Genomic DNA, 144179 nt, shown 5'->3' on the forward strand with positions numbered 1-144179 from the left:
TCCTCGATGATATAGTGACAATTAAGCTTGGTTTCACACACTTTCTCGTGAAATCAGTGTTTACTGCAACTACTTTCATTTATCTTTAAAGGGATATAGTAATTCCTACTGTCTCGTAAACAGATCTGTGAACATAATATAGAGCAGTGAAAAATAGAGTGCAATTCACATATTGTAATTGTATGCATAGAATAAACTATTTCAGCTTAAGCATACATAGCTTTGTAATACATATTCCTATATTTAGTAGCCTTTTATAGGCAAAATAAACCTTCACAATTGTAAGGGATCCCCCAGAAACTTTCAAGGAAACCAAAACCCCAAGCAGAGAAGCAATCTTATTTGAAAGAGTAAAATGAGAGGGACAATTTAAAAAAAGTTTCATCAAAATCAGTTATAAAATAAGCAAGTTATGGACGTTTAAAAAGTCTTGTACTTTCCATAGAGATCCTCAAATTGGCAAACGAGCTTCAAAATGGCTGATTTTGTTGACAACTCTCCATTTGTTTTGTACACAAATTTTCAGATTTTCCCCTTTATTTTACATATTTCACATTATCTTCTCCTGACCTTGACATATGTGGTGTGAATTATATTTTCCCATGACATATGTTGTGCTTAGAAGGAGGCAAGATGCGTTTGCCAATTTAAGGATCTCCATGGAAAGTACAACAAGATTTTTCAAACTCCCATAACTTGCTTATTTCATAACCGATTTTGATGAAACTTTTACTAAATTGTTCCTTTCATTTTACTCTTTCCAACAAGATTGCTTCTCTTCTTGGGTTTTGGTTTCCTTAAAGACTGAATATCACACAGCTTTTCTTGTTTATTTTTGCTCAAGCAGGATACTAAAATATGGTATTCAAATAGGAAACAATGTGATTGTTTTCTTTACAAAATTGCATTTTTCAAATGTGTTTTGTGCAGAGGAAATATTCAGGTCTAATGAATATTGAGCAGGCAGTGTGTACATTAGTTGGGCAGCATACATAAATTGCTAAGTAAACTAGTCTTACTTATTTATGAGGACCAATAATGAATCTTAATTTCATAGGTGGCTTCTTTCAACAAGATCAACAGTACAAGTAAAATTGCCTCTGAGACTATTATTTCCGCAATATCTATTTTGAGATGAGCCAACACGATTTAGGTCACATTTCACAAAACAAACAAGAGCTAGCTTTTACACATCGGTGGACTGCTAAGAGCTACTCTAGTAGTAATGTTTGCTATTCTCAATCTTTGAGGGGATTTGCAAAAAAGTTGCAGTCAATTCTTAGTCAAGTCTGGGTCCTAAGATCCATCATATATCCTGCCATCGATTGAAGGGGGTGTTTCACAAAATTATTTTAAGTCTGATTAACAATAACTCTTAAATTCGAAATTGCATGTGGTCTAAAATAATAATATAATATACTGCGCCATCTATCTAGAGATAATCTATTCCAAGGCGCATTGTTAAGATTATTATTATCATTACCCTAGATTTAGCTCAAGCAGCCTTCAAGCACTCGGTGCATTTCAAGGAATTAATCCTGCTGGGTACCCATTCACCTCACCTGGGTTGAATGCAGCATAATGTGGGTAAATTTCTTGCTGAAGGAAAACACGCCATGGCTGGAATTCGAACCCAGCAATCATCATGGATTCACAAAATAATGCACCATTGCAATACAAAGACCACGCTCATGGTATATGAGATTATGTGTTAACTCTCGTGTTAGAACTTAAGCATGACTATAATTCAGACTTAACTACATGTGAAACGCCCCCTTTGCCTGTTTTTGCAACAGACAGAGTACATTCATTTTCAACAACTAAAATTAATCAAGACTTGCAATTGAGAATTTTACAACGAATTCTTGCAAACCCCCATCAAATCCTAATAACAGTGACACTTTCACAGGCTGTTTAATTACAGATGCAAATTCAGTCAATCTCATTCCTTGTCAAACATGAAATACTACTAGCAGAACATCTCATGCAAAGGACTGAAACAAATAGGGCAGGGATTTAGCATGGCTAAACACATAGTTAAATATTCTCCACCTAACGTAGAAAATAAATCAATTCCTACATGACAAAATCCTGCTTGATTTTTCCCTGGCAAGAGTAAATTTCTTGAGGAATACATTGTCTTTTTCATCAACGAGATAAATGAACACTGACTTTGGTATGGTTGCTTGGTTAAAATAAAACATTTCTCCTATCAACATTGCTACGATATAATGACATTTCAAAATATTATTTACCAAAAAATATGTTTTCTTCTTCTGATCTCTCCTTCAGCCATCCCTGGCTACTGGAAATTGCACCGATTCTGGCAATTGTTTCCACTTTCTACGACACAATCTTTTCTTCAATAAGTACAATCTGTGGATACATGGGCATATACACGGAATATCCACATACCTCAAATTATTGAGGGTCTACACCAAAAAAAAATAAAGATCATCATCGATTCACAAAATTCCAAACAAAAATCGCTGTACCAGCCAGCACTTCTAAAATGATATCTAAAAAATGAGCTATGGATCCACAAAATAGTGGCATAGTCACTGCTAGCAGGGAGTGAATGAAAAATTGTTGCCTGCTTGCGACACTGGCACAGTGACGTCCGAGGTGTCCATGCTATCATCGTACGAGGGCGCTTCAAAGTTTTGCGGCACCTGATTTAACGTTGTATCATAATGAAGAGGGGCATTGCTGCCCAGCGATGTTGCCTGGTTGAACTCATTGTGACATTGAATAAGCGACTTGTTCAACGAGGAATCGTCGTTGATTGCGTACTGTGGAAGAACGGGGTGCTGTTGCGCTTGCTTGTAGGAGTCGGTTCGGTTGGGAGCGGGAGGGCGCCCTTCAAAGCTGGGCTGCCGTTCCAGCTGCATCCTGCCAAACTGTTGGCTGAGTTGCGACTGCTTCTGGAGTTGTTGGCGCTTCTGCATCAGCCTTTGTTGCATGAGCGTGCGTTGTAAGGTGCGTTGATTCGGTGCAACCTGGTTCGGAAACTCCCTGGGCATATCCTCAAGACTTGATTTGCCAGCAAGTGATGCACTGTGTGTGAGGTGTCCAGGGGGCTCGGTATGACCCCCTTGCTTCATGGCGTGCATGCGGTTTTGCCGCCGTTCCATAGACTGGACCTGAGCCGGAAAGCGGCGCCACGATACGGATTCTTGTTCCACCTGGCAGGACGGAAGATTTGTCAAGTCAGAATTGTCCTTGCTGACTTCTGTTAGCTGCTGTCCACTGAATCCAACTATTTGTAATTGATTAGAATGATCAGCTGCAAGACTACATGAATTCATATTCACATTTGTTTTCAGTTGCCTGTCTAAACTAGCATCTGTGTGTCCTTGTGCTAATGGAGTTGTACTGACCTGTCTATATGACAGTCCTGTTTGCGCAATGAGCCCATCAGAGGCTCGTCGACCCTCTCGGAAGCTGACAGGCGAGTGGCTTCCAGAGCGGTCGAGCGATGCTGAATGATGGAACATTGCCTGTGGTGGCGCAGGTGGGATAATTGGTTCTGCCTGCTGCTGCGTCAGATCTGGTGAATTGCAATTTGACGGGAACAGTCTATCTGAGAGCGCTTGAACATGGGCGAAGCTCTGCGCAACTTCCATCTCCTCTTGCGAATCAAACGAAGCGGACAGTTCCTGAGGTTCAATGCCAAAATCACTCAAACTCGGCGCCATGCTTGTTGGTATATCATACGACTCTGCGAGCGAGGGCGTTCTCTGCGATTTAAAATGTTCTATTGACTCGACCTTCTCCATTTCATTCTCGCTTTCCGGCAAGTCTGCTTCTACACCCTCGTCGATGGACGTCACCACCATATGATTTGGGGACATTGAGCGCACCTTTCTGACGTTCATTCTTGGCAGAGGCTCAAGTAACGCCCCACTTACAGCTGGAGGAACTGGAACCATCTCCCCTTCGCTAAATATACATGCGGTCGGTTGAAGAGGAGGTTCTTTCCTCTTCCGTTGCAAAGCACACTGCGCCGACTCTGACACGATCTGTTGCGTAGGCTGCTGTATTGGCTGAATCGGTCGGAATCCGAGCATCTGCTGCGAGGTGTTGACGCAAGGTTGTTGTTGGACCTGAATGGCATTCCGTGCATTACTGTTTCGTTGGTGGGGAGTAATGTTCGTGAGGTTGCCACCATGAGTTCTCATTATTGCATGATCCGCGATTGAACTTGGTCTACGGCTGCGGCTGTCCACTCTACCTTCGACCGGAAAACTGCATCGATGTAATCTTAACCTCTCAACTAGGAGGTAGTAGATGGCTGTGTAGTGATCATAGGCATCTCTCCGTAATGACTGTCAAGAGAAGAAAAGAATAAAACATTTATTTCAAATAGACATATCCATCAGTAACATATGAATAGGATCAAATTTATTATCTCAAATCTTTTGTTGTTGTTGAATAACTAGATATTTCTTTACTGAAATGAATCTATCCAACAAATTAAAATTCACAATCAAAAATAATTTTCAATCACAAAGATGTGAAAAATAATGAGTTAGCACCCCTAAAAAGCAACAAAATTTATTGGTAATGTACGTGGTGTCCTATCTATATCCCAAGTTTTTGTCCCCAAGAGAAACTTGAATTTACATTTCAAAAACAAAGATGTTCCACATACATTTAATTTTTTCAGATAAAAGAGTTTGTTGCAAACTAACAGGATAGGTAAAACAGTAAGAAATTCCTGGCAGTTTGAACTTGGGATTACTAAATAAACTGGTTGCAGATAAAAATGAAATTTGCCTAAAGAGGTCCAGGGGATAGGACTAAACACGTATAAATTACAAATCAACCAGTTTAAGGGGCGGTTCACCAAGGACAAGAAAGATTCTTACATCTACGGTCTTTTGCTGATCGATTCCAAGGCTCTGCATCAGTCTCAGAGCCTGCTCGTTGAACTCTCCTATGGGCTTGGGGATCTCTGTCACGGGGCTGACTGGTTGGGTAGCAGGCACTCCGCAGTCCGCAAACCACTTGTGGGACTTGATCTGGTCGATGGACAACCTCTTGGCCGGATTGAGGACCAGCATGTGCCGTATCAGGTGCTCGCATTCTGGATGGGGAGGAACAGGAAGAGGTCAGGTTCACTGAATGCCAAAGGCACAAGAGATTGCTTTGCATGGTTTTGTCTCTTTGCCATCAATTGATTGCCATCAATTGATTGCCATCATTGAATTGCCATCAGTAGCAGGTTTCAAACTACTGATACAAGCTAAACAAGAATGCAATTTCAATGGCTGCGAGCACGGTTGTCATTGATTGTTAGCAACCTTTATTGATGTTCAGTTAGCTGAAACAGATCCAAGCTCAAGCAACAGAATCTTCTTCCATGTATGTAGGACATTCAAATTTCAAAACACTTTAAGATCTACCTCAATATATTTGGCTATCCACTGAAGATTGAATTTCACGATACACAGATGAATATTCCTGGTTGTACGACTTTTAGTCGATCCAGTGACAAATCTCTTACTATAATTCAGTATTCATTTCCAATTTATAAAATGAAATAAAAAAATAAAACAAACATGCCAACACAGCCATTCATCTCCATTTACAAAATCAACATTACTTTGATTTGATTTACCTTGTGACATGAAGAATGGTATCCTGAACTTGCCAGCTAGGACCCTCTCCTTGAGTTGTGGTAGAGTGTTGGCATCGAAGGGTAGAGCACCACAGACCAAGACATATAGCACAACACCAAGGCTCTGCAAAAACACATCAAGAACAAAAATAAAATATCAATTGTAAGACACCATAAAAGGTGTCCGGGGAGTGTTTCACCAAAATTTTTGTCTAACAAGTTGTCAGATATGACAACTTTCCTTGATTTTGATTGGCTGAGAAGTGCTCGTACTGTGGTAACTAACTGTCTGATCAAATGAGACTTGTCGGATGAAACGTCCAGCAAGTCCTTTCAGAAAATGCTCCCCTGAGCTGCTTGGGGCTATTTCTTTCACCGAGGCTCTATAAAACACATCAAAGAAAAAATGTATACTTCTTATGAAAAACTGTAACATAGATCACAGTAACATTGGGATGTCTCTATCAGCGAAAGTTCAGACCAGCATCTTTTCCTGTCATGTCCTTTTGTTTATAAACAAACAAAGACAATTAAATAGCTCTTCTTCAGAGCAAAATGGATTTTCAGTTGGAACAAAAATATTTTTCATTGAAAAGGCGGGACTTTGGGAACTTTAAAAACCAAAGAGAACAAAATGCTCTAATTCTCTTTGATTCATGTTGTCTATATTTCACCCAGAAAAGATTATGACTGAGGAGAAGCTAGGTTTAAATTAAATGCCAAACAAATAAAACTTAATACCGTCAGGCACGTAAAAGGGTCTTCTTTGAAGGTCACACAGACTCTGATGATCTTAAATTGAGTATTATGACATTTTGCAAATGTCACGCAATCATTGCTTATTTCACACACGGAACAGTGATTAAAGCTGTCTTCTAAGCCCTGGGATTTATCTATAAGTTTGCACTATATTTTGTCTTGATACACATATTGTACATTGTAGTTTCTTCCCATTTCTACATATCATAACTATAGTGGATATTCTTCCAAATTCATATTCATTGTAGTTGTAGTGGTAGGAGTGGTAGCAGAATCAACAGCAGCAGCTGCTGTAGTAGTTGTAAGAGTAGTTGTAAAAGTAGCAGCAGCAACAGCCGTAGTAGTATATAGCAGCAGTAGTTAGCAGAAGATTCAGTTAGTACATGTAGAAGAAATCAGTAATACCCCTTTCATAAACCCAATTATGCGGCTAATAGCAGCATAATTTGGTCGTAAAATTGGAGGAGGACCAGAGTTATCCGCATTATTTTGATGCTGCTATTATCCGCATAATAGCAGCATCGGGACAAGATTTTGAGTTTATGAACGCATTTCCAAATAATGCGGATAATTGCCATGGTGCGGTCACAAGGTCACCCTTTTCCAACACAACCGCATCGGAGGGGGCGTGTCCAGTTGTCATGATGATTATCCGCCTTTTTCAGGACGGGCGCTCGTAAAAATAATGCCGCTTATTTTCGGAGTTTATGAACGCAATTTTTATTGAATTATTCGCATTACTCTTAGGCGGCTAATTGGAGGATAGGTTTATGAAAAGGGTATAAGAGTGATCTTCCTTCTTATTTAGACAAATTTCACCCACTTGGACTAGAACTGGAAAAAACATTTAACTTAATAAGAAGACCACTTTTAACACAATGGAGTCTGCTGAACAAAAGGAAACCACCGTTCTAATCACTAAAATTTAGCTACCTCATACAGTTTTACAAACTCTATATTGAATAACAAGGGCATCAATCTGTGCGGAGCCAACACACCAAAGTGCAGACACATTAATTTAATGCTGCCTGCTAACTGCACAGTGCTTGGGGCCTAAAGCAAAAGGAGACCATAGTTCTGCACTTGAATGACGTAATGTCAACATATCAGCGTTTGCTCCGTCGAGTCATTAGCATATTGAAGGGCACCAAAAGAGAAGAAGTTTTTCCCCCCAGCATCCCGAGAAGTTTTTTTCTTTCTTTTGATGCAAAGCAGCCAGGCTAGCTGCCTGCACGCCTGTGACCTCAGAGCGCCTCCTTAAATGTCAATTTTCTCCACATCTTCAACGGGGAGAGAGAAAAAAAAAACTAGGACAGTGCACATGTGCGGCTGCTAGATGACATTTCAGTGAAATTGAAATTACGAAACGCCAAATACTTTTTTCCCTTGCGCTCTGCCATCCTTTTTCTTCATCTTAGAGCATCCCTCTTTCATTCTCATTCCCCCATCTGATGTACTTGTAGTCATTTCAGGAACACTGATTTATAAGTTCTTTGTAACTTTTCAGTGATCCTTCCACTATTCTTAAATATACTCACTTGTGTTATAATGTATTTTATTGAAATATTTATACTTCTTGATTAGTATGTTTTTATGAAGATCGTGGTAAATAAAGTTTCAATTTCAATTTCATTTGGGGTTTTCTCTTCATACCCCTTCTCACTGTCATTTCTCTCTTAATCTGTGTTTCCAGCTACTTATTCTGACAATCAAACTATCTGTCCGTCCGTCCATCCATCCATCTTGTGGGATCCTCCATTTTCACAAATTATAAATCACAATTTCTTTACACATGATTATTTTTTATGTAACTGTTTTATAACATGTCTTTCTCAAGTTTATTTTATGACATTGTTATAATTTTTTATGATGTTGACTTGTTATGATTGTATTTATTTGATTTATATTTTGTTGAAAATGAAATAAATGAAATGAAATGAAAATCTATCTATCATCATCTATCTATCTATCTATAACTCTGTTTATATATCTAATATAAAGTAATGAACAACTTATGCACTTAATCAGTTGTCAATCCAATTGTTTTAGTTCTTGGTAGAAATTTTTTTAATAAACCAAATTTCATATAATAAAATACAAATATATGACATCATCAGTTTATTGAATATTCATGAAGACGTGCCTAGAACCATTTCACCCGAATAATGCAAATCTTTGAAATTCAATAACTTCGTTATTTCTTATCATATTTTGATCAAATTTTCGGCTTTTTGTTTTGTGAATTTCACTCTATTTATTGAGATATGAATATTTTCAGCCTGGAGTATCCCTTTAGCATTGTCCAATAAGTAATGAACATCTTGGTATAAACCAGAATTCAATATAAAAAAATATAACATAATGTGCTTCTCTACATATTACCCCCAAACTATGCAAAGTTACACAAATTTATCCTGCACCGAGGGAAGCAAGGAATCTCTAAATGAGAAATGTGTTGTAATCGGTAGGATCCCGTCACGTGCAGTGCAGAGATTCCTTCTATGTGCTTTATCATGTCCATCCACGGAGCTCAGTTACACGCAATATTCCTTCCTCCTCGCAGCGAAATCTATCTTCCACTCAGTTACCATGGTGACGCAAGAGAACGGAAGACTTCCATTGTGATGTACGGGGTAAATCTACTCCCACAACTTCTCTTCTTATTTCTCTCATTTGCATATTCCATATCCCCCACCTACACTCCCTTAATTTCTTTCTCTCTATTTCACCTTAATTATTCATTATATCCTCTTTTTTACCACCAATTCTTAATGCATGTTTGCGTGTTTTGCTTTCAACGTTTCATCCCCCCCTTTCTCCCACGCAAAATTGCTTTCTCATTTATCATCCACAACTTCTTTTTTTTTACACAAGCATTCCATTTATTTAATAGCAATGCTATTACCATTGGTACTATTCTGACAATTGGGTTATCTTTGATGCTGTATAATTTATAAAAAAAGATAAAAATATAACACATGATAAAATAGAACCAATATTATAGGACAATCTCACTGTACTTTTCTTTACCCCCTATCCACTGACCATTCTCCCGACCATTCCCTCTCCCCCCATCCCTTTCCCACTCTCTTTCTCTATCTATGTCTCTCTGTCTTTCCACCTTTCTCCACCCACTTCTCTTTCTCCCTCTCTCCGTAACCCCCTCTCTTCCCCCTCTAGCTCCCCCTCTTCATCTCTCTCTCCCACTCTCTTCTCCTTGCTCTCTCTTCTCTTCCCACTCTCTCTTTCCATCCCTCCATAACCCCTAGCCCTCCTCCCCCTCTTTCCCCTTCTCTCCTCATCCTGTCTTTCTTCCTCCCCCATTCTTCAAATACCAAAGTTCATCCCGAAGAGCATCATCCCTCATCTTCCGTTCCGTCTTTTTTTCCCTTCCACCACACCATCAATCCTTCCCCCGTCGTTCAGTAAGACACCGTCCATCCGAGGCTGCCTTCATCCCCTCGAATGATCTCATACCAACACAACGGCGAGCTCCTACGTAAGACATGACGGTTACAGGATGTTTTTCATGTCAGTTCCTCAATGGAAGCCATTCAAGACAAGCCGTTAGCTCTAAAGGGAATACGAAAACAACACAACAGACACATCGGCATAATGCCACAGCCCTCATTCCAATTCGTGTGAAACAAGTAATAGCAATACCACGTTTTCCGTAGAAGACTTGTTTACTTCTTAATAGGCATATACTCTCCCAAAGCTTATTCCTCAGATGAAAAGATTATATGGTCGCTTGGGAAGCCTTCAAAAGATATACTCAGAATATCATTTCAATATATACCCATTATCTAAACTTAGCTTCCTTATTTTTTATTCTGTAGATTTTATTTCCGTTCATAAATCTACTACTAGACTAATAGAGTGAATGTGTAGTCATCTGAATGTAGTGTTCCATGAATTGCCCTTGGACATCTTTTACGCACAGTCTTGTAAATAAGAAGAAAAATAAATATACCACTTTCATATTGTATGGTTCTATATTAAATCTGTTCAAATCAAGATATGCTTATGTGATCGTGGGAGTTACTTTATATACTCCGCTCTAAAGTTCATATTTTACTTGCCTCATGTTTGACAAAATTATATTGTTCAATTTTTCATCCAATTGAAAAGAATTGGAATATCTGATATTCAATATCGTGAATTGAATGTGTGGCATCATACTACTGAAAATGCTAGCAAATGTTTGAAATACCATAACTTTCTTTTGACTCTACATCTGATTTTGAAAAGTAGACCTATGGCTATAATTATGTCAACAATAAAGTTTAAACTTTCTTTTTGTTCAGATTTCTTTCCATTATTTTGTCCTCTCATTCACAATGGCAGAACAATAGACCAGTTCGTAGTTCCTTTCTGCGCATGATCAAAAGATTCTACGCATGATCAGAAGAAGGTCATTTGCACTAAAGTGACATGGTGCTTTAAAATCTAATGAGATAAGCACCAACTTTGATGTCTTGATTATTCATATATTCTTTTGAATTGTCGTTTTCATTTACATCCACAAAAAACAATGCTTCCACGAACGACTAGTATTTCACAGTTTGTCAAGTACATTGTGCAACATGCTAAGATATGCATTCAAAGTAGGAATGCAACAAATACCTTCATTAAGCGTTCACTGGTGTGCTATTCTGGTCACCTGGTCTATTCAATTCCTTCATCCTGCTAGGTAAGGCAAGCTTACGTAATATCTTGCTTTGAAATCTGCCTATCATGATGAAAGAAATGAAAGGTCATTTGACCAAAATTGCCCATGAAGTAATTACGAACTGGTCTATTACCGGTGGTGGATAGATGCATTCAAGCTTGGTTTTCTTTTTAATTCTCTCTCTCTCTCTCTCTCTCTGCACTCATTCCTCTTCGGAACCTTGAGCTAATCGAGGGGGTGTTTCATGGAAAGCTTAGTCAGTGATTTTCCCTCTCTAATTTCCTCTAATCCAATCCGAGGTAAGGACCTATGCAGCTCGCATGGAGGAAATCACTAACAACTGTTCATGAAAGCTCCCCCTGAATAGATCAAACCTTGAAAAACTTGTCATCCCTGCGAAGGCCAACTGAACGAGTATGAATGGGCGCAAGGACCTTGCTACAGTTGGCAGTAGATCAAGGCAAGATACGTCACAAGTAGTATATATGGTAAGGATAGACCACTTTGGTGATTGACAGGTGTCAATCACAATGGTCAATCAATACTTGATGAATAGATTACTCCTCAACTTGGCAATGAATGGGACAGTCCTCCAAGTAGTGAATAGGATAATCTCCTACTTGATTAATCCCCTACTTGGTAATGAATGAGAAAAATCCTCTATTGTAATGAATGGGGTAATCTCCTACTTGACCGAATGGGTTATCTGGAGCTAATCTCCTACTTGTAACTGAATAGGACAAGTAATGAATAGGGTAATTTCCTCATCCCAAATGAATAGGACAAGTAATGAATAGGGTAATTTCCTCATCCCAGATGAATAGGGCCATCTCCTCCTCAATGAATGGGATAATCTCCTACTTGACCAAAAATATCCTACTTGTTACTGAATAGAGTACAGATTAGGTGGTGGATGAAGACAACAGAGGTGATGCGCAATCCCTCCGTTTATAATCAAAATATTTAACCTCGAAAAAAACAATTATTCAGATCGAGTGTCCATTCGAAGAGCAGGAATGTATCAATGTTGTCGATAGACTCGGGGCACTTAATCATTTGGAATACTGTCTTATTCAAGTTTGTATTTCTCGAGATCGAAGTTCAGAATATCTATATATTTACAGAGGGTAGTAAATCGGATCAAATCGTCAAAGTTTATGTTTGCAAGGATTTGATTGAATAAAACAACAAAATACTTTCACTCTTTTGTTTAAGCAAGGTAATTAATATTATCATCATTATTATTATCATTATTATTATCATAAACACAAATCCTCTTGGCAACACGATTTTCAAGTGTCATGTATGCGGCGCCCCTTTATGCCCCTTTTCCGTTTATTTTCAAAATCCTTGAGGAAACATTTCATGCAGTGCCAATAACAGCAAGATTATCACAATGTTGACAGAGGTTCGTAATTGATGAACATTTATTGTTTGGATAGTGTGACCGATAGAGGACGTTGCTATATCATTTTAGAATAAATTTGTTTGGAAACTACTTTCAGAAAAGTTTAGACTATCTCCTTTACAGTAAAGTAACATTGCAAATAGAATCTGTCAATTTCATTTCGGCCTATACGATGTGACATACATTGGTCTGTTTGGACGGCGTTACGGCAATGTTACGGCGGCGTTAGGTGGCGCTAGTGGCGCTAAGGCGCATCTTATGATAAAGTTAAAGCAATATAAAGTGGTAATGCAATTGTTGCACTATCATTTACAAGCTTTACATCTACGAGTCAACATGAATACTCTCTCAAACCGATTTGCGTGTTCCCTATGCGATAAGACGTACAGTCGCAGGTTTGACGTGAAGAGGCACGAACAAACTGCGCATCGAGAAATGGAAATGGATGAGGAACCGAATGAGACTGAATCTGAGAATGAAGACTCCAGTGATAATGAAAATACCATAGAGGAAGATTCTAAAATGATAGAATCAGACAGCGAAGAAGAAGACAATGGAGATCCTGAAGACAACATGGTTTATCAAGAATGGTTTAAACTGGCTCTAGCAGCAACCGATGAGATGAGAAATGAAAAATACGAAAAATATATCTCAAAAGGTATGGGTGAGGAAGAAGCTCGAGAGAATGCCCACGCAAAAGTTTTATGGGCAGTCAAACGAATATTCTTCGACCACTACTCTTACTTCTTGCGACATAGCTTGTATCTTGAAGAAGATGACACCAATCTTGACATTCTATCTGACATCAAAGAAAGAGTAGATAATGGAATGGATATTCGGAAAGCAGTTCAACGCGTGTTGGCCAGACATGGAACAAAATTTGATGTCCTATTTCAATACCAGGAAGAAGAGGAGGATGAAGAAGAGATGGAAGGGATTGAAGAAAGCGACAACTAGTGCACATAATTATACACAGCAAACCTTGTAGACTGTAGAAAGCTGTACCTGTATTATGATCATGATAAAATGATATTTTTCCATCATATGCTGATACGTTCCAAGAGAGTGACCAAATATATTAATACGAATGTACTTTCTGATACCTACAGATTTGAAATCTGCATTGCTTGTTAATATCTTGTTTCATACTTGAATTAAAATAACAAAATTTGCTGATGTGAAATTTATTTTTGCAAGTGTTTTTTCTCCCTTTCTTGTGCTTTGTTGTTGGACAAATTGATGTGATTAAACGCCTTCTATCAACAAAAATAAAAATTTATTTCATGACTTTGCCGTAACATTGCTGTAACGCCGTCAAAACAGAACAATGTACGCTGCAATGAAGTGCTTTCAATCATGTCACCTCTACCAATATTTTTAAGAGTGTACGAATGTATATACAACGCTTCCATAAACGTACCCAGACATATAGCCGAGCTGAAATTATTCCAAAATGTTGTAGTACTCTCAATCAAATACGGGAGTAGAAAGCTTACATCATAATCAAACTTTTATGAAAATTTAATTGGTCTTGTTTCAGCGGTTTTGAATACACACCGTGTTACACAGCAGTGGTGCATTTCAGACCATTCCAAGTTTGCAATATATATATATATATATATATATATATATATATATATATATATATATTTTTTTAATTATTATTTTTTTTAATTTTTTTTAATTTAATTTTTTTTTTTTTTATTATTATTTTTTTTTTGGGGGGGGGAATTAATTCAGCCGTATATCAGAGGGACTTTTTTGGGACTTGCTTTATGAAATTGACAGATTTGACGATGCGATTGAGCGCCTTAGTTCTAGTTGCAATGTTATTTTTCTGTAAAGGAGATAGTTTAAACTTTTCTGAAAGTAGTTTCAAAACAAATTTATTCTAAAATGATATAGCAACGTCCTCTATCGGCCACATTATCCAAATAATAAATGTAATAGTTCATCAATTACGAACCATCTGTTGGCAATACAATTCTTTCAATGGAATAGATTTTCTGAACATCTACATGTACTTCATCAAGTATCATAGTTCAGTCAAACCCTCTGTCAACATTGTGCTAATCTTGTTGTTATTGGCACTGCAGGATTTTGAAAATAAACGTAAAAGGGGCATAAATGCACGCAGGGACGCCGCATACATGACACTTGAAAATCGCGTCGCCCTGAAATCTTGTGTTTATAGTAATAATAATAATGAGAATGATAATAATAATGATGATAATAATAATGATAATAATAATGATGATAATATTAATTACTTTGCTTAAACAAAAGAGTGAAAGTAATTTGTTGTTTTATTCAATCAAATTCTTGCAAACATAAATTTTGACGATTTATCCGATGTACTACCCTCTGTAAATATAATTCCCATAAAAATTAGATATTCTGAACTTCAATCTCGGGAAATACAAAATTGAATAAAAAAGAGTATTCCAAATGATAAAGTGCCCCGTGTCTATCGTCAACATCGATACATTCCTGCTCTTCGAATTGACACTCGATCTGAATAATTATTTGTTTTCTCGAGGTTAAAGATTTTGATAATAAACGGAGGGGCATACAGGGTCATGCGACAAACAATTGGAAGAAGTGTTAACCCCCACTATCCGATAAATAGAGAGTGTTTGTTTCTGCTAGAGTGTGTGTGTGTGTGATAAATTTTCACAGACATGTATCTATGAGAAATTATGATATATATTTGGGACCGACATTTAACATCATATCTTCAATCACCAAACTTCATCGAACTCATTGCCAAATGGTAAATTGTGATCCTCCTATATACCGCAACCCCATGACGCCGTTAGACGCCGCAACGCCACACTGCTGGAATAATATGAGGGAATGAAGTATATTCCAGCTAAACTCTCTTATTACCCCCCCCCCCCCCCACAACTCCACGATAATGACGATGCTGATGTTTCGCCGTAGATGCTGCAACGCCAAAATAGTGGCAAAATGGCGGAATGAGACGTACCGATTGGGTGACGGCTATCCTGCATAAAACCATGGAAACAGGAATGTTAAAATGTAAGCGACCCCCTGAAATTATGTTTACTGTGTAACCAATAATACTATTCTACTCTAACTTCATGACCATCGAGGGCCACTAATCAATGATGCATCCCTATGATCACCTTAACCAAGTGTTTCACAAGGTCACCATTAATTCATAATTGTCCAATTACAACGTGGCTGCTTGCAGGTGTCTTGAAAACTATTTAATAGCTTTATCCAAAACCTAACAAAGATGAGGCTGCTTGGCAAAGACCTGTCGGCATCCAAGACCCCACTCAAAAGAGTGAACTTGACCAACTCCCTACCCTAATTATATTGTCCCATCATCAATCCCTACTCTCCACACATTACAAAAAATCCCCATCTCCAACTTGACCGCTTTGTCTCAGACAGTGTTGAAAAAATATTCCATTCCCTTCATTACAGTACGAATGATGCTTTCTTGTAATACATTTCATTTTCTTCTTCCATTATTACAAATAAACGATGACTCTTCGTCTTTGACTTCATTAAAATCAACAAAAACCTAATTAAAAAAATTAATATTACCCTATTCATAACTTGTCCTATTCAGTAACAAGTAGGAGATTATCCCATTCATTGAGGAGGAGATGGCCCTATTCATCTGGGATGAGGAAATTACCCTATTCATTACTTGTCCTATTCATTTGGGATGAGGAAATTACCCTATTCATTACTTGTCCTATTCAGTTACAAGTAGGAGATTAGCTCCAGATAACCCATTCGGTCAAGTAGGAGATTACCCCATTCATTACAATAGAGGATTTTTCTCATTCATTACCAAGTAGGGGATTAATCAAGTAGGAGATTATCCTATTCACTACTTGGAGGACTGTCCCATTCATTGCCAAGTTGAGGAGTAATCTATTCATCAAGTATTGATTGACCATTGTGATTGACACCTGTCAATCACCAAAGTGGTCTATCCTTACCATATATACTACTGACACAAGTACTTGAGAACTATAGTAACTAGTATAACCATAGAGCTATTCTGTAATAACTTTATGGTATAACCATGGACCATGCTTGTTTTTTTTCCCCTCATTGTTTTTTTAGCATTTTTTTCCCCCTTGCATAATTATACTTGAAGATTTTTAACTGCAGATATATGTCCTCAAGTCATAGTGATGGTCAAATGACAGTCTCTGCGTGGTCAACCTCGTGGACGTGAACCTCAAAGGGGCCTACCAACCTTCAGAATCTGCAAGAATTCATTTTATACAAGAGAAAAAATGCTGGAAACAATCCTACAGCCATACACACAGGGTTTTTTGCTTAACTGAAGCCATACACACACATTAATTTTCAGATGGCCTAATGCCAATTTGTCCAATTACCAACTTGTCTACTATCATTTGGTCTACCATCAGGTCATCCACTATCCACATGATCATATTGCCATTCCGTTCACTCGCCATTTCACCTAATTACCAGTTGATCCAATAGCGATTTAGTCCATACAACATTTGGTCTAATTGGACTATGTGTTCATTGGGAAAAAGAATAAGACCAACCAATGTATTAGACCAACTGGTTATGGGACGGAATGGTCATAGACAAGCTGGTGTTTAGACTAAGTGATTACTGGACCAAATGAGTATTTGACCGAATGGTTGTTAGTCAAAATGTTGGACGGAATGGCCTTAGACTACGAAGGTAGATCATGTGATGAGTGGACGAGTTGGCAATAGACGAATTGGCAATTACCCACACACATACAGGGTATCAAGGAAATGCTTCCTTTGGTAACCCACACAAAAGGATTTTACACTGGTGATTTTTAATATCAAATGTAATAAACAGGACTTTTCGTCTTTAATAATGCCATGTGGAATGCAACGTGCAAGAGTCAACATGACGTTGCTCATGATACGCAGGAATGTCATGACTATGGGGAGGTCAACGAACATCCACTTGACTTTCACGTGCAAAGAGGCCTACTGACTCTTCAGAATCTTCAAGAATTTTTCCATACAAGAAAACAAAAGGCTGAAAACAGACAGTACACAGAAGAAATACTTGCTTTATCGTGACGCAACATGCACACGTCCATGAGTTTGACCATTTCCAAGAATTGAGGACATACCTACACTTAAGAATCTTCAAGTATTAGTATGCAAGAGAAAAAAATTATTAAAAACAACCGGCAGAAAACAGCAAATCTGAGTAAATGTAAGCCGTGCACACGCAAGATCTATGCAAGAGAGTCATGACGATACACGTGACAACTACACTTCAGAATCTTCAAGCATTTTTACATACGAGAATGAAATGTTGAAAACAATGAGCAATAAACAAGCAAAACCTACATCGTTTTAGATCTATAATTAATGAAATGGATTTTTTATAGAATCAGCAAGGTTCTCAAATATCTCATTGATTTTTACATAACAGAAATGTTTGACAAATTTGATTCTTGCACTCTTATCAGTCTCCTTGTAGGTTTACTCCCAATATCACTCAACATAGAAAAAAATATATTTCATTTAATCTTATAATCCTCTAGTTGTTTCCCTGTGGGTTTCTTTTTGTTATTTTATTCAAATTCCAATTTTTTTCTATCCATGCATGCAGAGTCCCTAAAATTTATAAATATTTAAAGTAAACTTAAGCTCATGACTCTTTTTTAGCGTTTGAAGCCATGGAAAATATCAGCAATTATTTCAAAAGTCTCCAATTTTGGCAATAAGATTTTAAAGACTTTCAAATCCTTGTCTTCAAATCTTATGTGGCGCAGCATGTTAATTTGTGTGTTTTTAACTTTTCAATAATAAAATTTCCTGAACATTTGTATTGATATTGAAATACTTTCCCAAGTATATTCTAAAACATCCATATAAAATTTCAAATGTATTGGATTACGTGCTTCCACCAGAGAAGGAGGTATGATCAATAAAACAGGTAAAACATGCCTGCGCATGATTTAAGAATGCAATGCCTTAAAGTAAACAGCATTTTATGAAAATATAGCAGTACAAACTACACGCATTGCCAATTTGAAGAGAGAGATATGATCAAATGGTCCGTAGTATATTAGGGCCTTAAAAATCTTACACAACTTATAAATAATAATTTCTACTTAGAAAGCCAATGAAATCACCTCCATGACCAGACGGCCTAATTTTGCCTGAGAAAAATAAGGCATCCCAAGACATATCAATTAAATGTCTGCAGCAATGGGATGAGATATGGAAGGATTCTATTTATCAACTTGTATGTAGGGCAATTGACCCAATGACATTTCCTTTAGACGTTTATGGTCACTCATAGGAGAAGGGCAGGGGGAGAAAATTGGAGTAAATCGAGTGGGATAAAGGGCATGCGAGGTGGGCGAGAAGATGGCAGAAATGTCAGATTGACAAAAGTAGAGGGGGTGGGGGCCGGGGCATTGGAGTGAGATTATCCGGCGGAGAAACACGTACTTATCCATGATACTCCGCCCCCTTCCTCCCGTGAAAAAAGTGTGCCTACATTTTCTGATGGAAAATAATGGAGAGGTCTAGCTTGGGGAACCCAGTGATCGGGTTTTCAGTTCTTGTGCTAAAGTTTACATGGATGAATAGGATGTTGAAATAGTTTTTGAATTCATATACATATGAGAATGAATATTTAATTAGCATATAATTAATTGGGAGTGGATAGCAAAGGCAAGCTTCTTAAATTTGCATCTGGGATATCACCGAAGCTATGAGCTCCCACTTTACAGGAAGTGGGAATGTTGATTCTATTTTTTTATATTTTTAAATGGGAAATAATACTGTACTCGTGTAAATTCAAGCAGCAAATCTATTGTTCGGGGGGAGGGGGGGGATTGTGTCATGTATTTTACACCCATGGAGCAATATCAATGTTTCCTCAAAAGCTAATACACTTTTCATAAACCCATCCTCCAATTAGCCGCCTAAGAGTAATGCGGATAATTCAATAAAAATTGCGTTCATAAACTCCGAAATAATCCACACTATTTTTACGAGCGCCCATCCTAAAAAAAGGCGGATAATCGGCATGACAAACTGGACATGCTCCCTCCGATGCGGTGGTGTTGGAAAAGGGTGACCTTCTGACCGCACCATGGCAATAATCCGCATTATTTGGAAATGCGTTCATAAAGTCAAAATCTCGTCCCGATGCTGCTATATGCGGATAATAGCAGCATCAAAATAATGCGGATAACTCTGGTCCTCCAGACCAAATTATGCTGCTATTAGCCGCATAATTGGGTTTATAAAAGGGGTATTAGGGCCTATAAATCTATTCCTGTATCTAAAGAAGTAAACAAATGGCATGGAGTTGGCTTCACTCAACAGAAATGTGAGAGGAGCATGCATGGTTTTTTCTTATTAATGGTTTGGCAAAAACCTATCAAAAATTATATAGAGTTACAGATTTTTTTATTCATAACTTTGTGACGTCACATGCGGATAGCACCCACATGTGTCAAGTGATATCAATATCATTGGATTCCGTTTACTCGGTCTACATCCAATTTTTTTACATTAAAAGTCTAAATTACCATGTTACAAATAAGTTTGAAAGACAATGGAATAAACTACACGCTTTTATGCTGGATCCATTATTGTCTTCGAGTTCATTTCTCATGTAGGGAGAGAAGTCTTCTTGTAAAGAGGTAGGGAAAAGGAAATAGGGGACATAACGCACTAATCATTAACATTATTCTTTGATAATTGTTACATGTATATCAGAAGAGCCACATTTAAATTCATGAAATTGAGTGCAGGATTTGTCCTGCACTCAATTGGAGAGATGCGATGACCTACCAGGAGGTGAACGGCTAGTTTGATGGATGCGGGTATACGTAATGCCTTGCCTTGGCTCGGAGGAGAATGCGAGAGATTTTCAATCAATAAGCTCCTGCGTTCGATGACGCATTGTCCGTGGTTTTAAAACAGCCAGCAGTGTCTAGTCACCCCGCTCCAGTTTCGGCTTTCCCTCCTTCTTCTCTTTCTGTGCGGCTTGTGTCTTTTGTTTTTTCTCTTCTTTCATTCTATCTATCTCTCCCCCTCTCTCTCTCTTCCATCTTTTCTCTCTTCCATCCTTGCTCTCTTCATCCTTTCGGTCTTACATCCATTCTTAATCTTGCTCTCTGAGTTTATCCCTCTCTTTATTTTTCTTTCTCCCTCTCGACTATCTCTTCTTCTCTCCCTTTCTGCCTCATTATCTTTCTCTCTTCATCTTAAAGGGGAAGTTCACCCTGACAAAAAGTTTATTTGGAAAAAATAGCAGAAAAAATAATAAAAAATATTGCCGAAGGTTTGAGAAAAATTCATCAAATAATTAAAAAGTTATTAGAATTTCAATTATTTGATTTGTGACGTCATATGCGAGCAGCATTCCTACAGAGCGAATGATAAAAAATAAATGAAATGTCATTTTCTCAGAAAATTGAAAATGGTTTTCACTGTAACTTTTGTATATCAATAGACAAATCATTCCACACCCGATCATGAAAAGAAAACAAAATTAAGTCATCAGGAACCATACAAAATTTGAAATTCATACATTTTATATTATATAACACATGGGGCAGCTGCTCGTTTATGACGTCACAAATCCAAAATTTTGAACTCTAATAACTTTCTTACTCTTTAACAGATTTTCCTCAAACCTTCACAAATTTTTTTACTTTTTTTTTCTGCTATTTTTACAACAAAATTTTCTTCAGGGTGAACTTCCCCTTTAAACGTTTCTTCTTTCCCCTGTCTGTTCCTCAACCCCTCTTTCTTCTTAGCTCTTCATATTCTTTGGTCCTCTGCTCGGACTCACATTCTGCTTCCACTTTTCTCTCAACTTCATTCTCCCTACTTGCCTCTCTCTCACTCTCTTCCTCTATCCTCTCACTCTAATCATTCTCGTTCTTGTCCCCATCTTCCCCTCTTTCCATCGCTCTCTCTCTCCCTTCCCAGTGAATGACATAGGAGACAGAGAGACAGACAGTAGCGACAGATGGACAGACAGAAAGAGATGTGGATATTTGTCAATCTTTCTTCAGTGCAACAAATGCCATTTGCTCTGTCTGCCGTAAACAAGAAATGAATGGCAGAGCAGGTCATGTAAAGGAGAACGAACAACAAATCTTTGATTTTGTGCTCCCTTTATGGAAACTGCTATGAATAATGGAAAAGCAATAACTGAAAATGTTATAGTCATTTATTACCCAAAGTTGTTTTCATTTTAATGTCCTCGTTTTGAATGTAAGGTTATCCTGGGTAGCAAAAACATTGATCTATACAGAAACTCTAAACCTATTCTACTCTAATTTGATTAGATACTTTCAAGCAATCGATGACAGAATTTGTTATTTTGATTCGAAATTCTTTTAAGCGCCCCTGTAACTAGATGTCTTTCAAAATCTGAGTAAATCACGGTGGGCCTACTTAATATCAAACCAAAACCATACTGCAAACACAACTTGTGTTGATTAACTAATTATAATACAATAACTGCCCCAATATTGCAAACAAAATTTGGACTACATGGGACTATGCAAACTTCTAAATTGCAGATCCTGATTTGACCTGAGTCATTCCACGCCAAAGAAGGATCTTATCCTGAATCAGATACTCTGCGTCACGATCAAATCAACCTACCAACGACACCCCCCCCCTTTCCCCCTCCCTCCCTCAGGAAACAGGCCATGATAACGAACAATGATGTCATCAAAACTACGCAGCTTACGTCACAGGATCCAGGCACTGGCTGGCTGGCTGGACAATCCTGATGAAATGCTTCCCGTAACGCAGTTTAGGATCCCTCCAAAATGAAAGTAGCATATCTTACCGCATGAAATCCCCTCAGATAGGAAGAAAGATAGCGTCCTGTGGAGTCAGCGCGGCGCAGCTGACATCCAATATTTGACGATCTGAGTGGCAGTTTTCATGGATAATTGATCAGGGGGGGGTATTAATATACCGGGTACTGTGCAATATTGATGCATGTGATATTTTCAATGCCATGTGTTCAATACTTCCCATAAAAAGCAGATGATTTTAAAGAATAAAAATAAAAAATCAATATAACAAATTCAATCAATATTAAACAATCAATGTTATGAACATATTGTTTTATTTAACAATTCATGTGATCTTGTAGAGGGGAACTGAAAAAATTGAGTGTGGCATGCATGTAGATCTATAAATTATATTGATAATGCTGCTAATCAAAGCTGATTACCCTCTATTCAAAATTAAATATAGAGAGGGGAAGAGGGAGTGGGAAGTGCATGGGAAATATTTTGTCACTCTCTCTCTCTCACTCCCATTTTAAGCGCTTACACAATCATGATTGATTTTATTCAACTGTGGACATTACTTTGGTCATGTCATAATCATTAGGTGGTTTCAGACCGCCTCGAAGTTCGCCAGTTCCAGGTATTCTCTGATCGGGAAATTTACCCCGATCAGAAAATACCAGGTATTTTGGTAATGTGAAAGCAAATTACGCGTAATTTCCCCGAAAGAAAATACCCGCTAAATAGTAGGTACTTGGCGAAATTACGAGAACTTTCGTGGGGATTTTTCCAAGGTCGCAGGTATTTTGGCAATGTGAAAGCAAATTACGGGAACTTTTAGCCCAGAGTGTCGTTGGGCGCGGCAGCGTGGGTGGCTGCTGGGCTAGTGATTTTGAATCTCGCGCCTTGCCTGCTTATCAGACCACACTTGCGCATGCTCGTAACTTCGGGAACTTATCCCGAAGGATGTGTTTCGGGGCGGTGTGAATGCAGGAATAATTAACGGGTATTTTTTAGCCTTAAAAAGTTCTCGTAATTTAACGGGGATTCTTGTGATCGAGGCGGTTTGAAACCACCTATTGTATTCCATTCCAAACCACCTAACTCTCCTGATATTGCAACTACCCCCCCCCCCCCCCACTCTCTTACATATAAAGAAATGTCTCATGTTCCGAAAAACATTGTTTCTTGTTTTTCTTGAACTACTATGACAACATGTAATTATCTATTGCATTCCTGTTAATTCACACAGAGTGCAATTAACACTGTGATGTAACACTCGAAAGTCAAACCGAGCATTATGTAATCCTAAACTACTGGAGAAGGCTAGTCTACTAGCTAGGAGAAATGCTGTAATTCCACAGATGTTTAAGCCTAGATGAGTCAACTTTCTCAATCACTGGATATGGGAGAAGACTATCAAACGACAGCAGAATCTCCATGCTTTGTCAATGGGAGAGGAAGTCATTGTGGACTTGAAGTTCAGACTCACTGCCAGGTGTAAAAACCAACAAGGTGTCTGAATCCACAGACTACAGCCAGTAATCATATTGTGCATTTGGTATGGACTGATATTCACAGAAGGCGCCTGAGTTATTGATTTCCCCCTATCCAGCACTTTCCAACCTGAACAAACCCTCGCAAATGTCAGAGGGCGACATCATCGACGAGGCTCGCACCCTTCTCTCTTCCAGCATTTTTTCTGGTTGTTCTTTTTTTTTTACTTTGGATTTTTTGTTGGCTTCATGTTGCTCACAAAATTTCTTCTGGTGATTAACCTCTGTAATGGTTTTCTTTTAAGGCCAAGGGAGAAATACAGAGTAGCTTGTTTCTTGAAGTACTGTACATAACAAGTTCCTGAAGCCTCTCTCTGTCTTTTTTTTTCTATAATTTTCCTTCTTTCCCAGCTTTTTCTGATGCTTCTTCAGATGTTTTCACATCTACAATATTGTAAAACCCCTGCTTGATAGGGCAGTGTCCATTAGTGTCCAAAGTGTGTGTCAATAGTGTGTCACAATGTGAAATTATTATCACTAGTAAATATGAACATTTTAACCACATGTGTGAATCACATTTTCCTTTTGATATACATGTAGTCTGATATTGGCAACAACACAATGTGAATGTGGAATAATGAAGACATGTCTGCAGTGTGTTTTATCTCCACACTACATGTATTTACTTAAAGCTTTAACACTGTGAAACACATTAGGAACACACTGTGGGCACACTATAAACACACAGTGAACACACACTTAAACACTTTGAACACACTGTGACCACAATGTGGACACATTGTGAACACACTGAGAACATACTGTGAACACACACACTGAGAACACACTGAGTACACGATGTGAACACACAGAGAGCACTCTGTGAACACACTGTGAACGAACTGTGAACACACAGAAAACACACTGAGAACACACTGTGAACGAACTGTGAACACACTGTGAACACACAGAAAACACACTGAGAACACACTGTGAACGAACTGTGAACACACTGTGAACACACTATGAACACACTGTGAACACACAGAAAACACACTGAGAACACACTGTGAACAAACTGTGAACACACTGAGAAAAACTGAGAACACACTTTGAACACACTGTGAAAAACTGTGAACACTGTTTGACACTACATACTTTGGAGCAGGAATCCCCCCTCACAGAAGATTTCTAACTATAGGCCTTCATTTACATAGACGCCAACCTGAACAAATAAACATTTATAAATGTGAAATTTACATGAACACCAATTATACAAAATGAGGTTAACATCCTTCAACCTTTACACAACATTTTGAGCATGCCCTAATTTCATCAAATTTGTGATCAATATAAAATTATCCTTGAACCAATTGATCAACTGAGTTTCAGGAACTGATAACATTAGTCTCCAATTGCCATTGATAATATACTTGACCGACATGCCCAATCCAATTGTGCAAAAGGGTAATGTGTAGGTAATATAAGTGATTTTTTTTCTTCTTTTTTTTGCTTGTAAGCATTGTGTTTGAACTCTGCAATTCCCTTTTACAGTTTGTGCATGGATCACCCTTTTCCCTGTAGGCCATGGGTTGATTACCATCCAATAAAATAGTACTTTCTCATTTTCACTCCTTTTGGTGTCTTATATGATATTTTAAAAATTCACAATTTATCTGACCATGAAAAGTAATTGTGATATTTTTTTTTGTCTACAGATGCGCTTTGCCATGTTACAGCTCTAAGGGAGCAAATATATCAATGCCCTATTTTTACTAAATCAATAGACAACATAAGAGCTGGGGAAAATTACGGAGCATCGTCAAACTCAGAATTTAATCAACCTGAAGAGCCTCTTCAAGTGAGAACATTTTTTTTCATCTCTCTCCAGGTTTCCTTGCCCTCGATCATAATCAATCTTTGCTTTCCCGGAAAACGGACAATCCTCGACGACACATCGCACAAATTGTCAAGCAGTGAGAGAAGTTGGCCACGTGACGGGGTGACGGTGTGACGATTTCATGTACAATAAGAAAAAAATATTCATCGGTTGACCTTATAGAACATAAAGAATCAAGTAAATTTAACATGGATAAATAACTATGTCTCTGAATCTTGTTGTCTACATGTACATTGTTTGCCTTTTGCACTCCTTTCATTCCCTTTTCTTGCTCAGTCTATATGCTTTAAAATGCTAGCCCCACCCCCTCTCTTTCTCTCTCTATCATGTCTTTGCACATGCCTCATATATTTGGTAATGCAGCATAGAAATTAAGATGTTCATCATAAATATAAAATTGCCCTATGAATCACATATATTAGCAAACTACTGGAATCAGCTCGATGAAAATGATACTAAATTTCTGATTCATGTTGATCAAATGCACATAGAATCCTGTAGATTTCCCATATTGGGCCATAGTATAAGAAAGCTTGGTAGGAAAGTACTTGTTGAATAATATTTCCCAAACTGACGATAATATAGAAAACATCCGACTTATTGCTAACACCATTCTTAAGGCCTGGTCCGACGGACACAAAACGTATAACGGATACAGAGGACAAGCAAAATTTTGGGGTGGCGCCATCTGTTTTCATCCGCTCCAGACAATGGACAAAATGGGCGAACAATGAAATCACAGCGGACAGATGCTCGATGGATATAGACCCTATGAAAGACGTATGCAAAAAGTATACAAAGGATACATAACGTTTCCAATGGATGGCAAGATTCTTTTCCGTTTTAAATCCTCTCTGCATCCACAAGTTCAGTGGGACCAGGGCCCGTATTCCATTAACCAGATGAGCATGCTTAAGTAAGAAATCTAAGCATTTTTCTTATTTTCTGTCTAAAAAATATTCTTAGCCATAACGCGTATTCCATAAAGAATTGGCCAAGAATTTTGTCTAAGAATTTGGCTAAGAGTTTTTGCGCGACTAAGACAGATATAGGATGAATGGCTAAGTAACTTTTCTTAAAACTACAGAGTATTAAATGCAACATGGCTAAGAATTTAGCCCTAACTTTAAGGGAGTTGTGAGATGTCTTAATTGTTTTAGTTTTAAGGCAATTTCGGCCCACGCTTTTTCCTTATCCTGTAACGTGATACGTAAATTAAGCTTGGGTCTCAATATCTCTTCCCTTTTTATTATTTCTGCTATCAGCATAATTTTCTCTCCTTCAGTGAAATTGGCCATCCTTTTTTTCTCAGCCTCCATCTTGATATTGTTATGCGAGTTTTGCTTTAACACATAAAATGCATAGACTTTTACCGCAGAGCAGCTGTTACGTTCGCGACAAAAGTTGTGTGACGTAGCAATTTTCTCGTGATGTCAAAGAATTTGAGACTTTGCCTTAGCCATATCGTCTGACTCGAATGTCTCGAAATTTATTGAATATTGTTAGGGAAGATTTCTTAGACAAGCAAAATGCTACAACAAATTCCTCAAACTTAAGCAAAACACTTTAATATCTTGTTTATGGAATACAGGCCCAGGCCTTTAGTCAAATTCCACTCCACAAAAATAAAGTGGATACAAATATTTGTCACTTAATGCTGAAGAAATTCATCTGCTGCAGTCATACCATTGAAAAAAAAGCCATACCAACAAGAGCTATTACATTATTACCAATGGCATACCATCGGTCGGTTTGGAGTCAATTCTGTGGGTGTGACTAGGGCATTACTCGCCTATATGTCACAGAATCTGTCACAATCATTACAAACCATGCATCACCATTAATGATTCACCCTACATTGATACCCAGCATCAGTTAGACTTGCACTCCAGGTGTTTTGACAATGATGCTGATGAATCACTGTGCATTGTGTGTTTGTTTATATGGTTCGCTGTTAGCAGTGACTCACCTGGTACACAAGACTAATTGAGGGAAGACTCATGGTTCTGTCAATGTTTTTAAGAACAAAGGGTTGGATGTTTTTGTTGTAACCATCACAAAATTCTACCCAGTTTTGCAAAAACCATGGAAATGTAAAATTTGTTTCCCTCTTTTCCAAGGGCTTTGTTCAAGTTTCTGTACCTGATATTTTCTCCAACAGAAAATGCTTACTAAAAAATTGCTTATTTCTCTGCAATTCGATTACAAGCTTAATAAGCTATTCACTGGCAAGCCATAAGATAGATAGTTCATAGTTCATTCATTCATTCATTCGTTCGTTATTTAGTTACTAGCTGTCGTTAGCTATGTATTTCTGTGAGAGCAGAGACCACAGAGAGAAGAGTTTGTTAGAGATGCAGTTGCTGCCTTTGGTAAATAAGTATTTTTATGATGATGATGATGTTGATCATGATGATTATCATTATTATTATAATTATCATTTTTATTAGTGGAGCGTTGTGGCCCAGTGGATTAGTCTCTGGACTTTGAAGCGGAGGGTCTTGGGTTCGAATCCCAGCCATGGCGTGATTTCCTTCAGCAAGAAACTGATCCACAATGTGCTGCACTCAACCCAGGTGAGGTAAATGGGTACCGGTAGGAAGTAATTCCTTTAGAAGCTGTGTGCGCTCCGAACACCTAGCTTAGCCGGGTAATATAGGAGTGCCTTGAGCACCTAACAAGGTGGATATGTGGGCAATATAAATACCCTATCTTATTATTATCATTATTATTAGTATTATCATTATTCCTCATACCATTATTATTACCATTATCATTCTTATTATTATTACTACTATCATTACTATTACTCTCATTATCATTAGCATTATCGCTAAAGGAGTTGATCTGTTGTCTCCCGATAAAGCAAACTGTTATTGCGACATCTCATTATCATCATCCTCATCATCATCATAAATAATTTATATCATTACTATTATTATTATCACATTACCATAATCAATATCATCATCATTACCAATAATAGGCATTTATATAGCGCCATCTATCTAGAAATATTCTATTTCAAAGCGCGTTGCTATTACCATTATTACCCCGGCTTTAGCTCGAGCTGCCTTTCAGTGCTCACGTATTCAAGGAATTAATCCTGCCAGGTACTCATTCACCTCACCTGGGTAGAGTGCAGCACAATGTGGATAAATTTCTTGCTGAAGGAAAAATTATGCCATGGCTGGGATTCGAACCAACGACCCTGTTATTATCATACTAACTCACCCAAATGTCCAGTTGAGGTCCGTCATACTTCTGTCCCTCAAAGACTTCTGGGGCAGCATACGGCGGACTGCCGCACCACGTTGCCAGGTGCTCGCCAGGAGTGAAGAAATTACTGAAACCAAAGTCCGCTATCTTGATGTTCATGTTTCCATCGAGGAGGAGGTTTTCAGCCTAGAAATGCAGACACAGATCAGGATGAAAAATTGTTTTTAAGATATTATGATATTTCATTTGTATACAAATTTCTTGATACATTAACAAAATGTTATTCATACAGTGCACTTTCTGTAATCAGTGAGTTTGCACTTGTTCACTGAGAAAATACATTTTTTAATTACTAATTAGACAGTCCTTTCCAATGAGCAACATCAAAATTTTCGCTTTTCAATTCACATTTCAATTTTCAGATTTCTTTTTTTTTCTCCAAATTTCATTCTTCAGATATAACAATAAAATGTAACCACAATCTTCATATTCTGTCTGTCTGCCTGCCAGGAGGAGCAAACACCTTCGTACATGTACAATATTCTGAGCTACATTCATTCACATTTCATCATATCCTTCCCATTTCAAACGAGGGGTACTAATGTGTATCCCAATGATATAGAAAGAGGTTTGGGTTGGGACACAATTTCGCCTCCACCTTACCTGTAAATGCATCTAAAAAAAATTACCTTCAATGCATTTTGATGCACTTGCCATTAAAGTACACACTAACCCTTGACAGAAAGAAAGCCAGAAAGACCATAGTTATGAGCAGATCAGTTCACAGCTAACTAGATTACCACCTACTGCCTCCGGAAATGTGGAATTGATTTCTACAAGGTGGAGTACATCCCCCTCATTGTACAGGCACCTCGCCCAATAATGTCATGGTATGGTATATGGAAGCCATTCATGATTGTTAAGGTATGGTAGGGTTGGTGTTTAGTTGATGGTGCCGTTATTGATGGTGTTTTCGATATCATTAGCAGTATCAGTATCATCAGCTTCAATCACCATCATCAGCACCATCATCATCATCATCATAATCATCATCATCATCATCATCACCATCATCACCATCATCAATATTAACAATATTAACATCATTATATAATTACCATTCATTATCATTACCATTGTTATTGCGGATGTCTTTTGTCTTTTTTCATTACCATCATCATCATCATCATCATCATCATCATCGATCATCATCACTAACAACATGATAATGACAATGATGATGCTGGTGGTGGTGGAGATGGTGATGATTATTCTAATGGTGATGATAATGATGATTTTAATCATTCATAAAGGTGCCTGATATGGTCCACTCGTCAGTAATAATGGTTGATTTTTTTTTACCTGAGAAATGATTTCCCGTAACATACTGAGTTCATTTTCATTGACATCTCCTGGTATTTGCACTAGCGCATACAGGCCAGAAACTAAAATTATCCAGAGATCTAATGCAATGGTTTATGTATGAGTTTAAGTGTGAGACACATGTACACATGTTTTGGGATCACATGAGAAGTATTGTTTTTCATTGAGTCTTGTTAAAAGCTTCTGGAAAGCTTGGCCTCGGAATGGCTGGGAGCTAATTGGTCAGTGGAAATTACTGATAAATCTGTTCATGAAACCCTCCAGGATGTGTGTCTGGTGTGAAAACGTATGTACATGTACAGCGCACTTATTCAACAACTTGGAGTCGTTTGTAGAGTTGGAGAGCATTATTTAAGAATGGCTCAAGGATTGGGGAGGGGTATGAGAGGATGAGGGGGAGGGGTTGGTGAGGGAAGGGCTGGGGTGGGTAGGATGAGTGAGGAGAAAGGGAGGGGAAATGGTGCCAGATTGGGTGGGGAAACTGTGTCGGACGGGGTGGAGATGGTGTGAGAAATGGTTGCCATAGACCACAGCAGGAGTGGGGAATTCAATTATCAGTAACATAGGATTGGAAGGGGGCATAGCAGTTTTCTAACATCCAGCTCGCAGGACCATGGGTAGGGAAGTGGAAGATAGAGGGGAGGGTCGGGCACTGGTGTGCTAAGTTTGGAAGCATGTGTGAACAATATGGATGTTGCGGATGCATAATGGTGTCCATGTTGATTTGCTTGGCCTACATACCTGACAAATATTAATTTCCAGACTATGAAAAGGGAAAAGGAAAAGAGAGAGAGAGAGGGGGGGGGGTGAGAGGAGGAAAGGGGAGAGGGAAGGGGTGCAATAGGATCGTTCACAGCTGGGGAAACATGCCCTAAAATGGAATGTGAGAATATAGGCCTACATGTAATTAAGTTTCAAGTCTATATTTACTGAAGGAGCTGGTAGAAGGAAACAGACCCTTGCGATTGTCTTAAAATCATCAAGGGTAAGACATTGGAAAATAAAAACAAACTCCAAATGAAGGGTTATAGAAAGAAAACAGGGAACCCGTGTTCAGAGGAGCTTTGAAAACTAAACGTTCAAAAGCAAGATAAAGAACGATTCTGAACAGCCTACACAGCATATATACCCAGCAGAAAGACAGAGAGTAAAGAGACAGATAGAAGTAGTGAGAGAGGGAGAGAGAGGGAGGGACGGAGAATAAAATGCCTGCCTGGTAATTAGGCCAGCGCTTTCACGCCACGACAAAAGGCAAGGCCTGGTTGCTAACGTACCTGCCATTCTGACGTCAATGGCAGCCATCGTGAGGCTATTGGCACGTGTGATATGATTTCTGCACGTTGCTATTGACAATCTCTATCTTCCTTGCTGCTGCATCTTCTCTCTCTCTCTTTCTCTCTGTCTCACCTCTCTTCTCTTCTTTTCTTCTATTTCTCTCCCTCTTCTCCTCTATTCTCTTCTTCCATTTAGTATTTCTCTTCCTCTCGTGTTGCTACAACCCTCTGTCTCATTCTCCATCCCTTTCCCCCTCTATCTTTTCTTATCTCTCTTCCTTCCCCTCTCTACCTCTACTTGTCCATCCCTATCTCTCTTCCTTTTCTTTCTCTTTTTCTCTCCAATTTTCCTTCTCAACCGCCCCCCCCCCCCCTACCTCATATAATATGAATTTGGCCCGGATATTTCATGTCTTACGTGCCAAAATGTGAATGTCAGGGCACCTGAAAATCAACTTTAGTGGGCATCCTTAAATACCTTTTTTTTTAAATAACATGGAGAAAACTTGAATTTGTTCACATTCTTCACAAATGGGAGCTACTGTACCCTTGTGAAACACATTGATATGTTACATCCACATTGTGATAACTGTTTTTAGGGTGTGAATTGAATTTGGGGAGATTCCTTCTAATTTCACCACATTCGTAATGAGGTGTGTATCAATGAACTGTCTTGGAAGTCAGGAGATTGAATATTTACATATGCATGTACATGCATGCACAATAATTAATACTTCAAACTCGTAATCAATGGTTATTATAGTTAGAGAAATCTGAGGAAATTTTTAAGCAAATTGTGCTTAATTTCTTATTTACAATTCCAGGGTTATCATGCAGGTGCACTATGCAGGGTTTAAACTGATTTGCAAGGAAGCAAAAGTTTAGTCAATGGCAGTGAATATCACAATGGAGAATAAACTGGTTATCGGTTTATTTAATCGCGAAGAGAGATTACATGATCAAGGCATCGCCCCTCCCCCCTCTGTATTTTTGTTGTTTTTTTCTGTCTGTCTGACTCTCTCTCCCTCTCTCAGTCTGTCTCTCCCTCCGTTTATTTGCCCGCGGTTCCCACCTCAGTTGCTATGAAGCCTAACTTGCCATCAGTTATTTTATCGCAAAGAGCGATTACATGATCAAGTAATCCCCTCATTTCTCATCTCTCTCTCTCTCTTTCCATTTATTTGCCTTCTGTTCCTACCTTGGTTGCTATGTGGCCAGGCATTTGGTTGCCATGGTAACTTACCTTGAGGTCACGGTGCACAACATGCCGTTTGTGGCAGTATTCGACGGCGGAGATGATTTGCATGAATTTCTTCTTCGCTTCCTTCTCTGACATCCGGCCATGTGTGTCTAAGTAATCTGTATGATAAAGTATAAAAATGAAAATATTAGTCAAAGATAGATAGATAGATAGATAATAGACAGGAGACAGGCAGACAGACAGACAGACAGACAGGCAGGCAGACAGACAGACAAGACATTTCAAAATTTTCAATTCAAGGGACTAAAGAAGAAGTATATGAAAGGAAAAGTTCATGTAATTAATGTTAAATCAACAATTGTAAGTTCTTGATTACCTAACACTTACAAAGCTAGTGAATAGCTGTTAACAAACATAACATTGAAGGACCTAACATTTACAAAGCTAGTGAATAGCTGTTAACAAACATAATATTGAAGGAGAATAAAATGTGATTAAATGGACAATATGAATAATACAGACCTATTGTAAAACAAGGTTTAATATAGAATTGAAGTAAATTAAAAATTTTAAAAAGGAACGACATTGTTTAATTGAGGAAAGAACCATGAAAAAACATGTTATTGGGTGGGGAACGGGGGTCAATAAAATGATGCTTACAGACTTATTCTGTAGAGGTGTGGCATATAATTGCCTATAATTATTTATTTGAGTTTAATTACATGTACCTGTACATTCGTTACATTTTTTTTTTAATGCTACACAAATATTCCTTTCTGTAGCAGTTTTCTTTTACATTGGTCTGTACAGAACATAGTTGAAAGATTTTTTTCCAACAACCAGAAATGCTACTAAAACTTGAGATGTCAAATTATCCCCTGCTGAAGATTTAACCTTTAAAATATAGGCCTATTTTTTTATTTTGAAATTCATCTCCTCACCCTAATTGAATTTTTCCTTGATTTTTATTAGTTACCACACTTGTAACATATACATGTATACAAATTATGATGGATCTTCAACAAAAATGATCAAAGTAATAATCCTAAATGTAGCTAATCTGGATACAGCTTCTATTTGTAAATTGAGTTATACACCCTTATTGGTTGTGCACTGGGCATCCACAGTTCATGAATATTCATCCCTCTCATGAATATGCATCATTTGTCTAATGCATAATAAATTGTGTTTACAAGCAAAAGCAACCAGCTGTGTCTGGCTGTATGCCAGAGTGAATTATGCAACTGGCCTTGTAGGCTGCCCACTAAACTAGGCAATGGAATGTCCCAAAGTTGACCTCAAATGAGGACAAAAGGTCGTTAAAGGTCAGATTTGTGGAAGGTGTCAGTGCTAAGTGATTGTTAGGAATGACAGGGAAGGGTAATGGATGAAGACAGAGAAAGAAAGAGAGAGGGGGAGGGGGAGGAGACAGAGATGACAGGCAAAAGGATTTATTATGTACAGTGATTGGATAGATAAGGAGAGATGAGGGCGGGATGGGGAGATAAAGAGCAAGACTGGAGAGAGAGAGAGTTAGAGAGTTAGATAGAGACAGAAAGACTGGGAATAGAGGGAGAGAAGGAAAGATAAAGAGAGAGAGACACACACACACATTCACACAGACGGAGACATAGATATTAGAAACATTGAGAGACGGAGAAAGACAATCAGAGACAGATGGAATAGACAGAGACAGAGGTTTTAAATATGTAGACAAGTTAAACAAACTTTTGTTTACAAAATATAAATATTCAAGCTCTGACCTACAGAGAGATTTATGTGGTGAGATTTATTGAAATATAGAATCATATGATGGAAAGCTAGAAATTAGCCAAAATTTTCTGTATACACAGAAAGATAAGTTGTACACTAAATACAGATTGTTTGAAAGATAGATAGACAGACAGACAGACAGACAGACAGACATAGAGAGAGATAGATAGATAGATAGATAGATAGATAGAAATGACTTGTCCCGAGAGAGTATGGGAGCGTTGACTTGGAAGGAATTCCAACCACCTTCTAGCGTGCGTCAATTAACATTAACGTTGTAACCAAAGAAGAGCCTGCACGCAATGTGGGGCAAACGTTATACCCCTCATCCATACATGCCACAGCCAGCCCAGTAACTCGAGCCACCAGTATACCTGGTTAGCCTCTTTGCAGGGGGTCTTCCAGAAGGTCCTAAAAGACATCCCTGTGGGATTTCAACAATTTAAAATTCAGTTGATTTTCCTAGGAAGTTGCACGTTTCTGCATCTTTAATTTCCCTTTTAGAATACAATATACATGTAACCAGATGTTTAGAGGCATGGGTTCCTGGTTATCTTGATTTTCAATGTAATTATTAACATGAAGAAAAATGTCGTACAACAGGTCATGCAGGAATCAGGATATTCACCCATAATAAGGCAGGATTGCAGAATAATGCCACTGGCACCATTTGAGCTGGACCGAGGCATTTCATGTCTGATAAATCTAATATCTACTGCTAGAATTGTTAGATTTTAGGCTTTTGAAGGTATACATGTAGGCCTATGTCATTTAAACTAGGTACATGTATGAGCATGGAGCTCTGCATAGTAGCTGAGCCATGGTATGCAGGGAAACCTTCATTCAGTGTGTACAAACGTCACAGTCGAGCATGAGTTCAAATACACAACCCTGGAAGGCAACTTTGCAAGGGGTCTTCAAAACATATTTGCAGACTTGTATCACTGCTAGGAGACCTTTAGCTCTACGGTGTCCAGTGTAGGAAGAATAAAGGCAGTACCATGATAGGAAAAACAAACTGTCTTCTCTGGTTTATTTCACTACAGGGTACCTTAGTGTGGAATCATCAAGTTTCCCTTTTTGCATTGAACAGCGTTTTTTTTATACCATAGTTTGGTAAAGCACAATGAAACACCCCCACAACCCAAAGTTGGTGGAAATCTTGTCCAAGGTAGCCTTAGATATGACCTCAGGCTCGTGAATACATAATTAGCCCCAATTAAATCAATTTATCGGCCTGCATGGTTCTAAGTTTTAGACATTTTAGAAAGCAGTTCATGAATTATGTGACTGTTGGTACACTTCTACGACCAGTGTCTTGCTCCGTGTGTACATACAAGCCTACATATTATTGGTAAAAACTGAATATTATTAATTCATGTTCAGCATTATTGCATTAAACCTACAATGGAGTTTAATATCAAAGACTACCCCACACCCCTTTGATGCAATGCTATTGGAGTTAAGGTGTTGAGACTAATAAATGACCTCAAACGCTGCTTGTATTCAGTGCACTACACAGGTTAATCAGGCACAGTGATATTATGTGATATTTCATTTTCATAAGGCCAATTTAGTGAGATAATATACCAGAGTTCAAACTACATACGATGCAATGCTTCAGGTTTGAGTTGAACTTGATGGTCATTAATGGTAACACCTGTACGATAGCAATCACAATGTCCACAGCCTATATTGTACATGTATGTATGCCCTAAATGTAGGCCTATACATGAAAAGGGCTTATTTATACAGTTCATTATTTGCTTCTGTGTCCCAGCAATATGGGATTAAAACAATAAAACCTGCCCCAATCCCAGGGGGGGGGGGGCAGTCAGATATATTGCTGTACACACACATGACAAAAAAATCGAGTTTTTTTCAGTTTTGGATGCGGTCCAGGCGTGGACTCGTTAAGGGTATTAAAAACACCCATTTTCAAAAAAAGGGTGGTTTTGAAAGAATGGTCAATGTTCAATCGCGGGGTCAAACGTATTAAAGGTTTCCCCAAAGCTTTTTTTAAGACTAGCCAAACATGGTTAGGGTATGTTCCCCCCCCCCGAGGTCATATTTTGGCCACATCTTGTTTAGGGGCCAAAATGTGTAAATAAAGCCCACGAAAAACTTGCTTAGGGGGTTATTTTGCACACAGAGAAAAACTTGTTTCTGGGGTGTTTCTTGGAAATTTCTTGGACATGTGTGTGTACAGCAATATATTTGACTGGCCCCCCAGGCCCCCATCAGAGGTTCTTCTTGTGAAATTAGGTCAAGCAACCATTTCATCTGGGGCCCATATTGCTATCCTGTTGCATAGTGTCCCACAGTTTGCCCACACTGTGGTATAGAGTGTGAAATCACCTCCATACCATGAAGGTGCTCAAATTGAACAGTGTGCATCACATTTTCACAAAGTCCACACTATGTGAATATTCACGCCAAAGGTGTCAACAGTGTAAAACTATCTTCACACTGTTGAGGTTAATCCTTGTAGGTGGATTAAGGCTCAGTGTGGATAAGTCTCCGGACTTTGGATCACAAGGACCGGGGTTCAAATCCCATCGCAGCACTCGCGTCGTTTGGCAAGGTGTTTATCTACATATTTGCCACTCTCCACCCAGGTGTAGTAAAAGGGTACCCGGTAGGAAGGAATTCCTTGAATGACCAATGCAGTGATGCAGGGATGCAGTGCTAAAGCTAGGGTAAGAGTATGCAGCACTTAGACACATTCCTATTATTGCGCGATATGAATGTTGCATATTACCATTATCATCTATTAACAGAGTGAATCCCATCTTCACATAGTATGCTAAATTGCTGATACACAAATCTACAGTGTAGACACACAATGAATACACCGCGAACACACAAAATTCAACACTATGTGAACACACTGCGAATACTCACGCCAAAGAGGTGCCCAGTGTGGAATTATTTTCACAGTGTTAAATGTAAGCATTTAAATGTGTGAACACACTATGAACATGATGTGAATACACTGTAAACACAATGTGTGTACAAGCTGAAGCCTGAAGACACAGAAAACACAATGGGAACAAAATGTGAACACACTGTGAATAAATTGTAGCACGATGTGAATAGGGCCTACATTGTGTACACACTGTAGATCTATATACTGTGAACACACTGTAATTACACTGTGTTACACTGTGCTTTCCAGCTTGAAGAAAAAGTAAATAGAGACTGAGCTTCTGATCATCAGTCAGTGCAGAAGGCATCAGTTGAACCCGACCAAGTGAATTAGGTCAGCGGGATCAACCAACCGTGTCACCGCAACACGTCATGTAATGAGCTAGCCATGCCTCTGGTCCAAAGACCTCTAACCTCATTCACACTTGAAATAAATTCCAGATTAAGGGTAGATCATGGATGACCACCATCAATGGAGGCTACCATACAGTTTCAACTGAATTTACTGTAGGCCTATGACTGTATATCTATAGGCTTTGTAAATCTCAGAGCAAGTACTTAGGCTATTGCCCCTGTTAATATCGAAAGTCGGGCCTATAACTGAAGCATGTCTTACAAATAATGGGTATGCCTAATTGCCTATATATCCAATGCATTATAGTCTGAACCTATTTTTTAAATTGTTAGTTCACTTCTATATCAAGCCTTTCTCATACATGTCGCAAGTGCATATTCATAAATCAAATGTAGGCCTATACACTGCCAGTGATATTACATATAGGCCTAACACTTTTTCTTAAAGTTCTCTATATAGGCTAAACCCTCTGGAGTTCCAGTAGCATAGACTGTGGACCCTATCATGCATACTGGAGACAATGTACCGGTATGAACAGGGTATCATGTATTGTCGGGGCCGGATGTCTCCCGCCAAATTCCCCATGATTGTTATAAGCTACTGAAATCCTTGCATCTGATTGGCTGAAAGCAAATAAATCATTGAAAATCATTGACAAAACTTTTCGTGAAACACTCCCCAAGGACCTGGATGCACAGACCAATCTATCGGTAAGAACAGGGCATTATGTGTGCCGGGGGCCGGATGTCTCCCCCAAAGTTCCCTACTATTGTTATAAGCTACTGCAAATCCTTGCATCTAATTGGCTAGGAGCAAAAGAGTTGGAGAAAAATCACTGACAAAACCTTTCATGAAATGCTCCCTCAGTAGTATCATAGTCACAGAGCAACGGACCTTGTGCCTGGCTACATGCAGACCAATCTACCGGGTAAGAACAGGGCATTATGTGTGTCAGGGCCGGATGTCTCCCGCCAAATTCCCTGCATTCCAGGCATGTCTCATCCTATGACATCCCTCCGCATCTCGGATGTAGAGTACATGTTACACGGACACCAAGTCAGGTCAAACCGCCCTCACTCTGTTTGTTGTGAATGCGTTGACCGCCTTCCGCGTTAACCTCCGACGTCCAACCCCGGAGCTCCCCACACTGCCAGAGCAGCAGTTCCTGCCTGGCATGCTCTTGTTTGCGGAGGGAAAGGGGTTAAGATGCTTAAGTATGCAATGACGTCAGGGAGAGTTAAACATGTTACTTCTATAACCGTTAGATGGGGATGATATGTCTTGCCGACAAAACATTTATTGTACTAAATATACCCATGGTGGATTGACGATGAGGGCCGGGAAGGGTAGGCAAAATTGGTTCTGACCCTCTTCTTCAGAATTCTTGGGATGATGAATCAGGATGTTATGTCAATGGCTTGGGACAAGGAGTTGCCACATGGTCTACGAAGAGGATGGTTGGGGGACCACATACCCAAGGTGCTGCCTTCCAGGTGGGGGGGGTAAAAAAAAGACACCATTATTCTTTTCATATAAAAAGGAAGAAAGAAAAAAAGAGACTCATTGAGCTGAACTTCATGAACAGAAGCATCAAAACTGGAAGGAGCACAATTTCAGGGTCTACTCTCGTCATCCTAACTTTTCCTCAGGGTGCGAACTAGGGTACGTTATGCTTCCAGTGCAAGAAAATAAGCGTTTTCAAACGTTGTTTGAGAACGCCGATCTTAAACATGGTACTGGAGTGCTGTTTATACTTTTCAGAGGAGAAATTATGACCTCCAGCTGGCTTCGCATCTATTTTTGTTTAGCAGGAAAGCAAGATTAAATTGGGCGCGCCCTTCTTCGAAAGTTATTTTTTTCTAAGTTTTGTTATGGTCTACTATTATTTGAACATGGAACTATTTTTGATATTTTAGTAATTGCATTGAGGTACTTGACATTGCTATACATTGCAATAGAATTTCCACCATGAACCACAATGATCAACGTGGTGGCTCAGTGGTAGAGCATCCGCCTCATGAATGGCAGGTCGTGGGTTCAATCCTCGGCCAAGTCATACCAAAGACTTATAAAAATGGGACCTTAATTCTTGCTAGGCACTCAGCATTTAAATCGGAGAAGGGTAATAATAACATATAATGTTATGCAGGGCCCGCTGGTAGAGCAGTTTCCTAATTCAAGTGGCTACCCTGGGCAAATAAAACGTTATTATTATTATTATTATTATGAACACATTTATTCAGTAATATCAAGAATAATTCCCAATACAAAGAAATAGTAAATAGAATAGTAGAAAAATAAAACGTACAAACTACATGTAACATCATGGTACCACCTCCAGACATTGACAGAAAAGCAACTTCTACTGCAGACATACCACTGAATGGAATCTTATGAATTGACTTCAACATCAAGAGAGATTCAAAGGAGGATCGAGGGACAAAAAACCAGCAGAGAATCAAACTTCTCCCAACGGTTTTGGCACCATCTTTACAATGCTATGCTTATTCACAATAAAAGCATCTTCCTTTCTTTTGAAAAAGAAAGGGGTCAAATATGTTTTTGTCAAATCAAGGAGGATCGAGGGACAAAAACCAGAAGAGAAACAAACTTCTTCCAACGGTTTGGCTCCATCTTTACAATGCTGTGTATATTCATAATACAACCAACTTCCTTTCTTATGAAAAAGAAATGGGTCAATTATGTTTTTTATCAAATCAAGGTACCATACAATTCTTTCTATTCAACTACGGCTGACTTACCCTGGATCGGTGTCTCACAGCACCCCACCCCCCTTTCACGACTGTTTGCTAACACAATAGCTTACATCATATGAGGATGTATTCGAAGCAATCGAAGCATCATTTGCTTTCAGACACCACATGTGAACAAACAGACTTGTTCACGTTTGTACTGTGTAAACAATATTGTAAAATCATAAAACGTCATAGCCTTAGTCTTGAAACTAATTGAGTCAGCGCATAGGTCTGTAACAAATATGTCAGCATGTACATTTTTCTTTCATAATCTTTTTGCGTTTTACAATTTCAATAGAGAGGAAGTTTTAGGTCTATTTTAGTAATCTCACATGGCAAAAAAATAATTACCTTATGGGGGTGAAAAGGGAAATGTGTTGTTTTTCATAAAAGAAATTGTTGTTTTAACTTGCTAGTGCTGTTGCGAAGATCATAATCATTTCAAACCGCCAAGGAACATATGGCCTGAAGGCCTCTCAGAGTAAAATGTTTATCAGGATTAGTGCTTCACCAACTTGCAAATGGACAAGGCCTTCTTCAAGTTCTTGGTCACAATATATAGTTTGCATGTTGATTCATACTCCCTTTTCAAGAGAAACATCTCCAAGAAAAGGGCTCCAAGGGCCCATCTTACAAAGAGTCACGATTGATCCGATCAATCATAATGCTATGGAAATCCATCAGTGTCATAATTTTTTTTCAACGAGAAACTTGCAATGTCCTTTGTAAACAAAGAGAAGCGCAATGAAATTCTAAGAAAACGATGGATGCATGAATGTAAATCATAGCTAGAAAATATTTGAACAAACAAACATGCATAATAGATGCTGACGTGGCTGGCCATCCATAGTTACGAATGTTCGGATCAATCGTTAACTCTTCCTAAGACGGGGCCCTGATCAACCTCAGACCTTGATACGACTGATAAACTTACCGAACATTTCCCCATTGCTTGCGTATTCCGTTACGAGGTATAGCATACTCTTTGTTTCCATAACCTAGAACAAAATAATAGTGGATACAATGAATATATTTCATTTTGAAAATCATTGGCCCGAATTCACAAAGCTGGTTTTGGAAACCCACGGTTGAATCCATGGTTTATGCAGATTTCCTGTATACATTACGCGTAATTTACCGCGTATCGGGCGCGTGTACAAAAAAATCCAATGCTGACGTGCGCTTTTGACACAGTCTGCCAAATTGACGCTTGTTACCATGTTAGATATGCTATTTTCTTCATGAGTCCACTGTTTGAAGAGTGGACTCCTGAATAAAAACAGTGGACTCATTAATAAAATAGCGTGGATAACCACGGCAACAGGCATCAATTTGGTGCACTGTGACAAAAGCGCGCATCAGCATTGGACATTTTTAATATACGCGGTAAAATAAGCGTAATTTATACAGGAAATCTGCATGAACCATGGACTCAACTGTGGGTTTTCAAAACCACCTTTGTGAATTCGGGCCAATGAGTTTGGTTCGTCCTCAAAAAAGTCCCTCCATTTTGGAAGGGGGCATATCCCAACATTAGAGGGAAACAATGCCATGTACTAGCATGGCTTTTTGGAATGGACAACAATTTAACAATGGCAATCATGCAGTAACAATTTAGGCTTTTTTGTGTATATATTGTAGATCTAAATCATTCTTCATTCTTCTTATACCATATTCTGCTGGCATTGTGTAAACATGTACAGTTCAGTCTTTGACTGCCAGATTCAGATTCAGATTTATTTCCAACAGAAATAACAAATATTGATACAAATCATTTTCATACAATATAACAAATATTTACAATACATTAATGATAATCATGATAAATAACATATACAAAATAATACAAAATATTTTGCAGAAAAAATTATAATAGTTTGGATAGAAGAAAAGTATCTGTGGAAATGAGGGATTCACTCAATGGAAATGGGGGATTCATTCAATCATGTAAAGCAATAAACCTGAATTGAATTGAATTGAAAAACATCGGCAATCGATCACTACCTCAGCATTATTTTTCAGATTAAATTTTCTCAATGATCTTCTTCACTATCTATAACCATGGGATCTGCTAACCTACTTTTATACCGTATGTGATTTCGACATTTCATGACTGTTAAATAACATTCTGAACTGAACCGAGCAGTACATACAGGTCCCATCACACAACCTCCGGGTCTGGACCGCAGACTACTTTAGTTTACCGACACACAGTCAGCCATACAGCAATGACGTCAATGGCCGCTGCATGAAGATAAAGGACCAGGGTCCAAAGAATGCAATTTATCCCAAATACAAACACCGAACTTCCGAGGTCCCTGCCAGAATTTCTTTCCATGTTGTGGCGCAGTGTCAGGAAAAAAGAAAAAAAATATATAATACCCAAAGGAATCCCAAAAAGCTACATAATAAAATAAGAAAAGAGGAAGGGATGTGTAGTGAAGAGGAATGAGGAAATATAGACTGGATTGTGATAAAAGTTGAAGATACGTAGGATGACATGCAGACATGTTTTTTCATACATACCTGTACGTCATAAAATTTGCTTTTGCGCAGGACACAACAATGTATAAAATAGGATGCATTGGGTTGGAAAATGCCCACTCTTGACATTTAGGCATGTGCGTGCTGTACGGTATACGACATATTTTTGAGGATCAGAATGTGATAATGAATACAAAACAGAATTGCCAATTTAGAGTTTCCAGACACTTAGCATTTTTAGGGGTTATATACTTGTTTAGGGGGCAAAACTAGCCTGCAAATAAACTTGAATAGTGTATAAATGTGACTAATGGATAACAGTTGTTTAGGCTGGGTTTGTATAACCAGAGGTCGCACGTGTGTACCGCAATACAGTTGAGCACCCCACCCCTGGAAATAGACAATTGCTTACATATTTCTTGATTATTTCTCTCCCTGCATATTTCTAGCCTATCATAATAACCAGCTTTCTGCTGAGATTCAATGGCTAACTGCTAGCTACAGTCACCAGCAGTGTTTTTGCTAGACCCTATTTTAGTGGTGGTCGCTATTTCACGGCATTACAAAGTTGTTTTTTTCAGGCCTAGTTAGCAGTCTTAAAGCCCAAAGTGGAGGATTAGCAAATCTTTGAAAATAAACAAATATTCATCAAATATAAGAATATCATGATATAACTCATGCAAACAAAACAAGATATAAAGATGGAAATGAATGCAAATCCTCTTTGCAAGGAGTTAGTTTTGCAACACTTTTCATTTGAAATTTGTGGTGGAGGGAAGCAGTGTTTTTCATGACGAGTGGTGGTCAGAAATCCTCTGTGTTGGTTGGGCCTAGACCACTGCCATCCTCTGTAGCTATAACACTGGTGGCCACCAGCTAGCTGCTAGCTAAACTTTTCTTTACAGGGATTGTCCAGGCTGGAAATATTTATATCTACATAAATAAAGTAAAATTCACAGAGCAAAATGCTGAAAATTTGATCCAAATCGGACAACAAAAAATAACAAAGTTATTGAGTTTTGAAAATGTGCATTTTTCTGGTAAAACAGATCTAGGTATGTCTTAAATGAATATTCGTTAGGTGGGTCAATGATGTCATATCCCCACTTGTTCTTTTGTATTTTATTATATGAAATTAGGTTTATGCAAAATTGTTCTACCAAAAACAATTGGATTGACAACTAATTAAGTGCATTAGTCATTTATTGCCGAAACTTTCATCATAATGGAGACATATTATTTACACATGTATGAAAAAATTAAACATTTATGATTTCATGTAATAGCATAAGAAAAAGGAAAGTGGAGATGTGACATCATCAACCCACCTAATGAATATTCATGATGATGTGCCTATAACTGTTTTCACAAAATATTGATAAACTTTAAAATTCAATAACTTTGTTATTTGTTATCCGATTCTGATGAAATTTTCAGCATTTTGCTCGGTGAATTTTACTCTACTTATGTAGATATGGATATTTCCAGCCCGGACCATCCCTTTAAGGTTGTTCATGCTCAGTGTGTTGTTAGAGTAGGTCACATAATGCTACTTGTAAATCCAACTGCAATCGCATTGTACACCTTGTGGTCACTCTACAGAGTGGAACTATAATACAAATATCATTTATTCCCATCCACCACAGCGCATATTTACATTGGCACCGAAGCCGTTCTAATTGAATACTCACTCACCTGGTATAATTTAATGACGTTCGGATGCGAGAGCATCTTCATGATTTGCACTTCCCTGTATACCTTCTTGAGATTGGAATCGTCTAACCTGGATTTGTCTATGATCTTGATTGCAACCTGAAATGACAAGAAAAAGGACAAAAATAATACCCTTTTCATAAACCTATCCTCCAATTAGCCGCCGAAGAGTAATGCGGATAATTCAATAAAAATTGCGTTCACAAACTCCGAAAATAAGCCACATTATTTTTACGAGCGCCCGTCCTGAAAAAGGCGGATAATCGTCATGACAACTGGACACGCCCCCTCCGATGCGGTTGTGTTGGAAAACCTTGCGACCGCACCATGGCAATTATCGGCATTATTTGGAAATGCGTTCATAAACTCAAAATCTTGTCCCGATGCTGCTATTATGCGGATAATAGCAGCATCAAAATAATGCGGATAACTCTAATCCTCCTCCAATTTTACGACCAAATTATGCTGCTATTAGCCGCATAATTGGGTTTATGAAAGGGGTATAAACTTACAGTAAAAATGAAAAATAAAAGGCATACAAGGTCAGTGATTTTCTATGTACTGGTAAATCAAAGTGGAAATCATTGTTCTTTACCTTTTTTGTCTAAATTCGTTGAATTTACCGAGTGCAAAACAGAATTCATTTTCTTACTGTGTACATTTTCTGTGACAAAACAGGGGCCTGTAACGCAAAAGTTACAGGCAAAAGTTACATTCATCGTAAGCTCGGTTTTCACGATTGATTGTACATGGTAGACAATGGAATCAATCATAAGAAAATGTTCTACGATTATTGCTAAGCTTTGTGTTACGGGCCCTGAGTGTCCATTTTAGATCCAGTCTGGAATAGAATTGCACATTTACATCAATGGAAATAAAATTTTCTTGTATATTCTGGAAAAAAGCTCTCCCTACATTTAACATTCATTTTGATATTCAGTGGGGGATTTATTCCTTGAACATGTCGAGGTTCATACACTGTATTTTGTTCACCATAGTAGATGCTTAATTGGAACTAGCACTGCACATTACGTGAACGCTCTGAAAACCTTGCAGAAAAAAAAATAGATGAGCAAAGACGTATAGACCTAATATGGATTTAAAGAATAGAGTATTACAGCAGGACTCATCTTTTCTTCCTGGGCTGATATCATATTCATAACACAATATGCTAAGTATATAGACTAGAGCTAAAATAGATTTTTAAAATTCAAATTTTACAGCAGGACTCCTCCTTATACTGGGCTGATATGAAAACACAATATGTACAGAGCAAGAAAAGATAACAAATCTTTGGCAACTTTATTTTCACTTCATGTTCAACAATCTCTTCTCTGCTTGCACAATATCATGGACCTATTAGGTCCATGATTAACCCCCAAATGAGGGGGGTCCATCCTTCATTTGCTCATACTTTCCATTGTTCTTCTTTTCATCCATGTATATCATCATTCTCATACATCTTCTCTAATCGTTTCTCCTCCTTCATTCTCACCTCCCACCCCCCCCCCCCCTCCTCCACTTTAAAAAAATCTTTCCCTTTTCCCTTATCAGAAAATGTGTGCACTATAAACATAACACGCATGCATGCTGCGGTACAAACTCGTATCATGAACCGCATGTATAAAAAGACGCCCCCTGACATTTACTTCACACACCTCGAGGATGGCCTACGCAGGAAAAGCAAACAATCGGAACATTGTAAAAAGGTGACCACAAAATATAATTCATACCTGGTATGTGTTCTGTTCACTATTATTTACACAAATGGTTCTACGACTCTCTTTATATAGATGTATGGGTATTTCAGCTTTGTGGGGATGAATGTGGTTTGAGTGGTTGCCATATTATATAAATGACTTAAAATTTAAAATCAATTGTTAGTATAGAAGGGGCATTGTGATAAAAAGAAGAAGTTTATGGAGGAAAATGTAATAATAATAATTATAATAATAAAATAATGCAGCTTTGAATATAGAGTGCATTTAATCTCTTGAGGTTATAAATGGCAGCGGTATAATAGAAAAATATGACCCATTTGTTTGAGCGACTGGGAAAAAAAAATTAAGACAAGATAGATTTGAGAGATTGCAAGATGTATATTTTTTTTTTTTCTAACTGATCCTGGGAAACGGGATAGGCTTTTCATATCTAAGGGAAAGGTCGTAGATATAAGGACACCTCTGAGAGAGAGAGAGAGGGGGGGGGGGCAATAGGAGAGAGAGGAAATAAAGAGGGCCATCAGAGTCGGACAAAAGAGACAATAAAAAAGAGAAACAGATAAACATATATATAGACAGAATGGGACAAAGAGAGAGACAGAGAGAGGGATAGAAAGATAGAAAGAGGAACGTCATCATCGTACGAGATAGATTGATTTTTCTAGTCTGTGGACATCACCTGGCCCTATGTTTGATTAAGACCAGGCAGCCTACGTCATACCTCTGTCTCCTAAACACGCAAAAAATACTGCATACATCACAAGATGTCGTCCTTGTTTTTGCAAACCAATCCTTGTTTTTCGTATTGGCCCTCCATCCGAGACGTCTGTTGCCATCGTAATGGAATATTTTTTAACACGATTCCTATTATTCCCATTAGGAGTGACGAGTTTTGGCAAAGATGGAGCCAACAGAAGTACTATATGACGTAAGTTTGTAAATAACAAGAGGGTCACAATATACGGGTGCTTTATCATTTGCAAAAGTTGTTCAAATAACGTTTGATTAATTTTTGCTTTCTTTTTCATGCATGATAAAAAAGCAATAAATAGAAAAAAAATAATTAAATGAAGAACCGACTGTTAATAAATTAATTTTAAAAGAATAAAAGCCTTTCATTCCATTTACAGTACATATCTTATGCAATGTGGGGCAGAAAATTGCATATTGGGAAATATTTCGGAAAAGTCAATAGTAAGCAAAAATCTTGCCCATTCTGAAATAAGAAATAACAATTTAGTGATAGATTCTGACATAACCTTCAGAGAAGTATTTCTCAAATTATTACCCACACCCCCCTCCCCTACCACCAACCCCCCCCCCTCCATTCTTCCATAAAATCTCCAAAAGGATATATTAATACAGTCATTCGTTATCGCTTTGCACTGGACTGTATTCTTTGAGCAATACATGAATATGTATATATGGTACTTGTACATCCCATTCATCTCTATACATAGGCCTACACATGCTATGTTATGTATGTATGTTCCCCTCTCTCCGCCACTTGAGCAGATTGCGTAAATGAGTTCTATAAATAGTTTCCTGACATGCTTGCGTGTATTCCAGGCCACGCTATTTGTGGAAGGAGGCATCCCTAAAAATATCCCAGGAAATCATTCCATATCAGATCTATTTTTTCCTTCTCACTCCAAACACTAATGCCCAGCGGGCATATACAGTATGCTAATGACCGTGGGGAGATCGTTAGGAAAAGTTTGGGCAGTGAAAAGTGTTAAAAAGTAATTGCAAATCCTTGCATGTCTATGGCTAAATGAAAATCACTGACTAAAATCCTGTATTTCATTCATAATCAATTAGCGGACAAGTATAATACAAGCATGCAAGCATGAACACAACAATGGTGATCAATGGTGAATGAAATACTAAACCATATATCTATCAGAAAAGCCCTAATCAGAATAATAAAAAGATATGATAATAACTAAAATAATCATGATGATAATAATGAATTAGTATCAATAATAATAATAAACTGTAATAATAACAATGACAATGTCAGACATCAATAAAAACGATATAATGATAAAAATAATAATGATATACTAATAATAATGATGATGATGGTGATAAAGGTATATTCTTTGAAAAAATCAATGGCATATTTCTAGCCTACAAAATGATGAAAAACATATGATCAGAAAATAATAAATTCTGATCATAAAATCAATTAAATTTCCTGATCTATCCTCAGAAGTCTATTTTTGTTTACATGAATGACTGACACTTTGTCAGAAACAGTAGAATGAAGGATTCATATAAAATTGATATTAGTATACAATGAAATTTATTAGCCGTTATGAAGATAATTTGTTTTTAAAAATGGTTCACTCTTGTCTAAGAAATGTTTGTTGGAAGTGTGAACTAACTAATATTGTTGTACAGTATGAATGATTAGGAAATGACGATATTGAAATTACATATCATTAAATAAAACTCAATTATCCTTGATTGAGCAACTATTTTAGCCCTATAAAGAACATAAATTGTGAAACAGAGATGCCTGTAAGTGTTAATGTTTTAAATGATAATAATGTATTTTTACCAATTTCATTGTAATCCTAACTTAGTCTTGTTGCTGCTATCGCAATGATATTTCAAAGGTGAATTATATGAAAGGTGATATAATCAACAGCGATTTAGTTCTTTCACCCCCCCCCCCCCCCTCCATCGGCCATCTATCTCCCCCCTCTCTCTCTCTATTTAAAGACATCTATTCTCATCATATTTCAAATAACACCCCACCCCCCTTCTCTGTAATAATCCCATCTACACCTCTGAATAGGAAACTAGATAAAGAAGGCGCACTCTAAATGCTATAGGGCTATAATACTACTATAATTAGATTTCAGGACAAAGGGCTGCTTCTACAATAACTGCATATGAGAAATTCATGTACAGTACATGCATACTTTGCCTTTCAATCCATTAGCCATTTGCTAGTATTGGTCAAATGAATTACAGAAACTTCACAATATTACTCATTATGCATAGCATATGCAGCTGGTCCAAGGTACATGTATTATGCATTCACAACCATAGAACGTCATAGTTTACTCAATCCACCTCACTACTGCTGGAAAGGCACTTATATGAGGGAACCCAGCCAGTGCTCTACATTGACGTCATAGGAAACATGTACTGTTCTGGCTATGGAACCGTCGGATCCATGTCCCTTGCTATGCAGAGCTTGCTGGCGAATACGAGCAATTAGTATGCCGCTCGATGACGTGAGGGGCTTGCAATTTGCGTGAGCACTCCCCGATCCCCTTCTCCGAATCGGGCTCCGTCATGCCAGGATTTGCGGCGTAATCTCCCGACCCTGCGTGTTGTTTTCGTCCAAAGTTCCTCAAGTACACACGCACGGTTGATAGGAAAGAAGGAGAGAGGAGGAAAGAGAGGGGAAGATCTCAAAGCACTCATCAGACTTGCTATATTTAAGATAGGGCTTATTTGGGAAAAAATCTATTTTGGAGTATTTTTTCCTTTACGAACCGAAGGGAGTACAAATGCGTCAATTGAGAGTAAAGCAATACTGCGCTTCATTGATTATTGCCATCTTACTTTTTTCGCTCTCAACTCTCAAAATTCCCATTTTTGTCCAGCTCCTTAGTATGTTTGCCAGGCTGCATGTTTCTCATTGTTTACTTATTTTTTTCCTCCCTTTTTGTTTAGTTATTTCTACCATCATCGAATTAATGAATTATGGTTACCATTGTTTCAACTCACAATCTCTAAGGACTTCCATAAAATTCTTGAAATACATTAAAAACAATAATAATAGCACTTACCAAATAGATCTTCAAAATCATGTAACTATAGCCTAATAAATAATAATATAGGATTTACATAGCGCAAGTATCCACCTTGTTACGTGCTCAAGGCATTTCTATATTATCCCAGCTTAGCTAGACTACCTATTCCGGTGTTCACAGCTTTTTGAGGAATAACTTCCTGCCCGTACCCAATTTCCTCACCTGGCTTGAGTGCAGCATGCCTTACTGGGGTAACACCTATAAATTTTTGGGTATAAATTTCGAATTATTCAAGGCACATGAAAAAAATAATTAAAGATGATAGGGCCTATAGATTTGATTTGGACCAATAACTCAAGCACTTGGGTTTTTTTAACGTTATGTTTACATGAATGTAAAAAAAATGTGGTGGATAAGTACTCCTGCCCCTGTGTATACTGTTCTATTTTCCTTATTGTCCATTGTACCCCTTCTCACTGGCTATCAATCATGACAAAAAAAAATCAATTGCACAAGTATTCCTGCCAAAATAGCCCTCTTTCAATTTTCTCTACGACTCTATTTATAAAACCAAATAATGTACCTCTTACAGCTATTGAGACTTTTATGATCACATGGTCTTGTTTTTTTTCTACCCTTATCGGCGAGTCATCAGAATAACCCTCCTTTGACGTCACACACAGATGCAATCAGCGATGCAAATGATTGGGTAGCTTTTTGGGGTCAGATAACTTGATAATGGAAAATAATCAGGATTTCGGCTCCATATCCAACACATTTTCCTCTCTCTTACTCTCTCTTACTCTCTCCTATTCAGCATGCAAAAACCCTAAAATCTAGATTGTTTATTACTTTCAGTATTCATATTCCCATGACTAGCAATTTTGCCTCAAAAACCAAAATATTTGTTACTTTTATTTCATTCTAGTATGCATTCATCTCTGAAAAGAAAAATCTATACGAATTTTCACAACATATTTTGTTCCAAGATTGCAAGTATCCATGTAAGTGGATGGAATGTCTTTTTGTGTTGAGTCTGAGAGGGTTTTCCCCCTACTTTGCCAAATTTACACTATTCAAAGAGTTCAAAAGCAATAAAAAGCTAAGGAAAATAATACAGGCCTAATGCACTACCATGATTACTTTGAATACACAAAATGCACATATCCATGTCCATACTTAATTAAACAGGGAATTTATCCATATGATTCAATATCATTGAACTACATGTATGTGCGGCCGTTTGGGACCCCGGCGTGGGACTATGTACAATAGGTAAACAAAACTCAAAAGGAATTTACTAAATTTATGAATTGCCTGAAGATTGACAATGAAGGAAGTGACATGTAGTCTCTGCCACAAATCAATATCTCAATGACTCTAGTTTGTATCCTACACACCTACATGTACAATGATACGCCTATGTACCAACAGTAATGTCTTTTACACCCCCCCCCCTCCCTGCCTTTAAGTCAGTTAGCATTCCATAACTATTGGCTATCATAATTTGCATTTATAATGAGTTAAAATATTTTGTGTGTGTGCGTGTGTGGTTGTTTAGCCGACCTCGCATTAACATGTAACACGATGGCGTGTCCTCAGTTTGTTCAAAATTGAAGGGTGGCAGCGGTGGGATCAAAATCATTTTGATTTAACCATTTCTTTTTGCAATCATTTTTCAAGACATTTCCTGATCAAATGTATATTGCATGTATGTCTTGAGACCCTTCACACAGCCTATACATTTACCATGCAGGCCTTTTTCTTTTTGCACCGAGGAGAATTCAGCATTGAACCACGATTGTACTGTGTTTGACACTCCTTCATAAAGCTCAAAGTTTACCTGGCAGATAAACAAAATACAATCACTGCCAGGTCAGTTCTTATCAGTTACAGACATCTCTCACACGTTAATCCTCTTGATTACCCTCTATCAATACTCTGTTAATCCCATAACCAAACTGAGACCCCTTACTTAATCCCTTTTAGCTCTAATCAAAACACCTCAATGAAGTGTGCAGTTGACAATGGGGTTATTAATGTGTTAATTGCATTCCATAAATTTTGAAAGAAAAAAAAAATCAAAATACAATTATATGAAGAACCAGTAGACTCAAATTCCTGCCAGTGCCACTTTAGGATTCAGATTTAATAAAATAATCCAATGCAGAGTGTATGTTACACTGTCTGAAAGTTAGAAAATCAGAAAATCATCCCTATGAACCTTTATGAAGGAACTACCCAAATCAGCATTTTTCATTGAAGTTGTAGATATGATCTATAAGATCACATTTAGCCTAAATATCCCTTACCCTTCAGTTCCTACATAGGCCTCAAACTGACTACATGTATTGGATAAACATTGCATCTTGAGGACATGATCTGGTTCCTGTACTTGGCAAGGGATTTCAGTTCACACCAAAGAATGCAAAGATTAAATAGAACCAAATCAAATGGTCAACTAATTTGATTGTTAACTTAAGCCAATTTCATATTGCATATTTTGTGTACCTACAAAACATTGAACAATTCAAAAATGCATTTCGTTGAAAATGGTAATTACCAGTGGAATGATATTGGAGGACGGACAGGGGACGAAATGTAATAAGGGTAGGAAATATTTTGATATATTCTTTGGGGACGATTACTGACCTTTTTTTTGGGGGGGGGCTAGTTCCATTTTATAAAGGACTACTTTTTTTGCAACAATCAATTAATGTATTGCGTGTATCATTATTCTGCCTCTCTGCCATCCGTAGAACCATTGTTCCTGGAAGATCTGGGAGCCACACTGGAAAAAAACTATAGCATTTGATCTGAAAAAAAAATCAGGGTGATTTGAGATGTGATGAGGGCCGAAGCGCCCATTGCCCTCGTGCAGTTCCTAAGCTGAATTGTTTTTAGTAACAGGAAGGGAAATAAGACAACCAATCATCCCATATATACTAATAATAAAAATCGATTGAAATTAGAGAAGAGAGAGAGAGGAAGAACACACAGGATGCAGACATTCGAAAGGAAGAAAGGCTACTGTCATTATAGGCCCTACCAAGTACCAAGTGTATGAAAACACAATCTGAGGACCAATGGATATGGGTGTGGCCGCAGCATGTACGTTTGCTGACTGCTTGCCTAGCATATCAACATAAGGTGGTTTCAAACCGCCTCGATCACAAGAATCCCCGTTAAATTACGAGAACTTTTTAAGGCTAAAAATACCCGTTAATTATTCCTGCATTCACACCGCCCCGAAACACATCCTTCGGATAAGTTCCCGAAGTTACGAGCATGCGCAGTATGGTCTGATAAGCAGGCAAGGCGCGAGTTTCAAAATCACTAGCCCAGCAGCCACCCACGCCACCGCGCCCAACGACACGCCAAGCTAAAAGTTCCCGTAATTTGCTTTCACATTACCAAAATACCTGCGACCTTGGAAAAATCCCCACGAAAGTTCTCGTAATTTCGCCAAGTACATGTACCTACTATTTAGCGGGTATTTTCTTTCGGGGAAATTACGCGTAGTTTGCTTTCACATTATCAAAATACCTGGTATTTTCTGATCTGGGTAAATTTCCCGATCAGAGAATACCTGGAACTGGCGAACTTCGAGGCGGTCTGAAACCACCTATATACTACAAGTAGGTTTGCTATGCATAAATCAAGCGCATGATCCCCAAAATAAAATGTCTACTTCTTGAAGTACAGTGAATAAAATTCATCATGTGAAAAGACAATAGCCTACCTATATGCTTACTTTAAAAGTACAATTATCCTAGTTGTTACCATTTGCACCCTAGCAGGGGCATGCTACTGTACTTTACGAGCATTAGCATGCCCCTTCAGTATGTTTCTCTTATGGTGAAATGCTCAATACTCCAATAGAAACAATGCATTGGTTTTAGCTGCATGGATCAAGATGTCAACAGGGTTAACAAGGTAAAACCTGACAGGTTGCTGGTAAAGGGAAGGGTGGAAAAGGGAAGGTTGGAAGAGGGTGGGTGGGGGGCATCATATCAGCTGGACCCAATCATCTACCAACCTTCCATTGTCTTGTAAGGGGTTATGACCAAATAAAATCCTAAGAGAGAACACATTCTCCATTTTGACGTCATTCTGAGCATGACCTCCCAGGAGCCTTCACACTGAAAGGTCACCAACCCAGGACCCTTGCCATACTGCAGGTAGCAGTCTCACAATTCAGACTTTAATTGGACTAACTGAATATTTACTCGCTACATTGTGATGGAATTTGCAGCAGTGCAGACAACCAAAATCCCCCTAAAATTCCTGCATGGAAATGCTAAGGGCAACCTTCTCTTCCATAGCCACTCTAAGATTTGCCACTCTACAAATTCAAGAATATTTAGGAAATAAAAATGACAAAATATGACATTTACATTTAATACATAATTTGTAAAAATTGAAAAAGAATTAAATTGCTGATTGTGCAACAAGTGTAGCCCTTGAAATGAAAGAAAGAGCCCCCCAATTCACCAATCACTCCCATTATGACAAAAACTGCCTCTGAAAAAAAGAAAAAAAAATTGTCTCCCATGTCCACCCTGTTCTGTTAAAAGCCTCCATATGACGCAAGAGCATAATGTACATGTATAGGTGTATGGCCGACTGTATCAAGCAATGTATGCAAAATCATGCCCAAAATACTAGAAAGGGGGGGGGGACCTTCAAACTTTTACTAAGGAGAGCTACATTTACATGGTCAGTACAACGCAGGATCATACCCTTTGGAGTATGAAAGAAAAATACTTCGCAATTCTTCATCATGACATCAGTCTTTTTCAGTCTGAAAGCATTTATTTTCCAAACAAAAAACTCTTTATCTTTAACAAATGTCAGATGCTACCAAATGATTTAACCTTTATGCTTGCATACATCTGTGTGCAGACCCATTTCCCATAATTAGGCCTACTCGATCATACGCAACTCTCTCCTACGGCCATTGAACTACATTCCATCATGGTCAAGTTTAGAACGCACACCGAGGCATTTTGCCTATACCAATAATTCACATTGCATGTGAGATGCAACAGCCTAAATGTTGGCCATTCTTAGACGTCACTAAATGTAGTTTGGGGCTGGGCAAGCATGCCAGTCTACTAATGTTTATTGCAATGTGGCTTGAAGATTGGTCTTCCTTGCAGACGGTATCCTATCCTTAGGTACATCATGGTCCATGGGCATATTCGTCCATGTTCGCAAATCGAGGCAGGGGTATAAGAGACAGTGTCTTTCTGATTTACTTGACTTTAAAGAGAAATTCCAGTAGTTGCAGTAAACACTGATTTCATGAGAAAGTCTGTAAAACAAGGCTTAATTGTCAGTATATCATCGAGGATCTAGATCTGGTACAGTTACATAAACTGAACTTTGTGAAATCTTGAAATCTACGCTGAAAAATGTTCAGACTGAAGATCCCCAACACAGATGAGCACACGTGGGACAGTGTATAATTATTGCTTTGAATGTCGGGCCCGACGCTCTACCCGAATCCTGTGCTTATTTGCTGATTTCTCAGCAATTACACAATTTCTTCCAGAATCCTTTGGCATATACGTTTTATTTATACAAACAGACACTTTGGTGGTCATTTCATTGGATTCTGTACGAACTCTTTTTGATATCGTTACCAAAACTAGCATCTATCTTTAAAACTCAGGGAGCTTCAGCCTTTGACAGCAGAACCATCCATCGTGTTACTCTTTTGTGTTTCTTGTTCCAACCGATGTAATTTTGCTAAGATTCCACTGGACCACAGTATAAACATAGAAGTTCAGGGCTGAATGAAAAACACAATTCCCAGTCGTATGTGGTGGAATTAATATGTCACCACATTCTTCAGGAAAGAAAATCAACTGAAGATACTGGACAGAGGGAATAAGTCATAACAACAGTCCAGGGTTACTTTTTGATCCCAGTGAGCCAAAAATTAATTTACAGAAACTTTGTCAACATTAGAAACTGCTGAAATTTCCAAGGCTGTTTTCTATGTTTCAGGGTTTTTACATGCCTTTTTTTTTGGGGGGGGGGGTATATTCTCCCCCAAGTCCCATGTATTTTTCCCCTGACTTTAGGCAAACACCACACAGAGGATGGTCATTGGCCTACATATTTGGAGGGGTACTTCCTACTAAACAGATATTAGAAATTGAACTATGTTACTCCCATTTATATAGCTACACTACTTCACCTTCTTTACCGACGATGTTGTACGCCTACATATTATTGGACCTTGCTCTCACTCCCCTTTTCCAAGTATCATAATATTTACCTTCAGAGTATCCCCTGAATTCACAATGCTTAATCAATAGTGGACAATGCAGATTTGGTATTCAGGGCTTAACAAGTTCCTTGTAGGTTTCACAACAGCGAACAATAGATCAATAGCCTGGGTGAATCATTGTACTGCAATCTAGGGGGTCAGTTGCTTGGGTCAGTCAATAGTCAGCTATTGTCCAGCATGGTATGGATTGCTGGTCTAAATGAGGCTTGAAAAGCTCAGCTGGGGAGATGGGCAGTGGAGTAGGATGCTTTGCCTACTCAACCAGAAAGGAAAGGACACCAAATCCTCAGAAGATACAGAAGACACAGAATAGAAAGGACACCAAATCATAAGAAGATCCAGAAACAAGTTTGAAGTGACAGAACAGACACAAACTTCTTAAAAGTCCACCTTACTTACCATCAATAATACCTAACAATATGTTTTGCATTTGCCCATTTCTAAAAAGTTAAAAGAACAATTTTGATTTCAACAATTGATAATTTATTGAAGAACTAAGTAAGCTAATTCATTTGTTCATTCATATTACTCATTTACTTTACTACGTTATTCCCTTCTCAACTTCTTTCTAGCACAATTTTATAAAAAATTGATTATACAATGCCTGGGAGGCTAATCCATACACTAACTTTGAGGCATGTAGAATTAAAAAACAACAGAGAGGAATTATACAAATTTTCATGAATTTACTACATTACTAACATTTTCATCACACACTGGAAATAACGTAGCAATGTTACGATATCAGGTCTGTAAGTGTGTTCTTCCATGCTCAACCATTTTCCCACAGAAAAATAAGTTTGAAAGAATTATTCTTCCAGACTCCACTTTTAACAAGTACAAGTAACCTTTGCTTGCAGGTGCACAATATTACAGAAATTATGTGGTAAGCATTTCAAATGTTGCTTTCTCTTTACATGAAATCAATTAATTTCATGTACTAGTGCATTCTTGTGAATGTACTTTTATGTGGTTTCTTTATCAAGAGCTCCTTGCTTCCACTAAGAATATATTATGAGTTTTGCATCTATGAGAATGTAAAGGAGATGTGGTTTTGGGCCAGATGGAGAGAAGGAGATGGGAATAATAGTGGTAGAGAGAGAGGGGGGGTGGGGGGGGGGGGAGGGGGGAGAAAGAACAGAAACATGGGACAGGGGGTAACAAAACAGATCTTGAATGGACTCTGGAGGTAGAGAGGGTGGCAATAGAGAGAATTGAGTTTAGAGTGGGAGAAGGGGGAATGGATCTATTAAAGGTAAATGCCAGTTTTGGTAACGATATCAAAATGAGTTCGTACAGAATCCAATGAAATGACCACCAAAGTGTCTGTTTGTATACTGGTAAATAAAATGTATGTGCCAAACGATTCTGGAAGAAATTGTGGAATTGCTGAGAAATCAGCGAATAAGCACAGGATGGTCAAGCGTCGGGCCCGACATTCAACGCAATGATTATACACTGTCCCACGTGCGCTTATCTGTGCTGGTGATCTTCAGTATGAACATTTTTCAGCGTAGATTTCAAGATTTCACAAAGTTCAGTTTATGTAACTGTACCAGATCTAGATTCTCGATGACATACTGACAATTAAGCCTTGTTTTACAGACTTTGTCATGAAATCAGTGTTTACTGCAACTACTGGAATTTCTCTTTAAAGAGGGTGGGAAGTGAAGGTAGGTGATGGAGAAGGGGAAATGGAGTTTAAAGTGGGAGAAGGGGAATGGGAGCTATTATTAGGGTGGGAAGGGGGGAGAATGAAGGTAAGGGATGGAGAGGAGGGAGTATGGGAGGGAGACGGGAGAGAGAGGCAATAAGAAAGGGAGAAGGGGAGAGTGGTGGTGGAGAGGGGGAATTGAGGAGAATGTGGGTAAGAGAGGGAGAAGGGAAGAATGAAGTTTATATAAGGTAGAATGAGAAGTGAGGGAGAAGTGAAAGAATGGAGGTATGAGAGGGGGCAAGAGGAGAATGAGGTAAACAGAGGGCGGAGAACGAATAAGTGAGGATCCACATGAGAAAGAGGAGCTAGACACAGAAACACCCAAAAGATAGAGGCAGGTCTAGAAAAAGAAGCTGTACACAAGTACAACTCCTGCATCGCTTCAAGTAAAGATTATAATCTGGGCCTTGTCTTACAAAGAGTTACGATTTATCCAATCAAACGTAACTCTATGGAAATCCATCAGTGTCATACAGAAAATGTGCACAATGTCCTTTGTAAACACAGAGAAGCATAGTGAATTTTCCAGAAAATAATGAATGAATGCATGAATATACATCATAGTTAGAAAATATTTTGAACAAAAGTACATATTAGATGTTGACGTTGCTGGCCGTCCATAGTTGTGATTGATTGGATCAATCGCAGGGCCCAGGTTGCAACATTTATGAGAGACGCATGGAGGGACCATGATGGAGGAAACGTCTCTAAGTGAATGAAAAGCGTAGGCCTATGTTATAAGATTTCTTTATCACAACCAATATGATCACAAAAACCTCCGTTTTACTGAACCGAATGTACTGCACAAAAGAAAATGGGGACTATGTAATCTGTTTTTTATATTACTACAGAGCATCTGATTCTGAAGAGCAGTGATCGTGAAATCACAACAATGGCCTTTTTTTGTTCAATTATTCCAAATAATATACAACCTGAATGCTCAAAACGAACGCCTTAATCAAATACCAGCTTTTTTCCACACCTCTAGTTCCCCCTTCAAAAATGTTGGGTAAGGGGGTTTCCCTTAAAGTGCCACCTGTAATTTAATGAGTTTTCCTTTCAAATCAATCTTGCTGCAGACAAAAGTAGCAGGCAAGTAACACATTCACAAAATCCATGTCTACATGGAGTGTGTTGTGTATAGATCAGAAAAAGTTGAGTGATACAAATTAAAGCACAGTGATTGCTCGAATACTGAAGTTATGATTGATTGACAATAAGATCACTGTAATTTTGATCACATATTTAGTACATGATACTTATAGTATACTATTAGAACAATTGCAATTTGTGAGATTAGTTTACTTTACTTTTGCAAGAGAAAAAAAGTTCCAGTGAACAGTGTATGACATAGGCTACTATGTAACCATCTCAAATTAGAACCTTACACTCTACTCCAGCATTTGCTGTAGTCCTAAATATCAAACAATAGATTTAGCGGAGAAAATATAATATTGTTTTTTTAAGTATTATTATGCATCAGATTCAGAGAATGCTTGCACTATTACTACACTATGGTATTAAATTTTAGGCCTATGGTTTATTTGGGTAAAGAATGTGTGCTCAACACATCTGCCAAAAGAAAGTTAAACTTACACAAGTCTTATATTGTAGAAGCAAGTGTTTGTTTTGGGTTTTTCTGTTTTCTTGGTTAATATTCCGATCATTTGTAGTCATCCATTGACTGCTCATTTAATTTTATTATATATATTCCATATTGGTTTCCGTTTGTTATCTTTTCAAGCAATCTCGCTTTACAATGACAATCCATCTTCTGCAAGGGAATTTCACGTTTGGATATATATTTCTGATGGTCAAAATGTCTGTTATTTGTGTTACTACTGTTATGTAGAAGGAAATCAATAAATGAAAATCAAATCAAATTTTATTTCAATGAACTTCTGGGGAGCACAATCAGTTAGTACTTAACAGTTTTCTGCCCAAAGGCAGACTCAATAAGGTATGATGGGGATGATGGGTCAACATTAACATTATCACCATTAGTATTATTTAAATTCATTAATATCAAGACTTGAATGAATGCCAGGCATGGAGTTTCGACATGATTACTGCAGCGGCCTATTAGTATCGATTTAAAAATACATCCTTTACAAATACGGGACATTTATATTTTGCATCATACAACAAGTTTACAAATCAGTGTATGATCCCGTCTCTTGTTCATTGATTGTTTAATGGTGTACACATTTATTTAGATTTATTTATGCAAACAACATTGATGTGTTCATGAACATTGACTTGATGCACTGCTGACCTTTGAAAACTTTTTCATGGAATTTACCATGAGGGTTGAAAAGGCCCAAGGTGTTGGATTTAGACAAACCCATTCAATGAAGAAATACAATCCTGGCTTTAGCTTACCTGAGATTTTGTAATGCGATGTTTAGCCAACTTCACCACTGCAAAGTTACCCTTCCCAATGGTGCGGTCTATGTCATAGAACCCAACGCGTATGTGGCCGCGGCGAGGTTTTGCCTGAGTTGGGGGGTCGGCCGAATCCTCCATCATGACGACCATCTTTCAACCACGTCTCTCTCGAAACGGCAGGCAAAATCCAGGCTCGAAGGGGCTCCAAAACGCTTCAACTGTCGTATATTCCTATGTAGACATGAGGTGGAAACGGTCATCATGCATCGTGTTAAATCCAGACAAGAATAAGATACCCTTGTTGGTGAAAAGGGGGGTAAAGGAATTAGTGTGATTTCACAAACCCCTGTGCATGCCTAGTTGGTGCGATTGGATCCACCGCACTGGTGCACAATTTTCATTGATCAATGTAAAATAGTGCAGAGGTTCGCGTGTAATGTGAAGCTGAATGTATCTGCAGATGAAAAAAAGTCTTGTTTCTTACGTTTGAAGCTGCTCTATGAACAAAAGCTTGGATTGTCCTCCAAAATTGTACTGTTAGGCTTTACAATGATGCGTTGCAAAGAATGAATGAACTATTAAACTTCATGATCAATATCAAAACATTGAAACGGTGAATATAGAAGTACACAAACATTCACGAAGGGATGCATGCATCCAGCGCAATACCGGTAGATAGATAGTACAGAATATAACACGTTTTTCAAATCAAAATTAAATTCCTTCTTGATTGACGATTAAGCAGTCCTGAGATTCTATTCATAGAATCGTTGTACTTGAGACAAACAGCTTTAAAGAGAAAAAGTTACAGATACAAAGCAAAATTCACAGTTTTCGCCAGGGCCAGCCCAGCGAAATGAAGTATATCAATATATCCGTCGATATGCCATTTCGCATGATATATTATCAGTACGTGTGTGTCGTCAGTAATGTGTGTGTGCACATGCCTATTCGCTAAACGTGTGTTGTGTATGAATGCTCCGTACGTCAAAATTTATGACGTCATTCTGGGGATCTCTCTCTCTCTCCCTCTCTCTCTTATTTCTTTCCCCTTTGCCCCCCCCCTCTCATTTGCTCACTCGCATATAATTCACATAAGACATGTCATTAGCAAAAAAGGGGGCAAATTATGTTTCATTTTTTTTTTTTGTCTTTTCAATTTCATATTACATGCCAGTACGTGAGGCCAAGGTCCAAATAGATGTATGGTAGATCTCGCCACCCCCCCCACTCTCCCCCCCCCCCTCTCTCGAGGAGCACACATACTTCCTGATATAATACTGAACAATCGTATTATCAATTTAAAATGCCAGTTGACTTGGGACGTTTCACTGTTTCCCTTTCCATAAATTATCGCTCTGTGAGCGTTTCGCAGTTCTCCACGCAATCTCGCCACCATAGGCGGAGCTTCGCGTGGCGCGCCCTATTAGTCACCATGGAAACGTGCCGACGTATGACGCAAGTCGCTGCCTAGGAAACGGAGTAATGATGTGTAAGAGATCAGTGGTGGAATAAATCGCTGGCGTGTTCGCCGATGTTGGTCGTGGAATACATCGAAACCACACGACAAATCATCCCCAATCAAGATAATGGAATTACGCAACTTTGAATAACATTATGAACATTTTGTCGTTATTTTTCAGTGTATAAATCATTGGATAGGGAATGGAGGAATGCGTGAATGCATATAGATCTACATGTAGGTTTTGAATTATGTAGGCCCTAGCCGCAACGCAATTTGCAACTTGTTAAATCCCTGCATGTGTCAATGAATATAGTAGACGTTATTTTTAAAACCAACTAATATAGGCCTATATTGAATGAGGTAAAAACAAACGCTTTACAATTATGGTGTCGCTGAATGAATAAGTATCAGAAACGAGTACAGACACATCTGAATGAAACCTTAGACGGCACAGATACCATTTCTGCGCTATATACCCCGTTCACGGCTGTATTCAGATCCCCCCCCCCCCCAGAGGGGGGGGGACAAGACTCGTAAAAAAATCAAATAACCTAAAACTTTGAAGGAGCGAAGCAACCAAGCTTTTAGTGTGGTGCTTTTACATTTTCTGACGGTGAAATTGAAGTATTTCCTCGCCAGTTTCAAAAGATTTGGTTTGCAAGAGGTAGTGTTGATATAGCAGTGAGTAAATGCCAGTTCAGCAGATGCAGCCAGCAGAGGAGGAATGAAAACAGGAACCAAAAGACATGAAATTCAATGAAAACAAATAATAAAGAAGAATATAAGAACGACAACAATAATAAAGAAGTAGATAGGGATCAATAATTAAACCAAAATTAAGAATATGAAAGAAGAAGAGGAGGAAGAAGAAGAAGAGGGGAAAGAAGAAGAAGAGAAAGGAGAAGAAGAAGAAGAGGAAGAAGAAGAGGAGGAGGAGGAGGAAGAAGAAAAAATATGAAGAAGCGGGTTAAGAAAATGCAAAAAAGAAAAGAGACAGGAAGAATAGATTAGTTGTTCAGACTATTTGATTATGAAATGATCGACTTAGGTGCATCTTCTCCTCCTCCTAATTTAATTATTCTTCTTTTCTTTTCTTCTTCTTTTTCTTCTTCATCATTGTTCATTTGAAATTTCACGATAGGCCTATAATGAAGGATTTATTGGTTGGTAAACAAAAGCGGAAGACTTTAGACGAAAACCTTAATTTCATGGAACTCTGTTTGCTTTTGCGCGTACGTCATTACGGTTCTTTTTATCGTTTTCATTCGTTCTTAGAAAGAAAATTTCGAACCACTCCGTTTTCACGTAAGGTACTGGGAAGTGGGAACTCCCATGATCTAACTAAATCATCCAAATATTTGTTCAAGTCGATCATTGTTTAACCACTTTATAGTGAAGAAAAACATGAATAATAGAATTTTGGAATGACGACGAATTATCGCCGACTCTCGCGATGATGTTAGTCAAAATGAGTTTGCATAAGTATGAGCATTGAACGCATGATGATGATGATACCACCCCCCCCCCACCACCACATACCCTACAGTAACTCTGATACGCAAATGCTACCAAACAATATCAGATATTACTAGCATAATGAGTACTGCACATCAGTGGCCGTAATACACATAGCCATATTTGCACCCCAAAATGGCAGAGAATCCCTTTGCCAGAGGGTGTTTGCCATCCGGAAAAAAAATACCATAGCCCGGAGGGGCTCAAATCACCCAATATATACACTCTAAAAACAAATCAGTCAAAAATGACTAGATAATAGGGTCAGCTGGGAGCAACTGTTATTCTAGTCATATTTGACTATTTTCTAGTCATATTTTACTAGAACAGAGTTATTTCTGACGAGAATATATGTCAGAAATGTGAATATCAGTGATTGCCATATCGGTTGCTCCCAGCTGACTACTGGTCTAGTCAATTTGACTGATTTGTTTTAAGAGTGTAGAAGAGACGCCATAAAGTGATGTTGTATTTGACACAGAATCAGCAAATCCAAATTAACTAAGAGATGCCTTTGAGGCTTATATTGTTGTTGTAAATGACAACGAATCATTAATTTGCACCCATATGTCATAAGGTAAATCACCTCATTTTTTTAACCCTGACAGGTTAAATGGCATGATCTGCAATGACAATTAATAGCCACTGAAATTATTTAACCTGAGTGGTAGTAAATCTGTGATAGAACGAGTCCACTTGTTAGGAGCAACGGTGAACATAAAGAGGGCTTCTTGAAGATGCATTACGACCATGACAACGCCCTCTGCTGTGATAGCCTACATGGTTTCAAAAGATTACTTGGTTGTCTCCCATTTCTCACCGTCCCCCCATATAATGACAATAATAGATAAAAAAAAATGATTAAAAAAATACATAAATAAATAAATAAACAAATATAATGAGAAAAAACTTGGAAATCATTCAAATTCTAATACATTTTAAGCAATTTGACAACCTTAATCAATATTTTAGATGGCCGCGTCAAACATAGTGTATTTAAAAAAATAAACATAAATATATACAGTGCGTATCAAAAAAGTTTACACTTTGAAAAAGCCTTGGGAATTGAAAAATATACATGTGGCTAATGTTTTCACATATAATCTTGGGTTTGGGTCTCATCTATCCAATGAAAATAAAAGTTTTGACAGAATGTTACACTTGAGTGAGCAATGTCCATTTTTCGTAAAGCTCGCAGAAATCTGTTTGCGCAGAAATGCTTGTTTGCACGCTGTGTCAAGGGGAAAGGGCGAAATCAAACTTACCCTGCGAAACATTTCTCATACATTTCCCTTGCACTTTTAGTCAATTGAAATACAGCAGATACACTCAAGCATTTTGTAACAATTTTGCCACCCAAATTGAAATTTCAACACTTGGTAAGCACAACCTTTACCCTTTTTGTGTCAGCTGGATCTGAGGACTGAATCTGAACGAAAGTTTATACCAGATATCTCCAGCACTTTTTCACTAAGTTTTTATCATTTAAAGTGGGTTTACATTTCATTTAATACTTGTTTATCTACACTTTCCCCAAGCTTGAGAATGATTAACAAAATGAAAATCAAGCCTAAGCCATTTCATGTAAGTGTAAAGCAAATATCGTCACGATGGCCTCGGTGTGTGAGAGAGTTGGGTGGGGCGCAATGCACTCTTCGAAGTGTTTTGGGCAAGGAAACAAGTTAAAAAGGATATATATCTTCAAATCAATTACTTGCTAAATTCTACGTGTTCTTCATGATTAAGGTCTACTTTTATTCGCATAACTATTTCAAAGTTCTGCGCAAATCATTTTTCACTAACTTTTCGAAAGTAAATGGTGATCACTCAAGCGGAAATATTTTTTGACAGTTTTTCGTCATTTGCTTGAATGGATCTGTACCAATGTTAAAATGTGGCAAAATTCTCAGGATTTTACAAATAGATAATTTTACAGGATTTTTTTCTAAGTGTAAACTTTTTTTTTTGATACGCACTGTTTTTATCATTTCTTAGCTAAGCGTAGTAAACCTGTTAAAGAAATTTTGCATTTGTTATCAAAAGAAATCTTTATGAAACGGGGCCCAGATGGGCAAGCGAAGCACAAGTTTGTCCTCGTCCAACGATGGATTACTTAGCTCGGAAAGTAATAGACTAATTTATAGCCAACAGTGTCCTGATTAGGCATTGCTTTCTTCAATTTGGAAATAATTACGCCTCTCGGTATGACGAAACGCAATCAGTCCCTCGCAGTGGTAGCGTATGCCTCGTTATGACGTCATCAACGTCTGGCGAAATACAATTGTAAGCCAGGATCAAAATTTAGATTTAGGAGAGGTTGCGAGTTACTGCTCATGGTTATTAGTACCACCACCACAATATCATTCTCGTCGTCGTCGTCATCATCATCATCGTCATGATCATCGTCATTATCATCATCACCATCACCAACATCATCGTCATCATCGTTATCATCATTACCATCATCATCGTCATCATCATCATATTATTATCATCATCGTCGTCGTCGTCATCTTTATCGTCATCCTCCTCCTCCTCATCATCATCCTCTCTATCATCAACAATAACAACAACATCGCCATTGTTATCATCATCACTAATTCTACTTTTTAAATATCTCTCAATCAACCTTGCAAGGCTTTTGAGTCATATTTTATTGCCTTTCGTTCTTACTTTGAATTTGTGAAATTTGTAATCTTCATGTAATGTCTTCTCCTAACTAGTTATCTGTTATTTTTGTGACATTTTCTGCAGTGGTTTTTAGTTTTTGTTTAACCCAAACTATACCGCTCCTTTGGCATCGTAACAACTACTTTATTTGCTTACAACAACAACAACAACAAATTTCATTGATCGCCCCCCCCCACACACCCACTCACACAACAACAACCATCCATTCCAATCTTATTTCAATTATTATTGTCTCTTCTTCTTCTACTTGGAAAAAAAAGGTCTTGGGATTGACCACTTGGTGCCCCCTGTAATGCAACATCATATCTTTCCCAATTTCGGTTTGTTTTAGTTTCCTGTTAGCCATGTCCTTTCAGTAAACTCTCCAAAAGTTATCGTTCGTCAGAGCTTGTTCGATATTCTTTTTAAGTATGGACTTGTGTCATAACTAGGCCTATATATAGAAACTATTGATTACAACACCCGGGTAACAACGAAGGGTCGACGGACTTCGGCGAACGTCTGAAGGATATCCTGTATTTATACATGGACCAAGTAGGTCCATGATTTATGCAAGCCGACTTACGTAAATTAGTTTGATTGATAAGATTGACTCATTGTCTTACACACAATTGATACTCAACCCAACATATGGTAAATTGCCTTCCCCCCAATTTTGGACGCGGGCCGCGCGTGCACTCATTAATAGTATCAAAAACACTGATTTTAAAAAAAGGGTGGTTTTGAAAAAATGGTCAATATGGTCAATCGAGGGGTCGAACGTATTTAGGGCATTTTTTTTCAAAAGCTTTTTTTTCTTTAAGACTAGCCAACGTGTTTAGGGTATGTCCCCCCCAGCTTTTCCCGGGGCTTATTATTATTACCTGATTAATTTCGGATGACAATTATTTAGAGTGTTAACATTACATATTCCTTTGTAATATTTCAACCCTTACCGCACTGGGGGGGGGGGGCATGCAATACCCATGAATACAGTTTTGTCTATTCCAGCTTATTGTTAGCAAGTACACATAACTTGTCGGGTCATATTCTGGCGACAAATTGTTCAGGGGCAAAAATGTGTAAATGAAGCCCGCGAAAAACTTGTTTATGAGGGGGTTATTTTGCACACAGAGAAAAACTCGTTAGGGGGTGTTTGGAAATAATTTGGTCACGCATGGGTAAAGCAATAAGACTGCCCCCCCCCCCCGGTAAATTGCCAATTCGTCTATTGCCAACTCGTCCAATCCCACATGGTCTACCTTCATTCAGTCAAATGCCATTCCGTCCATCAACATTTCGTCTATAGTCCAGTAAATCTTGGTGCAAATGCACTTCGTCTTATCACCAGTTTTTCTCATAACCAGTTGTTCTAATATACCCGTTTTATTTTCATTCATTTCGCCCAATTAACACTAAGTCCAATTAGACCAAATGGTATATGAACTAAATGACAATTAGAACGTGTACACCGTTAAAAAAACGTAATTTTACAGAAAAAAGAGAAGATTTTGCATAAACATGATAAAGCAATAACAGAATCATTCTGTAAAGTCATAAAATAGGAATTTCTCTGCAATTTAACAGAACAGGTCTGTTTAAAAAGGGGAAAGTGATGTTTGATTTAAGGAAATTTGTAAAATTCCATACACCAAATACGAATTTCCTGTAAGATTACAGGTGTTCTCGAGACTCTGCTAAAGGAACTTCTTTTATTTTAAGGATAAATTAACAGTGTGGATAGTGGACAAACTGATGGTAGTAGACGAGTTGGCAATTAAACGAATTGGCAGTAGACCAAATGAAAATAAATCAGATTGATTGTAGGTGTCAAGTTTCACAAAACTCAACAAGACAACACCAAATTAAATACATCCAGGTTCCGTCATTTCCTATGATTTTCAGATATTCATTACAGCGCCTTTTTTAATCATCAATGTTACCGGGTCTAGTTTTGCTTACGTATGAATAAAATAAATAAAATGTGACCCGACTAAAAATGTGACCCGATTATTTATCATGTACGTCAGCAAAGCTAGACCGGGTCAAATCGTTGATAAATCCCGCAGAGGGTAGCCGAAAATTTCCCGGTAAAAAAAAAGTCAAGTGTGTTTAACAAAAGTTGATTTTTTCCCTCAAATGTCTTCTACCGACATAAGCGAACTTAAAGGGTTGCATCATGAAATGATAACTGTAGAGCAATACCGTCTGATAAGTGTGCCAAAATATAATAGTTTCACCAGCTACAATAATTCCTCTCAATTTCAGACCCGTTTCATTGCAATACTCTCTGCGTATAATCTACATGTAGCTGGTACCAGTATACCAACTGCGAAGTTTCAACTTCGAAAATATAAAGTTTTCTCGCTCGGTCGCTACACCCTATTGCGTATAACAGAAACCGTATTATATCAATGTTGTGTCACAGCTAGACACTACACTTATACATGTACAAATTAAAGACGTATAAAATGTGTAAGGTATTCGACATAGTATGGAGAAGGGTGGCCATGGTGGTAGTAACATTACCAACAAGGGTCGTGTGGTCCATTGATTAGAGCACTCATAATCGCAAGGTTGTGAGTTCGAATCCCTAAACTCTTCTACTGTCTCTACTTTGATAAAAAGACCCGAGGGTATCCTGTCGTCTATAAGGTCAGCCACTATGACTGATTAACCTAGACGTGAAATTATTGGTTATGTTTACCAGCTTGACGTTAACCAGGTGCTCGACGTTGACCAGCAAAACGCTGTCCTGCCGAGTTCCTACGGGAGTCAGGTTATGCAGGACCCGCTGGGAGAGCAGTTCACAAGAGCTGAAGTGACTACCCTAGGTACATAAGACATAGGCCCTAAATCATTTACATAACACCTACCACACACAAACATCCTATTTTAAAGACAAAGTTTGCGAAATAAGATTCGGCCGAGAAAGGATTGAATTGAATTGAATTTATTGAATTGAATTGAACTGGTTTATTAAAAAAACAAAACATGCAGCCCAAAGGCTGATACTGTTTGCTTTACAAGTAACAAAATCAGCATGTCGTATAGAAACTGAATCATAATATAACACAGCACAATTAGATGACACATTACTTAAAAAGTTACAAAATTAAGAATTTAGTTGTTGTGTTAAGGAGAAGGAAGGAGAATAAGGGACAGAAAAGAAAAGAATATAGAAAAGTGATGTATGGAAAAGATAAGCAGCATTCATTGATAATAAATGTATAAATGGTATTGATAATAAATGAATAATTGGTATTGGTTGGATATTGAGAGTATTGGTACATAAAGGCCTAAATAGGCCCCATTTCCTGCTGCTTTGATTCTATTAAAAATGATGAATTATTGTATTTCATATATTGTTAATTATATTTTGTAGATTGTCCATTGTAACATGCCTATGTTCGTGTTACTATCGTACAATAATGACCAACGCCTTGAATACATGTAGTATTCAGAAAAGCGTTTCTTTTACGTCACAATGATGTATAGTGACGGAGATAACCCGAAGGGTTTGTGTGTTTGATTGATTGAAGCCTTTGGTTCTGTACACGTGGCGTATATATGTATACCTCAATGCACAGGCGGTCACCAATACACTGAACGCTGATTGGCTGAAAGTTGGAAACTATCCGGGTTCGCGTGCTCGTACTCTACCATGACTACGCAGCGATTATTCTGTGTAATGCTCGGACAGGATTGGGAAACAGCATTACCACTTGCGTCATATTTTGACGTTGTATTTGACGTGTATTGTATTGTTTAAAGTGTTGAATATCACCCGTGCACGACAGAGCCCCTCGGTCTATCGTCCAGACATGACTTATTTTTATGATCCGGGACTTCGGAATTATATTACCTCGGCGTATTTCGTTTTGGATCGCACGGAAAGGAGGGGGGGGGGGGGGGGGCGAAGTGGGGACGGGGTGGGGTATGTAATAAATAAGCGGTAGTCCGACAATTTGAAACACAAACACATCCCGAGCACAGAGGCACACGACTCAAATTCATGACTGCATAAGTAAAATATGCCCTCAAGCCTGACCCCCCCCCATCCAAACTTTATATTGCACGACGCCACTCATGACGTACATATATTGTATAACTATTGTTATTCGGTTTGAATTACATATCCAATTAAAAGGATGGAGGCAAAAACAAATAAACAAAATATGCAAACAAAATACATCAGAAGAATTTAACCAACCCCCGGTTAGCTTCGACGACCCGGTATCCCATGAATGGCTGATTGCACAATGTACTTTTGAAATAAACATGATAAATATGTGGATACTTTACAAAATAAATAGAAATGTCGATTGTTAGAGCAGTATGCTGGTGGGTCGATCCTATGGTATGCGTAAATATCTAAGTTTGTGACGTCACTATAACAGCCAAAAAATGCAGCTGCAGGCATTACTGTTACGTGCGTGTAAGTGGTATTTAATTTCATTATTTCCTATTTTGATTCCAAAATTTATAACGATGTACTATAGATATATTTGGAGATGAAAATGTGGGTATGGATGTGGAATTCTTCCCCCTTTCCCCCTATCCTTCGATTTTTAGAATTATGATGATTTAAAAATATAGGTTTAAGATTTCATTAAATGCACATTCTGTCGCAGAGTGATTTGAATTGAGAGGGGGAGAGAGGGAGAGAGAGAGAGGGGGGGGGGGGGGGAGCGATCAGACAAGTATCAAAACTATGAAAATTTTAATCTATAATCTGATGAAAAACAAGAAGAAAGTGAAGAATAGTTAATTTCTCTGTTATTTAGGCCTATGTATTATTTTTTCATGTTGTTATTTTGCTCATTTGTAAAGCGCTGTGATACAATCTATACATACTTATATTAAAAAGAGAAGGACAATATAGAAAAAAGAGAAGGAGGAGAAGGAGAAGAAATGAAGAAGAAGAAGACGACGACGATAAAAAAGAAGAAGAACACTTTTTTTTTACTTTTCAAAGTAAAACTTTATTTACAATCAAAATTTTACAAATAAAAACATCTAATCAATGGTGCACTTTACACTTACAGTGGCCGCATTCCAACCATTGTTATATGGAAATAACATGGACGTCTAAAACAGCAATCATCATTAAAACAAAAATATCATAACAATAACAGTGATAATTATTTATGAGAACAAATAACTTTGATGCCACCTGCATTGCATGAGTGTAAGGTAAAGGGACTCGATTAAGAGCCTCGAAAAAGAGGGAGAATAAAATGATCAATGCATAAAAATACAAAATACATAAAAAATACATATTCAAATTTGCCATGTTTTGATACTTTTTTATAACAACAAATACACAAATTGTATTATTATGACAGATGTAGGTCCCCTTCTATTATCCAATCAGATTAAACGATTTGTTTAAACTGTTACCGCAAATGTGATAATATAACAAGTTTTATGAAACGTGGCACAGATAGTAATCGATATTGAATCCTCGTATCATTCTCTGCTATAATTACAATAGTGTGTTTCGAATAATCCTCTTTCTAAAGATAATTTGTATAGAAATAAAAACCATGCGCCGTGACAAATAATGTCAGCATTGCGTTGGCAAAAAAAAATAGATACACGAAGAGAATGCGTGGAAAGGGAGTGATTATGTGTTAGCATTTAGCCTGTGTGACGTCATTACCTTTCGAGAACATTACCAATGCAACCGGTCTGTGGCCTTCAAAGGGGAAGTTTCCCCTGACGAAAACTCTGTAATGTAAAAATAGCAAAAAATAATAAAAATGAAGAGAAAAATATTGGTAAAGGTTTGAGTAAACTCCATTAAAGATTAAGAAAGTTATTAGAATTTCAAGTTTTTGATTGGTGACGTCGAGCAGCTGGCCCCTACGTTATGCAATATAACATGCATAAATTTCATTTGTTTGAATGGTTCATGATGACTTATTTTCTTTTTAGGAACGGGTGTGAAATAATTTGTGTATTGATATATAAGATACAATAAAAACCATTTTCAATTTTCTGAAAATTTTCATATCATTCGATATTATAAGCTGTTCGCATATGAAGTCACGGATCAAATAATTATAATCCTATTAACGTTCTTTTTAAAAATACTTTTATGGATCTGCCTCAAACCTTCGCAATTTTTTAAAATCATTTTTATTGTATAATCAAGCATGACTGGAAGTACAAACAGGGACGATGTCACAGGTGGGGGGGGGGGGGCAAGGGCTGAAATCTGTCCCCCAAGGTAGGAAGAAAGAAGGAAGTAGAGTATCGATAGAAAGTTGTGATAAAATCAAATTTTATCGTAACTACCCAACGAGACACTGACGAATTTCATATATAGAACTTTACTGGCCAAAAATACATTCAATTCAACGGTCCTAAATTCTGGAACCCCTTCCTAATGTTAAGACAGTGTCACTTTAAATGCATTCAATCGTAAACTAAAACTTATCCTGCTTCATTCCTATAATTCTTCGCAACGGAACATTTCAATATCTTGAATATAATCCTATAATTTTCCAGTTTTATTTTTATTGTTTTAAATTTTCTTTAATCTTATATTGTCCACTTAAATCATCTTTAAAATTTCATCAGGTCAAGCTGGTCTATGGTCAGCCCTTCCCCATTCTGACTTTTCCTGCTTTTTTCTTATTTACTTATTGTGTTCTTATGTTGTCTTGTCTTTACCTGTTTTGTCTCTTGTTTTGTCTTGTCGTCTATGTCTTGTCATTCCCTCTCTATTTCTTCGTTTTCTTCTGTCTAATGCGCAATATATAAATCATCCTTCACAGCGGAGACATCTTTGTATGAATAGCTTTGCATTTGGTCAGTAATTCAACATTATCATGTTTACATCAATCTGGTTTCCACCTTTTTGCCCCTTTTCTTTTTTCTTTCCTGTATATATACGTATAAGTCGACAATACATATAAATGGAAATGGAATAAAGAATTGAATTTAATTGAATTTAATAAAGGTCTGCCCGTATATGATGTCAAATTTATGTCATCTTGCCAAAACTCCCCCACCCTCTATAAAATATCCTGGCGTCTATACTGTTTCTAAGAATAGTGCAGATAAATTTGTATTAAAATATTTGTTATTATGTCCTTTCAGTATTATAGTGACCTCAAAATTATTCTGGTTGCAAACAAGAACACTGCAAAAACACAGGTGTTTATTTAAAGGTATTGTTTAACTTTGTGAGCAGCCGATTTAAAAAATTCTCAAACCAAGATGAAACATGTGTTCAAGTGCATGTATTAGAACTAATAAACCCTGAAAACAACCATTATTGAGAATGAAAAGCTAAAACTACAAGGCAAACCCCGATATTGTAAATAGGCGTCTTATAGACACCTAAGTGGTACACATAAGTGTATGGGATGAAATTAAGATGGTGTTTCCGGTCACTTTATATGTCACTTTTTGAAGCACTAAATAATCATTTTCGGATGCAATGTTTTTGGGGCTTCATTTCTGGAACATATCACAGATACAGGTGACAAGTGTGACCATCTAGCTCAGATTTTTTAAAAGTCAGACCAATGTTAACCAATCACTTTAACACCAGCCCGGTATCTATATTGTCCACACCAGAGAAGTGTTAAATAGCACCAGTTTCGTTTTGGTCAAACACCAGATAGGTGTTTATACAACACCAATTAGTATTAAAACAGCATCGATATGATTCCAAACTTGTGTTGTTTCAATACTTTTCTGGTGTGGACAGAATAGATTCCGGGCTGGTGTTAAATCAACACCAGAGTTTTTGCAGTGCACGAAAAAATAACAAAATTGTTTCTCTTCTCACAAGTAACCTTTGTGATGGAAAATGAAGGAAAAAGGCTCATTGCATGCAGCGGTGTGAATATTTAGTATAAGGTCCCGAGTTTCCGCTACACACTGTAAAAACTGTGGTGTTAAAACTGACACCAGTTGGTGTTAATAGAGGACCACGACCTGAGGTGTTAAAATTACACCCTAGAGATTAAACATAACATCAAATAGTGTAAATGTAACTATAAAAGGTGCTGTAATAACAATAAAAAGTGTTGTAATAACACCTATAGGTGTTAAACTAACACTGTCAATTTATCATCGGTAAAAAATAACCGATGTGGTCCTGTTAACACGACAGTTTTTGCCGTGTATGCGCCCAATCAGAATTAAATTATTTGCATTTTGATGGAAATATTCATTACCACACACCCCCTCTCTCCCTTTCTATCTTCTTCTATCTCTGACTCACCCTATCTCTCTCCTTGCCCCCCCCCTCCCTCTCCCTCTGTGTGTGTGTCTCTCTCTCTCACTCTCCTTCTGTCTTTCACCGTCTTTCTCTTTCCACCCTGGGAGAGAGACTTTGCGATAGGAAACCATCCCGACCTTACAGATCCCACCCCGAGATTTACTCAAGGAACAATTGACAAATTTCAAGGCTGATTGTCAAGAACACCTGCATTTTTAAAAACCAAGTCGCAAATGTTTCTATTTTTCGTTTCCTCATGCACAGGGTTTCCGCATGATCTTTATAAAAAGATATCTATCACCTTTATAAGGGTAGAAAATAGCTTAAATTTCAATATGTGCAGCAGCTGTTTACGAGGGCATATGGATTTTAACCTTCGTAGCCCATACGCACTCGCTTTATTGTTTTTATTGCCAAAACACACGGCACGATGTATCGCTACGTCGCCCTGCAGAAAATATGACGTCAAAATTCGTAAGCGGGGATTCGGGATGACATCATGATCACGTCATTCGAACTCGCCGGGGAATCGGGCCCTTTGATTGGTCAATGGAGCTATGAGTTTGCTGCGTACTTTGTGTACCAATAGAAACGATAGAGTATGTAAACACGGCTATGAACTTGTGAACTGAAATGTTGGGTGAAGCATAAAACTTATTGAACGACTGTTGTTAACGGCAACGTTTCAGACTAAAACTGACGGCCAAACAAAAAAATGTGGCAATGAGGATGGTCTCTTGAGTTGCGTGACTAAATGCTATTTCCATGCTGGGAATTGTGGGTAATGCTGAGTCACGCAATTTTATCGTACATCCCGATATATCTCCGGTGAAATTTCGACCCAAGAACGGCATGATCAGGATTGGTTTCCCCCCGGGGGGGGGGGGGGCACTTCCATTCACGAGAGGATACCATGCGCCACCATGGGGTCTCGAAAAGCACCTCAAACACGTATTTTCCATATTCTGAAAATGCACCCCTTAACAAGTATTGGCGCGTGAAACCCTACCCTTAACAAGTATTGGAAACAAAACGATACTCTTGGTAAGTATTCCCTGAAATGAACCCCTAGACAAGTACAGCGATATTTCATTGTTATGTCACGGGTCCGTCGGTCGTCGGTTTTACCTTTACACATCATTTGGTTTAGTACGGCCCCACCTTCCACACCTCGCGAAAATCGGACTCTAAACACGTAGTGTTGGGGGGGGGGGAGGACATCCTTTATAAAACATTTTAATTTTCTTTTATCATCCCCGCAAATTTGACCCCAAACACGTAGCTTTCCTAGGGAAATAGATACCCTTTTTTCTTTATTTTTGTGTTTTTTGACACCCTTATCACGTTACGTACGTAACGTGCCCTATCTTGAAAAGGTCATCCTGTTACGTGTTTTTTTGGTCGCGCATGGTATCCACTCGTCAATGAAAGTGGCCCCCGGGTTATTTTCAGTAAACGATTGATGTGAACGCGAAGAGCAAAGAGGTCTCTTTTTACACAGCCAAAACTGTGGTGTTAACCGGTGTACATATAGGAACACACCAGTTATTTTACACCGGTGTTAAATTTGTGGTGTTAGTTTTACACCTATTGGTGTTATTACAACACCTTTTGTTGTTACATTTACACTCTTTGGTGTTATGTTTAATCTCTAGGGTGTAATTTTAACACCTCAGGGTGTGGTCCTCTATTAACACCAATTGGTGTCAGTTTTAACACCGCAGTTTTTACAGTGTATATATTTGATTCTGATACAAGACATTTTAAGCACGTTTTTTTTAGTTAAAGAATACGCACGTTGTGTATAATATAATTAATAATGCAAGCGCGATCTGGGCTTTTTTATTGGCCTACTGACCAGAAAAGGGAACATTTTAAGCTGTTAAACATTAAGGAGATTTGTGGTGAGGATATTATGTAGAATCCCGACGTAGGAGCTGATGTTTGGGGCTATTAACGGGACAGTCTCAACACTCTTTGAAATCGTGAATGTAATAGGTTACATATCTAACTTAACAATTCAAGCGAATGCGAAGCGTTATTGGGAGAAAATGATTTACTTACATAATAACGAAAACAAAACGGACATTTTGTGTGAATTTATAGAAAGGATACGTAGCGCACAAATCAAATATTATTCAACATTCTGCACTTTTTGTGAATGGATGCGTGTCCTGCTAAATATGATAATGATGAAAACAAAAAACAAATCACGTACATAATTGATCGTATAATGCATGTCTATAATCAACTATGGAAACGGGATATTTTAAGTCCCAATCCTCTCGAGCAGGATATGTATCTCATTTAGCAAGAAATGTGAGAGAAAGTTTTGGATTTTATATAGTGACCTTAAAGTTTTCTATTTTCTATCATCCCCTCTTATTTCATTCACTTTTCTTCCTCCGTTTTGTCACCCCCTCCGTATTTTCTTCCTCTATCCCTTTTTTCTTTCCTTCATTATTTGTGGGAGGGGCACCTGAGGGGCACAGAAATTACTGGGGGTGTGCACGTGCCCACAGCCCCCCCCCTCCGCCCAGCTACGCCCCTGCCAATATCCCCTGTTTTCTTAACGTATGATGATGCTTCTGCTGTTTAGACGTGCAGAACTTTTTAAATTGAAGTGAGACTTTTTGTGGGGGGGGGCTTCGAAATTGATATTTCACAATACATACGACCGGTCACAAACGTTAGCGATTAATTGCTAAATGAAACGATGAAACGGACTATCAAGACCATCGTTGCATGAGCATTTTTCTCAGTATAGAGTATTTCTCAGTATTCATAATTGTTCTTTCAAATTAGCGATCAATCGCTAACCTTTGTGCTATACGGGGCCCTGTGGTTGTAATGCATGAACGCATTATACGGAATGAATCAATAATGCAACACTATGACCGGGATGACTGTCAAGCGAGTGAAACGAGCAAGGATAATGATTTAGGCATAAATAAATGGACATAATTGGACATGGAGAAAATATCGAGGGCAGGTGTGTGTGTGTGGGGGGGGGGGGAATCCCCCTTCTGTTTTTGTTTGTATGCTATGTCATTCTACCTAATTACATATGCCTATCCCTGGCATTCCTCTTCTTATAGCTCATCATCGGAATCTTTGAATACTTAGAAGACGAGCTGCTCTGTTTGTCTACACCACACATTTGATATAAAATAACATTCAATGACGTATATGAACGTGGGATAATACGAACTATTTTTAGCAATCGGCGGGCAATAGTACAATGCTCTTAACACTTCAACGACAATCTTATGTAAGGCTTTCTATTTAAAAAAAAAAATCCGAGATCGTATTCTTTGAAGCGTATGCTAGCTTTAAGGGCTAAATATAGTAATTGTTTGGGCTAACACATATTGTATCGCTTCTTAAATCAATATTTTAGTCTAGAATTAGCCCGTTGTTTCATCAATCTTCAGACAAGAGTCACAAGACGTCAGTTGACAAGGAAGTCACGCCTTGCGATCTGTATAACAGTTATACAACTCGTGGAAGTTCGATTGGTCGCTGTCACTGCGCAGACGTTCGAGCGTTCATTTTGTTTTAAGATATTATTTCATTCAACTGTTCCAGTGAAATCAACATTTAAAAGTAGGACCTAGCTATTAAATTATTAAAAAAATATATAAACTGACAATTAACCCTACACGCATCAAGGCACCAGTAAGGTCAAAGAACAAATAATTCCCTAAACATAGATTATAGAAATAATACTTTATATAAGGAATATAACTGGTCCTTTCCTTCTTTCCTACCACAGAAAGTGTTTTGATCCAGCCCCCCCCCCCCCCTTCTTCGGCAGATCATTTATATTCATTCTGATATTTGTTCATCTCATTATTTTCTTTGGGACATGATGAATCAACTTTCCCTAAGGAATGTTTTTTTCGTTACTGTGTACTAATTCTGCTCTAAACAGGGGTTTCATTCATTTTCTCCCCCCCCCCTAAATTTAGTCACACAGGCGCTAGGCGTATAGATCAGAAAAGAATAATACATTACTTTGTGCCGGCCTCTGGGTGCAGAGGCGCGCTGGTAGAGTGGTTTCATTACTCGAGCGTCTATTCTTGGTAAATAAAACGTTATCATTATTATTTTGATTATTTTACTTGTTATTATTTTTATTTTCATCTTCATCATCATCATCATCATCATCATCATCATCATCATCATCACTACCACCACCACCACCACCACCGTCATCATCATCATCATCACTTCCACCATCACCACCACCACCAACACCACCACCACCACCATCATCATCATCATTATCGTCATAAATAGGTCTTGATTATTTTTTATCATTAACACCCTTAGAATTGACTATAAGACTTGAGACGAAAGTTTGCCAATCACGGCTTCACACTAGATGACGTGAACAATAGCAGAGCATGACAATACAAAATTTGTATCGATTATAACTATCGTCTTGCCAATCAGAGAAATTCTGACACCGTTTCCATGGCAACGTCTCTCTTTGACGTCCCAAAGTGATTAGATCGCGGATTTGATTGAATAATGACTATATAAAGTGGAGTAAAAAGCAGGAGGCTGATAACATGATTACGTCAGAAGGTGTCAAGGTAATAGTTTTTACTATTGCACCGCTGCTGAAGGGAAACCGCATGCATATTTTGAATGACTGCACGGAACATTATTATATATATATTAATACCAATTCCATTGTATCATATGGCATTGAAGGGGGGGGGGCAGGGGGGTCACGATCGTTAATCATATTAATTATTTTTTTCATTTATCAGTTTGTGACAGACGTTTTGCTCAATATGAATTTAAGACACGCAAAGGCTACTATAAAGAAAATCTCAACCAAATAACACAAGCAAAAAGGATTGAATCTTGTAATAATTATTCTGCATAAAATGTCGTCGTAGGCTTGTTTAATTTTGGGGGTTAGCGGAGTATAATGGAACCCACAGAGCTAAAGTCATGAAGATTATTATTCATTTATTTATTATTTATCATTATTATTTATTTATTGGCATATGCACATAATATTGACCAGCATCAGGGCTGAATGGGTCAATTTGCAATGCCAATACAAAGTATAAAAAAGACATAAACATGATAAAAAGTGCAGTAAATACATTTTTTTTGCTTAATGATTGAATAGCATCAATAATTAACTCATGGTTAAGGTTTACCCTAGTTATTCTTCATCTGTTACACTCTAAAAAAGGTTACCCAATATTGGGTAAAATGGGAACATGCATGTTGGTTGGGTAGAAAGATACCCAATATGTTGTAAATTTTACGCAATTTTGCGTTGAAATAGACCAATTTGGGGTAAAAAAAAAATACCCAGCAAACAAGCATGTTCCCTTTCTACCCAATTTGGGTAAAATTTTACTCAGTGTTTTTAGAGTGTAGGGGCTAATATATGCTTTCTTGAACATTGTTCTGTTTCATTAAATTTGTATCTACTTTACCGTTTATGTACTCTCGGTGTTTTGTTGTTAACAAATTATGACGTTACATTATTATGCATTCTCATGTTGAATGATGTTTGTTTAACCACGGGTCGCCATTGTCAAGCAGTTTCTCAAACCAAACAGGTCAAGTCTGCATTACAGAATAAGAAAAATAAAATTGATAAATAATTAATATAATGATTGAGGTTATCAATCTAATTTTATTTATATTTTTTCTGCAATATGAGGCCTAGCTATTTTTTTTCGATTTATGGCCGTATTAATAGCCCAGCTTTAATAAGATCTATCTTCTACAACTTTTTGCTGACAATGTGCGAAAGTTTAAAATATATGTCTTCCTACAAATTCGTGATGATATCTATCCAATCATTTATCATACTGTTTGCTCTTTGATCTCACAGCAGCGTTTTATCACCCCTAATCGGTTTTGTTTTCTTCAACCCTTTTACATGTTTTTTTTTGTTACTGACGTCTTTTGGCACGAATTCATTTCTCAATGACGCAAATTAATTAGAAAACAAGCCATGAAAGCAGGCAAGGTCATACATTACCTAACAAACTGCATGCGCGTGTGTTGTATAATTTGTCATTTGAAATCCTGTGTTTTTCACCCCTTTCTTGATACGTCTTCGATTTGAAATTTGGCAGTAAAGGTTCATCTGGGAGTTTATAGGGGTTGGAATCTAGGATTTGTTGCGTGCACCTAAACTCAAGTTGAAAACAAAAATCCCCCCAAAGAAAGTAAAAGCCTACAACCGTGGGTTGGAATGTTTGGTGGAGTAAACAAGCCTATTTTTTTCAACAGCTGGTGACAAGTAGCCCCGTCCCCCCAAACAATAAAAAACTGTTTGTTACAATTAAAAAAAATAAAGTCGTACTCAAACTACCGTATATATATATTCAATATATATTCATTTTGATTTTAAAAAGTATACCATCAAAATCGGAAAAAGCTTGCTGCTCCCTTCGCTTTCTCGCTTATAAAATCTTTATCATTTTATTATAGACCTACTAAATTCCCGAACAAAATGTCTGCACACGGCCATCATCACATTATAACACGTTTCCTACATTTTGTAAGCTTAATGGATGTAATGATTTAAATCAACATGAAAAAGACCTCGCCATGAGAGATCTTTTGGATTTTGCAGCTCCCTTTTACATTTAATTTTATTGATATTTTTAGGGAGGAGGGTGGGGGTGGTTCCACAGTGTGAGTTGTACATCCGCTCTATATCGACTTTGAAGAGCAATTATCCGAATATCAGATTTATATTTGAACCGTGTGGATAAAATATAAATCTCAAATTTTTCAATTCAAATCTTTTGAAATTGCAAGAGTTAATCCTTAAGATTAGAAATTAATCCAATATTCGGCTGGTACCTAATCGCAGGCGGTATGGATCTATTCTAAATCTTTGATATTTAGATTGTTATTGGAGTCATTGCATGTTTGGAAGGGTCATGCATGGTTTTGAATTTCAAACGTGGAGCAAACGATTTTTGAATTGTTTGAAGATTCAATTTAGTTATTATGGCCATCGTGCATCAGATAATATTATTCAAGGGATGTTATTGTTTTGTTTACAGCCTGTTTCAACACTGATCAAGACAGTGATTATCTTAAAGACGAGAAGAAGGAAAGGGGGGGGGGGGGATATCGCGCCGAGTATTAGGGATGTACGCGTCCATGCGCTAATCCGGCTTACGTTGACGTGAGGATACAGGAGATGTGTGATTATATGGTATCCATGGCAACATATTTTTTGATCGGGAAGCCCGGTGTTAAGGCGCACTTTCTTTTCGCCTCAGATACTCCCGAGATGTGCTGTAGGTAATAGGTACGATGATTTTGATGAGAGGGGAGGCGAGGAGGTAATGACAAAAAAATTAGGTCAAGATTGACTTCTAAAGCATTTCTTTTTTTTTATTCATTTGTTGTTTAGTCTCGATTGATGGCCGATTAAATGCGTTGATGATTTTTCTGATAGTTTGCAGTTATTACATTACTGAAGAAAGGAGAGAGAGGGAGGCAAAAAAAAGAAAGAAAGAAAGGGAAAGTTCGTGAGTTAGGTCCATATACTTTCAAGGTTAGGCCTATGATGTCATGTCAAAAACTTATAATTAACCTTCGGTTAAGATTTCAATGTTGACGCCGCCGCCGCCGTCGTCGGAAAAGCGTCGCCTACATCGTCTCGCTCTGCTATGCAGGCGAGACAAAAAGTGAAATCACCTCGGTGATGTAAATACACTTGCATCGCCAGAGGGCAGCATACACTTTATAAGTTTAAACAACAAAGGTGTCCTGTCAATGCTAAAATTGATTGGCATTCAAGAAGTATAATCTATTATGCAAGTATGATTATAACCTCCTCATTTTAATTTGTCTTTCCCTATCTACTTTTTTGGGTAATATTCCTATTATTTTATGCAATGAAAGATAAGCCTCTTTTATTGCACTGTTTGTCCGATTTTCCTTCCCAACCTCTGAAAATAATTCCCGCTATACTTACTCAAAGCCTGGTATATTTGTATATTATTCATTGAATATGTATGTAAATGAACCGCTAGGAGACTTGTTTTACATAGATTGAACAGAGCTAAAAATCTGTCACTATTCTAGTAAGTTTGGGGCACATCAAAAATGATTTGTAAGAACATTTGAGCATTCCTCCAGATTGACCACACATGAAGGCCTATAATAGGTCTCCTTGCATGAATGATACTTTAAACATGGTAACATCTCTATCAAAATGCAACTAACATTAAAAGCATTAAATTCAAATCATTGTCTGAAATGGCATTATGTGATTTAACAAGGATTTACATATAATTTTTACAAGAAAGATATGATGACTTGTATATTATATATATTTTGAACTTCAACAAGAACGATATGATTTTTATATTATATATAGATATATATTGTTTGTTTTTGCATTAATATGTCCTATTTATTGAAGAAAACCTTCGATAACAAGCTTTGCTTTCCAGAAGGTTCCTATTTCATTTCAAAATATTATATTATATTTTGCTTTACTTTGTAACTTTGTAAAAATTTTGGAATGAATAAATTCGTTATCAATCAATCAATTTAGATGGAAACTTAAAGGACAAGTCCACCCCAACAAACCTTGATTTGAATAAAAGAGAAACAAGTGGAATGCCTCTGGCCGTCTCACCTGCATCACGCGGTTCAATATAGCAGCAATGCTGACTTTGAATACTACTCTAACTCGCACAAGATGTTCAGTGATACATGGTTACTCTTATGTCCACTTTTTATGAACTAGACCAATAAACTTACAGAGATATGATGGTTATTCACCAAAAAACCCCAACATGGCCAAAGTTCATTGACCTTACATGACCTTTGACCATGATCATGTGACCTGAAACTCAAACAGGATATTCAGTGATACTTGATTACTCTTATGTACAAGTTTCATGAATCAGATCCATAAACTTTCAAAGTTATGATGGTAATTCAACAGATACACCCAATTCGGCCAAAGTTCATTGACCTTTGACCTTGGTCATGTAACCTGAAACGTGCACAGGATGTTCAGTGATACTTGATTACTCTAATGTCCAAGTTTAATGAACTAGCCCAATAAACTTCCAAAGTTATGATGGTAATTCAACAGATACCCCCGATTCGGCCAAAGTTCATTGACCCTAATGACCTTTGACCTTAATCATGAGACCTGAAACTTGCACAAAATTTTCAGTGATGCTTGATTACTATTATGTCCAAGTTTCATGAATCAGATCCATAAACTTTCAAAGTTATGATGGGAATTCAACAGATATCCCCAATTCGGCCAAAGTTCATTGACCCTAAATGACCTTTGACCTTGGTCATGTGACGTGAAACTCATGCAGGATGTTCAGTGATACTTGATTAACCTTATGTCCAAGTTTCATGTACTAGGTCCATATATTTTCTAAGTTATGATGACATTTCAAAAACTTAACCACAGGTTAAGATTTCGATGTTGATTCCTCCAACATGGTCTAAGTTCATTGACCCTAAATGACCTTTGACCTTGGTCATGTGACATGAAACTCTAATAGGATGTTCAGTAATACTTGATTAACCTTATGGCCAAGTTTCATGAACTAGGTCCATATACTTTCTAAGTTATGATGTCATTTCAAAAACTTAACCTCAGGTTAAGATTTGATGTTGACGCCGCCGCCGCCGTCGCCGTCGGAAAAGCGGCGCCTATAGTCTCACTTTGCTTCGCAGGTGAGACAAAAACAACAAGCATAACACTGAAAATTTCATCAAATGGGATGTAAAATAAGAAAATTATGACATTTTAAAGTTTCGCTTCATTTCACAAAACAGTTATATGAACGAGCCAGTTACATCCAAATGAGAGAGTCGATGATGTCACTCACTCACTGTTTCTTTTGTTTTTTATTGTTTGAAATATGAAATATTTTCTCGTCATTGTCATGTGAAATGAAGTTTCATTCCTCCCTGAACACATGGAATTCCATTATTTTAACATTTTGTGCTTCAGGCAAGGAGGTCCTAATCATCAAATTCGTAAAAATTGAAATATTGTATAATTCAAACAATAAAAAACAAAAGAAATAGTGAGTGAGTGACATCATCGACTCTCTCATTTGGATGTAACTGGCTCGTTCATATAACTATTTTGTTAAAAATAAGCGAAACTTTGAAATGTCATAACTTTCTTATTTTACATCTGATTTTGATGAAATCTTTAGCATTGTGCTTGTCTGATTTTTTTCTATTGATTCATACCAACATTTTTCTGAAGTGGACTTGACCTTTAATTAAGGAAAACAATAAAAAGTGAATCGTAAGAATGATAGGTTCATACTAGCTGAGCCATGAACGACTCAAAATTTTATTCCATATAAAAGAAAGACAACGACCATTCAATGGCAAGAACGCTGAATTCTCAACAAGCAACAGAATCTTGAATACATAATAAAAAGAGTACGAAGTAATTCATTTCACTAGAACTCATATTCTTATACATCTAAGGTCTATTACCATTGACAAAATTGTGACTAAACTACATTTGCCATAGTAACAGAGTTATGTTTAATATTAACAAATTCACCATTCTAGTTTAGTTTTCAGTTTATTTCCGATTGGTCCGATGCCAATTCCCCCAATTACCAACTTGTCCACTATTATTTCATATAATAACCAGTTGGTCCAATAGCCGTTTGGTCCATATTGGTCTCATTGGACGAGGTATTATTTGGACAAAATGGATGAAAATAAAATTGATATTAAACCAACTGGTATGAGACAAAGTGGTCATAGTAGAACTGGTGATTAGAGGAAGTGATGATTGGAAAAAATGACTGTTAGAAAAACTGACCGGAAAATATATGTCCATAGTTTACTAAATGAAACACATTTTTTTTTATTCTGGTATATCCTTAATGGTATTTTCTAAAACCAGATATTTATATGTTCATTATTTTTCACTTGTACGTATTGACTTGTATATTTTTTTTTCTAATCACTGGAAATATACTTATAGTTAAATGAAACACATTTCTTTTATTCCGGTATATCTTTAATGCCATTTTCTACAACCATGTATTCATATATTCATCATTTTTACTTGTATGTATTGACCTGTTGATGTATGTTTCTTTTATGAAGAATGAAATAAAATCAATTCAACCAAAAAAAAAAGAAAAAAAAAATACTGGACCCAACCCAATGGACTGATGAATTAATTTGGAATGATTGAAACCCCACCCCTCTCTCCAGAGCCCCTATAGTTATTCACATTAACACGTACAGTATATAAAGAAGTAACAATATGAAAGTATATATACATACAATCGACTCAGCATTCATTATACATTATAAATAAACCATACTATTTGAATTCTAAAACAAATGTGAGACATAAATTATTCAGAAAGGAAGTAATAATTGCAGCAAGTTCTTGGCAAGCACAAAACATATATTTTTTTAACAGTATATCTCAATAATTTTGCAAGTTATAATGCACCTGGAAGACTGAGTTTTGAAAGATCGAATGCATATCTAAAGTAAAAAAAAAAAAAAAAAAAAAACCCTCCTCCGAAAGAATCCATTATTGCATACATCTAATGGAAGTATTTTAGGTCCAAGTTTCTGAGTTCTGTACCCTGTTTCATAAATCAAGCACCAGTTTTGGAAAACGATACAAACAAGTGAGTACAAAAGAGGTAGAAGACCAACTCTTTTTTAGCTGCAAAGCAGAAAAGAATGTTCCCACCAAATAAAGAAAGAAAACAAAATAAAAATGAAAATCAGTAATCAGTTTAGAAATGGATAAATGAAATAAATAAATAAAACAATTAAAACAATATGAAATGAAAAAATAAATCATAGAATAATAAAAAAGATATAAAGAATAAACAAATATCAGTGTAGAAAAAAACCAAGACAAAATGAAAAACCAAGATGGGAACAAATACATAACAAGTGGAATGCCTCTGGCCGTCTCACCTGCATCACGCGGTTCAATATAGCAGCAGTGCTGACTATGAATACTACTCTAACTCGCACAAGATGTTCAGTGATACATGGTTACTCTTATGTCCAAGTTTAATGAACTAGACCACTTTTTATGAACTAGACCAATAAACTTACAGAGATATGATGGTGGTTATTCAACGAAAAACCCCAACATGGCCAAAGTTCATTGACCTTACATGACCTTTGACCTTGATCATGTGACCTGAAACTCGCACAGGATGTTCAGTGATACTTGATTACTCTTATGTACAAGTTTCATGAATCAGATCCATAAACATTCAAAGTTATGATGGTAATTCAACAGATACACCCAATTCGGCCAAAGTTCATTGACCTTTGACCTTGGTCATGTGACCTGAAATGAGCACAGGATGTTCAGTGATACTTGATTACTCTAATGTCCAAGTTCAATGAACTAGACCAATAAACTTTCAAAGTTATGATGGTAATTCAACAGATACCCCCGATTCGGCCAAAGTTCATTGACCCTAAATGACCTTTGACCTTAATCATGAGACCTGAAACTTGCACAAAATGTTCAGTGATGCTTGATTACTATTATGTCCAAGTTTCATGAATCAGATCCATAAACTTTCAAAGTTATGATGGGAATTCAACAGATATCCCCAATTCGGCCAAAGTTCATTGACCCTAAATGACCTTTGACCTTGGTCATGTGACGTGAAACTCATGCAGGATGTTCAGTGATACTTGATTAACCTTATGTCCAAGTTTCATGTACTAGGTCCATATATTTTCTAAGTTATGATGACATTTCAAAAACTTAACCTCAGGTTAAGATTTCGATGTTGATTCCTCCAACATGGTCTAAGTTCATTGACCCTAAATGACCTTTGACCTTGGTCATGTGACATGAAAATCTAATAGGATGTTCAGTAATACTTGATTAACCTTATGGCCAAGTTTTATGAACTAGGTCCATATACTTTCTAAGTTATGACATCATTTCAAAAACTTAACCTCAGGTTAAGATTTGATGTTGACGCCGCCGCCGTCGGAAAAGCGGCGCCTATAGTCTCACTTTGCTTCGCAGGTGAGACAAAAATCACAAACAGATATCTGAATAATGATGGATATCGAATATGTTAACACCCTCATAACATTTAAACAACACTAAGATCACATTTGTTATAGAATAACATCTCCTTGTTGAAAATTTTATATTTAGCTATATATTGTACTGGAAATGACTATAATAATACTTTCTTTGTTTATTTTATAGTTTGTATAACTACTATAATGTTCATTGCATAGGAAAATGTGTAATAAAAGTAGATGAGATGAAAAAAAATGCACAGAACTGAGAAAAGTCAACAGTAATTCCATAAAGTAACTAGTTTGAATGAAGAAAGGCACGAATGCAATGCTTTTGTGATTGAAGGAATGAATGAACAAGTAACATGAAATACATTTTTTTAAAAGTTCTTTTTCGTCAGAGAAGTGAATATTTACAAATAGAAAATAACTAGTAATTTGATATACAATATGTGCAATCTTATTAGAGATGCTGTTTAGGTATTAAGAACAGACTAACAGTTGGAAACATTTCACAACAAAAGTTTTGGCAAGATCATTTGATTGCATATGTTTATGAATGAAAGAATACACAAATAAGACATACAAAATTTCATTTGATTTCTATTCTTTTTTAGAAAAACAGTTTGTGACTATCTACATATTGGAAACTAAGACTATATTAAATACTATATATACAAAATAATTCATAATGCAATCAGTAAAAAAGAAGAACACTGGGACTTGGAAGATGCTGTACAGTAAACACAGAATAACAGTTGAAAACATTCAATGTCAACAAGATTTGGCAAGACAATTTCAAATTGAATCGTTTTAATGAAAAGTTCACTTTTAGGATCAATGGCAAAACAGGGCAAAATTATGTTTGAGGTAATATTGCAACAATGACAATCATTAAATTGTAAAAAAAAAAATACTGGCAAGAAAACAATTATGACAACATAAAGATTAAACATGCACTGGTACAGTTGTGCTGGTATTATACATTGAATAATATCAAAATCTGAATAAGAAAATTGATCATTCAGTATAAATTATTATAGAAAGAGCAAACATTAGAGAAAAAATGTCAGAATTGCATTTCTGACTTGTTTTGTTTGTCAGAAAGATATTATTTCAACCAAGGTCCAAATAAACAATAATGATGATTTAACACACACTGGTAACCTGCACAAGTGATGTTTAACAAACTCTTTTTCATGCAATCTAACTTAGAATGATAAAATAGACCTTGTGTTCTTGTTCCATATTCTTTGTCATGGTTTGTCGTGTTTTCTTTTCTCTTCTTTAAAATCATTAGCTGGGGCAATTATTACCCCCATCCTCATACAGTCTCCTATCAGTGTGCATGTATATCATTGATAGGTGTTACATAATTCACCAAGAATGTCCTTTTCTCACTATAGGTCAGTACTTTTCTTTTTTAAAGCTAGTCAGAAGTGTTTTGAATTGCTTCTACAGTGGGCGATCTCATCACATCGATCTTGATCAGTTTCTTACCGACCACGCTTGGGGGACTGAATTTGGGTGTGAGTTCTGCCTCCGCTCTAGGTGAGGTGGCCGGGGATGGAAAGGGCGGCGTCAGGGCTTTGTGGAGCTCCACCCCTGATGCTTCTTCTGTGGTTTGTAGAACAATTTAGAAAAAAAAAGAAGACATATTGTCGACTGAACAAGGTAAAATTGTATGCCTCTTCCATTGCCAGACCATGGTTCAGGGTTGTGAGTAAACCGTCTTACAAAGAGTTTCGAATGATCCAATCAATAGCAACTATGGAAAGCCAGCAAAGTCAACATATAAAATGTATGTTTATTCAAATTTTTTTTCTAGATAGGAATGTATAGGAGGCTGCATTCTACAAGCTCCGCTTTTTAGCAGCCTCCTCCATTTCCAACCTGATTTGTAATAATCTTGAATATAATTTTCTGTACAGGAATATTTGAAATATGTTTTGTTATTTATAAATGTCAACATGTACAGAAGAAACTGTAATTGTTGAAAATGGAAATAAACGAATGAAATGAAAAAATATCCATAAATTAATGATTTCTTGAAAATTTTGTGTTCTCCTTTGTTTACAAAAAACACTTGCAAATTTCCTGTAGAAAAATTATGACACTGATGGATTTCCATAGAGTTACGATTGATTGGATCAATTATAACACTTTGTAAGTCGAGGTCCAGAAAAAAGCTGAAGAGTGTTGAAAAAGTCTGAAATAGAAAGAGCTCCCATACTTTTTGCACAGAGGAAAGCCAAAAATAAGCTGAAAATTAGGCTGAAAAAAATCTGAACTCTCACACCCCTGATGAGCGTATTACAGTACATGCCCAACTTCTAACATACTAAAAATGATGAAATTGTGACCTATGTTTTATGATTCTTGTGACCTACACACATCTTTTCAGATTATATCCTCATGAAAATGAAAAATAAATCTGTAAAGAAGCTGAAGAAGGCCTATAATAAGACTGGGGTAAAAAATATAGTGTGAAAATGGGATAGATATAATAAGGCTAATTTCTGATCATAAAGATGTATAATGATTGTGTATTTACTTTTTTTTTCTTACCTGTTATTTCACAGTCACCCGAGTTGTTGACATGACTTGCGGCACTGTTATCTGTTTGGGTGTCTGGGATGGGGCGTGGCGAGTGCTCCTCTGGGGTGCAGGTAGGAGGGGGCGGGGATACAAGCCTCTTCTGATCTACTGGAGGGAATGACAGGAGGGAGGGGGTCAAAATATGATAGAGTAGGTGAAGCACTATTATAATTGTATTACTGTATTAAATTTTTGTTTGTGGTTGAATCTTTTAATTCTCTTGAAAACTCTATTTTCAACATCATTATCCTCAGCATCATCTTCATAATCATCACCATCATCCTCACAGTTATGATATCATCATCATTAATACTATCAAAATCATCATTTATTATCATCATCATCATCATTACCATCATCATCATTAACATCATCATCATCACCACCATTTTGAGAAAAAAAATTATCTTTCTGTTATCATTTTGCTTCTTATGCTGTTGCCACTGTGATCAATACAATCAGAGAGCAAAGAGAACACTCATGTAATCATCATCATCATCATAACAATCATCATTTGTGGAAGTGTCATGGTGTAGCAGTTCTGATTCTTGCCTTGTAATCAGAGGATCATGTGTTCAATCCCAACATGGCCTAGCATCCTTTTACAAGGTGCCAATCCACACTTTGCCTCCCTCATCCAGGTGGTTGGTTTTGCAAGTGTGCACCTATCAGGCTACTAAAAAAGCTTTGAACCCAGTGACTGGGTAATGATAATTGTGAAGCGCTCTGAGCAGTCGTAAGTTGACATCGCACTTTATAAAAGCCAATCATTATATCACACCAACTGTTATCTCCTTTATCATCATCATCACCATCATCATCATCATCATCATCATCATCATCATCATCATCATCATCATCATCATCATCATCATCATCATCATCATCATCATCATCATATCATCATCATCATCATCATCATCATCATCATCATCATCATCATCATCATCATCATCATCATCATCATCATCATCATCATCATCATCATCATCATCATCATCATCATCCTCATATCATCATCATCATCATATCATCATCATCATCACCATCATCATCATCATATCATCATCATCATCATCATCATATCATCATCATCATCATCATCATCATCATCATCATCATCACCATCACCATCATCATCATCATCATCATCATCATCATCATCATCATCATCATCATCATCATCATCATCATCATCATCATCATCATCATCATCATCATCATCATCACTATCAGCTGTAGCACCATTTACACCACTAACATTACAACCCAAGTCAACTCTACCCACCTGCAAGTTGCTCATCTGCATCCCCTCTGCCACTCTCTGCACCCGTCTCTCCATCATCGTCTTCGAGGCCGATGACCTCCATGCTCCAACGTAGCTGCTCCTCAAAGGTTGCATCCTCCTCCCCGCTGGCAGGCCAGAGCCAGGAGTCATCCGGGTCCATCTCCATGCCAACACCAAAGGGCGGGGCATTCCTGGTGTCCAGGGATGGCATCACTCTAGGGCATTCTGTTCGAGAACAGGTGGGTGTTTAATAAAGCTGTTTGTAAGTTAAGAGCGACTGGTGATCCTTTTCTTGTGGTATATGGTAGAAACATTGGCAATGTTTAAGCGTGTAAGAAAGGTTCACCAGTCGTTCTTAAAGTCGCTTTTAACTTAACAGCTTTGTGAAACAGTCCTGGCCAGAAGTAATTTATTTGTGGACTACTGAATTCTGTATTTATCATGGGTTTCACAAAAAAGCTTTTGAGCCAAATGAATAAAGTCCTCTTTATTCTTGAGTCTGAAACCATTTTACAAATATGAAGAAAGCATTAATGAAAGCCCACCTGTATCCAGAAGATGCAATTTTCTGTTTAATAGCATTAATTTGTCGATTGAAGGCATATTCATTTCAATGCTATTGTATAATTTTCTCTGTAAAGCATCTCTAATTATACTGTATTATCAATGACTAATACAGTGGTAATTGCGAATGTGATCTGGAGTTTTGGAATCTTGAATAAAGAGTTGAATCATCTCATTATTAGTAGCCAACTGACACTAAAAAATCTCAGGCCTCAAAAAATGTTTGAAAATAATCCTTTTCCCCTGGTCAGAGTAATTTTAAATTTCCCTGATTCATACAGTAAATAATTTGTTTTTAATTGCTTGCGATTGCAGTTCAAGCTTGCCCTTGAAACTCGACTAGAATCAGCATTCATTAAAAAAAATCCATTGCCTCCCCAAAAAACAAAATATATATATGAAAGACGAATAAAAATTTTATTGGAGGTATAATACCATATTTTCATCATCTACCCATTTATTCAACAAAATTTACATTGCTTATTCTCAGCTGAGGATACATGAAACTAACCAATACTCTAGTATTCTTGTACAGCAGATGGCCTTCCTTCATAGCAGACCACAGATTAAATATTTGGCCTGTATTGGGTATACCTGAAGTTGTAGCATGTGGCTCGGTCTGCTGATGCCGATGCAGTGCTGCTGTATCGCTCACACACCGCCTTGCATCGTGGGCATTTCCTTGATCCAACATGCCATACTCTCGCCTCAAGAGGGCGCCAAGGTTAGTCACGTTCGATCGGAGTGTCTCGCACTGTATCTCCTGTATCTTGGATTCATAGTTGTGTATGAGGTTGCGCACGCTGCCGTGACCTCCAAACCACTCTTGGACCTCTTCCTTTTCTGCCTGAGTCAGATCAAGCCTAGCAATTAAGACAGACAGACCCATTTTCACAAAATAAACCTTTACAAGTTTTTTTTTAGAGGAGGGGGATGGGGTGCTTCAATATGTCAACTATGGAGGCAAAATTGAAGAGATTTTGAACCATTAAACCTTTGAGAAGTAAAATGAAATATAGATCATGGCCTCCGAAATTGTTAAAATTTGCAAAAGAAATACATGTTTTAAAGTCTTAAAGATATCTAAATGCATCTCCAACCACTCTCTTTCAAAGATGCTTCATAACTGCGACTTAAGTTAAATGCAATTAGTTCAATTTTAACTTTGCTTACACACAATTAAAATATATGATTGTAGTGGCTTATTCTAGTGCAAGTTGTAAGTGATGATATGTTTTGTGAAACCAGACCCCATGCAACAAGTTCATATCTTCTGTAGATATGACTGATCGGTTTGGAAAATGAGCTAGCATTTCTGGGTGGTTTCCCACAAAGATTTAACCCTAAATAGACTGGGCTATTTCGACGCCTAAAAAGACTGGGGGGGGGGGCTGATTCAGCCCCCCCTTATGATCTTGGCTGTTGATCGCGCGATCGCGACGAAAATTGGCACACGCGTTACCCATGGCATTATCTACAACACTATAACATCAAATTCGGCAAAAAATCTCATGTCTAATTAATTATGCTAATTTATGCGTAAAATCATAAGTTTGCTCTAATTAATAAAATAATGCCCCTGAAATGCTAATTTTTGTTTCACATACTCTAGATAGGCATCTGATCAAATTGATTTTAAAAAAATTTCAAAATCAAATTTATTTTCTTATGTATTCTATTGTTTTCTAAATTTCTTATGTATTTCTATGTTTTTTGACTTTTTGTTTTTTAATGTTTTTTCAATGGAAATTGTCAGGGACTTTATTTTGACCATAAACAAGATAAATTCAATTGATTTTGAGCAGTAAAAGGAAAAAATAATGACACATTTATGAATTTTGGCTAAGAACACTATTTGCATTGGATTTGTACACAAATTCACGTTTTTGAGTAATTTTGGGTCTGCATGCACTTACAAAATGTTGCGTAATTTTGGAACCGTGTACCCGGGGGTCACAATTTTGGTCTCAAAAGTTGCGCGAGACTTGAAAGTAAAAAGTCAGCAAGCGACGCGGTCAAAAAATTTTGCGCAGCGGATTTATCGCGAAAAATGTTGAGGGGGCTGAATCAGCCCCCCCAGTCTTTTTAGGGTTAAGTCTGATTTTAAACTTGCGAATACCATATTCCAGTGGCATATAACCAATCTTTGTACTGGTTAGATGATGTTCAATCATCAACAATATTGCACTTGTCAAAAAAACTATGTTACGTCCTTTAATTATCAGGAATATCACAAGGCAATGTGGATTGCGACTGTGCTGCATTCCCCATTATATCTATGATGAAATGTGATGCAGGATGCTACATAACTTTTTAGAAGCACTTGCCCCATTGAGCAAGTAAATTTTGAAATAGAATATACTTGCCAAAAATCTATTTCACTTGCCCCCAAAATCATTGAAAAAAAAGGTTTTACTTCTTTAAAAGAAATCTCTGCAGCTTTATAACCCATTGACCCTTTTCTCTCTTTGATTATTGCATTTCACTTTCCAAAGCGATTTTATTTTGCCTGTCATGACCAAAGTAAGGATCAATATATCATATTTACCCTAATTTTGGTCATTCTGTGTAAATATTGCTTGCCCAATTCAGGCAAGTAGTTTTGGTCTTTACTTCAAAACCATTGCCTGACTCTCAACTTTTACTTGCCCAGGCAATCGGGCAAGTGCTTATGTAGCACTCTGTGAGGATTGAGTATGAAAAGTTATTTGCCCAGATTCCTGCGGAAAAGAAGTGACTGGGACTTCTAACAACCGGTGCTGTTCAGTATGACTTTTAGACAGACTAAACTCTTCGTGGAACACCCGCTATCATTTCCTTGCTCCACTCACTTGGCTAGTGCTGAATGAAGTGACTTATCTCCCAACAGATCATCCTCTTCCCCTTCTAAATCCCCTTCTTCGGTCTTGCCCTCGTTTCCCTCTTGCGGCTGGGGAACGCTTTCTAGGGAAGACTTGACGCTTTTGTTGACGTTGACCTCTAGGGAGAGATCACTGATGAATGCAGCGTCGTTGAGGGCTGAAACTGAGAGAAAGAAATGAGATTATTATTTCTAGGATTCAATTTATATAAAATGCCACTTGGTCAACACTCCTTTCATCTACTTTCCATTTGGTCTCTTCAACTGTCTATGTACTAATATTTTGTCTTATTGCTGTATAATACATTTAATCTATTAAATATCCACTTGTTAAAATGCTACTTGGTATATAAGATTAAATGAACTGCCAGTTTGTGAATCAAATTTTCATTTGGCAAAGTGGGAACTTGATGATGATGCACAGCATTTGTATATATATCTGTCAAAGACATTCACAGGCGCATTTTTGGAGGAGCCAGCCAATCTGGGACGCCTAAAGGTTCTGTGACCCGAAGTTCTCTCCTCCCGTTGTAAGTGGTTGGGGGAATGCAGGTGGACCAATACACAGGGGTTAGACATAGACCATCTGGCCATTTAACAAAATAACAATTAGTTAAAATGAGTATAAGACCGAGTGATGATTGGGCAAAAAGTAGTTAGACTAAAGCTGTCGTAGACTAAACTCTCAAATTTTTACCAATTGCCTCATGGAGCCACATGGTTCATGTATAAAGTCAATGACAAAATATAGAATTGAGTAGTCCATGGGTTAACATTTTGCCTACTGGAATTCTGTTCTCCCTAGAAAGTCTATGAGAAATAAAGAATTCAGTGGTCAATAGGTTAACACCATGAGTTTGAATGAACTATATGCCCATTGTATACTTGAACTTGGTGGTGGTCCCTGTACAGAGTCTATGTGAAATACAGGTTTCATTAGGAAATGCTACAAATCAGAAGGCAATCTACACCCATTGCCTACTCCAAACATGTGGTCCCTGAAGTCTATGGGATTACCGAATTCATTAGTCAACAGATTAACAGCTTGAATTCACCTTGATAGAGCGAGCTTCCTGCAGTGACGTCACCTTCTTTCCCGTCTTCTCTGGGTTTCCTTGTCTCTGTGTTGTTGTTCAGGTCACCAGGAGAGGTTGGGGAATGGCCCACTGTCTCCGGGAACACCATCTCAAGATTGGCTGTAAGCATCTTCTGGACATCCACATACCTTCCTTCCTTGATGAAATTGCGATCGTCCTCGTCGTCGTCAGATGAACTGCTGATCCCATCCTTGAGCATGAGACCATCGATTTCGATTTCACCTGCTTCGAAGTCATCCCGATAGTTGCTGCCCTCCTGCGGAACTCCTGCAGGGCAAGGGCCATCCTGCTGATTTAAGTTTCCACCTACCTCGCCATTGCCAACCCACTTGACGGCATCGACGTCCACCTCATCTGGGTCGTCATCCTGGTAGGACTGGAAGTCGATGTCAAAAGACTCCTGAGCGGCGTTGCTTCCTTGGGTGCTGTCACAGTAGTCCGCCATGAGAGCTGAGACCTTGGGTGCTAGCTCTAGCTTGAATGCATCCTCTAAGATCTCCATCATCCTGTTCTTGCAACTGTCATCTGAGGATGTCGAAGACCTATCAACCTTGTCATCATCTATTGTACCCTCTTCACTCTCATGGCAAGGATCTAAATGATAAACAATCAACCATATATTTGATAACTTAATAGAATAATTGAGTAGAACTTATATTTTTTTAAAGTGACTGATACAGAAAGAACAGTAGATGATTTGATATTAATGAACAAACATTAATTACTTTCTTATAGTACATTCTTAAAACCTCTCCAATTCTTCCTACCATGCTTTTCCGCTGACAGCTCCTTACACGCAGAAATGGCGGGAGACTTCTTTATATCAACACGTGGTGGATCGTCAGTCACCCCTCTCCCAACATGGTCATTCTGGAGACCTTGGAGACTATCCTCAAAATCAATTCCAGATGGCATCTTGCCCTTCTCTGCAAGATTGCCATCACTCTTGTCGTCCTTCAGGTGATCATCGCCCTGTCCTGGTGAACTAAACTCCTCAGTGATCTCCATCAGGTCGTGGTGTCGTTGGTCTTCCTTCTTCTTGGTAGACGTTAGCTTCCCATGTTTCTGGTCCACATAGAGGGTCAAGACGGGGTAGGTGGAGTCGGAAAGTTGGACCTTGCAGCCTTTGGCTTCAGCCTCTGTTTTACCTCGAGAAAAAAAAGGAGGTGAACGCTATTAGAGGCTCATTATTACATGAATTGTACATATAGGTTTGTACGCATGCTCTTCTTGTAATTATATCAATATCTATGCAAAACATCAACATTAGGATGGTACTTCAGGGGCCTGTCTTACAAAGAGTTACGATTGATCTGATCAATCACAACTACGGAAAGCCTGCAAAGTAAACATATGAAATGAATGTTTGTTCAACAAAAATTATACAGATATATATGTAAATCCATAGTCATTGATTTTTTGACAATTTGATGTGTTTTCTTTTGTTTACAAAGGATATTTTGCAAATTTCCTATTTAGAAAATTATGACACTGATGGATTTCCATAGAGTTACGATGATTGGATCAATCGTAACTCTTTGTAAGATGGGGCCCAGGTGTGCATGGATACCTTACTTTTATTTGTTTATCGACATTGAAGAATCTCTCATTATTTCTCTAAAAGCCAATTAATATAATACATTCTTTTGGCATATTATTATTTTTTGTTGTTGATTTATATGCCGTAACCATTTTGGCATATCCAAAAGTTTTCTTGCACAGATACGATACAATGGATTCCAATTAATGCCAACACTAATGTGCATAGTACTGCATAGTGCATACCACATTTTCAAGAATCATTGCTTGAAAATCTTTAAATAATCTGAACATCTTGAAATTGCTTCCATGATCCCAACTTTACCTTTTAATGTCATGCTATAAGAGTTCATGGCACTATTGAGAAAATTCTATGTCTCAATTGATATTAGCTCCAGATGCTTCCGCTTTACAGCAATTACAAGTAAAGTTATTGCATTCTCTAAATTGTTTAATTACCATGTTCATATCTCCATAAGATAGCAATGGCAAAATTTTATGCGTTTGTATAAAAACTGTGATGTTTCTACTAAGAGGAATCAAGGAGGCTCTAATACACGTCTGACTTGGTTGACGTACAGATGAGGAGTGATTTTTATTTACAAGTTACAAAGGTTTCTGACAATCATGACAATGGTTGGTTGAGTCATAGTGGTGTCATATAGTTAGGCATAAATATCTTACAGTTGTAGTTCGGCAATGATACATGTATAGGCATACATCACAAAAACCACATCTCGGTCCCGTCTTACAAAGAGTTATGATTCATCCGATCAACCTCAATTCTATGGAAATCCATCATTGTCATAATATTTTCTACAGGTCTGGAGATTTTAAGTACGTCATTTGTAAACACTGAATTACGGTACAAAAAATAAAAGAACTGTATGAATATAACATGGTTAGCATTTTAGAGGTTGACGTTGCTGGCCATCCATAGTTGTGGTCGATCGGATCAATCACAAATATTTGAGAAACGGGGCCCCTTGGGCTTGTTTGAATGTAGCAAATTTGCGATAACAGTTAAAAGCTACTGAAATCATTCATTCTGATTGGTTGATAGTAGTTATAGAAATCATGCATTTGTTTTTATAACGTGTCTTTTCCAGACAGGAACATGAATTGCAACTTGGATTGTTTTTTTGTGCATTAACATGCCTCGACTAAATTGCTTCTTGGTCAAAGATTTTGGAAGGTATATAAAGTATGTGTACTTCATAACTTCTGAAGGTTTCCATGGCGAAGAACAATAGTGTAGTAGATTTCACGGTACACCATGTATCTTTCTTGGGCAAATGTCATTCTCCTGAGGACGACAAGAACACACTTGTCGAAACGTCGAGATTGGGTGGTCCTTTTCAGGACCAACATTTGCCCAAGAAAGATACATGGTGTACCGTGAAATCTACTACACTATGTGTACTTCACATGAAAATATGTAAATTGTCACTTAATTGGTGTAAACTTTCTTGGTGTGTGTTTCACATGGAAACACTCCTTGGTAAATTGCTACTATAAAAGTAATGCTTACTTTTCGCTTGTTCCATCTGAACTTTCATGACATCTTTGCTTCTCAATGTATCCCTCTGTGTGATGTCCACCTCCTGTAGGAAATAAAGTGCCAGGGGCCTGTTTCAAAAAGACTTACAACTATGGTAATGTTGCCATTGTGGCAACTACCATGGTAACAGGGCACAGCAGCAAATCAAAATCAAGGAATTCATGGAAGTTGCAATAATGACAGATTTCCAATCGTTGTAACTCTTTTATGAAATGTGGACCCAAGGTTTGCAAAAAAATATCAAAGGTGGGAAGGAGCCTGGGGGGGGGGGTGGGCTCGCAGCATGCAGATTAAAAAAAAAGCAATTTTCAGACGGTCTTCACGAACCGAATTACAAGTAAACTGAAAAATTTAACTGTATATATTAGATAACAATGGTAAACAATTGCCAATTAATAAATCTAATCAAACTAAAATCCTATCACAGCACTCTGTCCTTTGGTGAGGCCTTTATCTACATTTGCCACTTTTGACCCTGCTGGGGGCCGTTTCATAAAGCTGTTCGTAAGTTAAGAGCGACTTAAAGAACGACTGGTGAACCTTTCTTACGCGATTAACCATCGCCAACGAATGTATCATTTTCCACAAGAAAGGATCACCAGTCGTTCTTAAAGTCGCTCTTAACTCTTAACTTACGAACAGCTTTATGAAAGTAAATGGGCACCTGGTAGGAAGGTATTCCTTAAAAAGTACCTGATCCGTGTAGCCATGCTCAAGCTGGAGTATATGTACAGTATGCTAGAATTATATCAATTTCTATATAAAGTGACATGAATTACACATTGATAACAAACATTAACAGTTGAATATTTTATATCATGAGTGAATGCTCTAGTAGTTTATTAATATGTTTTACTTTTTGGTAGCTTTATGCGACTCTATATAAAGTTTATCTGTTTGTCTGTCATCAGTAATGTGGCTATGGCTTGGGGTCTCGTTTGTTCTGCTTTATTCAATGTATAAAATGTATCTGTCTTGGTATTCTTACACTGTTGATGCAAAACAAACACAGCTTTATGACTGCCATTTATTACTTTATTTTGTTTTTATTTATTAATTTTATTTAATTTTTTTTTGTTCGTTGGGCCTGATGTTGCCATTATATAATGATGAAAAGTGGCCTATACCTACCAAATACTAAACCACAATTACATTGTTAGTAGAAAGTTTTACATCCAGCTTGTTCAATATGAATGAACACTTTCCTTAAATCTGTCTATGTTGGGAGCTAAAGGGAATGTGTTGGTGGGAAGTGAATTCCACAGCCGAGCTGCCCTTGGAATATATGAAGATTGATGAAGGAACAGTGACCGTGTAGGGGGTGGACAGCTGCAATACAGCTTGTCAAACGGACATTTTGGGCCAAGAGGGAAGAATTCCAGAAAACTCAAGGGATGGTTTCAGGAAGAATTGACAATAGAAGGTACAGAGAGGTGCATCATTTCTCCGGTGCCCAAGTGGATGAAGCTCAACTTTGGAAGGGTCATTCTTCAATTCTCAGGAGGCAGAGTGCTTTCCTCAGGAAGAAAAAAGTGGAAGTTATCATCATTATTGAAATTACCTCATTCTGAACAAATCGGAAGCACGTAGCTACCACGGTCCAGTCAATATTCCGCAGCCTTTGGAAGAAGGTTGTTACGCTTTCAGGAACCCTTGGTCGGAAGCGATGCTGAGGAGAGTCGGTGAACCATCTTCTCCTCCACTGCCTTCCTCTGCGCTCTGGAAACCTGGGGGAGGGAAAGATTGAGGATATGGTGATTGCAGTGATGAGGAGATGGGCAGGTACAGATGGAAAGAGAAAGACAGAGAGGGAGAGAGAGATAGAGAGAACAAGGAGAAGCATATGCAGCTAAGGCCAGAAGTTCACATACACCCAGGAAATTCAAACAAAAGTTGACACTTGCCAAACATCGTACAATTTACTTTATCTTATTAAACATTTGTGCTATCATGACAAATTTGATATCAAGCAAATGAGTTTGTCATGGAGCTGAAAAATATTTAGGTTTCATCCCCCCCAAGAATCTTCATATTTTAGACAAATTGAAAATAAAAACTTGATAAAAACTTTTCCTATTTGTGCTATATAGTTACTTCTCAACACAAACATTTCAGATTACAATTTTTGTTCAGTGGTGACGTATCATGATAGAAAATGTAAGATGAATCATATATATTTGAATTTATATATATTTCTATGAAACAATGTTTGCAAAGACAACAACAAACAATAGAATACATTTGGCATGAATATCAATTTTTTTTACTTCAGAGAAAATTTCAACAAAATTTTTCTTTAATCCCAACAGCATCCCAATCATGTGAAAGAACTTAATATGATCTTTCATTTGATACCAAATTTTTCATGGTAGTATGAAGATATAGTAAATTGTACAATGTTTGGCAAGAGAACATATTTCTGAATTTCATGGGTGTATGAAAACTTTTGCCCTCAACTGTACATGTATGTGATCTATTGGTTTCCCCGCTTTCAAGCTTTTGAGGCTTCTTGGGACACCTTTTTTCTTTCATTAATTTTATTCAATCTCATTATCCTAATGTTTCATGATTATATTTGTATATTTATGTAATAAATGTATGATTCTTTTATGTTTTTACTTGTATATATTGTTAAAAGAAATAAAAATGAGAGTATTTTCACTCTCCCTGAACTAAAAAATAATAATGTATAAATGACTTACTAGTAAATGATTAATCGATATGGGAAAGGGATAGAGAGTGAGACAGAGAGAGAGGAGAGAGATAGAGAAAGAGAGGATTTACAAAGGTATAAACTTCTTAGAATTACAATTTAAAAGAAAGAGTTCCTTTTGTCCATCAATTTTATTGTCAAATGGGAAAGAACTTACTGTCGAATATTGTTCGTAAGAGCATCCCACCTAGAACGAGCCGTTCTCCTCAGCTTCTCATCCCCGGCAGTACCAACAGCATACAGCTTCATTGCCTCAAGGAACTTCCTCATCTTGAATCTAAATGAGAAATATTCCAGAATTCAAATTGTAATTGTTTTGTTTTCAAATTCATACGATTTTATAAGATTTTTCAACAGAGCAAAGTAAAGCGGTCGTATATAATTACAATGACATTTGCATATTATGAAATTTTTACAAGCAATATACATGTAAATTGAAGAAGGTACAATATATGATATTTTTTCATACAAAGTATTATTATACGTGTACAGATCTGAAAAATAAAAGAAAACAAATAAATATAAAATTAGTATGTACAAATATATGAAATATTTATCTATATATATAAAAATCAACTACAATGTTCCAAACAGACAATTCTAATCAATTACAATGATGGCAAAGTAAATCAAATCAAATCACTTCAGATTAAATCAAATAAATTCAGTGTAACAATGCAAATGAAAGGAAATCAACAATACTGTGCTTCAAAATAATATAACATTCAAAATCTCAAATACAAAAGATATTTTGAAGAAATATTTAATTTACCTAGTCAAATCAAATTGATTAACATCGAATCAAATCATATCACCTCATTTCAAACCAAATCTTATCATATCAACTTAAATTAAATATTTCAAACCAAAGCAAACCTTTTGTCAATCTCTTCTTGATAGGATATCCAATCTCGAGGGTGGAGACCTCGGTTGTCATGGTGATTGATGTTTCCACCGGCATCCGCCAAGATGCAGAGAATACTCGGAGAGCAGGAGAGACAGGCCGCATGCATTGGGGTACTACCATCATAGCAAGCACTATATAGGGGGAGAAAATTTTGTTATTCTTTTCATTTTCCTCTCCATTTAACAACAAAGGAATTTAGGAATATACATGACGGCGAAGGGCAATTTTGCCCTGACAGCCAATGTTGCCCCCAAAATCTTCCTAAAAGGCAAGATTTGGGGGCGACCCTAAGATCTGTCACAAACAATATTAAAAATCTAGAAAATCAATATTCTAACTATGGCACAATATTCTAACTATGGCAGAAGGCATTGACTGTATAGTTGCTTGTTTTACCTGTAAAGCTCTTAAAATAATAATTGAAAAAATAGGTCTTAAATTCTGCCATTGCTCCATGTGGAAAAAAAATAGCCCTTGAAAATAACTGTCCATTAATATAAAAGTAAAAAAATACAAAATATAATATTTTGTGATATAATCAATGACAATGGGCAACATTAAAAAGAAATATCTACAGGTACATTTCCTCATTTCCATATATATCAGATTATGCTAAAACTATTTTACAAATGTGTTGAAACTTGTAATTGATTTGTTATCAAATATTTCATTTGTATTTGTTTATATTCAAAATGTATGTTTGATTCGTATTTGCTTATAATGTTGATATTAAATGGAAATGGAAATAAAACTTGAACTTCAATAAAATCATAAATAATTGTACAAGAATCATGATTCACCAAAGTGTACCGTTTTGTGGAGTAAAGACATTTTCTCTTAAGGTCTGGTGAAATATACAGATTCAAAACAAAAGCTCACCAAAGAGATTTAAAAAAAGATGACATAGAGCAAACAGAACAAAGGGGTAAAAAAAACAAAAAAAAAAGAAAAAACAAAACAACTGCACCATGAAGACAGACTTACTGATTAGGATCAGCACCAGTGGAAATCAGGAATTGAACAGCCTTTTCTCTGTTGTGTAAGGCAGCTACAAACAAAGGACTCTGGCATTGTTCATTGACAGCATCTGGGTTTACACCTGTTAAACACAATTTGGATTACATGGTTATGCAGCTTATCAACCTAAATCATTTTGAATGAAACCAATATACAGTCAAGTAAATTTTATAATTGTGTAGCACTTTGAGCAGTCGTAGATTAATAAAGCGCTATATAATTGTCAATTATTATCATTATTATAAAGAAAACTGTTGAAAAGTTTCTATCATTGATTATTAGCAGAAAAAATAGAAACAGGAAGGTTTTCTTTTATCCACCTTTAAAAAATCTTTTCGCTCCTAAGAAAATACAATTGATATTGAATATTATAATTATTTCCCCATCAGATGCAACACGACTACATTCGTTCAGGTCTGATTTTCAAAATGCAAACCTACATAATGTTCTACATGATCATGCATTGTTAAAAGGAAAATAAATTGATTTATTTGAAATAGATTATGCTGAAGACCGGAGGAAGAAAATTTACGAGGAATGAATGTGTTGTTAAATGTTTTTAATATTGGAATTGAATAAAGTTTAACTGAACTATTGAATCAATTATTATTTATTTAACCAATTGTTATTCATTGACTGATCACAATTACAAGAGTGTCTTGGAACTGACCTGACTTGCAGAGTTTTCTCAACTTTCGAACGTTTCCTTTTCTGGCTGCCCGATGAAGTTTCTGGTTAGTGGTGAAATCCTTTGGGTATTCTGTCTCACAGTCTTCGTCCTCCATTACAACAAAGATCTGGACAAGAGAGTTTTCTTTCAATTGGACTGTGCCAAGAATAATCATATGGATAATCTAGAATCTAGTCTAGACCTAGAAATGTAGTCTATATCTAGATTCAACATATGCCTATAAGATCAATGTCTACAATTTGGTAAATTCAATAATCTTAATTTTACTTAGACTAGGGGCCTCGTTTCATAAAAGACTGCAACTGCTGTAACTTTGCTATTATGGCAACAACCATGGCCAAGACTCAGCAGCCAATCAGAATCAAGGTTACCATGGTAGTTGCCATTATGGCAAAGATGTAATTCTCTAATGAAACGTGCCCCTGATCTAAGATTATTCACGGCCGATTTCAAAACATCACATGATGATGTGATCTGTTTGACCTGCGACCGATCGCATGCGATGTTTTGAAATTGGCCATGAATAATATCATGTGTCAGGAAAAAGATACTGGCCCAAAATCACCAATTTTGAGGATAAGAGGATGGACATGGAGTTAAATACGGGTAAAGAGTAAGAAATTCAGCTATTTTACGTTCTTGTTATATAATTTTTTTTACAATTAAAGAGAAATTCCAGTAGGCCTAGTTGTAGTAAACACTGATTTCACGAGAGTCTGTAAAACAAGGCTTAATTTTCAGTATATCATCGAGGATCTAGATCTGGTACAGTTACATAAACTGAACTTTGTGAAATCTTGAAATCTACTAAACTAGTACTAGTAGTCTAAAGATCCCCAACACAGATAAGCGCAAGTGGGACAGACAGTGTATAATTATTGCTTTGAATGTCGGGCCCGACGCTCTTCCCGAATCGTGTGCTTATTTGCTGATTTCTCAGCAATTACACAATTTCTTCCAGAATTCTTGGCACATACATTTTATTTATAAAAACAGACACTTTGGTAGTCATTTCATTGGATTCTGTACGAACTCATTTTGATATCGTTACCAGAACTAGCATTTAACATTTCCATCCCCCCTTTGTCACTCGGAATATCTGATCGAGTTCACCGTCCCGAATTAAGTTCGGCTAAGTGGAGTGTAGTGTAGCGGTACCGGTAGTGAAGTGGAGCCTAGATCTAAGACTAGTCTAGAGTCTAACTTTAGACCTAACTTACATTACAGTGAGGCCTAACTTACACATGTATCAAAACTTTCCGGTGATAATACTTGTTGTAGGCCCTACCGTATTCTTAGTTATCTTACTCATAATCTTAGCCTAATTAATTGTGCAAAAGTTTGGAAAGAAATAGATGATTTTCTTTAAAAAACCCTCGGCCAGTCTTTTTCAGATTGAACAAAAAATGCGCCCTGTGCTGTGGGCGTGGCTGTTTCCTGCGCATCCATTCACTTTACACACGATTCAGGGATTTTGATGAGAAACGCTGCAAATCAAATGCAATTCAAACAAACGAGCTCCCTAGCCTAGGCTAGGCTGGGTTAACCGTTAACGAGGTCCTTGCCCTTGTCAAAGTCAAACTCAAATAAGGAGATTCAAATAAAATTAAAAAGGAGCATCTGCTAATGGTTAAGTAAGTATAGACATGACAAACCCTTTTCTTTACAGCTCTAGATGGTGCCTGAACCCGAGTCTCGAAGTGAAAGTGCACAATTTTGAATATTATCAAGTTTTCTATTTCGACATCGGCCTCGTAAGAAGAAGATCGACGTATACAGTACGCGTGAAACTTTCAGCCAATCAGAAGCTTGTGTAGATCCTGACGATAGATGGCGTCTTAAAAATTTCCTTAAAATTACACAACCGGTCCAAGTAAAAAGAAAGTCGCGACGTCCGAGGTGAGTAGCCTTCCCATTTTCCTTTATTTTCGTAAACATTCCTGTGTCTGTTGTTAAGGTAAGCGGGTAAGCGTACCACTTTTTACGAAAAACATGCGTTTTATGTCTATTAGAAACGATATATTGATGTTTAAAGCTGAAAAAATGTAATTCGAACATCAGTCACTTTCATTCTCTGACTGTCCTCTGATCACGCTCCCCTCTCACGTCTCAGGCTCGGCCCAACCAGCGAGAGACAGCGGCGTGTCCGCCCGGCTCTAGCCCGAAGCTAGATGGTGGCGTCCTGTTCATCATCATCTGCTAATTCAGGGCTCTGCACTGCAGCCTATCTCGGAGATGAATCAAGAGACTAGGATGCACGTTATGATGAGGAGTGAGGGATATTTTCATGGTGATTTTTCAGGAAATTTTTTTTGGAAGCTGTCAAGCGACACGTACTGCAACTCAATTGTGCAACTGCAAGCGCAAACAATTTTTCCTCAATACACACAACAGCAACAGAAATTACTCCAAGTCCAAAATCTCAACAAAATACGAACATTAGATCTAAATGGCTACAAAACACCGGTAAATTGCAGGATGATTTGACCGAGCTTGAGGCCTGGGCTGAGAAGTGGCAGCTACGTTTTCACCCAGATAAATGTACTGTGTTGAAGATTGGAAGAAGTAGTTCTGACTCTGAGTATCATATGACCAAAGGTTCACAATCGGTTGTTCTACGTGAATGTGAGAGTGAGAGAGATTTAGGAGTTCAGGTAGACTCACGTCTTTCTTTCAAGGAGCACATTTCTAAAGTGGTGTCAAAGTCTAATAGACTGCTTGGTATTATTAGAAGAACTTTTGTACATTTGGATAAGACCTCTATTAAGCTTTTGTTTAAGGGTATTATTCGCCCTATCTTAGAGTATGGCCAGGCTGCGTGGTCACCGTATAAGCTGGGTGAGCAGAGGCGGTTAGAGAGTGTCCAACGTAGAGCTACTAAATTGATCCCAGGTATTAAGCACTTATCATACTCTGAACGTCTTCGCCTCCTGAAATTGCCATCACTCAGTCATCGACGTAAAAGAGGTGACATGATTGATGTGTACAAATATCTGCATGGTTACTATGATTCAAGTTCTGAACTTTTCTATCTGAGACAAGGTGGTAAAACGCGAGGTCATTCCTTAAAGCTAGAGAAAAGATATTCGCGTCTTGATGTGCGTAAGTTTTTCTTTGCTAACCGAGTGATAGATGTGTGGAACAGTCTCCCAGAAGATGTAGTTACTGCTTGTTCAGTGATTGCTTTTAAGAATAGACTGGATAAGCATTGGGAGAAGATTGCCTATGACTTTGAGTAATTTTCGTTTCTTGTGTGTTTCCATGGGATTTTTCACTGTCTACGATACCCCTGCCACCCCTCCATGCCAACATAAGTAGCGCATCTAATTTTGTCTGAAGGAGAGCAACAATAGACATTTCTACTTTGATCGATGAACAGGCTTCGTCCTACAACATCGTTGGAGTAAACTAAACTAACTAAACTAAAACATCACAAAATACGATCTCACTTCAGTACAAAGTAGGAGTCTAGGACAATCCACACATCATGCACATCGTGACTGCTCTTGACTAGATCCCCGGGGAGGGGGGGGGCACTCAGTATATAATGCATAGCATAGTCGGATCCAGGGGGGGCCCGAGGGGCGGAGTAAAAAAAAATAAAAAAGGGGAAAAGAAAGGAAAAAAAGAAAAAGAAGGGAAAAGAGAGGAGAAAAGAAGGATGAAAAGCATAAGAGGAGGAAGATGAGTGAATAAAATACGATGAGGGGAAGACATTGAAAATGATTTCTAACAAAATCTTTCATGTTGGGATATAAATTTTTCGCTCGCGCTTCGCGCTCGCATTGCCTTTTAGGTGATATCTTGCTCAATATGGACCTTAAAGTTAAAATATCAAATTTTGAAGTCAATATACAAAACATATTTCAGCTGGGAAATTGAACTTTCATTATTCTGTTTTATTTACAAATTGATTTTTTAAAAGTGTAAAAATTTCTGTTTTATGGTCTGAATATTAACAATTTCTGCTTGCGCTGCGCGCTCGCAAAATTTGATTTGTCAAGTACCTATTATTTTCCTGTATTTCATAAAGTTCTCAAAATATCCCTATTTAGGTCAGATTTTCAAAACGTATCAGCTAGCGCCGCACGCTTGCATTTTGATTAGTGAGTTACATGTATGTATATCTCAATATTAATTCTAAAACAAACTACTTAAAATCACCATTTGATGACAATTAATCATAAATTTCTGTTCGCGATTTGCGCTCGCATTGATAGATATTAAACTCATGCATCTTATGCATATTACAAAAGTGCTTTAAATGTCCAGTTTTCAGGCCATAATATTAATAGATTTCGCGCTCTCATGCTTAGGAAGATATTCATCATTTTCTTATGATGACATAATGTCCTTATAGAATATCCCGGTCCTATGTCATAAACTCAAAGTAACAATAATGAAAAATATCAGCTCTGTTTTAACTGTGATCCTTTTTCACCTCACAATTTTTCCACAAAGTGCTTGCAATACAGAGCTTAAAGTGACCCCTTTTCAGATCGGAATATCATATATTTTTAGCTCGCGCTTTGCGCTTGCTTTATTGATTTTCATGATAAAAAAAGGTATTTAGAATACCCAATTTCTAGCTCGAAATCTGAAACGCACGTTAATTCAGATACGCAGCTTGTTCTCCATTTAAATAATTATCCATTTTTAGATCACAATATAAAAAATTGTCTGCTCGCGCTTTTTGCTCGCATTATTAATGTTTGAAAAGTGTCCAGAATTTTTCCGCGCGCGCTTCGCTCTTACATCAGTACTGTTAAGTTTTTGTCTTATCCTTTCCACGATTACAAAAAGTGCTTAAAATTTCCATTATTCAGGTAGAAATGTCAAAAATTTTCAGCTCGCGCTTCGCGCTCGCAATATTTGAATGTTGAAATATGTAACGTCTTTCATGGCTAAGTTCAAGCAGTCCATAACAGGTACGTTTTCGATCAGCTCAAAACGTATATAAAAATTTTTCGCTCGCGCTCTGCGCTCGCATTAATAATGTAAAGAAGATCCCCATTTCCTCATCCTTTTCATGATTTATAAAACTTGAATAGAGTGTCCCGTTCAGTAGGTCTAAATCTCGATTTTTTTTGCTCACGCTTCGCGCTCGCACCAATCGTTTAATTATATACCTATTCTGTTAAGTTACAAAAAAGTGCTTAGAATTTCCATTCCTCACGGGTAAAAATGTCAAAAATTTTCAGCTCGCGCTTCGCACCCGCATTGTTTGATTTTTTATAATACGTAGCGCCTTCATGGCTAACTGCAAGCAAGTCCTTAACAGTACCTTTTCCATCATTGTCCATCAGTTCATTTCTCCTCGCGCTTCACGTTCGTAATAATTATTCACTTGCATACACATCTTTTTTTAGGATAAAAACATTGCCCAGAATGTTCAAAACTTTAGGAAAAAGTACATAAGATCCCCCCCCCAAAAAAATAGCTCGCGCTCGCATTATATAAATAAGGATTATGGTATATGTTTATTCATAAGAATAAAGCTAAAAAGAGTAGGACTACCCATTTAAAGAAACCAAAAATCCCGGCAAATATCATATTTGAGTGGCCGATCTGGGAAAATATGGCTGAAAAAAAATCTGGGCCCCCCCTATTGGCGAAGGCTGGATCCGCCCCTGCATAGATCTAGTCGGTATGTGCTGCGGAGGGGACCCCCCTTTTTACACCAAAATTTCTGTTCCAAGGCATAGCATTTTTGTCTTATTGAGAAAAAAGAAGAAAGAAATCCGCTCCAAGGCTTCGCATATTTTTCGGTGTGCCGTTCCGGTAGCATTAATCTGCTGCAATTTTGGTGAAAAGCAGCCGCCAAGCGCTGTCCGACCATCGTCTCTGAGCCACCCTGCGGAGGCCGCGCTAGCTGCATCATGCACGCATGCCCGTTCCATAGGGGTGCAAACGCACGTACTCACACGCTGGCGATCCGTTCCAAGGACCCCCGTTTTCACAAAATTATATTTCCGAAGCCCGTTCCGAGGACCCTCCTTAATAAGCCCGCTCCAAGGCCCCCGTTTTTTGTCCCGCCCGCGGCACACCCCTCCCAATTTTTTGGTCGAGTGCCCCCCCCTCGGGACTCGATCCATCACACTCGACTCGATAGTACCCCTCGCCCTTGGCCGGATGCGTAGGTCGGCTGTATAAAAAAATTTACACGCTCACATCGTGATTTAACAACATGGTGATTGGTCGTGTTTTGCTGCCCTCTATGTTTGAAGATGTAACAACACTATATTCCGGTCTTGAAATCCAAAAATGGCGGATAGGCTAAAGTTGTTGACTGCTAAAAACGATGTCTGAAAATCCCCAAAATTATTGATAAAATTTCATTCAACCGTAAAATAATGCTAATAATGTGAAAGGTGAGGATGTATTCATGTTAAATGTGTTTGTCAAAATATTTTGTGTACCCGCAGTAGCAGATACAAATTTTGACCAGCGCGAGTGATGTCATTTTGCTATGGAACGAGAAAACAGAATTGTCAATTTTCTGTGTAAAACAAAGTCTGTGGAAGCGGAATTTCCGTTTTTCTGACATGCTGAAACAGAATTTAAGGTTTTCTGAAACGGAAAAGGCAATTTTTTGAAACAGAAAATCACTGTCCCTAATTATGGACTACAAAAGATCGATGACCCCCCAAAATCTGGTAAGGCTGAGATCGCGCATGTTTGATGTATCGAAAACTAATCTGCAATGACCTCCGCGGGGCGGGGGGTGGGTTCCTTACGGCAGGAAATTCGAAACATCTGACATATCGGCTGATTGAATTGGAAATGCGTGGCGCACGCATGCTTGTTATCAGAACAAAGTCATGCACAACTGAGCGAAGATTCTGATGTTCGGGGCCGAAACAAGCAATTGTTTTTTGGTCTAGAGCGCAATTTAAATAGCAGAAATTGATGGCGGCGCACAACTCTAATGCATCCGATTTTTGGCAAAAAACATGCTTCTGGTAGCAAGGTTTATTTCTGTTTACCATGTTTTTTTTTATTTTTTTTTTATGACATTGAAAATGATTTTCAACATTTGTACTACGGAAACAAACTCTCTTGTATCCTTTCTCCGTTAAAGGTCAAGTCCACCTTAGAAAAATGTTGATTTGAATCAAAAGAGAAAAATCAGACAAGCACAATGCTGAAGATTTCATCAAAATCAGATGTAAAATGAGAAAGTTATGACATTTCAAGGTTTCGCTCATTTTTAACAAAATAGTTATATGAACGAGCCAGTTACATCCAAATGAGAGAGTTGATGATGTCACTCAATCACTATTTTTTTTGTTTTTTATTGTTTGAATTATACAATATTTCAATTTTTACGAATTTGATGATTAGGACCTCCTTGCCTGAAGCACAAAATGTTGAAATAATGGAATTCCACATGTTCAGGGAGGAATGAAACTTCATTTCACATGACAATGACGAGAAAATCAAAATGTTTCATATTTCAAACAAAAAACAAAAGAAATAGTGAGTGAATGACATCATTGACTCTCTCATTTGGATATAAGCTGGCTTGTTCATATAATTGTTTTTGTGAAATGAAGCGAAATTTTGAAATGTCATAGCTTTCTTATTTTATATCTGATTTTGATGAAATTTCCAGCATTGTGCTTGTCTGATTTTTCTCTATTGATTCAAATCAACATTTTTCTGAGGTGGACTTGTCCTTTAAGGTCGGAGATCACTAGTATTGTAGAGATGAATGCAGACACTTAGAGCTAGAAAAGTTGCTGAGAAATATGGTTTTTATTTGATTCAATGATTTATTACCCTTTTTACACAGGATTTTCTTAGCCCCGGACTATCGCTAACCCCATACTATCCTTAACCCGTACTATTTTTTTTCCTTTTCACACATGCCAAATTGTTATAGCTAACCCCGGATAAGGAATGCTTGCTTTTCACACACGAAACTCGCTAACCCCGGACTAATGGTAGCTCGTGCTTTAAATATATTTGTCGATCATTCGTAGTACAAGTACTCCACTCGTACACTTTTTACACATGCTACAATTTCCTTAACCCCGTACTATAGGTGGGGCCAAATTGCCATTTAGCCCTACCTATGTTTTTACGGGGTTAAGGTTAGCCCACTTTCGTTTTACACTAGCGATCTTAACCCCGTACTATCGCTCTTAGCACCGCAATTGCTGGGATAACACTGCTTTTTTGCAGGGCCAAATAATCCCGTACTAAAGGTGGGGTTAGCCCACTTTGCAAAAATGCTGTGTAAAAAGAAAGTGGGCTAAGCTTAACCCCGTACTATAGGTGGGGCTAAATGGCAATTTAGCCCCACCTATAGTACGGGGTTAAGGAAATTTTAGTGTGTGTAAAAGGGTATTACTCTATGTAAATTATTTATTTAATTAGGGTTCCATCTTACAAAGAGTTGTGATTGACCCGATCAAACAAAATTATGAAAAGCCAGCAACATCTCTGCATGGTTCAAGATATATTTTCTAGATATGATGTATGTGGGCGATTCCACGGTTACACTTTTACATACGTGTCTTTTGTATTAAAGTAGGCACTCTTTTCTTATACTTGGTGCTGTCAGATTAAAGGGGGGGGGGTCTTTCTGTCAGGTTTATATTTCCAATTTATCTTAACATATGAGACTTAAATACACATACAGAATGGTTGTATGCTGTACATTATGGACGCCATGACGTCCCGCACAAAAGGACATAGAAATAAAGTGACTGATTACTTTTTAATTGTTCTTTATACAGCCATTTGAAGTGCGGACAGGCACCAATCAAGAAATGATGGCTTCCTTCACCTTCCACCTCGTGACCTTGATCACGGTGATCGTCGCTGTTGTAGATGCGGCCCCCGATCTGAGCGTCTGCGATCCTTCGGACCAGACCTACCCTTACGACGGCCCTCCGCTGCCCACCCTCCCCTCTCAGTATCGGCTCAAGGTGGAAGCAACCATCACGAACCGTCAATACTCCTTCATCCTCGAGGAGTTCTACGATGAAATCAACAATCGTGGCGCGTCCATCTCCAAATCCAGGGGACAGACACGTTACACCACCTACGACTATGCTCGCAACCAGACTCTTCTAGTCACAACAGATGACGCCACAGGTTAGTGTAGGGCGATGTAGAGTGAAAAGGGGATGAGTTTCAGGAATTTAAAGGCTATACCTCCAAGAGCCCAGATGTTCAAATTACTTGTGTCTAGGAGATGATGTCCTCCTTTTTAGATTCCCCTTGAATACATCTCCCTTGACCATTGAACCAGGCAATGTAAATTGATTTTTCTGTTTCCACACAAGCCCACTTGTTCCAACTTCCAAAGGTTTCATTTCTTTAACCTCTTCCCAAGCAAGGAATTGGCTTAAAATTTCAGGATAATATCTTTGTAAGCTTTCAGATATGCAATCATTAAATTTGTGAGATAATGCCAATATGAGATGACTTATACAGTGTATATCTGGTAATTTATGGATGATATTTTAGGTTCCATGACATTTAATCTGGTGACAATTGACCCGCTCTTGATTCCACACACTAATGGAATGAGCAACTTCAGCCCTGGGTTCAATACTAAACCCAACCCTAAACCTAATATAAAATCCTATTAAATCTTTCATAGACGAAGTTAAGCCTGGAGCAATTGTTGCAGTAGCAAATGTTGTGTCACTGATATTTAGTCAGGCTAAAATTTTTGTGAAACATTTTCAATAATAAGGTTCTGTTCAGTAGTATGAAAGGTGTAGGATGTAGATTGTGGTACTGAAAATAGCTGAAGATATCAGCTTTATGTATTGATAACAATGATAATAATATGCAACATTTATACAACACTTTAATAATACGAAATGTTTTGGGGGCCATTCTCTACAAGCAGTTTGATTTTTTATGGTCCTAGCCATATTTTGTACGTATTTATTGCATAATTATGTACACTGTATGATTTGTATATTTTCATGGTTGAATAAAATTGAATTGAATGTTTCTCAGCACTGCATATTATGTGGAGCGTTGTGGCCCAGTGGATTAGTCTTCGGAATCCCAGCCATGGCGTAATTTCCTTCAGCAAGAAACTGATCCACTGTGTGCTGCACTCAACCCAGGTGAGGTAAATGGGTACCGGTAGGAAGTAATTCCTTAAAAAGCTGTGTTCGCTATGAACGTCTAGCTTAGCCGGGTAATATAGGAGCGCCTTCAGCACCTAACAAGGTGGATTTGTGCGCAATATAAATATCCTATATTATTATTAAAGTTGCATCTCTCTCCCTGTCTTTGGCAGGTGCTTCCAGCTGCAGGGTCAGTGGCTTTTCTCGCTTCAGCTTGTTCGGCTTCCATGTTGAGAATGGGAGTGGCCACATCAACGGCACCAACGCTGTCTTCAGGTTTGGCGAGGAATACAACGAAACCTACATGGGCATGACGACGGTGCGGGGCATTCAGGCTAACCACTGGCAGCGTTGCGTTTATGCCTCCGGGGCCAACGTTACGTTCCGACTTGACTTCTACTTCTCCAATGCCAGCTTCCATCTGCAATCTGGGGCTAATGCCATTCCTCTGAGAGCAACAATTAATGGAACAGGTATTGGATGTCTGTACATCAAAGATATATCTAAAGCACTAGGCCTACACATGGGTGGAAAGAGGCAGTCGTTTATTCATGTTGTATATGTACGCCCTAGCAAACAATATTGTAAAGCAATCATCCATTTCAATATTTGGCTTGAGTTCGTGTGAAACATGAACATTGAAATTTGAGTATAAAACTTTTGGGAAGGCTGTTTGCTCCCCCCCCTCCCCGTTAACTCATTAACTCAAGTCACCCGAAAAGGCTTTCAATTTTTAAAAACAAAAAATTGAAATGACTTCGACTAAATAAAGTTGTTATTTGTCGCTGTGTTGTTGGACATCATATCTAAAAAAATGTTGGCAGCTAAAAACAAAATGTATTTTAGAAATGGCAATGTTTGCAACTTCATATTGTCTGAAAACAGTCTCCTTATTGTTTTGAGAGACAATATTTTAACTTCCCAGTGAAATATCATGTGATTTCATAAATTGTATGTTGATAGATTTTTTTGGCTTAAAGATAAATTCCAGTTTTGGTAACGATCTCAAAATGACTTTTTATAGAATCTAATATGACCACCCAAGTGTCTGTTTGTATGAATGAAAAATACTTGCCAAAGGATTCTGGAAGAAATTGTGTACTTGCTGAGAAATAAGCAAAATAAGCGCGGATTCAGTCACTTCCGTCGGGTCTTTATTCCAACAATAATAATACACTGTACCACGTGTGCCTATCTGTGTTGGTGATCTTCAGTGTGAACATTTTTCAGCGTAGATTTCAAGATTTCACAAAGTTCAGTTTATGTAACTGTACCAGATCTAGATCCTCGATGATATTCTGACAATTAAGCCTGGTTTTACAGACTTTCTCATGAAATCAGTGTTTACTGCAACTACTTGGCATTTCTCTTTAAGCATTTATTGTTGTATTGATTAATGATATGCAACCTTTGCGTTCCTGATCTTTTATATTTATTATATTTTATTTATGACAGCTGTAAACAGAACAACAAAGGAAATGTACAATTTCTATCACAATTATGAATATCTAGAAGTTGAACCAGGCCCTATAACCTTGGAGAGAGCCTTTGAGGTGAGACACTAAATTTTTTGCATTTACTCGTGAGGACTTTTGATTGTGGCCCAGTGGATTAGTCTTCTGACATTGAAAACAGAGGGTTGTGGGTTTGAATCCCAGCCATGGCGTAATTTCTTTCAGCAAGAAAGTTATCCACATTCTGCTGCACTCAACCCAGGTGGGGTGAATGGGTACCCAGCAGGATTAATTCCTTGAATACATGAGTGCCGAAATGCAGCTTGAGCTAAAGCTGGGGTAATGATAATAATAACAGCATGCCTCGGAATAGAATATTTCTAGATACATGTAGATGGCGCTATATAAATGCCTATTATTATTGAGTTAGGTGTTGCAGAAAGTGACTTTAGAAATGATTGTTGATCCTTTCTTAGGAACTAAATCAATGCCAATCAATGGGAATCTCGTGCGTATTATTTACCAAAAGAAAAGATAACCAGTCTTTCGTAAAGTCACTGGTAAATTCCAAACAGCTTTATGAAATGCCCATCTATAGTCCAGTAGACGGTCTCATAGGCCATGTACAAGACCCGGAAAAGTTGTTAAGTACAAGGTTTTTTTGTTGATTCGTGTTCTAGATGGGTATTGAAGTAAATTCAGCTTGGTTGCCACCTTGGCAACCTTGAGCAATTTTTTTTAATTAGCCTAATTAGCATAATTATCTAATTAGCATATGTACGATATGTAATATACTAGTTCTCTTAAACCAGAAAGACTAAAAACATAAACAATATCATTTTTCTAAGAGGTCCTGTGACGTTGAATCCATGCATAATAATATTTTAAATATCTAAGTTATGCAATTATCGTAATTAGCATAATGAGCTAATTAGCATAAGTGTAATACACTGTATATATGTATTTGTGGATGTCTATCCAGAAAATTCCCAATACGTAAATAATACAACCGTTTTATGGTTTTCTATAGCGAGGAATTCATTTATGACATTATTTTTCCATTTTAACCAATGTAATTAGCATAATTAGCATAATGCACTAATTAACATATATGTGTGTAATGTAAATAAAATACATATTTCTTTGTCATTTCATATCGAGAATGCCCGAAAAATGAATAATACAGCTATCCTATGGTTTTCTATGGCGAGGAATTCATTTATGACATTATTTTTCCATTTTAACCAATGCAGTCACTGTAATTAGCATAATTAGCATAATCAACCTAATGCACTAATTAACATATACATATAGATTTATTTGTCAAAGTACTACAACAGCCTGAAAACATAAATAATACAGCTATTTTATGATATTATTCTATGAGGAATTCTTTTGTGAAATTATTTTTCCCGTTCAACAAATGTTATTGTTTAATTAGTGTAATTAGCATATCCGCTAATTAACTTATGAGCAATATTCTACATATGAATATATATTCCTTTGTCGTTTTTTATCAAGAATGCCCGAAAACGTAAATAGTATACAGCTATCCGATGATTTCCTATGACTAGGAATTCACTTATGACGTTATTTTTACCTTGTACCAATGTAATTTTCGTAATTAGCATAATGCGCTAATTAACGTATATGTGCAATATATATATATATATATGTGTGTGTGTGTGTGTATTCCTTTGTCATTTTATATTGAGAAAGCCTGAAAACATAAACAATTACAGCTATCCAATGGTTTTCTATGATGAAGAATTCTTTTGTGACATTATTTTCCCTGTTTATACAAATGTTATTGTGTAATTAGTGCAATCAGTATACTGCGCTAATTAACATAATAAACAATATATATATATATATATATATATATATATTCCTTTGTCATTTTATATTTAAAAAATGCCCGAAAACATGAATAATACAGCTATTTCATAGTTTTCTATGATGAGGAATTCATTTATGATATCGTATTTCACTTTAAACAATGTTAATAGTGTAATTAGCTTAATTGGCATGAGCTAATCAAAGTAGAAACCCTCTGGCAGTCTCGTCTGCGTTACGCAACTTTATATAGAAGCAGTTTTGACTTTCAGAACAGCTATTGCATGAAATATTCACGTAAGAACAATTCATATGATGTCCATTGATCCAAAATGGTCTTAGACCATGATAAAATGACCTAACATGGGTGCAAAACAACCCTTCATCCTTGATTACCCATTATGTTTATGTTTCATGAACTACATGTAGATCTACATGTATAAACTTTCTAGCATAATATAATGCCAAGTTAAAAATACCCCTAACATGGCCAAAGTTCATTGACCTTACATTACCTTTGATCTTGGTCATTTGACCTGACATGCGCACAGGATATACAGGGATAGGCCTACATGGTTGCATTTATGTCCAAGTTTCATTAACTACATGTGGATCCATTAACTTTTAAAGTTATGACAATTCCACAAATACCCCCAAAATGGCCAAAGTTCATTGACGCTAAGTGACCTTTGACCTAGGTCATGTGACCTGAAACTCAAACAGAATATTCAGTATTACTTGATTACCCTAAAGTTTCGTGAACTAGGTCCATACACTATAGGTTATGACGACATTTCAAAAACTTATCCTTGGTTAGGATTTCGATATGTATTCCCCCAACAAGATCTTAGTTCATTGGCCGTAAATGACCATTGACCTTAGTCATGCGACCTGAAACTAAGGCAAGATATAAGTAATGCTTGATTACTTTTATGTCCCAGTTTCATGAACTAGCTTCATATACTTTCTACGTTATAATGACATTGACATTGCTTGGTTTATATGATATCAATGTTGACGACGCTGCCTTCGCCGCCACTGTCGGAAAAACGGCGCCTAGTTTCCCTCTGCTATGCAGGCGAGACAATAACTGCAGTGACAACGAAATATATGTATTGCACCTGTAATTTAATTACCACTAACCATAGGATAGCTGTATTTTTCATGTTTTCAGGCACACTCGATACAAACTAACATAAAAAAAAAATGAAAATCCCTAATTTATTGTTCGAAATAGACACAAAATGAAATACTCCGAAAATTTGCTTTGCCCAATTGATCGTGGGCCCGACAGCCGCTGAGCAGGGCCAGATCGACGAGGCTCTATCCCTTTAATCGTTGAAGGTCAAACAGGGTAGCAGCAACTCCCATCTTTAAACTTATTTTGGTCTGACGCGGCCGGGGTTTGAACCCGCGACCTCCCGGTTGTGAGACGGACGCTCTACCAACTGAGCCAACACACTTGTCATAGAAATATATACTTGATAGATTGCACATAGATGTTAATTAGTGCATTGGGCCAGTAATTCTAATTAAGGCATTGACATTGATTAAAATGAAAAATTACTGTCATAAATGAATTCATCAACATAGAAAACATTAGAAGAGCTGTATTATATATGTTTTCAGGCCGATGTAGACAGTACTTTGACACATATCTATTTATTGCAAATATATATTAATTAGCGCATTATGCTTATTAAGCTATTTAAAACAATAACATTGTTTAAAGGAAAAAGATAATGTCACAAAAGAATCTAGGATAGCTGTATCATTTATGTTTTCGGGAATTCTCACTCAGTATAAAATGACAAAGGAATATATATATTGCACATATATGTTAATTAGCGCATTATGCTAATTATACTGATTACGACAATTACATTGGTAAAAAGGGTAAAAAATAATGTCAGAAATGAATTCCTCGTCATAGAAAACCATGGGATAGCTGTATTATTCATGTATTCGGGTATTTTTTTAATATTAAATGACAAATAAATATATGTATTGCACATATATGTTAATTAGCGCATTTATGCTAATTATACTAATTACGAAAATTACATTGGCAAAAAGGGGAAAAAATAATGTCAGAAATTAATTCCTCGTCATAGAAAACCATGGGATAGCTGTTTTATTTATGTATTTGGTATTTTCGATATAAAATGACACAGGAATGTACATGTATATATTGCACATATATGGTAATTAGCGCATTATGCTAATTATGCTAATTACGACAATTACATTGGTAAGAAGGGAAAAATAATGTCATAAATGAATTGCTCGCCATAGAAAACAAGCATAGGGTAGCTGTATTAATCATGTTTTCAGACATTCTCGATATGAAATGACAAAGAAATATATATTTTTATATGCATTACACATATACTACATGTATATGTGATAATTAGTGCATTGCGCTAATTATGTTAATTACAGCAATTTCATTTGTTAGAATTGAAAAATAATATCATAAATGAATTCCTCGCTATAGAAAACCCTAAAAAAGATGCATTATCTACATATTGGGCATTTTTTGGATAGACATCCACAAATACGTATATATTACACTTATGCTAATTAGCTAATTATGCTAATTAGGCTGATTACGATAATTGCATAACTTAAATATTTAAATTATTGCTATAAATCGATTCCCCGTCACAGGACCTCTTAGTAAAATGACATTATTTATGTTTTTTAATCCTTCTGGTTTAAGAGAAGTAGCATATTACATATCGTAATATGCTAATTAGATGATTATGCTAATTAGGCTAATTAAAAAAAATGCTCAAGGTTGCCAAGGTGGCAACCAAGCTGAATTTACTTCTATACCCATCTAGAACGCAAATCAACAAAAAAACCTTGTACTTAACAACTTTTCCAGGTATGAAAAATATCTACTGGACTACTAATGCTGTAGAGCTCTCTACGATAAACAGCATTTTCTATTTGGGTGTTCCATCCCACAAGTGGTAAATAAATAAAGAGTGACATTTTTTTCTGTCACCCATCCTGTAATGGGTTGAGTCTCAGTTGAAGCCTTAAAGTTCAAAATGAGTCCTTTCTTTGCTCCTCGAATTTGCAAAAATCAAACATTTTTTTTTTCGTTTTCATGAAAAATGAAGTATGGATGGAACATATGTCTATGATGAATTAATAGAGTTACCAATAGTTTGCCTTTTTAATTGATGAATTTGTTTTCATTGCATTGCCAATTTAGAGTGTGTAGTGATTTCCTTCAACGTTATTGGCTTTTATTTAGGAATGGCGAAACATACTGTAATGGGAAGGGTATCAAACTTGCCACCGTACAAGGATGTTGTTAAGAAAGAAAGGGCTTATTCTAACAACAACAAAAAAGCAGACCTTCTTCTATCATGCGTACAATAGGCCTATATATCCTTAGTGTCTGGAACAGTAAAGTTACCTACGTGTAATATGGACCATTGGCATGGTCTAGTGGATTTGACTCGTCTTCCACAGTAGGCGGTTTCAGACCGCCTCGAAGTTCGCCAGTTCCAGGTATTCTCTGATCGGGAAATTTACCCCGATCAGAAAATACCAGGTATTTTGGTAATGTGAAAGCAAACTACGCGTAATTTCCCCCAAAAAAATACCCGCTAAATAGTAGGTACTTGGCGAAATTACGAGAACTTTCGTGGGGATTTTTCCAAGGTCGCAGGTATTTTGGCGATGTGAAAGCAAATTACGGCTGCTGGGCTAGTGATTTTGAATCTCCCGCCTTGCTTGCTTATCAGACCACACTGCGCATGCTCGTAACTTCGGGAACTTATCCCAAAGGATGTGTTTCGGGGCGGTGTGAATGCAGGAATAATTAACAGGTATTTTTTAGCCTTAAAAAGTTCTCGTAATTTAACGGGGATTCTTGTGATCGAAGCGGTTTGAAACCACCTAGTAAATTATCCACATTGTACTGCAGTCAACCCAGGCATGATGAATGGAGGGGGGGGGGGGGGGGTGGCAGGATTACTGTAAATCCTTCATGCAGCACTGAACAGCTTTAGCTGCATACAATGTATTAGAATCAGGAATGAGGTTACACGTATTATGCCATGTAGGGGGGGGGGGAGAAAGCCTGTTATGCTCGCCTGTATATAGGTGATGCTAGAGCTGCCAAGTAGAATGGATTATCCGTATTTAGCACTGAAAAATGAGAAGAATACTGATGGTTTACATACATGTAGACAGCAAAATAACAAATTTCAATCTAGATTTTCTCAAAATAATCCCTCTGTACAAAGTTGCATGTTAAATTGGATCTATCTCTAAACAAATGCTATGAAGTTCATATCTTCAGAATATGTTCTAAACATTTGTGGGAATAGAATATTGCAAAAAACTTTAATGGAAAAAAAAACATGAAAAAACTGTTGCCCCTCCCCCACCTGCCCCGGCAACCTTTTCATGTTATACATTTTGCTGCCATGTAGCCTTAGATTTCACTTCTTTATTTGTCTCATTACAGTGATGGTCCAGGATGATAGTAATTATAGCTTATAGTAGAATTCACTGAGAAAAATGCTGAAAATTTCCTCAAAATCGGATAGCAAATTTAACAAAGCTATTGAATTTTAGAGTTAAGCAATATTTTGCAAAAGCAGTCATCATGAATATTCATTAGGTGGGCTGATGATGTCACATCCCCACTTGTTCTTTTGTATTTTATTATATGATAAGGTTTATTCAAATTTTTTCCTCCAAGAACTAGAAAAATTGGATTGACAACTGATTTAGTGCATTACATTGTAGGTATTCATTGCTGCAACTTATCTCATTATAAGGGAGACATGTTATTCACACAAGTATAAAATAATGAAAAAATATGATTTTTGTAATAACTTAAACAGAAAGTGGGGATGTGACATCATCAGCTCACCTAATGAATATTCATGACGACCGTTTTCACAAAAGCTGATGATGTCACATCCCCACTTTCTGTTTCTTATGTTATTACAAAAATCATATTTTTTCATTATTTCATACTTGTGTGAATAATATGTCTCCCTTATAATGAAATAAGTTGCAGCAATGAATACCTAATGCACTAAAACAGTTGTCAATCCACTTTTTCTAGTTCTTGGAGGAAAAAATTTGAATAAACCTTATTTCATGTAATAAAATACAAAAGAACAAGAGGGGATGTGACATCATCAGCCCACCTAATGAATATTCATGACGACTGTTTTCGCAAAATATTGCTAAACTTTAAACTTCAATAACTTTATTATTTGTTATCTGATTTTGGTGAAATTTTCGGCATTTTGCTCAGCGAATTCAAGTCTACGTATTAAGATATAAATATTTTCAGCCCGGAGCATCCCTTTAAAGTAAACAGTTTAGCTCTTAGATCTCAACTTGGTCAATCAGGACAAGGAATTGGTGAACTACATCCTTCTCTTCCCTTGTTGTATTCATGCAAGGTGTAACTCTACCACTCTTCTTGAGGTAGCACCAACTCATTACCACATAGGAATTCTGCTTTCATTACTTTGTAGTGGGATTCACCGCTGATTCCTTGTTTTGCAATCGTACTCTATCTAGGGCTATCTCTATGTAGTCTGCTGCCCAAACCCTTCACTTGAGTTAGCCGGTCTGAGTGCGCAGTTTACAATGGCATGAGTGAAGATGACCTACGTACATGTATAGCATATTATTTATTGTTGTTTTAGCGGTGCGTATTATTCAGCAGTGAATGTTCCCGCCAGTTTTATATGTGCTAGTCCAGTGCAAAGAGACCTACTTGTTGATCAAAGTTTCAATCAGGGTCTGTGCCTGCAGACTATTCTCAAGGCTAGGCTACAAACATGCATTGTGCATTGGATGCATTTCTAAAGAAGTATTGTGTGTGTTCGCTCACTGATGAGCATGCTGATGATACATGACAAAGTGATATAATCAAATTTGGCAAGTTGTCAATATACATGCATGCATCTCGGATTATTAAATTCTTTCTTTAATGTCATGATGATTGGAAACCATCCTGCCTCACGGGTAATTTTGCCCTTTTGCAACCCATATTACTCCAAAATATTCTCAAAACCTTATTCATTGGGGCAATGCTTTGTTTTTTATACTGTACAGATAAAACCCTTCCACTGGATTTTCTTCTCTAGAATAATTGCTAATGCCCCATTGTTCCATAGAAATGATAGCCGAGTCTGCAAAGTGTCGCTCGATGACGCATATCCAACTTAAAAAAACGTGCTATGTGTACCGGTAGCTGCAGTGTTGCCAACAGTTCAGGTTTTAACTGAATTGTCCAGTAGAAAAAAAAAATCCATTGAAAAATTGATGTTTAGATTTGGGGATCTTGAGAGTATGGATTTGGGTGCATGCATGTAAAGTCAGTGATTAATATTATTATCATTTTTTCTCTCAAGGTATGCACCAGATTGCATAATTCTAAGTCCAAAAAAAATAAAACCTCCCTACCAATGGAGGTGGGGGTGACCCCTCCCACTTGGGCTTGGTCTCTTTGCTTCCTTGCAGTATTGATGGTTCAATCAAATCTGCATATAAAAATGTTGACAGTTTTGTTTGTGTGGAATGACCTGTTAAAGGTAAATGCTAGTTTTGGTAACGATATCAAAATTTCGTACAGAATCCATTGAAATGATCACCAAAGTGTCTGTTTGTATTTATAAATAAAACGCATGTGCCAAAGGATTCTGGAAGAAATTGTGTAATTGCTGAGAAATCAGCAAGTAAGCACAGGATTCGGGTAGAGCGTCGGGCCCGACGCTCTAAGCAATAATTATACATTGTCCCACGTGCGCTTATCTGTGTCGGGGATCTTCGGTGTGAACATTTTTCAGCGTAGATTTCAAGATTCACAAAGTTCAGTTAATGTAACTGTACCAGATCTAAATCCTTGATGATATACTGTCAAATAAGCCTTTTTTTACAGACTAGATCCTCATGAAATCAGTGTTAACTGCAACTACTGGAATTTCTCTTTAAAGCTGTTTAGAAATGTATCTAGGAAGGGCTATTATATAACAAATGAGAAAGGGAGGTTATTCCACTCGGTACTTTATAATGTCCAAGAAGAAAGAATCTTGAATAATCCTGGCCTTGTGGCAAAGCCTGACAGGCTGTTGACTCCTTATGCATCTTGCCCGTTTTCTGTAATTTTGTAATCTTTGTGCATTACTACATGTATACAAGGGAGATCTTTGAATACAAGATTGACATTTTAAAACGATGTTTGAGAAATAATGATCATAATTTAATTACCTGAAGTTATCGCCATCTTAGCCATGTATGTATTATGTATACTAGTACACCCTACATGTACATATCCATATTTATATGTTACACAGCAGTTCAAACCCAAAAACTTCAGTGGGGCTAATTATGTATTCATGAGGTCATATGTTGGGGCCCCATGGGCCGATTCCTACCAAATTTTGGTAGTGGGGGTTTTCATCATGCTCTACGAAATATGGTATAAAAAGCTCTGAATTTCAAAAATTGAATATTGATGACGTCACATCTTGGCTGGAGCTGAGCCTTGTACATGGTGCTTAATACCATGGTCACATTTGCTCTACGGCGGCCGTACGGCGAGTTGAAAACAGCCGTTTTATTCATTTTAATTCAAACCCCCTACATGTAGTTGGTACAAAAAATGTTGGAAGGGCTGTTTTCGACTCACCGTACGGCCGCAGTAGAGCAAATGTGACCATGGTATAAACTAAGCATTCAATGTTGGGTAGACCTACCCATTTAACAATTCACGGTTGACTGCATAACAATTTTAACTGACGGAGAGGCTGCCATTCATGACTAGGATTTGAACCCCTTTCTTCTATTTGAAAGGCAAAAGTCTGAACCACCAAACCATGACACTTGACTTCCTTTATGGTGCACAGGCATCACTCTTGTTTACTGATGAAAAACTATTGTGCTTTTATTGTCCAATACCTTCCAATTTCAACATTTATGCTGATTTTGCTCTTGTTCATGGACAATGTATTTCTATCTCCGTTCATCTAAAGACCCATATTTGCTTGCCATACCCAAAACTCGTACAAAATCAGGTGATCACACATTTAGTGTTACTGCTTCAAAAGAATGGAACAACATACCCTCTTTCATTAAATCATCAAACTCTTCAGATCAATTCAAGAACTTCTAAAAACATACCTTTTTTCCGATTAATTTCTTTTGAATGTATTTTTATTGTAATTATTATCTATGTACTCTTGTTTTAAACTCGTTTGTAAACTCAGTGATATAGTAAACTATGGAGAGCGTACTAAATGCTAGTTATTATTATTATAATTGTCAAAAATATACGGGGATCAGCATTTGAATGTTAGAAATTCCAGTTCAGGGGCCACACTCAAATGGTCATTTTTACAAACCTTTTTTTGGGGAAAAGGGGGGGGGGGGCAGAGGCTCCACTCCACCAGCTCTGCGACTCATGTACTCATCATTTGTGGTAATGATGTCAAAATGAGAATCCAATCACGTAATTATGGATCCAAGTGACAAATGTTCCTTTTTTGCAGAAAATGTAAAATTGCACATGGACAGGTGTCTTTTCCCCACAAGATATTGTTCCAAGACATGGTTTTCTGTATTGACAAGGTGTATTGGCCTTTTAATGTAAATTCCATCATTCACAAAGTTTAGTTTATGTTTATGTACATGTAAACACAGTACACACATACAGTATGTTGATCTACATGTACATCTGTGATGAAATTGTAACTTTAAAAAATTCTATAAAAATGTTTTGCTTGCTACAACTACAGTTTAACCCTACTTTAAATACGATTCTAATTTATTTTCATCAATCCAATTCAAATTCAATTTTCTTAAAATACTCAACAAAAGTAATTGTGAGTGTGCAATTTTGTATGAATATAACAACATATAAATAGGACATAATACCCATATTTAATGCTGTTTTAATTTTCTTTTAGCCACCACTAGGTGTACTTTGTGAAGGGTATGATAGGACGAAGAAGTTCCCGGATTTCCCTTCCGTGTTTGGAGTGAGCTTGGAAGCCATGACACCAGGTTATAATTGGATACATTTTTCAAGGGTGAGTACAGGGGCCCATGACGCAAACCTTTTTTTTTGCGGTTGATTGCATTGACTACAATGTACAGTCAATCACTAACTAATGTGGAGTATTGTGGTCCAGTGGATTAGTCTTCTGACTCTTAAACAGAGGGTCGTGGGTTCAAATCCCAGCCATGGCGTAATTTCCTTCAGCAAGAAAATTATCCACATTGTGATGCACTCAACGCAGGTGATGCTAGGGTCTTTGTCGCCATGATAATTGTATTTTTTGTCAAATTTTGTGTGAGCTCTATATATATCGCAATGACAAATGATGTGGTGGGTTCGGGGGATACATGTGCTCGGCTGCGCGATCCGCCGAGCATGTCTACTTCCTTGAATGCATGAGCGCTGAAAGGCAGCTTGAGATAAAAGGCAGGGTAATAATGATAACATCGCAACTTGGAGTAGAATGTTTCTAAATAGATGGCGCTATTTAAATGCCTATTATTATTATTAACCTAAAGGGGCCATTCTACTATCAAGATTTGAAACCCCGATCCATTTGGATTATTAGATTGGCCGAGAGCCGGATAGGAATCCGGAGGAGCGTATGAACAACATTGTGAAGACAGGGTAACCGTGGGCATTTTGTTCAGGTTGGCGTGATCGGCTGAAAATTTTGAACATGTCCAAAATTTCATTCCGATTTTGCTGATCAGAAAACGTCAATTTTGAATCATGGGGAAGCGGGAAAACCGTAAGCAACACGGCGCGCAGTCGTTGGACTATTTGTCCGATTTTTCTCACACTTTCTTTATTCTTATTCTTTGATATTTCTGTTTCTACACAAGCCTATTTGTTCCAAAGGTTTCATTCCCCTTTAAATGATATCATAAGGGCCTTATCATTAAAAAATCTATTGGCGAGTCCTAACTGAATTCTACCATTGTTATTTCAAATATCTTGTGAAAAATTGTTGCAATTTTCTTGATTACTTATTCAATTTCAATTTTTATTTTCAATTTTATGGGTAGAACTACAGCTTTCCTTCTAATTATGCTTGCCATAGTCCACAAACTGATTTGGAAGTCCTCATGGAATTCCAAAATTGAAATATCAACTATCCTTTGAATATTGTCTCTCTTTCCATGTTTTCTTTTTCAATTTTCATTTTGAAATGTTTGCAATCATATTTTCTGGAGTACTACAGCTTTCTTACTAATATGCTTGCCATAGTCTGCGAACCTATTGGAAAGTCCTCTCTTGTAAACCCTTCAAAAATTATCTTTATTTTAATTTTTTTTTAATTTCAATTTTTCAAATTTTCTTTTCATTTACAGGAGTACTACAGCTTCATACTAATATGCTTGCCATAGTCCGTGAACCTATTGGAAAATCCTCTCTAGTTTACTCTTCAAAAATTATCTTTATTTTGTTTTCATTTCAATTTCAATTTTTCAAATTTTCATTTTATACAGGAGTACTACAGCTTTCCTGCTAATATGTTTGCCTTGGTCCATGAACCTACTGGTAACTCGTCACAGAATGCCACGGCGATCCGAGAAGTCCATGATTTCAATGCAGGTAAACCAACATCAATATGGCGCCCCTAGGTCGAACATCAATTAGGTGCCCCTAAGTACAACATCAATTCGACACCCTTCCCTCTTCTTTTTTTCCTTCTCTCTTTCTTTACCCTTTTTTCTATTTCTTTTTTTCTTTTTCTCCTTTTTTCTCCCCCTTTTCTTTTCCCTCTCTTTTCCTGCCAGGCAATCACCGGTGCCTTAAATGCATGTTGAATTATCTTATTTCATAATCATGTCCAAAAATGCAATCGAACACCACTTGTTTTAAATGTTTTAATGAAAAAAAAAAGATTTATCCGTGAATATGTTGTAATACCACTTTTTGAAAAGAATAAATGCTACCACAAAGCATAGAATTTTAAGCACTTTTGGGTTTCATTTTAGTTATACTGTCCATAAGAATGGTCATGGTTGATGGGCACTACAAAAATTATTTGTAAATCTATAAATTATAAATCTATTACACTTGCCCGAAAAAATCCTTGGAAAAAGTTTTAGCTCTTCAAAAGAAATTTTTGCGGCTTTATAAACCATTGACTCTTTTCTCTCTTTTGACATAAACTGATCTACCTGCCAGTGCAAAGACCAAAATTAAGATCGATATCATATCGACCCTAATTTTGGTCATTCTACTGTGACATTTTTGCTTGCCCGACTCTAACTTTTACTTGCCCTGTGCAATCGGTCTAGTGCTAATGTAGCACCCTGCTAAATAAATCCCTATCTTTACATTATTCTGAACCAACAACTATTGATTGCAATCCTAAATTTATCTAAAGCTAGGCCCCCTGAGATATTGAGACAGTAGCAAATATGGCAGGAGCATATATGTACTGTCTGTCGTGTCACCGAAATATCACATTTTCATTGCAGTGCTGGGATTTGAAGCTCGTGAATGTAGTAAAATTGGATCGGTATTAGGATCACTTTTATATTTTACACTCTTTTGAAGCACTTAATAATGATTTACAGGTGCAATTTTAGCAGGACTTTTTTTCACAGCAGATCACAGACAAATGTACTAAAGGAGTTGATTACCGCTTAATATAATTTTCGAGTCAAATCCATGATTTTCTCAGGTCCCTGTTATCATTTTGAGTTTATTGTGTCTCACGAAAAAAAAAATTATGCATGAAATTATAAATACGTTCCAGAGCTGCCAACGACTACTGATTTTTTGTATGTATTTCTTAAAATGAGGAGAACACTGAAGGTTTCATGTAATATCCTGATTTCTTTTTAGAGTTTCAGTATTATATGTTTTTCGTCCTAACACATTTATTTGAAAATACTGATTTCCTCATCAAAATACAAATATCTAGCTTTTAAAATGCTGAAATGTTCTTGTTCAGGCTGGCAACCCTGATCAGTTTTCTGATTGATAAGAATAAGTTCTCAAACTGGTTTCGCTTCTCAACAGGTCTCTCTTATAGGTTCGAGTACGGGACTGATAAATGTACCGTTGGACCGATACCAGTTGATACTTTCATGCATGATGCTGATTCGCCGGACGGTAAACGCGTCGTTCTGAAATCGCCCACGACCTTCCTCCTGCCGAACCAGTCATCGTGGATTTACCAGGGAAATGTGAGAAAATCAGTAATTGACTAAATGAATGAAAAAAATGTATTATGCAATGCAATAATAATAAAAAGTTTAAAGCTTATTAGTTGCAAATACAGAGAAAAGCAAGGATAATGGGAACCAGAAAATAGCTTGAATGCTACTCAAGTCTGGCCCCTTGTAATTCCTTGTTCATGAAGGCTATTACATCAATATTATGGTAGTATTTGTAATTCGCTTTTAGTACTGGAAACTGAGATGAATACTACTGCGTGGTTTCACGCAAAAGGAACAAGAAAATAGCATGAATGCCAGTCAAGTCTAGCCCCATGTAGTTCCCTGTTCATAAAGGCCATTAAACAAAATTATGGTAGTGTTTGCGATGTATATACTGAAAACTCAGAAGAATACTAATGCATGGTTTCATGCAAAATACTAATTTCGAGAAATTCAGTTTTATGTGTTATATGGTATTTCAAAGTACTAATTTCCTCACCAAAATACATATTTTATACATGCCTGACCTCAAACTGCTGTTTGTTTTTATTGATAGTAATCTTGGGTACTTTACTAGGGGGCTGTAGCTTGTAGAATATTTTTTCTGATTTAATATGCATATGTTCTCTTGGTATACTGCCCAAGGGCCTCCAAGTACGAACCAAACAGGCACTGTGTGGATACAATGCAGGGTCCTACTGGGCGTAAATGCCTCAGGGGTACCTCTTGGTACCTGCTGGTTCAATGCACAGGTTGAACAGCCTGCTCTTTTACGAATAGTGAATTGACATTATAATAATAATATGTCCATTTATATAGCGCAGTTACTATGTGCATATACTCAACTGCGCTTTGATACTTGGTATCATATTATTACCCCGGCTGTAGCTGAGCCGCCATATTAATAGGCGCTAAAGCGTTCAAGGAAAAATCCTACTGGGTACCCATTCACCTCACCTGGGTCGAGTGCAGCACAATGTGGATAAATTTCTTGCTGAAGGAAATTACGCCATGGCTGGGATTCGAACCCACGACCCTCTGTTTCAAAGTCCGGAGACTAATCCACTGGGCCACAATGCTCCAGTATAGCCGGGTTGTTGCTTGCCTATACATGAGACCAACTTTTTCATCCTTTCCGATGGATGGAGTGTTTTCCAAACTGAATTCACACCTAGAGCAACTCTGTAGCAGTGTTTTCCTTCCGCAAGAAATTTATCCACAATGTGCTGCGCTCAACCCAGGTGACGTGAATGGGTACCGGGCAGGATCAGTTCCTAAAATGCATGTGTGCCTATTATTGCAATAGATTTTTTGTTAGACATGTTTCGGCATGAGTGGGACTCAACCCCTAACTTTGATATTCATGATATTATCCGAAACAGGCGCTCTATTAAAGAGAATTGCCAGTAGTTGCAGTAAACACTGATTTCATGAGAAAGTCTGTAAAACCAGGCTTAATTGTCAGAATATAATCGAGGATCTAGATCTGGTACAGTTACATAAGCTGTACTTTGTGAAATCTTGAAATCTACGCTGAAAAATGTTCACACTGAAAATCACCAACACAGATAGGCACCTGTGGGACAGTGTATTAATATTGCTTGAATAAAGACCCGACGGAAGTGACCGAATCCGCGCTTATTTCTCAGTAATTACACAATTTCTTCCAGAATCCTTTGGCACATATTTTTTATTCATACAAACAGACACTTGGGTGGTCATTATATCAGTTTCTGTCAAAAGTCATTTGAGATCGTTACCAAAACTGGAATTTATCTTTAAACTGATTGAGCTATGCTGCCTCATGATTATCAAGAATTCATACATGTCAGACCACAAGCTAGGAATTCAGGTGTTTTCCTGTTAATGATCGACCAGAGAAATTGGAGAATTCATGATTTGTGTGGGCATTGTGGTCTTTTGGTTATGAATCTTGTCTTTCGATCAGAGGGACATGGGTTCAATTTCTAGTCATGGCATGTTTTCCTAAAGTAAGAAGTTTACCCACATAGTGCTGCACTCAACCCAGGTGAGGTGAATGGGTACCAGGTAGGAAGAAATTCCTTGAATGCTCAAGCACCTATATAGGTAGCCCAGCTAAAGCCTGGGTAATGATAATAGCCATCCTGCTGAAGAACAATTATTGGAACTGAAGTGCGCTACCCTGGATGAATATACTGTTATTATTATGGATTCAGTACGATGAATATATACACATTCTTTTCGTGACAAAATTTCTGCAGACGACGTTACGCGGTATTGACGTGGAAGGTTGGATCACACCCACCAGTATTACTATCGGCCCTCTCGTCTGGAACGGCACCATGGAATACTTCTTTGCTAGGGTAAGTATGATCACAATATGGATAGCTCAACACATTGTGACTGACCTTTCAGTACCATCTTGATTTTATGTCTGGTGTTGTAACCGTGTAAAAATTGATCTAACACCAACACAAAGAGGTCAGTACTGAACTTGAAATCACCCAATCTGTTTGAACTCTTTGTAAGACCACTCTAGAAATTAATTAAATGTAATTGAATTGAATTGATTTAATTTGGATTGTATTGGACTGTTAGATTGGACTGCTAGATTGGATTGTATTTAATTGAATAGGATTAAATTGAATTAGATTGCATTGAAGTGGATTGGAATTTGGATTCAGTTGGATTGGATTAAATTGAAATGAATAAAATTGATTAGAATTAAATGAAAATGAAATGAATTTGATTGAATAGAATGAAAATGAATATTTCAATGGTGAATGTCCAAGATGATCATCAAATTTCTGTTTTCTGTAGTTGATTCTGATGCTTATGACTTCCATTCATATTACAATACAGCATTGTGTTTACATGCTTGCAGTAGCATATTAAGCTTTTCTGTAATTATTAAATATCTTTATATTCATACAATCAGCACAGTTGTGTAATGATCTCTGCCCTTACAAAAAGTTACGATTGATCCGATCAATCACAACTATGGAAAGCCAGCAAAGTCAACGTATGAAATTCATGTTTGTTAAAAAAAATCTCTAGATATGAATGTATATCCATAAGTTCATTGATTTCTTGACAATTTGGTGTGTTCTCCTTTGTTTACAAAGGACATGTTGCAAATTTCTTGTAGAAAAAATTATGACACTGATGGATTTCCATAGTTACTCTTTGTAAGATGGGGCCCTGGAAAAATATACCTTCATTGTAAAATCACTCTAACGACATTTCACAGCTATACAGTTCGTTTTAATTGATCTCATCTGTTAGTGAATAACCCCCCTATTCTTTGTGAATGAATTTTTGTACAGGGTAACTGGACCAGTGGCACGGATCAAACAGGATTGGTTCATCAGATGCCTTTACAATTAAAATCTACATTAACTGCCGATGTGAGTATTATGCGACTTTCACATTGTGAACCTTTTCCCTTCCAGTATACTGTAAACGCTGTTATCTCGCGCTGGGCGGCTTCAAAACGTATTCACGGGTTCACAAAGTCACTTCCTTCTTCCGAATTTGTGGCTGGTTTTAATTAACATTTCAGGCAAAAAAACAACAACCATATTGTGATAAGTAGTGGAAGCACCATTGTGTAGCGGTTCTGCCTCTCATCTTGGAATCAGAGGGCAGTTTGTTCAAATCCCACCATAGCCGAGCGTCCCTTGACAAGATGTCCATCTACACTTTGCCACTCTCCACCCAGGTACTAATTGGGTACCGGTAGGAAACAACCGTCATTGTGGTTGGTTTAGCAAGTTTGCGCCAAACAGGCTGCTAATAAGCTATGAATCCGGTGACCGGGTAATGATAATGATGAAGTACTTTGAGCAATCATAGCTTGATGATAATACATGAGATTTGTATAGCGCACTTTCCATCTTGATTAGATGCTCAAAGCGCTTCAGAGCAGAACAACAAAAACTATTTACATATAATGCATGTCTGAACAATAAGTCAATATCTATCAAAAAGCACTCTTATACAGGTATGTTTTCAGGTTGCCCTTGAAGGTGGTCACTGAAGTCTGGGTTTTCAAACTCTGTGGGAGAGAATTCCACATGCTAGGCCCTGCATTATCAAAGACCCGCTCCCTGCATGATTTCTTAATAGCAACTGGAATTTGTAAGAGATTAGATGATGAGGATCGTAAATATCTTGAGGGTTGGTAATTATGCATCAACGACCTATTGTACCTGGGGGAAGTTCCAATGCGGTACATGTAAAAGCCAATTATTATCATTTTCTTTTCAGGTTGGGGGCTTTCCAGTCAGCGTCGTTCACATACAAAACATGTTTCACTACACGTATCATATCCCATCATATGTCTTTGATGTTCATCTGTGCTACAATGAAGAGGACAGCCGCTCCATGGCAGTAGAGATCTTGGGAATGGGTACGTAGTGGTCGGAGAGGTGCCGGTGGATGGTTTATTTTCAATTGGTCTAATGCCAATTCGTCCAATTACCAACTCGTCTACTATTATTTGATCTACCATCAGTTTGTTCACTATTCACATGGTCTAATTGCCATTTCGTCTAATTACCAGTTGGTCCAAAAGCCATTTAGTTCATAGACCATTTCAAAGGTTTATTTCCGAATGGTCTAATATTAATTCGTCCAATCACCAACTTGTCTACTATCATTTGGTCTACCATCAGTTTGTTCACTATACACATGGTCTAATTGCCATTTCGTCTAATAACCAGTTGGTCCAATAGCCATTTAGTTCATAGACCATTTCAAAGGTTTATTTCCGAATGGTCTAATATTAATTCGTCCAATTACCAACTCGTCTACTATCATTTGGTCTACCATCAGTTCATTCACTATCCACATGGTCTAATTGCCATTTTATCCAATCACCATTTCATCTAATAATGAGTTGGTCCAATAGCCATTTAGTCCATATAGCATTCGGTCTTATTGGACTGAGTGTTAATTTGGCGAAATTAAAAAAAATAAAATGAAAATGGGTATGAGACCAACTTGTTACGAGACAAATTGGTCATACGTGAACTGGTGATTAGACAAAGTGATTATTTGACCAAATGGTTATTTGATCAAATTGAACCAAATGGATGTTAGATGACATTAACCTCCGCTACAGCAAAATTAAACATTTATTATTACCGTCGATCGATATAAGCCTAAATGAATACAGGTTTGTGTTGATTACCATACCCCAATCTGTCTGTATATTATTTCATGAAATATCACATACAATGATTATAACTTGGCAAGACTTGTAATAAAATTATAGGATTTTGGTTACTTTTTATAAAAAATTATTTTTTTTTTTTTTGGGGGGGGGGTTGTTCATCTGCTTCTTTCATTTATTTTGCTAAATAGTCATGAATAACAAACTTTAAGTAGGTTTCTCTTTCTCTCTTACATGTACCTAGACATCCGTAAAAACTATGTTGTGAACAACACCCACAATTTCTATGCTGCAGTCCAGCACGCCATGGCTAATGCCTCCGGTCTTCCGGCCAGCCGTATTGGCAATGTTTATGTGAGTATTTTATTGGAAACTTTCCATATGTGACCTACATGTACCACCCTTAACCCACCAATAAGTCACCAGTTAAGGTTCTTTGTAAATAGCCAAAATAGTCATTTAGTCTCAAAAACCCAAGATAAAAAAACTGCTCATCTTAAAGAGCAATTCTTCTTCACACTGAAAAACTGTAAAAAGTGCAAAATATTTTATGTAGCCAGAGTTGAAATGGGATTATCTGTAGATTATACATTGTACATTATAGAGTAAATGACATCCAATCAAGATGGAAAGTGTGCTATATTTAACCAAATTTTCATTTGAAAAAGTGCAAAATAATATTTTAAGTATTTATAGTTAAAATGAGATTATCTGTACATTACACATTGTATAGAGTAAGTGACATCTAATCAAAATGGAAAGTGCATTATATTTAACCATAGAGCTGTAATAGCTCCATGATTTAACCAAAGTTTCATTTGACAAAGTGCAAAATGATACTTTAAGTAGCCAAAGTTGAAATGAAATCATCTGTAAATTATACATTGTACATGTACATTAAGGAGTTAGTGACATCCAATCAAGATGGAAAATGCACTACCGGGTATATCTAGCCAAATTTTCATTTGACAAAGTGCAAAATTATACTTTTAAGTAGTGAAAGCTGAAATGAGATTATCTATACATTGTACATTATAGAGTAAATGACAGTCATCTTGTAGTGAAGCTTCAGGGTTGCGCCCCACAGGAAAATAGTTCCTTTTGCGTCATTTCAGGAACCGTAGTTCCAACCAGTCCCTCAGGCAGTCTTTTTCCGGGGGGTTTAAAGGTAAATGCTAGTTTTGGTAACGATATCAAAATGAGTTCGTACAGAATCCAATGAAATGACCAAAGTGTCTTTTTGTATAAATAAAATGCATGTGCCAAAGGATTCTGGAAGAAACTGTAATTGCTGAGAAATCAGCAAATAAGCACAGGATTTGGGTAGAGCGTCGGGCACGACGCTCTAATCAATAATTATACATTGTCCCACGTGCGCTTATCTGTGTTGGGGATCTTCGGTGTAAACATTTTTCAGCGTAGATTTCAACATTTCACAAAGTTCAGTTAATGTAACTGTACCAGATCTAGATCCTGGATGATATACTGACAATTAAGCCTGGTTTTACAGACTTTCTCATGAAATCGGTGTTTACTGCAACTACTGGAATTTCTCTTTAACTTTCTGAATTCCACCTTCTGATTTATTACAGGCTGCTGAGGGTGTTGAAGAGATTCTGATCGTCTACTTTGACATGCTAGGCCTACCCCCTGTTGAAGGGAACGCCCTCAATCCTAAGCACGGTCCCGACCTGGCGGAGGCCCTCATTACCCTCGAAGAACGAGTGCTTGGAAAAGATCCGATCCGTATCAACTTCACCAAGGATGGCAAGGTAAGATTGATATCAATCAGTCATCCAACTGTTAAATTTCGTTTAGTCCCTGACTCAGAGATGCTAACCCTCAAGAGGCTCCCAAAATTCATCCCAACTCCCGCCCTTAGGATTACCATCCTTATCCTCCCGAAATTACGATTTTTTTGCATTGATCAAATTGGATTGGAAGGACATGTATTCGTCTGCTAACTTTAGCATGTAGTAACTCCATTACGTTCGCTGCTACTAAATTCTGTGTGAAAGGCAGACAAATACGGAGCAGCGAAAAGCCGGTGCATGTGATATGCCCAACGGGAATCCACTGTGCACCAATCGGTCATCCAGGTGTTAAATTTAGTTGGCTAGGAGATTTCAAGCTCAGTGTTGACCTTTGGTGTCGGTGGTAGGTCATTTTTTCATGATTATAACACCAAACATAAAATGAAGATGGTCTTGAAAAGTTACTCACTAGTTGTTGAGATGTCAATACTATAATCTGGAGCAGTTTTACAAACACTTAGTAAGTTTTGGAGCTAGGGGAAGCAATCCAAATTTCATCACCAACACCAAGGCCAACACCGGACTTGAAATCCCCCAATGTGGGGGTGGCTGGTTTCACCTCTACTTACAGAGACCACCCTCACCCACTCCCTCCAGTTTACTCTTCTCCTGTGCACTATCCTCCATCAACCCAACCTTCCCACCCCATCCACTACTTGCTTCATCTTACTTATACAATGTAAATCACATAACCATCACCGAGGGGGGGGGAGGATGGGAGTGCAGAGGCTGTGAATGCACCCCCCCTTCGGCTCACAATTTTTTTTTTTTAAGTCAAAAAGCTCCTATGCCAGCAGCAGCACTGCCTGACATCGGAATTGATCATTTTTGTCACTTTTTTCCTCTAAATGTACCACCCCCCCTTGAAAAAAGCTGGTGACGGCACTGTATCGTAATTGTTTATTAATTTGGATGCAGTTTGGATATTGTACAGTACATTGAAGAATTCTCCTTTATTGGGGCCCCATTTCATGATGAACAATAGGGTGGCTTCACAATACGGTGCACCATCTATCGCTTGCAGCGTACAGGCCAGTTCCTAACTTTGGGGTCGACATTGCGCGCAGGCCACGCACATTGCTAGTGTGCTGTAATGTGACTGATTAAAAAAATAAAAATCATATGGCAAAAGCGGAGGAAGAATTCACCGAAAACGGTCTAAATTTCGCAAATAAGTATGCGCCAAATTTCTCTCCCACGTCCTAGCCCTGGTAAACAGCAGAATTTTACACAAGCCGGCCAAACTACGACTGCCGGTGCGGCATATGCATGCACTAGAGTGCGTGTGCAATAGACGTCGACTTTTTCCCCCACAAGGCGTTGCAAATTTTGTCCGGTCTGCTGCAAACGATAGGTGGCTTACCGTATTGTGTATCCACTGAATTAGGGTAACTTTTCCATGTATGCAACTACCGTGGCAACCGTACTCAGCAGCCATCAAATCAAAGTCGAGGTTTCCATCGGGGTTTTACCAGTTTATATGTCTTCTTCGTTTTACAGGATGTGACGCTGATTGTTGCGAGAGGATCGCTTCGGTTTGACTTCCACCCACCATCAGCTGACGATGAAGGTGTAGGAAAAGGTAGGCTATTGCAGCGCTTGACACTGGCTCTGGTCCGACGGTCCCAGACCGGTAAAAATTGCTGTCGGGCCAGTAACTTTTCAGAAAAAAAAGCCAGATTTACTGGTCCGACATGACCCGTAAGGTTATATCTAACTGATACAAAATATTTTCTTCTCTTTTGTAAATTATAAAAATAACTCTAGCATCTAAAAAAATGGCTCTCATGAATTGTGTTGAGTGTGTGTACTGTTTTGAGGGAGGGGGGGGGGGGGGGGCGAGGGTAACAATAAGCAATAAAAGACAGCAAAATAAACTTAAGTCTTTTTTATATTTTTCTTTATTTTTGGGGACCAGTAAATTTTAGGTTCGGTCCAGTTGAAAATGGAAAAAATGGGGATGTACTGGTCCGACATGATCAGGTGGGACCAGTAGAACAAAAGGGTTAGTGTGGAGCCCTGGTTATTGTTGGATTACCATCCCTCCTAGTAATTCTCAATCTGTTATTTGGTCATTTGCATACCTGCCGAGTGTTCCTGTTAAATAGCAATATTCCCATTTATGGGGGGAAAAGAGAATTGCCATTTTAATATGATTATTCATATTTTGTAAAAAAAAAAATTAATTTATAAGTGTTCCTATTTGTTGCCATTTCTTACTATTTTTTTCCTATTTCTTTGCTCTTAGGATTGGGAGGTGTGCATTTTTTTTATCCATATTCATTTAAAAATTAGGTCATTACAATACTCATTAAATTCATGATTTAATGAACACATTTATACAAGTAAACTGCATTTAAAGAAATAAGTTACCCAATGATATATCAAGGGCTTCAATGGAAATAATAAGATTTAAAGGTAAATTAAACTGTGGCACCTAAATGTAGCCCCTGTAAAATAAGAACTCTTTTATATACAATACTATTAAAGGAAACCAAATCCCAAGAAGAGAAGCAATCTTATTGCAAAGAGTGAAATGAGAGGAACAAATAAAAAAAAAGTTTCATCAAAATTGGTTATGAAATAAGCAAGTTATAGACATTTAAAAACTCTTGTACTTTCTATGGGGATCCTCAAATTGGCAGACGTGCTTCAAAATGGCTGATTTTGTGCACAACTCTCCAAGTACACGAATTTTCAGATTTTCCCCTTTAGTTTACATATTTCACATTATCTCTTCCTGACTTTGACATATGTGGTGTGAATTATATTTTCCCATGACATATGTCGTGCTCAGAAGGAGGCACGATGCAATTTTAAAGACAATGAGGAAAATCTGAAAAATTGTGTACAAAACAAATGGAGAGTTGTCCACAAAATCAGCCAATTTGAAGCACGTTTGCCAATTTGAGGATCCCCATAGAAAGTACATGAAGAGTTTTCAAACTCCCATAACTTGCTTATATCATAACCGATTTTGATGAAACTGGTTTTAATTGTTCTTCTCATTTTACTCTTTACTATAAGATTGATTCTCTTCTTGGGTTTTGGTTCCCTTCAAATATTCAAAACAAATCATCAAATTTTGATATAAAAATTGACTACCTTCCATGAAAAGCTTGTACAGACCTATTTCCTCATTAAATTACTTCTCCTTTCATTTCTGTTTAATATCTTCTTCCTTTTTTTTTCTTTCATCTATCAGGAGCAGCAGCTGGTATTGGGATCGGAATGTTCCTACTGGGAGCTATCATCGCTACATTGATTGCGGTGGCATTTGTCAAACGTAGCTCATCCCCACCTCCGCCATATGGTGTACAGGGATAGAGGTGAAAATGGTCTATTATTTTATGATGGATGGGGGATCCACAGCTGCCAAGTAGTACTGATTTTCCATGTTTAGTACTTAAAATAGAGAAGAATGCTGATGGTTTCATGCAAAATACTGATTTCTTAAGTAATACTTAAGTAAAATACTTTAAGTAAAATACTTACTATCTCCTCACCAAAATACTGATTTTCAGCCTTAAAAATACTGAAATGTTCTTGTTCAGGTTGGCAGCTCTGGGGATCGTTTTTTTTTTTTTATTTGGGGGGGGAGGGGGGGTTGACATTCTTGGTGGTCTGCAAAGCAAATTTGGTGGCTCTAAAACAATAGAAAACCCTACAATTTATCAAAATTTTGTTAGCCCGACCGGACCACCAAATGTGGGCTTTTACAGAATTTTTGGCGGCCCTACTCTCACTCTTGGTTGTCCCGGGCCACTGCTAATATCGAGCCCTGCAGTTTGTATCCTCTTGGTTTACAAGCAGTACCAGCCACACAAAAACAATGTTTGCACTAATAACACAGTACCCTTTTGTTTGGTACAAGGGAATGTAATATGAATGGATTGTGGTGAGCCATATGGGATTGCCGATCATGTTCATATGCAGGAGCTAAATTGAAATAAAGGTAAAGATACCTTTTTATATAAGTGTCATGCAAAGTTTTTTTTCTTCAAATTATTAGAAATAAAGTCTAAAAAGCAGCGCGGATATATGAAAGGGAAAGTTCACCTTGACATTAAGCTGTCATAATTACAGCAGAAAAAATGAAACAGAAAGAAAATGAAACCAAACCATTAAATATGGATACAGAGATGTAACACAAGTGATATTGCACAAAATTTACAGGATTTCTTTCAAAAGATAGAGAATGCAATGAAAACCTTCACCTTTACAGCTTGTATTCATTGATAGTTTAATGTATCATACAGAAAATTATGTCATTTAAATATCAGTCAATTTCTATTTCTAATTATACTCCATATTTCAATAGAAACAATGAATTTTTATCTTTATTTTATGTAATTATTAGCACTCTGCGTAATGCAAAACTCCAGTATGTCAGTTAAAGATCGTTGATCGAAGGGTCTTATTTTATTGTCCAGTACTAAGGTATTTACAACATGTGTATTGTATTATTTTCGGGCTGATTCTAAAACAACATTTACAGGGTATGTTTTTTCTGTAAGTATTCCTGACCAAAGTACTATTCAAAAGCTTTACAAAAAGATGTATGTATATTATCTGAAACTGATTTATATGTAATTTGTTAAAGAACTTTTTATGGGTTACAATATTTAAAAGCTACTTATCCACTGCATATTCTGCAGTAGGTTTATATCTGATCCATTGTACAAATTCAAGGGCTGTGCTAAAATATATTTGTATATATTCAGTCTTTCAATCTTTATTTTATGTAATTACTTGCACTCGGGGATAATGAAAAACTCCAGTTTGTCAGTTAAAGATGGTGGATCAAGGTGTCTTATTTTATTGTCTAGTATTAGATGTATTTAAAACATGTGTATTGTACTATTTTTTAGGCTGAGTCTAAAACAACATTTACAGGGTATGTTTTTTTCTTTAAGTATTCCTGACCAAAGTACTATTCAAAAGCTTTACAAAAAGATGTTGTATGTATATTATCTGAAACTGATTTATATGTCTTATGTTAAAGAACTTTTATGGGTTATTTTATTATTTAAAAGCTACTTACCCACTGCATATTCTGCAGTAGGCTTATATCTGATATACAACAAGATGCTGTATGTATATTATCTGAAACTGATTTATATGTATTATGTTAAAGAATTTTTATGGGTTACATTATTTAAAAGCTATGTGTACTTACCCACTGCATATTTTGCAGCAGGTTTATACATGTAGCTGATCCATTGTACAAATTTAATATTTTGTATATATTCAATCTGTCTTTCAACTTTCCTAAGGAAAAAACAAAAACTTCTTGAGTGTTCTTTGAAATCAGTTGATTTTTTTCAAACCTACTGACAGGTAAAAACTGGTGATTTTGTTGGATATGCAAGAAAATTCAATATATTTCTGATAATACACATGAATATTATACTTGTAAGAGTTGCAATCAATTTCAACTCGCTCTTCAACCAATCAAAACGGAGTAATGGGATCTATCATCTTGGTTATAACTTATAGATAATAGGGAGGTTTTGGACTGCGATGCACAAAGGGTTAAAAACACAGTAAATGTATTGAAAAGGCTCGTCGAATGACAAAGAAAAGCTGGGAGGTCTTTGTCGAAAATTGGTGAACCGGTTTCGTTATAAGTTTCGAAGTTGACAAATAAATTGCAAGTATGGTGAGACTACCACATATCGACCACCTCTTTTGAAACCAACCACCTTGCGCGCGTTAAAATTATTGCCTATTGCAACGATACGCGCGGGAGAGTAGGCGCAGTGTCCGTAGAAACTGTAAGAATCGATTTTACGAGAAAAAAAGAAGCAACAAAAAGTAGAAATTTAGTAGAATTAATCAAAATTGTATTGACCAAACCCAAACCCCGCTGAAAAACCAAGAAATCCGATAGGAAACGGCTTTAGAACAAATATCCGTCGTCAATCGTCGAATCATTTGCGGAGCTCGCAGGAGAAGTAGTGAGGCGATCATTTAGCATGTTGAAGTCATAGAACTGATTTGAAAGAGTAAAAATATTCCGCCACCGCGACAAGAATCGGCCGTAAACTTAGTGTACCGCGGGTGGTCGGTTTCAAAAGACGGGTGCAAATGAGCAAACGGAAAATCGTCGCATTCGTTGTTTGTCGATATATACGCGGATTGAATCGGAGTCGCCAAGCGAAACATGGGATTCTGATCTGCTCCATTTTCTACACAAATGAGACGAAAAATGGGTAACATTGATGAATATTTTTGCAGATACGATGCAAAAAACGGGTAGTTCCAACCATACATGTATGTCAATTGTCCAGAGTCCAATCCGGTCCAGTCTGCTGTTTTGATTCAACAATGATCGACAAAGACTCCTTGGTGGTTCATTGTCATGAAGAGCATTTCACAAAACCCTTTCCAGGGTTCCCAGCCCATCAGGGAAAATTATCTTTCTTCCAGTCAGGGAAAAATCAGGGAATTAAAAAAAAACACACCTCAAGTCAGGGAAAAATGCCTCAAATGAGGGGAAAATCAGGGAATTTTGATCAGCCCAAAAGTCGAAAGCATGGTAGTCAGTCAGACGATGTTATATCTTGTTGCATATCAAATCAACATCCATTGAATGACTGGTTATGGTGGTACTAATTAGTTTTACATTATTGTTTTTATACTGAAAATGCATGTTATTCACTGCAACAACTTAGAAAACATACAAAACTTGGAATGGGTTTAGATAGTCATCAGGGAATTTTTTAAACTTCATCAGGGAAATATCAGGATTTTTTTTTCCTGGGAAGCTGGGAACTCTGTTTTCGATGCTCTTTAATCCATTGCGTTGTGCATTGTAGAGCACAATACTCTTTTAATAATGATGCTTTAACACAAGATCAATTCGTCTAAATGATAGGTCTCGCAATTAATCACAAATTTGTACTTGCTAGTTCACTACGTACAAAAAGCAGAAATCTATAGACACAAATTGTAATCAGTTGTAGATTTGAATCATAATTCAGTAATTGATTGCAATTATTTTCTTGACACCACCCCTGGTAGAGTAGAATTACCATGCAAAATGTTAGATCTAAATTGTTAAGGGAATTTATTACTGCAAGATAACCTGTTCAGTACTAATTCAGTATTCCACTTTTTTAACCTGAAAAATAGTGTTATGATTCATGTAAATTAGTATTTGAAATGCAGACGTTTCATTATTTCCG

The 144179-nt window shown here is 37.3% G+C and overlaps 2 protein-coding genes and 1 non-coding gene across 3 annotated transcripts; 1 reads left to right on the forward strand and 2 right to left on the reverse strand.

Annotated features, from left to right (window-relative positions):
- Positions 1 to 718: 718 nt before the first annotated feature.
- On the reverse strand, positions 719 to 61422 carry LOC121419950 (serine/threonine-protein kinase SIK2-like). Its single transcript, XM_041614445.1, has 8 exons — positions 60644 to 61422; positions 44729 to 44845; positions 41484 to 41547; positions 32780 to 32895; positions 28895 to 29065; positions 5624 to 5747; positions 4872 to 5089; positions 719 to 4328 (listed from the first exon to the last, which is right to left on the reverse strand). Exons 1-8 carry the CDS (start codon positions 60797 to 60799, stop codon positions 2565 to 2567), a joined length of 2730 nt encoding a protein of 909 aa, XP_041470379.1. The 5' UTR covers positions 60800 to 61422; the 3' UTR covers positions 719 to 2564.
- A 44873-nt stretch (positions 61423 to 106295) lies between these two features.
- On the forward strand, positions 106296 to 140442 carry LOC121419951. The gene is made up of 14 exons (XM_041614446.1): positions 106296 to 106334; positions 113180 to 113540; positions 114709 to 115008; positions 115991 to 116088; positions 126786 to 126908; positions 128350 to 128455; positions 129878 to 130044; positions 132261 to 132362; positions 133326 to 133406; positions 134269 to 134410; positions 135420 to 135529; positions 136768 to 136947; positions 138490 to 138571; positions 140195 to 140442. The coding sequence occupies exons 2-14, from the start codon at positions 113213 to 113215 to the stop codon at positions 140314 to 140316; spliced, it is 1941 nt and encodes a 646-aa protein (XP_041470380.1). The 5' UTR covers positions 106296 to 106334; positions 113180 to 113212; the 3' UTR covers positions 140317 to 140442.
- On the reverse strand, positions 119215 to 119293 carry TRNAV-CAC. Its single transcript has one exon. It is a non-coding gene; the product is annotated as a tRNA-Val (tRNA).
- Positions 140443 to 144179: the final 3737 nt, after the last annotated feature.

This window comes from Lytechinus variegatus, chromosome 8 (assembly GCF_018143015.1).
Source record: "Lytechinus variegatus isolate NC3 chromosome 8, Lvar_3.0, whole genome shotgun sequence".
Lineage (NCBI taxonomy): Eukaryota > Metazoa > Echinodermata > Echinoidea > Temnopleuroida > Toxopneustidae > Lytechinus > Lytechinus variegatus.

What these genes read in the sequence shown, in the direction of transcription:
- LOC121419951 (XM_041614446.1), top strand. Translation starts at nt 113,213, where the DNA reads ATGATGGCTTCCTTCACCTTCCACCTCGTGACCTTGATCACGGTGATC. An exon ending in ATTGGATACATTTTTCAAGG is followed by an intron (nt 126,909 to 128,349) that starts GTGAGTACAGGG and finishes CATTTTATACAG; the next exon opens with GAGTACTACAGCTTTCCTGC. An exon ending in TGGAATACTTCTTTGCTAGG is followed by an intron (nt 132,363 to 133,325) that starts GTAAGTATGATC and finishes ATTTTTGTACAG; the next exon opens with GGTAACTGGACCAGTGGCAC.
- LOC121419950 (XM_041614445.1), bottom strand. Translation starts at nt 60,799, where the DNA reads ATGGTCGTCATGATGGAGGATTCGGCCGACCCCCCAACTCAGGCAAAA. An exon ending in TTGTGCACCGTGACCTCAAG is followed by an intron (nt 29,066 to 32,779) that starts GTAAGTTACCAT and finishes CTGCATTTCTAG; the next exon opens with GCTGAAAACCTCCTCCTCGA. An exon ending in ATCAGCAAAAGACCGTAGAT is followed by an intron (nt 4,329 to 4,871) that starts GTAAGAATCTTT and finishes TTCTCTTGACAG; the next exon opens with TCATTACGGAGAGATGCCTA.